The sequence below is a fragment of the Vigna angularis genome, chromosome 6 (genome assembly GCF_016808095.1).
Source record: "Vigna angularis cultivar LongXiaoDou No.4 chromosome 6, ASM1680809v1, whole genome shotgun sequence".
In the NCBI taxonomy this organism is placed as follows: domain Eukaryota; kingdom Viridiplantae; phylum Streptophyta; class Magnoliopsida; order Fabales; family Fabaceae; genus Vigna; species Vigna angularis.
In genome coordinates, this window is record NC_068975.1 from 31,926,042 (window position 1) to 32,067,055 (window position 141,014).

Here is a 141,014-nt window from a genome sequence, read left to right on the forward strand (position 1 = left end):
TTAAGAAAGTGAAATTTTCTAATTTGCTCAACACTGTGACGTGAAATTGAAACTTGGTGTGGCAAAGAAGTAAACGGAGGGACCTTAATGACGTGTTCGGCCTGCGGGAGGTTTGGTTAGTGCTATTATACCAATTTAAAAAGTATACGTTGACCACAATGATTGTAATTATATATTCGTAAATTATTTTCATTATAATAATATCATCAATCAATAAAAAATATTCATGGATAGTATTCTCAAGTCAAGAATTCAAATTTGAAGATACTTAGGGATTTTAAAATCTTATAATTAAATAAATAATGAGTTGGAAATATTTTTGTGAGAAGAATTCTCTAAGACATAATATGTTGTTATTATGTGGTGTGAATAGCAATGGAATTTGTAATATCACCGACTAGAAGAAGCATGCTGTGAAATTCAAACATTCATTTAATTGTGCTATAGTTGCTTTCCTTCTAATGAAGGAAACACTTCTGAAGTCAAAGAAACTCTTTTAAGTCAAAGAACAATTTGAGAAAAGCATGAGTCTTGCACGGTGTAAAGCAGACCAAATTTCTAAGGGTGGGGGATCTTTGAATCCCATTCATATATTCCTACTTTATTTGGTAGCACTTCTTAAAGAAAATAAAATATTGAAAATCATTAAAAGTAATTCTTCATCAAAGAAAATATATAAATTTTATTTATAAATTAATTTTATAAAAGTAAATTAGATTTAAAATTACTTTTTAAGTTTTTCATGTAATATGAGAAAATATATTATTTTTAAAAAATATACATATACTAAGTATAGAACATTTACATTTTTTTATAAGAGAACCATGTACAATTTTAAAGCACTGTCTACGTTCTTATTCAATGATATACAACATATATATGTATGTATGTATGTATATATTAGAATTATTTTATAATAGAACATTACTAATCATGTCTGATTATATTAATAGATTACTACAACTAGCGGCTTTTTAGGACAATAGTATATTACGTATGAGAAGACATTTCTTGCATCGCATGGTTGGAAATAGGCACTACCAATAATAACTTTTTTTTTTTTTTTTAGCACTTGTTATCTTTTCACATTACTATTTTACCATTTTTTGGTTCCAAGAAGTATTCCATAAATATATTTCAATCAAATGATAGAATTTGTTTTCAATGTTTCACATAATAATTGCTTTTTAAAACATAAAATAATTATAACCGTAAAAATGAGGGACATTAATAAATAATTTCAGGAATATATATATATATATATATATATATATATATATATATATATATATATATATATATATATATATATATATATATATATATATATATAAATAAGTAAGGGGTTTGTTAACTTATATAATCTAGAGTGTTTCATTCTATATCTCTAAGATTTCATCCTGCATCTTCAAAAATTTCATTTTTAATCTTCTGACATCTCATCATTATCCTACATCTTTAACTTTATAAAAAAATTTATTTTTAATTTTAATAAATATATTTTTATTTTATTTTCTTTTTCTTGTTAAAAAGACTCTACACCACTTTAACAATAATTAAATTTAAAATTCTAATATTATTTAATATTATTTAATATTTTAATAATTATTAAAATATAATTTATATTATAACAATAGTTATATTAAAAATATAAAAATAAAATAATTAAAAAAAATTATATTAAATAAAATATTTAATATATTCAAATATATTAAATTATATTAATATATTAAATTAAATTAAATAATTATTAAAATTTAAATAATAAACAAAATTTTAAAACAATTATTTATCAAATAATAAATAAAATTATATTAAATAAAATATTTAAATCTATTAAATTATATTAAAATATTAAATTAAATTAAATAATTATTAAAATTTATATATAAAATAAAATTTTAAAAACCATTCTTTATCGATATGGATATCCGATTCATAACTTATCGGATATCTATATCCGATTAACAAATTTTTCAAAATTTTTTCTTTCTTAAACTTTAATAATTATTAAATTTAATTTAATATTTTAATATAATTTAATATATTTAATTATAATTTTAAGTATTATTTTTATTTTTATTTTTATTCTTATTTTAGTTATTATTTTTCAATTTTCTTAATAGAACTATTTTAAAAGTATAAATTATATTTTATTAATTATTAAAATATAAAAATATAATAAGTAATATTATAATTTTTATTTAAATTTAATATTTATTAAATTTTAAATAAAAAGCAAAAGTACTAACATATTTTATAGATTTTAATATATAAATAAGTTTTTTTAAATTTTCATTTTTATTTAAAATTTAATAATTATTTAATTTATTTTAATATTTTATTATAATTTAATATATTTGAATATATTAAATCAAATTTATTATTATTTATTATTATTATTATTATTATTATTTTTATTTTATTTTTATGTTTTTAATATAACTATTATAATAATATAGATTATATTTTAATAATTATTAAAATACAAAATTATTTTAAATAATATTTACGTTTTAAATTAAATTAAATTAAATTATTATTAAGATAGTGAAGATTGTTTTTAATAAAAAAAATAGAAAAATATTTATTAAAGTTAAAAATAAAGTTTTGAAAAAGTTGAAGGTGCTGGATGAGATGACAGAAGGTTAAAAATGAAATTTTTGAAAGTGTAAGATGAGATTTGGAGGTGTAGAATGAAACACTCTATAATCTAAAGTGTAATAAATTTTAGTTCACAAAATTTTTTTGTTAACTTATGCCCAACTATTTCTATTATATGCACCACCCAACTTTTTCTTTTCACCCTTCTAACTTTAACATAACTAACACAATGAAAATCTAAAACTAACCCATATACACCTTAATTTTTTAAATTTGTTCCTTTTAATTATTTTTCACATTTTTAATTGGTTGATGCATCTGTTATAACAATCAGTTTTTTTAATAATGTAATGCTCTTACTCTTCAATTACGTTTATGATATTTATGACAAAACTTAAAAAATCTGTCGTATGGTTTCGTTTCAACATCCCCTGAAGAGAAATCAATGTAACGGTTCTACATTAATCCTTAACAATTTAACGAATAACATTGGTCTATATTAAAAACATAATATAACTAGAGACCCTTAAAATATGAAAAAAAAAAATTTATATATATATATATATATGAATTTCAGTATATATTATGAAAAGATTTTAAATTCTTTTTTACATTGATATTATTTAATATTATGTAATCAAATTATTATAATTTTAATAATTTCATATTTTTCAGTTTTCTATTAAAAATAGTATAGTTTAATAAAATATTTAAATTTCTTTATAATTTTTCAAATAGACGGCCCCTAATGTAATCTAAATAAGAAGCGTAAATCGCTACCACTTCTATCAATCAAAATTATCAAAAATTTTGTAATAATAAAATTATCAATTTATGCCTTAAATATATGCCTTAAATATATGAAAAATTCAAATTAATTCTCTTTTAGCCTGTTAGAGGTTAAAAAGAATTACATGATATACTCGAAAACTTTTTAAACAAGATTTAAATATCTAAACCGGCTTTGCATTACAAATTTAAGAACAAAAGCTATTATTTTCATTAAACTAATTTCCACATTTTTTTAACACAAAAGCTCCTTAAATAATGGAAGAATTGTAACCTATCTTTTATAAAATTAAAAATTTATAATTTACATTTTTTTAATTTAAAAGTATAATTACAAATCCCTATGTACAACTAAATGGGCTATTGTATTGTAGAACATAGTATGAAAAGGATAAATCATATTCAGCTGTACGTCAAAATCAAAACCAAACTACTAAAACAATAATTCAATTTAGTTATAAGTCAATTCCCACAACAAATAACAGAAAAAAAAAGGAGATTATGTAATATAAAAAATAACGAAATGACAGTTTACAAAAATATTAGACAAGCAGCTCAATAAATTAAAAGATTTAGATATATGTTTAATAATTAAAAGCTTATCAAACCAAATGTAATGAAAAGTAAAAAAAAAATTAGCCGAAAATACTCAACATCATCAAGCCCAGAAAGGGAAAAACTTCAAATGTTGTAACGTAATGGATCGAAATCCCACTGAATCCAATCTTAAAAACATGGTACTGATGGCAGAGGCGGAACGTTAAAAAAGCACAAACACGATAATAGCATAATGCATAATAGATTAAGTAAACAAGTATTCCGCAAGCAATTTATGGATACAAAAGACGGGTCCCATAAAATTTAATGTGATCAAGCAAACAAAGGGAAAAGGAAAAGGAAAAGGCGAAACGCAAGACGATGATGATGATAAGTATGATAAGATTACAAAAGGAAAGGATAGACTTCTCAACTGTATCCCATTTGCTGCTGCTGCTGCTGAGGAGGTTGGTAACCAGGATACCCCGGATAACTGCCATACACGTTGGGATCCTGACCAGCAGGAGCATAACCATAGTTTTCATAACCTTGTGCATACCCATAGTATCCACCACTTCCATTCCACTGGTTTGGATCTGCCTGAGCCTGATAAACAAACATTCATCCAGCCTCATTTTACCATTTATCACCAACTTATGGAAAACAAACACACAGATTTAACACTGTACAATTACCTGTTTGTTTGAAGGACTGCGTCCCCATGACAGACGAACATTTTGTCCACCCAGTAGTGTCCCATTTAGCATCCGAAGTGCCTCTTCAGCACAGTTCCTGATGTATCAAAATTAAAGAACTGTCAAAGATCTGCCCAGCCTATAAAATGCCACAACACGTTGAACTTTTAATTTAAAATCGGATAAGATATGTTTACCTGTCAGCGAATTGGACAAAACCGCATCGCTTGCCTGCTGGAATCTTCACATGAACTAATTCTCCATACTGGCTAAAAACTTGTCTCAAATGATCATCGCTGACATTAGCGTCCAAATTGCCCACAAAAATCTGCAATTAAAACTTAAGTCACAAAAATGTCCAAAAAATAAAGCAGTTTCAATATTGCGAAGAAGTACGCACAGTTGTATTATTAGGATCATTCTCGTTCTGTGTGCCTTGAGCTTGAGAATTCTGATATGATGCTGCATGTTCAAAATAAAAGTGAAGTAAAATAACGAATTATACCCCCCAATTAGACGGAAACAGTTCATGGGAAAAGGACACCGAAAACGAAGTACAACAAAACAGTGCAAACATGTACCAAATAATATCAAATAAATAAGGGTGCAACTTGTTGATAAAAGATTCTATGTACGAGCAGCTTATAGCATGCAAATATTTAGTACGCAATCTACGGAGAAACAAATTAAGACAAATGATCCCTTTCAAGGCACCACAAATCTACAAATAAGATAAGATAAAAGTACGCACAATAAAACAAAGTTAAAAATAGACAATAAATACATCAGCTAACTAGATAATATATAGATAATAATAAAGCAAGGTTGACAACAACTTAAATTCGTCAATATAAATGTAATAATCAGAAAATTTTAACCGTGCATATAAATTGAAGTAAATTCAACAAAAAAGTTGTCATATATACAGCAACAATTGCAGACAACTACGGCTAAAGATTATAGGTCATGGCACCTTCCAATCCCAAAATATCTAATTTAAAATGACAAAAATTGCAACTAAGTTAAATATACTGGTCCAGGAAAGATAAAAAATACTTAATTCAAGTTGACAAGAAAAAAGAAATAAAGTGAAGAGGCATAGGATAAGAATAAAAAGTTATATAATACAATCATAGTCAACAGACCTTTAACTCAATCGTCCTTGCAGTCCTATATAAACTTTATAGCAATTGAGAAAATAAGATGTAAATAACAAGGGTTTGAAAGAGTGTGCTAACTGAAAGGAATGAGCAATATAAAGTAAACTACAACTTCAATTGCATGGCATCGCACTTTTAGAATTTGGGAACAGCTGAATGGGTACAGAACCTATCATCATGAAAATATGAAAGTACACGACAACACAAACATTACCAGCCAGCAAGTGTAGTTTAGGAAAAAAACAAAGTATTAAACACTTGCCCTCAACATTTTTTTCCTATTAGACTAGAGATCGGAAACTGAAATTAATCGACATACGATGGAAGAAAAGATGAAATTACCAAACACAACTAGGTGTTTTTTGGAAAAAGGGAATGTTACAAACGAAAGTAAAAGATGTACTTCGTATGACAAAGTAATTGGAGAAAATTAAATGAGCAAAGATTAAGAACGGAGGGGTGAAAATTAAGAAACTAGAAAAGTTGCAAATGTAACTGGGGTAAATTCAACCAACAAATGGAAAAGAACTTGAAATTGTAGGCGAAAAAGAAAATGCCAACGAAAATAACTGGCAAAACATAAACGGGTAACTGACCTAAGCAAGGACATGCACTAAAATGGTAACCATTTCAGCTGAAATCAGTTCCAGGCTCCGGGATGACAGAGCCTCTTGACACCCTGCTTTGAGACAATAGGAGTTCTATATAAGATTTTATTATTATATATAATTTATTTAGCCCAAATTTTGAAAGGAAATAGCAGGAAGAAATGAGTTGCGGCTGAAATCTTCAAGTGAGTAACAGAGAAAGATATAAATTGATAAAATTTGGCATACACCACCGAAGATATTTAGACACATACAGCATTACATTCAATCAGTATCACTCATATATTGGGGACAGCTCAAATTTCCTTCACACAGATGCAAGAGATATTAATATTAGCAGAAAAAAAAATCAAAACAGCATACATAAAAGATACAGACCTTTCGGCTGAGTAGCAGGGGTTTTGTTACTGGCTGGCCCAATTCTCATGGGTCTAGTTGAGCAAAGAACCCCTTGCATCTCAGTCATAGCCCTCACTTGTTCACTCTCATCCGCAAACCTAACAAAGCCATAACCCTTGGTCCGACCAGTTAGCCTATCAATAACAACTTTTGCACCCTTCACGGAATTGAAACGAGCCCTAAATGTCTCTTGGAGCAAGTAATCAGTAACATCTGCAGCCAAGTCGCCAACAAATATTGTGTAATCAGGAGAATCATCATGTCGCCTTTCACCAGCACTAAAACTTGCCCAATTCAACCTGAAACTCTGCCCCCCATTTGGCATAATAGCCCCATTATATGTTTGAAGGATTCTCTCGGCTGAAGCACGACTGTTAAATTCAATGAACCCGTAACCTTCTGATTGACTGGTTTGCTTATTTCGAATCACTTTGACAGATGTAACCTACGATCCAATAAAATCAGACTTCAATATCACAAAAAAGACTCACTCATCTAAATTAATACAAAATTCAAAGAAAAAGGTACAGCCAAAATAGGACCGTAAAAAAAATCAAAGTAAGCCATAAACAAATATTACAAATAAATCCGAATTTGAACCTCCAGTGCCACAAAACTCAGACTATTGTATATCATTCTGCATGCAAATTCAATTAAAAAAAACTTATACTCAAAAGCACACGAAAACATTCCCTTTTAATGCTAAAAAGAAAGGGAAACTAACACAAATCAAGAAACAAAATCGACCTAAATGTCACAAAAACAACCCTCCTGCGCGTAAATCATTACAAAATTCAAACTAGAAGGCATAAAACCTTTAAAAACGTAAAAGTAATCAAAATTAACATCGAGAGAGAAAAAAACCTAATATTATGTGAAAAAGAACAAGCAAAAGCAACACAAACTACAACCAAGTTAAGAAAACAAAAGGGTTATTATACCTCTCCGGTCGGTGCAAAGCAGGTGTAGAGATAGTTTTCATCCATCCAGTACTGCAAATCGCCGATCCACAGGGTCCGGACCTCGTCAACGCTGGCTGGCTGCTGCTGCGACGAAGGCTGGGCGGAGGGGGCCCACATGGGCGGAGGCGCCTGGGGCTGCGGCGGCATCATGACGTAGGGTTGCTGCTGCGGCGGCGGCTGCTGCTGATACTGTTGCGGTGGCTGCTGCCCCATGGTGGGAGGAGCCATGCCGAGTCCTGGCTGCTGCATCATCTCGGCACCAACAAATCAGAAATTCTAGAGGGAGAAAAAGAAAGAGCGAGAGTGAATGGGGCAAACTGAGAGAGAGAGAATAAGTGAATGGGTCTCGATCCCCTTTAAAGCAAACTCAAACCCTAACCCTAAAAAGAGAGGGTGCGGTATCGAACCAATCAGTGATTTTGGATGGCGTGATGGGCACTACGTTTTGTTTTTCTCAATAATAAATAATAATTTAAAACATTTGATTGATTTTATCGGTTCCTGATTAGGTGGGAGACTTTGATTGGCTGGCTTGTGTAACCCTGAACCAAAGCGTATCTCCAGATTTTTTTTTTTGGTCAGTAATTATTTGTTTTGATTTACTATATTTACTGGAATAAATATTTATCTGTACATATATAATTAATATTTGTAATCTGTAACAGATAACTATTTTTTAACGTAAAATTAAAAGTTAATTTATGATAAATGATTTAATTGTGATGTAATTTGATTATTTATTTTAAGAATTACGAATTAATTTTTTGGAAAAATATAAATAGACTATGAAAGATGGCTTCTTAAGTTGAAAAGGAAAAAGATCAAGTATCTTGAGAAGAGATTAAATATATAAATCTTTATTCATCTACGAATATTACTTTCTTAAGCATATATCTTTTTCAATCTATTTTTATATTTATTTTTAAATTTAACTGATAATTTTTAAAAGAGATATAATTTATTTCTTTTTTTTCTCTCACACTATATATATATATATATATATATATATATATATATATATATATATATATATATATATGTGTGTGTGTGTGTGTGTGGGGTGCCGGGGGTATGTATATATAATATTATAATAAATTTGAAATATTAATTATTATATCCAAATTGCAAATATAAATTAAAACATACAAAATGTTTGTTCATAAAAATAGGTTATAATATAACAACTCATAATTCACATGACAAAACTGGGATGAAAATATATTAATAATACAATTTAATAGATTTCTAACTATGCAAATAAGTGTTATTGTGTTGTGATCATATATAAGTTGTACTAAATATAGTGATTTTATAAATAAAAATATTTTAAATTATAGGTGAAATATACTATATGTTAAAATTATTTGATGTCAAAATTATTGTCTTTAACTCAATATATTTTATTGTCTTCAACTCAAAATTATTTCGTAATTAAAGCATAAGTAAAAAATATTTGATGTCAAAATTAACTTAATATTTAAAATAAGCTTGTTAATATATATAATTGGAAAGAACAAATATATAAATAGTAACGTAAAGAATACAATTATTATCAAAATGATATTGATCACATCAAAATGATATATATATATATATATTAAGATTTTGGTTTTTTTGGATGAGATGAAAAGTGGATGAGTGACAAAATAAAAGAAAAAGAAAAGTGATGTCATTATAAAGTATAACCAGTTAATTATGGATCACGTAACACAAACATTTCTCTTTGAAATAAACATGACCACTTTTAAGGTTGTGTAGCTACAATAAACTAGTCGAACAGTTAATCAATAATAACTAAAAATTAATATTAACCAATTAAGGGCAAAAACATGACTAATGTCGAATGAGCTTTAATTAGGTGATTACTAATCTCAAACTTCATTCTGAGATCTATAAATACAAGTTTTAGATAAAGACATGAAGAGGTAAGTGACGACATTTAATGTGAATTGACTGCTTGAATAGTTTAGTCTTTATTAACTTTGACATCAGATTATCTTATGTAGGTAAACTTCAAGTGTAAATGGACGAACAGTTAGGATGAATGGTGACATAAGGATAATCTTTCTTTTTTGTTTTTTTTATCTTTTCTTTTACTTGAGCAAATTCCACACCATAGTTTAAATTTCATTTTCATATAATAAAATCATCAATGTTACTCTGTTTGAGGTCATTTCTTACCATTTAACGAATATGCTAATTTGTTACATATTTTTTAAATTGAAAACTTAATTGAGATAACTTAACACGAAAAGTCTCCATTGAGATTATTGCATAAATATAAGAAGCATCCGAAAATTTTAACCTAAAATATATTATAAATAGGATATAAATTTATATTTATAAATATGTTAAATATTAAATAAAAATATTTACTTATCTATAAACAATTTTTCAAAAATAAAAACGATGAAGAGAGAACCCAACTTACAATGGATTACAAATGAGCTTATAATCACTCTTTATTGTTAAATTTAATTTTTTAATGGAGTTATTAAATCCTTTCAAGATTAACAAAAACTATATATTTTTCAAGAGATTTAACTTCAACTCGTTATTAAAGATGTTATCTCACTCCAATTGTAAAATATATAAAAAAAAAAGATTGTATTTTATTCTAATTAATTAAATGCAAAACCTATTTATATTGTTTGTTCCTAAAATTAATCTACGACCAAAGCCAGGCAAACAAAGAAGAGTAATGTGATTGGTTAGTCAATCCCACGCCCTTTTTTCATGTGTTCCATTGTACTTTCAATATATTTTAAAAAAGTTTTTAAAAAATATCTAGATCTACAGTGAATACAGAATAGTAAAAAAGAGATCAGCAGAGAATCTAGACTGACTGTTGCTTCTTTTTGGTCTTCAAATGGCTTCTTCTTTTATCTTTTATCTTCTTCTGTCACATTGAAAATCATCACACCTTTTCTTGGTTTCTCACTCCCAGTTAAATCTTTTGATCCCTTTACCCAGTTCTTTGTAACCAGAAATTACAATGGCTCAAACGGTTGAAGAATGGTAGAAGCAGATGCCCGTTATCACGCGCTCATGTCTCACAGCTCCAGTTGTCACCACCATCGGCTGCTCCCTTGATGTAAAAACACCTTTCTTCCAACTCTCACTTTTAGGGTTTCCAATTCCTTTTCTGCTTATCAATTCGCGTCTAACTTGGGCTTTCCGTTTTAGAATTGTCGTATTTCACTTGTTTTCGCTTTGAAAATGAAATCAGAACCATTGTCTAATTTTAAGTGCTGAAAGTTGACTGATTTAGTTTCACTAGAGTGAATAGTGGGCATAAAAAGGAAAAGAATCTGAGCATTTGGGGAGACAATGGATTTGCATCTGAAGAGTCTGTTCAACAGATTTCAGGAGCAGTTTGGGTCTGGTCCTGGTCTTGGTCCTGGATCTGGGACTTGCATGATGAGAGTGGATGGCATTGCTCCAAATTTCATTAAATCTGTATACAAAGCTTCCGCGGCTTTGTATAGAACTGAACCGTGGAAGAGGCTACGACCGGGTCACTTCTTTGGCATCCGGGTTGGGAAAGATTCGGATTGGGCTGGCAAGAAACAACCTTTTCCATGTGTTCAGTTCATTGGAGGGGATGGAGGGGATGTTGGATTCTACATGTTTAGGTCAGAGAACGATGCTAAGAAAATGTTAGGGTCTAGAGAGACCATTCACGTTCCAAATGTCGAGGTTCTGAGGGTGACATACGAAGTGGAGAATTTGATGTTCCCTTCCAATCGGAAGATGATCAAGTCTTTGTCATTGGAAGCATCGGGGTCAGATCGATTTCCTGTTATTGATGTTGCTCGATGCACGCCTTCTGGGGATCTTCGATTTAGAAATCCAACCATCGAAGAGCTTAGGTTTGTGTATGCATTCATGAAAGCCATTTCCCTGGTGCACTCTTTACTTCAAGTTGACAGGGAAAGTGGTCCAAAGTATTCCACAGTGGTGTCTTTTGAACCTTTTATAGAGACTGTTGATGTTCAATGGCCTCCAGATGTAGCCAAGGGGGGTTATGACCTTGTTGCTGTTACTATTTCCCACCCGCCGGGTCAGGCATATGAAGAAAGATCTAGTAGTGCTAGTGCTGGCTCTACTCCCACCAAGTATGTTGAACCACCTATGGAAGACACTTTCAATGACACAAAAGCATACTCAGGTGCTGGCTTGAGACAGTGTGCAATGTGTGAGAAAGAAGTGCACGGAGAACAGTCACTTTGCTGTGGGCGGTGTAGAGCAGTTGTTTACTGCAGTTCAATTTGCCAGAAGCAGCATTGGAACGGCACGCATAAAAGTATGTGTGGACTTTACAAGGCCATGATGGAGAGGGAAGAAGAGCTGGCTATAATGATTTTCTTGTTCCCATGTTCTGCTGACCAGCCTTGTAAGTGGCTTGAATCATTAGGAATCCACCAGAAGGGTATGTGGAGAAGAAAATGCAGTTGCTATTCACATTGCCCTTTTGGTCTCCTTCCTGTGAAAGGTGGGCTGCAGGAACTATGGGGTGGAATTGACGAATTTGAATACCCTCATGATTCTCCGTTTAATAACCACTTCATCTCAAGTCCATTTCTTCTCTCTGGTTGGTCCGAGTACTACAACCTTCGCTCACTTCCATTGTCAAGTCCAATCGCCGACATTCTCTCGCATCCATTGACTGTGTATCACATACTAACTACTCTTAATATAAGTTCAAAGAACCTTATATTGAAAGGGAAAGAGGTGATTGTCCACTACCTTGGACCTGAAGGTGAGTTGGATTGGATGCCAGCATTTGCAGAAGTAGGACACTTGCTTAATGGACTGGGCAATGTACAAATAGTGATGGTGGGACCAGAAGTGCCTACAAATTTGTCAGGTACAACCTCAGGAATAGGTAGCAGAGTTAGAGTGAATCTTGTAAGGGGTGTTTATCAGGTGGAAGCCTCATACCTACCTTCTCCACATGTTGTCATTGCTCTAAATTCTAGATTAGATAGCTATTCTAGTTGGGGTGGAGCTATTGATTTAATCAAATCACTGGGGGTCCCTGCTTTCTTCACTGATCAATCTGAACTTTCATGTGTAAATGCTAAGCAAGTCCTTCGTAACGCTGGATTGCACATTACGCATCCGGTTACTCCAAATCCTTTCCGGTCCCCTGTGAAAAATCTCACTGCTTCTTTCAATCTTCCTTCATACAGCAATGGTTTTGTCTTTGGGGTGAATACTTGAATGCAGTCTTAGAAATTCAAAAAACAAGTGCCTATCTATTGTCATTGTCACGCATTCTAAGATTGCAGCCAGCTTCAAATTTTTTGTGCTGTCATGCAATTTGTTGACAGCACAACAAACTAGAAAATCCTTCTAAAATTTGTTGAATTATGTATATTGATTCTGTTTGGTATCTTGCGTCTCGAGTGGGCTGAGTTCTTTGGTTGTTTTCCTGTTATCACATTGAAGTCTGTATCAGTTGTTTTGGTATATTAATATGATTGTGTTCAACTCCTTGTGACCAAGTTGTTCTGGAAAGAAATAAAGCAATGTCGGAAGAGTTATCCAATGAAATTCATGTTTATATTGCATCAACTGTATGTGTTTGCCGTTCTTAACTTTAGTTTTACCAATAAATATAAAACTAAGTACCCATTTTGGTTGTTACCAATGCAAATGGTCATTTGTAGTTGATTTGAAATTGTAGAGCATGTACCTTTTGTTGTAATAGAATTGGGATGCTTAGTAACTAACGGCACGTTGCCATGATTGGAGCTGTTTTTTGTTTATGGTATGGCTTTTTAGAGACTGTTACCAATGAAGAGCATTGGTAAATTTGAAGATAAATGATTTTGATGATGCTGAAAGATGATACATTGTTATAGTTGTTTTAAAAGCAATTTGTAGATTATAAATGTATTAGGAAAAGTCTTAAACGTGTAATACTTAGAAAAATTTGTATTTTTAGAACTGCTACGCATTTAATCGATTATTAGAAGCTATAATCGATTATCCTGAGCCCTTCTGAAAAACCTCGTTGCTCTGGAATAATCGATTATTACTCCAAATAATCGATTATCACTAGTTCTGATGAGAACTGCCAAAGTCTCTGGAATAATCGATTATTCCTCAGGATAATTGATTATCACTCTTTGAAAACCCTGTAACGGACTCGAATAATCGATTATCACTAACAATAATCGATTATCTGCGGCAGTTATAATTCATCTTTGCGAACTCAGACCAGTTGGCTATATAGGTGAGTTCCAAAACTCTTAGAAATAACTTTGAGCTTTTGAGAATACTGAGGAAGTTCCATAAGCTAGTTCATTGCACTGCCTAGTCTCGTGAAAAGGAGAAGTTCTTGCTTTGTGAGTCAAAGGTCGGAGCGATTCTCTTCGAGTTGGCAACGCTACTGTTCTTCCGGTTCGTTGGTCGAAGGAAGAACTGTTCTGCACTGTTCCGGAGTCGAAGGAAAGTGTAGATTGCTTGCTTCCATTTCGTTGGTCGAAGGAAGGTTTTATATTTATGTTTTTATTCACTCTTAATTGTATTTTGTTGAAACTGATTTTTAGTGAAATCGTTAATCACTTTTTATAGTGATTAACAACTGGACGTAGATTCTTTTGAATCGAACCAGGATAAAAATCCATTGTGTCAACTTTTCTATTCCTTACACTCATTACTGTTTTATGCACATCAAGTGTTTGTTAAATTTTCTCTAAGAAAATTGATTTTCTAAAAACGGACCATCATAACTTGATTTGTGACCGTAACACGCTTTTCGAGTATTTTATTCCGCTGCGCAACTCTATAACGGTACCGATTGTTCCCACAATTGGTATCAGAGCTTGCTTTGATATTCTTTCAAACTTTTGCGAAAATGGCCAGTCATCAAAATCAAGTATATGCTGAGGGTGCATCCATCAACAAACCACCTCTTTTTACTGGTGATAACTATGCATTCTGGAAAGTCAGAATGGAAATTTTTATGGGGTCTGTTGACAGAGGCATCTGGGAAGCTGTGCTAAATGGTCCCTATATTCCTAAAAGAACTGTTGATGGTGTAGAAGAAGAAAAACCATACTTTATCTGGACTCTTGAGGAAAATAGAAGAGCCCAATTTGACATTAAGGCTCGTAATATTATTTCATTTGTTGTAGTACTTGATGAATTTTATAGAATTTCAGTGTGTAAGACATCACAGGAAATGTGGGAGGTCCTCAGAGTCACACATGAGGGTACAGACGACGTGAAATGTGCAAGGAAGAATACACTCATTCAAGAATATGAGATGTTCAGAATGCAATCTGGAGAAACAATATCTGATGTTCAGAAGCGTTTCACTCACATTGTGAACCACCTGACAAGTTTGGGTAAGACTTTTGACACTGACGAATTGAATGTGAAAATTTTGAAATCATTAGACAGGTCTTGGCAACCAAAGGTGACTGCCATCTCGGAGTCTCAAAACCTCACTCAGATGTCAACGGCGATTCTCTTTGGAAAGCTTCGTGAGCATGAGCTTGAGCTAAGAAGATTAACTACATAAGAGGATCAAGGCAAAAGAAAGACGCTTGCCTTCAAGTCTGAAATCTCAAAAGGAAAAAGTTCTAAGAGAATTGAGGATGATGATTCCGATAACGATGAGGGAAAACATGAGTCTTATGATTAAGAAGTTTGCTAAATTTATGAAAGCAAAGGGAAAAGACAAATACCATGGAGAAAGGAAAGAAAATCGATGATCTCCATCAAGCATTAAATGTTATGGATGTGGAGAAAGAGGTCATGTGAAGACTGACTGTCCTAAGAATAGGAAAAGTGAAGAAAAGAAAGAAAGAAAGTTTCCAAAGAAGAAGAAAGCTTACATAGCTTGGGAAGACAATGCTTCTAGTTCTTCAAGTTCAAGCGAATCAAATGAAGAAGCAAACTTGTGCTTAATGGCAGACTTAGAAGATGTAGGAAGCCAAGTAAGTGATTCTAGCTTAGAGTCAAGTGATGAGTTTGACTTACAAAAGACATTTCTTGATTTGTTAAATGAATTTGAAAAACTTGATGTTGCTCATAAAAAGCTAAAGAAAGAGTATAATGAATTGAATTTGAGGTATGAAAAAGCACTAGATGATGAAGTTGTTTTGAGAAACAAAGTTAGTAATTTGGAAACTAAATTATCTGAATTTGATACTGTTGTACAACCTGCTGAATGTCTATCGTGTAAAAGTCATATGTTTGATATTGACATTCTTGAGAATTTACTTGCAAAGGCAAATAAGTCTAAGTCACATGCCAAAACAAACTTTGAGAGAAGCAATGCTAGAAGTGGAAACACACATCTACACAAAAAATATAAAGTGATAAGAACTCGTAGAGTTTGGGTAAAAAAAGGAACTCTTGTGAAAAATAAAGTGTATGAGGCTTGTTGTTTTTACTGCATGAAACTTGGTCACACCTCAAACAAATGCAACATCAAACATTTTGGTGTTCCAAATGGTAAATATGCATGGGTTAAAATTGTAAAATGATGTATATTTGCATAAACTAACCCCAAGGACCCATAATAAGATTGGGGACCTAAAGTCTTGCTCAAATTTGTTTTGTAGGAACTTACTAAGTCAAAGAAGTCACTGTGGTATCTTGACAGTGGTTGTTCAAGACACATGACCGGTGACAAGAAAAGGTTTATTTCTTTTGAGAAAAAGAAGCAAGGATTTGTGACCTATGGAGATAACAACAAAGATGATTATCAAATCATTGGAACCAAGTGGGTGTTTAGAACCAAGTGGGTGTTTAGAAACAAGCTTGATGAAGATGGAAACATCACCAAGAACAAAGCCAGGTTAGTTGCAAAAGGCTACTGTCAAGAGGAAGGTATCGACTATGATGAAACTTACGCCCCAGTAGCCAGGTTAGAAGCAATTAGATTGTTACTTGCTTATGCATCCTTGATGAAGTTTAAATTGTATCAAATGGATGTGAAAAGTGCATTTTTAAATGGTTTCATTAAAGAAGAGGTATACGTTAGTCAACCTCTTGGTTTTGAGGATTTTAAATATCCTAATCATGTTTATAAGTTGAAAAAGGCCTTGTATGGTCTCAAACAGGCACCTAGATCTTGGTATGAAAGACTTAGTACTTTCTTGATTGAAAATGACTTCTCTAGAGGAAAGGTTGATTCAACCTTGTTTATTAAAAAAGTAGAAAACATATCTTGATTGTTCAAGTATACGTAGATGATATCATTTTTGGGTCTACAAATGATTCATTGTGTGAGGGATTTGCACAAATAATGCAAGGTGAATTTGAAATGTCTATGATGGGTGAGCTTAACTTCTTCTTAGGACTGCAAATAAAGCAAATAGATGGGGGAACTTTTGTCTCCCAAACTAAATATTGTAGAGAAGTGCTTAAGAAGTTTGGTATGGATACTTGTAAAGAGGCCAACACACCTATGGCAACGTCTTGCTATTTAGATAAGGATGAATCTGGTGAAGGAGTAAATGAAACCATGTTTAGAGGAATGATAGGATCCTTACTTTATCTAACTGCTAGTAGACCAGACATTATGCAAAGTGTGTGTGTGTGCTAGGTACCAAGCTAATCCTAAAGAATCTCATCTAATTGCTGTCAAACGGATTTTGAAATACCTTAAAGGCACTCCATCTTTTGGACTTTGGTATCCTTCTGATGCTTTACCTAGTTTGATAGGTTATTCTGATGCAGATTATGGTGGCTGTAAAATTGATAGGAAAAGTACTAGTGGAACATGTCATTTTCTGGGCTGTTCTTTAGTGTCTTGGCATTCAAAGAAACAAGCTTGTGTAGCCTTGTCTACCACTGAAGCTGAATACATTGCTGCTGGAAATTGTTGTGCCCAAATTTTATGGATGAAACAACAACTGGAGGATTTTGATATCTTCCTTGATCACATTCCTCTGAAATGTGATAATACTAGTGCTATCAACCTAACTAAAAACCCCATAATGCACTCAAGAACTAAGCACATTGAAATTAGACATCATTTCTTAAGAGACCACATTCAAAAAGGAGATTGCCAAATTGAATACATTGACACTTTACATCAATTGGCTGATATCTTCACTAAAGCACTACCTAAAGATAGATTCTATGAGCTTAGAAGAGAGTTAGGAGTGTTAGATATGTCCTAAATTCAAAAATTGTAAAATTTTCTCAATTCTGGTACGATCAGCGCTTTTAATCGATTATCATAGGATAATAATCGATTATTTTTAGCTTTGGCAAAAACCCCTATTCGCAGATAATCGATTATACCATCGAATAATCGATTATTTTTATCTTTAGCAAAAACTCCTATTCGCAGATAATCGATTATACCATTGAATAATCGATTATTCATATTCAAACCCAAAACTGGACATTCATGTGAAGATAATCGATTATCTTCATACATAATCGATTATTACACAATTTCTGGAAAGTGACTTATGAGCAGATAATCGATTATCACTAACAATAATCGATTATTACGCGATCTGTTTCAAAAATATAGCCGTTACAGTGAATCCTAACGGCTGGAAACGGTCATAAACGGCTAGTTTCTCCATTTTTCTTATAAATAGCCCCCTATAATCGATTATTACTCACTTCTTTGTACCCAGAAACCTGCTGCACCCAAATCTGAACCAAATCTCTCCTCTTTCTTCTTTCCTTCTAAAGTTTCTTTTGTGCCCACTTCTCTCATGGCTGATTCAAGAAGAACTCGAAGGAGGACTGCTGGTGTTTCTTCCTCTCGCTCCCGCAATGTTCGTCCTGCTTCCATTGAAGGTTGGATTTCAGATGAGGAGCAACATGGTGACTATGTTCATTTCTGGCAAGAACGCCGAATCATGGCGGTAAAGTTCATCCGTCTCGACTTTTATCATTATTATGGCTTTCAATTTCCAGATCTGTTTCGTGCTCAAGGACTTACTCATCTAGTGGAGCAAAAGGGGTGCATCTACCCTGATCTTATCCGTGTCTTCTACTTCAATATGCGTTATCATGACGGCATCATCACAACAAAAGTGAAAGGTGTCCCTATAATTCTGGATGATGACATATGGACAAATGTTGCACAACTCACACTATGGGATGATGCTGTCAAAGCCCATCTTGGAGTTCCGGACTTCAATCGTCTCCTTGCCTTTCAATCTTTTTTGCGCCATCCTGAACAACAAATCAATCGTCGACAACTGCTTGTGGGTGGATTCAAGGTTGAAGAAAGGATGATTCATTACTTAATTGTATGGATCCTATGTCCTCGTGCCACTAACCATGCTCAATGCTCGGAGCAAGATCTTCTACTACTATATGGGCTTTTAAATCACATCCACATTGATTGGCCAGCCCTCATCTCCGACACAATGGTAAAGGCCAAGAAATATTCTTCTTATCATTTTCCATATGCACTTCTCATCTCTCGAATTTTAGAATACAAAGGTGTAAGTGTGGACGGCGAACTCACTACCTCCATTCAAGCCATTGGCACTGAAATTGGTGAGACCACATTTCGCCAAATGGGTTTTGTTGCTCGTGGCCGTGTGATAATTCACAAGGATGATGATCACCACGAAAATGTCAACGACGATATGGACGCCCATATGGTTGATCCAGTCCAAACTGCTACCTCTGCTGATGCTGGTCCTTCTCACATGCCTTCAACTTCATCCCTGACTATGGAGGAGCATTTTGCAAACCTGTCAAAACAACTGGAGGATATGCGTCTCTTTCAACAAACTCACTTTGAACAAATATATGAGTGGCAACACAATCATGAAGAATTTGTGATCGACCAGTTCAATGACCTTGATACTCGCATTGGAAACATTGAAAATCACTTTAATCTCCAACCTCCAGAGAGACCACCAAGTCCTGAATTTTAGCTTTAGGATTTTATGCTTACTGTGCTTTCATGTTTGTTTGTTTTGAATTCCTAGGATGTTTTATCATGATCATGTTTTGCTTTATGTTCCCTTGTAATCTTTAATGTTTTCCTGAATAAAATGATCTATTGTTTTAGTACATACCCTGTTTAATTAAGGGGGAGCTCATCTTAAGGGGGAGCATTATCACTCTTTTTGCTTCTGATCAAAAAGGGGGAGAAATATGTGCAGTTACTACTAACTCCTACTGTTGTCTATCAGTTTGTATCTTTTGCAGATAACCCAAAGTGCTTTTAAAAAGTGATTTTTGATCATCATCAAAAAGGGGGAGATTGTTACCAATGAAGAGCATTGGTAAATTTGAAGATAAATGATTTTGATGATGCTGAAAGATGATACATTGTTATAGTTGTTTTAAAAGCAATTTGTAGATTATAAATGCATTAGGAAAAGCCTTAAACGTGTAATACTTAGAAAAATTTGTATTTTTAGAACTGCTATGCATTTAATCGATTATTAGAAGCTATAATCGATTATCCTGAGCCCTTCTGAAAAACCTCGTTGCTCTGGAATAATCGATTATTACTCCAAATAATCGATTATCACTAGTTCTGATGAGAACTGCCAAAGTCTCTGGAATAATCGATTATTCCTCAGGATAATCGATTATCACTCTTTGAAAACCCTGTAACGGACTCGAATAATCGATTATCACTAACAATAATCGATTATCTGCGGCAGTTATAATTCATCTTTGCGAACTCAGACCAATTGGCTATATATGTGAGTTCCAAAACTCTTAGAAATAACTTTGAGCTTTTGAGAATACAATGTGATCTGAGGAAGTTCCATAAGCTAGTTCATTGCACTGCCTAGTCTCGTGAAAAGGAGAAGCTCTTGCTTTGTGAGTCAAAGGTCGGAGCGATTCTTTTCGAGTTGGCAGTTCTTCCGGTTCGTTGGTCGAAGGAAGAACTGTTCTGCACTGTTCCGGAGTCGAAGGAAAGTGTAGATTGCTTGCTTCCATTTCGTTGGTCGAAGGAAGGTTTTATATTTATGTTTTTATTCACTCTTAATTGTATTTTGTTGAAACTGATTTTTAGTGAAATCGTTAATCACTTTTTATAGTGATTAACAACTGGACGTAGATTCTTTTGAATCGAACCAGGATAAAAATCCATTGTGTCAACTTTTCTATTCCTTACACTCATTACTGTTTTATGCACATCAAGTGTTTGTTAAATTTTCTCTAAGAAAATTGATTTTCTAAAAACGGACCATCATAACTTGATTTGTGACCGTAACACGCTTTTCGAGTATTTTATTCCGCTGCGCAACTCTATAACGGTACCGATTGTTCCCACAGAGACCACAGAGACCACAGAGATCTCAGAGCATCAAAAGAGTTGTTCTCATCTGCCTTAGAATTTGAATTCTTTAGAAAGCAATTAAAGAAAAATATAAATTTTAAGAAAATATTGATTTTCCATTGAATAATTAGATAGTGGATTTTAAGATGGGAATCAGATTACAAATTTGATTTAAATTTACAAAGTTAATTTATAAAACGGGATTTATACCAACTTACTCTTGTCTAATATTATTGAACTTATTTCTTATTGAATTTAGTACGTAGATCACTTGCGTAATCACTCGATGGATCTATAATACTATTAACTCAAAATTAATTTAAAATTTAACTGAATTCTATAAAATTAGAATAAATGTGTACTTTATTTCTTTAAGTGGATGATATCTTTAGTTAAAGCAAAATTTCCAGCAAAGCCCACTAAAAACTAATTTATTTTCTCTGTTTATTATAGATTTAAGAATTTAATTTGTTTAAAAATGGAAAAGTAAGAAGTGTTCTTCCATTATACAGATTAAGGATTCAAAGTTCTATACGTTTAAGAAGTGAGGCGGATATAAGTGAATCACGTATTACAAGTTGTTGTATGGTTACAACTATATTAAATTGTTTTATGGCTCAGACTGAAATAAAAGATCTAAGAGTCTTGACAATTTCAATCAGTGAATGACCCACATATTTTTTTTATTGTTAAGTTTAATTAATTAATATAAATATGCATTAGAATTCAATGAAACTATATCATTATATACACGTTGGATACTGTTAACTACAGTATAATTGAGAATGAAAACTCTAATCAATATACATAAGGATCGACTTAAAGTAATTGAATCACTTTATGAGTACTGCATAATCATTCTTTTACGTCTTGATTATGCTGGAAAGGTGCATGAAATCAAAACCTCTTTCATTTTTGCTCTCCCCTCCTTTTCTTTCATTTAGTATTATTTTTCAGGCTACACAAGATTTCACTCAATCCATATGAGTGAATATCTTTTTATATGATATTTTTTTCTTTAAGTATGTTATATTATTGTTTTCACAATATTTTAAGTCGTTTAGCAAGACAAATTAATTGTTCTGATACTATTAATAAAATTTATTTTTAGAAACAATACATTAAAAAAGGATTATATATATATATATATATACGATTTCAGTTGATACTATACTTTTCATCTAAAATTTTAATTAATTTAGATTTGTAGATTTTTTTTAATCTGAAAGGCAGTGATCAGACAGAGTCTGACAAGTTGAATTCATGATTCCAACTTGCCCACGTATCTGTAAAAATAAACCAACCAAGTCCTATATATCCTTTTTGACCAACAGCACAAAAGCCAAATCAACTGGAAAAGGAAACTCCAAATTCCCTCACAATGGAATTCCCAGCATCTCACTCCCTTCCCTGGCAATACTGCATCTCTTCTCACCTTCTCTTTCCCTACAATTTCACCCCTCAAAACTATGTCCACTGGACAGAAACCCCTCAGTCTCACATTTTTTCAGCTGACATCCCTGGTAAGCACCTTAATTACCCGTGCCAAAACAATACTAAATAAACTCCTTTCCCTTACTCGTGTGTTCCTTTTCTTTCTTTCCAATTATGGTAAAGGATTTTTATATTACTGAATATAAACAAATTTATTTAACTTTTCAAAAGGAGTTCTATCAGAGGAAATGCACACTTACCACCAAGAAGGAAGCAGAAATTCTGACAAAAACTCTAGTATCAGAATCTGTGGTCACAATTTCTTTCTGGGTGCCTCGAGTGTATGTTTCCTTTGACAATTTCCGAGGCACACCAACAATGTTTTGTAATAGGTTATAGGTGAAAATTAAATTCTTTTGGCTTTTCTCATAATTTGCATCAAGATATTTGAACTGGTTTGTTTATTTGATGTTTGGTTGTCATGGTAGGTGTGAGAAAAGAGGAGCTGAGAGTGGAGGTTGAGGATTCAAGGTACCTCATAATCAGAACTGAAGCAGTGGATGAATCCACAGAACCTGCAAGGAAGTTTGAGAGGAAGTTTAGGCTACCTGGGAGGGTTGATCTCGATGGCATCTCTGCTAGGTATGAAGATGGAGTTTTAACTGTTACAGTTCCGAGATCAATTAGAAGAGGTTTCTACATCGACCCTGCTGATGTGTCTGAGAATTTGGAAGTTCTAGCCAAAGCAGCTTGAATGAATGAATGAATGAAGAAGGGTTCTTGTTCTAATTAGGAAGCTATACTGTTTAGTGCATGTGATTGGTTTCTTCTTGATGAAACATTGGTTATGTTGGTTTTGCATGATTTAGGCCATATTCCTCTTATCTCAGTGGCTATTGTGTACAAAAATGGTGTGAGTTATGATCCATTTGTTCTCTGTTGTTTTCAAATGTGACAACCAAGATTTTAAGTCGCAGATATTTAGCTATCTTTTATATCAAACTTACGACACGTTCCTACTTGACCTAACTTAGAAAAAGATAGATTGGACACTAAATGTTACTCCAAAGTGTTTGTGTTGTGGATAACTAATAACAGAAAAGATCTTGCCACAAATCCAAACAGGCCCAAGTGGAGGCAGATATTTTTGGGTCCCCTAATCGATATTGTATCTTTATCAAGTTGTATTGTGAGGAAACTGTGGAATATGTTCATGTCCCACTCCCACTGGGAAAAGAATCACATCCACGTGATCAGACTGAGCATCAAAGCAAATGAAGTAGGAGCATTTAAGTACAACTTGTCTTAATATATGGCGACATAATAAAACACTTATGACTCAAATCATGTCTTGATAAACAAATGTTTTCCAGCTGCATGTTGCCAACTTACCTCCTCAGACTGAAAGACCACATGAATCATTAACATCATGACATAGGTTTTCTTCATTCATTGTTTGCCCGTCAATAGTAACGGTTAAGATTTATGCTATACTAGTAATTCTACCCATCAATGGGGACGTTGTTTTCTCTGTGTCCGGTAGCATGCTTTTCTTTTTCAAGTTTTTCTTGTTGAATTACAGATTTATTTCTTCCACTGTTATTATTATAGCTAATATAACATCCCAAAATATAGTCATAAACCATGTTATAATAGTCAGAAAATAATATAATAAAATAATTATAGACTAGTAAATAAAGTATTAACTTTACAGTTATCCAAAATAACTATAAAATTTAAAACTTTATATACAAGCGAGTATTTCAAAATTTATCACCAAAATAAACATTTTAACTACACTAAGCAGCTGCATCCTCGCCCTCCAAAGCTTGCTCCATAAGCACTTCATCTCCCTCTGCTCACACCCAAAGGATGATCATTGCAAAGAAAGAACACTAAACATACAAAACACAATCACAAGCAAAAGGGTAAGCTAGATATAAAAGAATTCATACAATTACCTAAGATACAACCTACTCAAGATTTAATCAAACAAGATAAATCATCTCAAACATACTAACTGTTATAACCTAGACTTGACTGTCCGGACTTAGAATGAATACCGAACTATGACGGGTTGTGCACTTGTGGTGGCCTCTATTGCTTTGCAAAGCCATTGCCATGGGTTTCACCCTACCACACACACAAGGTTAGTCCGTTACCGCGTAATAGGCCTTACACTAGGACCTCCCACTACTCTCACCACATGAATCAATTATCTCTATGTGAGAATGAAAGATCATTAGAGTGTTAGGATAACCCCCAATACTAAGCTCACTGTATTCATTCTACACATACTTGTATCTCATCGAGAGATTCCACTTTGAAACTCACTTATACCACATTGAAATCATACTTTCCTTCACTATGAATTCCAATTCATACCTTTGATACTCGTATAATTCAATACACATTCATACATAACATTAAATGAATTAGATCATCATTCAAACCACTTAAGAATAAAGAAGGAAAGAACAAACTAGACTTGAACCATTCGCTCAGCGTACCCTCTCGCATAGCGAATCTAAAAGTTTCTCGCACAGCGACTCAAACATGTTGTGCGAATAAACTTCTAGTGGCACCAGACCTCAACCCCTCGCATAGCGCCCCAACTCGCTATGCGAAAGTTTAAACAGTGGCCCAAACCCCCATACACTCACTATGCGTCCCCTTTCGCTATTCGAATTAATTTGGCAATGACCCCAGACCACAACCAGTCGCTCAACGAAATGATTAGCTGTGCGAATCGTCAGATAGAGAGCAACTCGCCACAACCATTCGCACAACGCATCTTTTCGTTGTGCGAATGCTCAAACAAAGACCACTCACCCTGGCCACTCGCTGTGCGAATTCATTCGCTCAGCGAGTCTGCATAATTCTACATCACGAAATTCTGCAGAATTATGCAACTCAAACCCCTCTTACCAATTCTAACTATTTTCCCAATTTCTAACACTCATAAATTGTGTTATATACCTAATTAGACTTGACTAAATGTTTCTAAACCTTCCTATTGTCATTCTAAAGTGTTTATGAACCAATTCCTACTTCAAAACCGCTAAAATCACAACCTATAGACCCAAAATCAAATTTACCACTTTTAACACACTTTTGACCAGTTTAAGGGCTCAAACCAGTCACATTTGACTTAACAAAGCTGCTCAAACACACCAATTAAACTTCTAACACAACTTCTCAATATCACTATTCTACTTCCTCACAAATAACTTAAAACAAATATAGATCATCTCAAATTAAAACTAAACACCTTCCTAACAGATTTCTAACCTTTCATATTGCCAATTACCGATCCTACAACAACCAATCATGTTTAATTACAGAGACCATCAATTTGCACATATTCAAGTTACACATCACATACATCTTAAAACCAAAATCAGTTCAACCAATTCAACATTTACAATTTATCATGCATATACTACCAACAACTAATTCAAAACAAATCTAGCTTCCCTTACCTCAGAAAACACTGCACGGCTCAAAGAAACCCCGACATTTGCTAGCACCACAAGAAAACTCTAGAAAATCCTACAAATCACAGATTTGTGATAGGAAACCATCATTAGAACCTAAATTAAGTAAAGAATCAAGAAAGAGAGACCAAATTCTCATGCAAAGACAAATTTTCTTTGCACGTTACAGATCCAAGAAAAAGCTAGAAAAAGGGAACAAATCTTACCGGCTCAAAATGAGAAATTGATCGGTAGGAATTGTAACCCTCGACGTTTGGATCACCTAGGCACTTCGTGATCGTCAAACAAAGGATCCAAGCGTGAGAAAATCTAGAGAGATCTGAGAGAAAGGAAATGAAACCATGTTTTAAAGAGATAAAATGTATTTAGATAATGAACCTATCTTTAGAAATTTCTATTTATATTATAAAATTATTTTAAAATAAAATGTTCGTTTCATTATTTTAATGCACCTATCTATCCTAATACACTATTTTTCTAGGTTTTTACAACTAACTCCACAACTTTTTATTGGAGGAATCCAATACAGTTTCTTTTTATTTAAATATTCTACATGACATGCAAAGATATGGTGCGTGCTGTATTAATTTATTAAATCTAAAACTAATATCAAATATAAAATATATTTAATGTAGTTGTTCTCAAGATGTTGGGATGCTACTATAAAATAATATAGATTGAACTCCTACATAGTTAAGACAACTTTCCAATACTGTATGGATCGATGAATGAGAGTAAACAATGTATATTGAGAATTGAGTGAGTATTTTTTGAATATCACATAGTATATTGTATGCATCGATGAATGAATACTGTATGCATCTGAATGAGAGTATATTGTTATTAGATCCAAAGATAAGTTAAGTATCACAAGGGAGAAGGACGAATATGAATTTCGTTATTTCATACGTATTTTTGAATAAAAAAATCTGTTCGTATCTAAACTTAATGGATAGTATACGTAATCGTATACTTGTTATTTCAATTTGAATTAATTAACTTTTATAAAATAATATTATCATATCTCGTTATTTAATATTAAATATTATTATTATATATTTCAGCATTAAATAAAAATTTATAAGACCAAAACATTTATTAAATTTATAAAATTAATGAATTAAAGTTGATAAAATTTAAGAAACATACATGTTTTTTTAAAAAAACATAATTAAATTTATAAATATTTTAAATGTATTTTTATTCTCATACTTTACAAATAAATAAACAATAAATTAAAATATTAAAAAAGAGTAGAAGTATTTAGATATTAGACATAAAAAGTATTTAATTTATCTATACAAATGTTCAAATAAAAGAGAAAATACTTTATATATTTAAATTGATTTCCTAGAAACCCAAACAATTACAAAAAAAAGAGTATGGACGAAAACAAAATGTTACATATAAAATAAAAAATTATATATATATATATATATATATATATATATATATATATATATATATATATATAATTTAAATGAAAGTAAGAATGAAGTGAATAGTAGCATTAGGATGGGTGTGAGGGTAGAGATGGGACATATATGTACAACATGCCTAATTTCTTAATTGAGTTAGTAAATCCTTTCAATATTAACAAAGATTATATATTTTTGTAAGAGATTTAACTTCGACTCATTGTTAAAGATGTTAAGTCACTCCAATTGTAAGATATTAAAAAAAAGATTGCCTTTTATTCTAATTAATTAAATGCAAAACCTATTTATATTATTTTTTCCTAAAATTAATCTAAGACCAAAACCAGGCAAACAAAGAAGATTAATGTGATTGGTTCGTCAATCCCACGCTCTTCTTGATTCGTGCTGTCTTTGTCATTCATCGTGTCCTCGTCTACTTCTTCTTCATCTTCAAATCGCTTCTTCTTTTGTCTGTTATCTTCTTCTGTCACATTGAAAATCATCACACCGTTTCTTGGTTTCTCATTTTCCCCATCGCAGTTGAATCTATTGATCTCTTTCCCAGTTCTTTGTAATCAGAAATTAGGGAACCCAAGAATGGCTCAAGCGGTTGAAGAATGGTACAAGCAGATGCCCGTTATCACGCGCTCATATCTCACAGCTGCAGTTGTCACCACCATCGGATGCTCCCTTGATGTAAAACACCTTTCTTCGCACTCTCACACTTTTAGGGTTTCCAATCCCTTTTCTGCTTATCTATTCGACGCGTCTAATTTGGGCTTTCCGTTTTAGAATTGTTGTATTTCATTTGTTTTTTCGTTTTGATAATAGAATCGTTAATGTGGTAATCCGGTTGTTTATTCTTGATTTTAAGAAGTGTTTAAAGAAGCTGCGATTGGATCGTATTTGTGCTAGCTCGGTCTGATGAGAAGTTTGCGTGATTTCTATAATTTGTTTGTTTCAATTTGTTTGCCTGGAGGATTGACTTCTTCCAGGTGACTAATTCTTTGTTTACGGATTCTGTTTTTGGTGGTGTTGCAGATAATTTCTCCTTATCATCTGTACTTGAATCCTCGATTGGTGGTGAAGCAATATCAGTTTTGGCGTCTGGTTACGAATTTCTTGTACTTTCGTAAAATGGGTAAAGTTTCTGCTGCTTACCGTTTAATGAATTGATATTCTTTGGGATTGGCGGTGGTGGATGCTTTGATTTTTAGCTTTCAGTTTTAATATGGAGAAGGTCTCAATTTTTTTATGTCAACGTGTTTATGTCACTGATTTTCGTTTGAATTTGTTTTCGTGTGTGTATACTTAGATTTTTTTACGTCACTTGAGAGGAACTAATTTTATTCTTAGTTAAGGAAGATCTTATACTAAAATCTCCCTCTCTTGGGCAGTTAGAGATGTATGCGATAATATGATAATGAGTATGATCGCTCCTGATTAATTCTCTATATGGGAGTGTACATATTTTTAAGCATCATGAATCCAATCCTCACATGATGAAAATTACTATACGAGAGCAATTACATTAAATGAACTGCAGCTGTTTTGAGCAGAGCACTAGTGAAGAAAGACTACAGCTGAAGTTGGGATATACCAACATTTCGGAAAAGGGGTCAATCCAATTGACCCTGGCGTAATCATAAGGAGAATGACTATGAATATGATAGTTCCCAGAAATAAACTACTTGATTAAAGATGAGTTTTTGTGGGCTTATCAGAAGCAATAAAACTGCTTTATGATATTTATTCTTGTTTCTTGGAGAGTATAGTATGGTCCTTGTTCCGTATACACATGGTCATAGTTCTTGACTTTACTGAACCCCCGTGTAAAATTGGAAATTAAATCTTGCATTTCTGAATATGGCCCTTTTGTAGTGTTATGCAAGGGAGACTGAAGCTTGCATTGATTGTTTGATGTGTTTAAGTTAGTAAACTCTCTTGTATCAAATGGGTGTCTATTGTATAAAACGGTTGCCTCATCCTCACATCCCCTATTTTCTTTTGCGCTTTGTGTCTGTGGACTAGGTTATCAAATGCTAGATTATTGGATGCATATTGTATTCACACCTTCAGCACATTTAGTTCTTGACATTCCCCTGTGTTTTTCCTGAATTACAAGGACATTTCCTAATTCCCTCTAATAATAAACCTGTGTGGTCAAATTTTCTGGGGCTGTATTGTCGTTGCTTACGGAATATTGTCATTTGCCAGCAGCTCCTGCATATTGTTGTTTGTGTCATCATCGTTTGAAATTTAATTGAAAATTGTGCATCTCACATCTAAATTTGACATGGTATTTTCTTATTAAATGCGCAGACTTGGATTTCCTGTTTCATATGTTTTTTCTTGCACGTTACTGCAAGCTTCTTGAGGAGAACTCGTTCAGAGGGAGAACTGCCGATTTCTTTTACATGCTTTTATTTGGTGCCACTGTATTGACTGGAATTGTTCTTCTCGGGGGGATGATACCGTATTTGTCAGAGTCGTTCGCAAAAATAATATTCTTGAGCAACTCATTGACGTTTATGATGGTAAATCGCATTTCTGTATATTTGTTGTTCAGTACAGGTGTTTAAATTGGTCTCAAATAATCTATCTTTTTTTCAGGTTTACGTGTGGAGCAAACAGAATCCCTTTATTCATATGAGTTTCCTGGGCCTGTTTACTTTCACTGCTGCCTACCTTCCATGGGTGCGTAAGCTGTATAGGATACGATAACAATGGACCGGTTTATATTTCAAAAAATTTATCTTTGATTTTGATATTCTGTCGTTCGCTCAAGTTCCAACCTATAATAAAGGCAACCTAACCTCGAAGTTTATGCTTGTAGGTTCTCTTGGGTTTCTCTGTACTCGTTGGTGCCAGTGCTTGGGTGGATCTACTGGTATGCCTCTTATACATTAGTATTGATACTTGATTCCTAAGCAATACATTTTGTGAACAACTGGTAGCTAATGTGAATCTTGACTGCAATGTTCAGGGAATGATTGCTGGTCATGCATATTATTTTCTTGAAGATGTTTATCCTCGGATGACAGGTCGTAGGCCACTAAAAACACCATCATTCATCAAAGCACTGTTTGCAGATGACCCAGTTGTTGTGGCACGGCCTGCCAATGTCAGATTTGCCCCCCCACCAGCTGATGAACTTCACCAAGATTGAATGGATGGCCATGAAATGGGTAGAGGATTAGCAACGGAACAGCGAAGCGGTTGACCGTGTAATATATTGATTTAAAACATCCTTTTTTCTCTTGCATTTGTTAATTATTAGGATTTAAGGGGCAATATGTCGAATGTCAGAGTTTTAACTGAATGAGTTCCTCTTTTTTCATTGTAGTTTGTCAGACACCATTCTGTAGATATGATATTAATATCCCCTTTTTATTTTTATATTTTTGACCCTGCAGTCACAAGTTTTCTTAAAACTAATTAATTCGTCATATTTGGTTTTTCCATCTATAAAACACTTGTAAAATCTCATTTTTTTTAATCTAATTATATGGGAGTTTAAGATGAACTTGAAATATAGAATATTTTAGCGGTAAAAAATTAGTGAAGAAATGATACATTTTGAAGTATCTAAAGGTACTACCTAAACAAATTTTAAGATAAAAAACAGTACATTTCAAAATCAGGGAAACAAAATCATTAATTAATAACATGTTTCATCATGAATTTTATTAAATTACCATCGATTTCTACCTAAAACAATATTGGAAGTGTATATGTCAATGCGAAGACTTCACTTGACCTAGTGAATAGTATTTGTTATTTTTAAGAATTATTTCTTCATCTACTCTATACTCCCAAAAGTTTAACTAGAGTTATTAATAGAATTCAATTCAACTGGCGAAGCTGACTAGTAGTACTTCAAAATGTAACCACTAAAACTATATATATGTGCATGATTTTGTTTAATTGACTAATTAAGGAGTCATTGTTATTAGTTACAAATTTCTATTTGAAAGATACTATATATATATATATATATACACATTACATGACAATAATGGTTATTATTTTTATATTTTAAATGTTTCCATTTCAAAAAAACATATGAAAAATTATTTTTGTTTTAGAATTTAACTATTAAATATAATTGTACATCTCTAATAAAATTTACATGTTTCTTTCAGGATCTAATTATTGAATATAACAAAGTTAATTAATATATTAAATATATATACAAATATTAAAAATTGGATCTGTGGCGCAATGGTAGCGCGTCTGACTCCAGATCAGAAGGTTGCGTGTTCGATTCACGTCAGGTTCATCTTCTTAATATGTATCTGAAGTTTTTCCGTTACCAAAATTAAGTAATGTTTACTTTTGAATTATATGCAAACTTAAACATGTTAATCTCTTAAAAAAAAGGTCAATTAATCATCAATTATCTTTCTAATATACATTTTTTTTTCAAGAAATCACATATTCACCCTATAAAACAATGCAAAAGTTATACTTTTATTTATTTATTTTATTTCATAATAATATCATATCTTCACGAGCCATTATTATGACACTATATATACTGTGTTTATTAACAGTGTTATAGAATCATATTGTTATAACATATTCATAACCAAAGGATAATTAGGTTTATAAAGTTAGCAACAGAAACTAAAAAAAAAAAACGAAAAGTAACTCAAACAAAATCAAGAGTTAAAAGTTTAATCAAGCTTTAAATAAAATCCATCCATGAAAATTGAAAAAGTCAAAACGCATCGTTTTGTTCGACTGTTCACAATTCACACCCTAAACCCTGCGTAGCACACTCTCTTGTCTTCTGTTCATTCTGTCTTCCCCTTCGCTAAACCTCCGTCCATCATCACTCCTCCGCCGTAAAACCCTAGCCCTAGCCATGTCAGTCCTCTCCCGCCTCCGCCACTTCTCCACTTCCATCCTCTCTTCCAACTCCTCCACGCCCCTCACCTCCAAGCAGAAGACTCGCTCCGCCCTCCGCCTCCTCAAATCCGAGACCAATCCGGAGCGCATCCTCGATATCTGCCGCGCTGCCTCCCTCACCCCGGAATCCCACCTAGATCGTCGCGCCTTCTCCCTGGCCATCTCCAAGCTTGCCGCCGCTAACCACTTTGATGGCATCCGCCTCTTCCTCGATGATCTCAAATCCCGCCCCGACCTCCGCAACGAAAAGTTCCTCTCCCACGCCATCGTTCTCTACGGCCAGGCCAACATGCTGGACCACGCCATCCGTACCTTCACTGACGATATCTCTCCTCGTTCCGTCAAATCCCTCAATTCCCTCCTCTTCGCCTCCCTGCTGGCCAAGAACTACAAAGAGGTATCTCGAATCTACCTCGATTTCCCTAAAACCTATTCAATTCAACCTGACATAGACACTTATAACACCGTTATCAAAGCCTTCGCTGAATCCGGTTCTTCCACCTCTATTTACTCCGTTTTGGCTGAGATGGATAGGAATTCCATTAAACCTAATGTCATCACTTTGAATAACGCGCTTTTTGGTTTCTACCGCGAGGAGAAGTTTGAGGAGGTGGGGAAGGTATTGAAACTGATGGAGGAGAAGTATCGTGTTTTTCCTGCTCTCAGTACTTATAATGTTAGGATTCAGAGTTTGTGTAAGCTGAAGAGATCTTCTGAGGCCAAGGCTTTGCTTGAGGGAATGGTTTGCAATAGGAGGAAGCCGAACTCGGTTACCTATGCTTGTTTGATCCATGGTTTTTGCAGAGAGGGGGATCTTGAGGAGGCCAAGAGGTTGTTTAGGGACATGAAGATGAGAGGGTACTCCCCTGATGGTGAGTGTTATTTTACGCTTGTGCATTTTCTGTGTCGCGCTGGGGAGCTTGAGGCGGCGTTGGAGGTTGCTAAGGAGTGTATGGGGAAAGGCTGGGTACCGAATTTTACCACAATGAAGAATCTTGTAAATGGGCTTGCTGGTGCGTCGAAGGTCAACGAGGCGAAAGAGGTTATTAAGCAGATCAAGGAGAAGTTTGCTGAGAATGGGGACAAGTGGGATGAGATTGAATCTGGGTTGTCACAGTGAGGAAGATTGTGGTCTCCTTGTGTTGTATAATCTTTGATCAATTGGAAGGGAGCACTGAAAATTGAATTATCTATGGAACATCAGAGCTTAGGAAAGGTTTTTTCGCCATTTCCTCTGGCCATTGGCCTTTTGCTTGCTCAAATGAACTCATTGGGGACTGGTAATCTACCAAATTAATTTAACATTTTTGCTGTTGTTGAGCATGCTTAGTTTTCCTGGAGAAATAATAGAATTGGAATTGCTTCTTATTGTTTTATCTCTTTATATTGCGTTGGCCCTATTCTTTCTTTTAAAGGAGACTTATACGCTGCACTTCACGGGAGCTTTATAGACCTGTATATTACATTATAACCATTTAGTTTCTTGTTCTACTCGTCCTTCATAGTTGCTGAAGCCAGAAGCTAGTTTTGATACAATAGTTCTATTGATTTTAAATGTTAATAGAATACGACATTTGACCCGTTGACATGTTCCATTCTACTGAATTTATGCATTGCGTGTTGCTAATGCTAGTATAATTCATGTAGATAATACTGAACCAATAGTAAATGTCTCTACATTTAAATGCATATTGAGTATTAAATAGAAGTGTTAACGTTAATTGCCACCTTCAACTATAACTCTTGATGTAATGGTTCTTTTAGTCGTTGGAATATAGGAATGGGAGGAATTCAAGCATCGTGCTTCCTTCAAAGGAGTGCTGTATCTGAAAAGTACATGAGGGATGAAATCTTTTAAAGCACTTGTTCTAGTATGTGTTATCGCTGATTTAAAAAACTGGGTAACACTGGATAAGCGCAAACTAACACTGGATCGCTTTATGCAAAAGTATTTGAACTTATTTAAGATTTAGAAAAGTAATCTTATTATATGTAATAATTTTGGACGGCACGAAATAAATTATCTCCAAATAGATGTATGTGTATGGCTTGTAAAAATGATAATTAGTTAGTAGCTTAGTCTGTGTCATGCATTGTGCTCGGATAATTGCTTTACAAATTCACTATTTTGGATTATTTGTTTGGTTCTGTTTACAAATTTCCATATAAATAATTTTTTTTAAGAACAAGTGGTGTTTTTTACAACAACCTCTAAATATGAATTAATGTTTATTTTTGCATTTGAATCGTGTTGAACGGAATTTTTCGAATCTATAAGACAAAAACAGGAAGAGGGAAATGTTTGGATGGACACTCAGTTAAATATAACACAAAAACAAACCCAAATTTAGTTGGATATTAAATCTTTGTTCGAATATCCATACAAGTGAATATGTTGTACATATGCAAGGGTATAAGCTTAACGTTCAAAGTTTATATGATCTTGATCATTATATAAAACTTAAGATTCGGATATTATTAAAGCTTTTATTAACATATGCTGTCATGACATAAAATTTAAATTTTATAAACAAAATACTAAATTATGAAAGAAATTAACTTTAAAAACACATTTCCTTTTACAAAATATAAATAAAACATTAAATTAAAATCTAAGTGCCATAAAACCCTTCCCAAATAAAAATTGAAAAAGATTGAGATACTCCAACTCACAAAAACATTAAGGCAGAAGTTTCTTTCATTATATCCAGATTTATACTTCCATATATCATACACGTTTTTGTCACACATGCCTCCTATTTGTGCTTTCATTGTTCAGTTTAATAATTGAATGAAAAAACTATTTTACGAATTTGTGAATTTCAATTAATAGGGTACGTTTAAGGTCTCATGTATCCACACCTCATGTTAAATATACACATAATTTATTTAACTGGAGTTATCAGGAAATGAAAAATAACACCCGTAATTGTCACTAAAATAATCTTATTTTAATCACAAAAACAAAACCTCTCTTATAATACCTCAAGTTGAAAGGAGTTTCTACCAAAGGATAGGTACCATCAAAATAGAGATACTCAAAAAGCAAACTCAAATAAAATAAAATAAAAAACTGTATGTATAATGACGCCTCAAACTAGGATTATTTTTATGTACAACTAAAATAAATAAACGAACAGACTATTCCCATGCAAGGTTCAAAAATAGAATGAATTTACCTAAAAACAATGTGTTTACCTTATTTGCATCTAGCTCATCCTTATTTTCTACGTCACTAGATTTTCTAGGCTAGAAGGCCAAGTGTTTTTTAAAGTGAAAAAGGTTATCTACGTGTTTATTTAATTCCAATTTCCAATTGAAAAAAGAGATCGTAAAACATGGTAAGAAGAAGTTGTTGTCTTTGTCAGAATTCCTTTTCTTTCTACGTGTCAGAGAAAACCAGCTAAGAATAACTATGTTAAAGAATTTCATTTCGATGCTCAAAACTAAAATAAGTAATTAAAAACAAATACGAAACAGAAATTTAAAGTATTTTGACCCTGAATAAGGGCTTACAGTTTAGAAAATTTAGCCATCTCCTACCTACCGACCGTTATTCTGTTTTTGTTTTCATAAGCTTTGTGCATACAATTTTTTTTCTGGAGATTATTGTGTTGGTTGATTACAAATCTTTTCAAGGTTTGTAGCCAACCATCAACAAGGTCTCCGAAAATGAGTTGCTTCCCATGCTGCTGCAAATCAGACACCAAACCAACCTCTAACGGGGCAGTCTCCACCAAAGTTTCCAAAGGAAGAAGAACATTCAAATCAGTAGCTGCGGCTATGTCTCTTAAAACAGGTATGTCGTATGCTTCATTGCTGATATAAATATTAATCTTTTCTAATTCCAACCCCATTATTATTACATTCAAAACAATCCACTTTTTATTCTTTTAACCCTTTCTTTCATCGTAATGTTTATGCCAGTTTATTTTTTTTAATCATTTTCTGTCACTTTCTTTAACGTTATCTGGGTGGAGATTAGCCCTCCCTGCAGTAACATTTTTTCAGGATATAAGGATGTCTCGTGATGAAGATTTTTTTCTTCTTAAGGAATTATTACCAATTAATTCCTTCATTTTGTTTGATTTAACTGTATTTCTAAATTCAGCTGAAATTCTTCCTTGAATGTAATGAATTTCCTAATTCTACGAGCATCATGCATGAAAATATCATATTGCATGTGAATGAATAATTTTATAATAACTGGGTGATCTCAAATTGCAGGCAGCAGCAGGAACAGGCAAATAGACGCAGAGATAAGAAAATTTGGAATTGTAAAAAATGATGTCAAAGTATTCACATATGCACAGCTTCTTGAAGCAACAGACAACTTCAGTTCTGATTGCCTGGTCGGTGAAGGTGGATTCGGGAATGTTTACAAAGGATACATGAAAAGTGTTGAACAAGTCTGCCTCGTATTTTATTATCTAATAATGCTTTGAGTTTTACACAAGGTTGTGAAAATCTAATGTAAAGTATTTTGTGTTCAGACTGTAGCTGTGAAGGTACTGAACAGGGACGGAGCACAAGGAACACGAGAATTTTTTGCAGAAATTTTGATGTTAAGTATGGTTCAACACCCAAACCTTGTGAGGCTCATTGGCTATTGTGCAGATGACCATTATAGGATTTTGGTTTATGAATTCCTGGCCAATGGGAGTTTGGAAAATCACCTTCTAGGTATGATGACAGAAAATTCTGGTATGGACTTAGCTTTACAGAAACACATTGTATATTATGCAACTCTAACTAGATTTTATTGATGTCAGACATAGGTGAAGGTAAGGAGCCTTTAGATTGGAAGACCAGGATGAAAATAGCAGAGGGAGCAGCTAAAGGACTTGAATATTTGCACAGCAGTGAAGATACACCTATCATATACCGTGATTTCAAATCATCTAATATACTGTTAGATGATAACTTCAATGCAAAGCTCTCTGATTTTGGGCTGGCTAAGATTGGTCCTAAAGAAGGGATGGAGCAAGTGACAAGCAGGGTGATGGGAACTTTTGGTTATTGTGCACCAGAGTATGCTGCTAGAGGTCAACTCAGCACAAAGTCGGACATTTATAGTTTTGGGGTTGTGTTTTTGGAAATAATATCGGGTAGGAGAGTATATGACACTTCAAGAGCTACAGCAGAGCAAAACTTGATTGATTGGGTATGCTACAGAACAAAACATGTCCATGGTTGTCATTAATGTTCTCATAACACATAACTGAATTTTTTGTACTTTTTTTTTGGTATTTGTCAGGCACAACCTTTGTTTAAGGACAGAACGAAGTTTACTCTAATGGCTGATCCTTTGCTTAAAGGTCAGTTCCCCGTGAAGGGTCTATTTCAATCGCTTGCAGTGGCAGCAATGTGTTTACAAGAGGAACCTGAAACACGACCTTACATGGACGATGTTGTGACGGCTCTTGCACATTTAGCAGTGCACAAAGTTGGAGACCAAGACATAGCCGGAGACTCTATAAAATGTGCAGGCCATGTTGAATCTTTCAGAGTTCTAAGCTCTGCTGGATCCGAAAGGACGTAGTTCACCACACACAGTCTAGGATTACTGCAAAAATACATCAAAAATTGTTGTAGAAAGATGAAAGTGCTTGCATGCAATTCTGTCTTCGTAACATTCTACAGTTCCTTTTTTAGCTGTAATTCTTCCCTTATGGAACTGATATGAGGCTCCCTCTAATTCAACGGTGTTTTTTCGTTCAGCAACTTATATCGACTTTCTGTTTCTATTTCGTTTGAACATGAGGAGACACTGAGATCCTGAAGGACAAAACACTAACATATAAAGTCTCTTAAATGCTTTGGTATTGTTCTTCAGTCATTGAGTTTCATTAGAGATTAAGCATATAATATGTGAATGAGCGAAATTGTATCTGATTGAAAAACGATATCAGAAATATCTAAAAGCATGTAATCTGTCTTGGGTTCCTATCAACTTTATTTATGTTCCTCAGTTACAAATACTATTTTCGCTAAATGTATGTAGAACATGCCATCATCCATTTACTAGTAGAAAACTGATCTTAAACTGAATCTGACATCTGAAAAGCCAGCAGTAACAAGGCATTGAAGCACAAGATGCGACAAAAAATGAAAATGACATGAGCATAAAATTTTAAAAAGTTGCCCAAGAGAGGCAACATAGCATGAAGAATAAAATGATATATTGTAAGTTTTGGTTCCCCACAAAAAGCTAGTGCACACTAACTCAAGAGTCACTTAGAGCTGAAAGCTGTTGATATCATTCCTGAGGATCCTGTAGCTGTAACCAGGAATCTGGTTTAACTGATTGCCTTCAGCTACTTCAGCAGCAGAACAAATTTTTGGAAGGAACCCACTTGAGCCTCTTCTCTTCCTCCTCTTCCATGTAGTTAGCAACTCCCAGAAACTAGGCCTTGAAATGGAATAGCTTCTGCCAGAAACCATGTCCACAAATTGTTGCTGAGGCTTTTTTGAGCATCCTCTTCTGTCTAACTCAAACATAGTGAAGTATTCAATTTCCTTCCTGACTAGAGATCCAATAGTGCCCCTTGTCCCTATAGCAACAGGAGCAGCCATTTCAACTGCACTAACTAGTTCTCATGGCACCACTCTTTATATATAATGCACAATTTTACTATTGAAACGAGTGAGGCTTCCACATGAAGAACATAGTGGTCGTGGTTCTTAATTTTCAATTTGGAGCATCCATCTTTTGGTCATTATTAAATAGTTTAAAACTTAGTTGCTTTATGAAAAGCAAAAAGCATGAAATTTCCCATAATTGAAACTTTAAAAAGTTGAAATTATCGTGATCTCCAGTGCTTGTTTTCCGGAAATAATACTATACCCTTTTTGAGTAACTGTTAGGAATTCTGCTAAAATAGTTACCATATGGTGAAACGCTCAGAGAGATTGGTGATTTTGTAGCGTTTCACATCACAAACACATTGCAGTATTGAATAGTGTGGCACACATTGTCTGACCAAAGACTATTATTGCATTATTGGCAATAGTACTTGTTATATGAAATGGGGTTTTCTGTAACCTTAAATTCCTCCGAATTTCCTATGCAGAAAAAGAAAAGCACAAAAATCAGTGGTTGTCTTTTAATGTTCTTTATTTGTCAGGTCAAAGTTATTCTCCGCCATTCATGGCTTGGCAAGTGGAAAGAGAGGTCATTTTTTTAATGGTGTGACAGTTCTTTTGGGGCGTGATTGCTATGTTGTCCAGGGCAGATGATATTTCCATTTGATCATAAACAAATAAAGTGAAAGTGTTGGATTTCCTACCTAACATTCCAAAAATCTATTTTCAATTCAACTTCTTCTTCTATCAATGAAAAGTAAAAGAGGTATCATTCACTTGGATCGGACCAATTAATTCTACAGGGGATATGAAATGTAAATATGTAAGCTTATTCTCTCACAATTTGGAGGGTAAATGAGTTGAATCTCAAATTTTAAAAATAAATTTAAACACGTGAGTAGACTCAATTATTATATTTATTTAATTTTAAATTTTATAAATTTCTCGTAAATATTTTGTGAATAAATTATATTTAATTGCATTTTTCAGGAGAATTTCACAATAGTATAAATACGTAAATTTAGTGACTTAAAAGTTATTTTCTCAGTTTTTTTTAATGGGAGAGGAAATTTTCAAATTAAAAAAAAAATTAATGGAAGGTTTCAAATCTTATAATAAAAACATGTAATGGTGGGAGGTGCTGAAAGGTGAAAAAATATGGATGAAAAAAAAGATAAAAATAAATATAATCCAAATTTTTACAGGTGATACTTTCAAAGTGTGTTAATGTTAATTTAACAAAATTAACATTGAAAAAGAAATATAAAAATGAAAAAAAAATCATATGTTTAAATATAGAAATTAAATTATTAATTAAACCTAATTATTATTATAAAATGAGAGTAATATAAATGTAATTATTAATACGAATAGGTGAATAAGAAATAAGATTGTATTGAGGAATTTGTATTGCTTTTTAACTCATCTTACAAATAAGTTAATAACTATAATTGTTCTTATAATGGAAAAAGATGACAATACAAAAAGTTAGGTAGAAGAGATTTCATCATAAGAAACAAATATATTAAAACAAATGGAATACTGGAATCTATATATAAATAAAATATGCACAAAAAAGAAAAGGTAAAATTTTGGTACCATGTACAAAATGCCCTTAAAGGAAATGGTTTTCCTTCCTTGTTAATTATTCTGGTATTAGATTTATTTAACTTAAAACTGATTATTTGATGTTATTTTCAAAGTTCTCGAACCAAATTATAGATGTTAGTTAGGGATATCAAAATCCTTTTAGCTTTCATTATACTAAAGAAAAATGTTTTGAAAGAGTCCCATACTTTTGTACATGTAAAATCATAACAAGAAAAAAAAAACTCCAGTTTAAAAATAAAAAACAAATTATACCTTATCCATTGTTATTTTAGTGGTATTTTGGTTTTAGATACGCACGTATCTTTTTTCGCTTTTCAACACTTTTTCACTGTTATTCTTTCAATTTTGATATTCTTTCAACATAAATACATTTGGCAGCATGCAAATATTGAACTACAGATACTCTGCTATTTATTCATTTATTTACTACAAGATTTGAAGTTATCTTTTATATTGTTATTGTTTTTTATTCTGCATTATATCATAAAACTTTTTAAAATATCATTTTTTTTCATAATTGAAACTAAAAAATTTAGATAAGAGAGAAAAATTTAAGTAAATAAACTTAATTTACCAAATTTGGATAGGAAGAATTTATGTATATTTTTTTATTATTATTTGCATATTTTTGTTAATTATTCTTTAATATTTTCTTAACTAGTTCACTTATTCATCAAACTGTATCAAAACATTTTGCACTTTGTTTTTAGATCGTTCTTTCCTCCTTTCGTTCTGTTTTTCTTTTGACCCTTTCTTTCTTCTCTATATATATGCCACAAGATAGTGTTTTTAGAGCTTTAGAAATAGTTATAAGAAGTAAATTGTCACAATAATAATAGAAGAAATCTCGTGACGACTCTCACGGTGACGTAAACAGATTGTGTTAGTGATTAGCGATAAAACCAAACTGTATTTTAAAAGGCAAACAAGTTTGAGTTTGACTGTTATAAATCATAATTTCAAAGATCACATTATATTATATTATATTATATTATATTATATTATATTATATTATATTATAATATTCCAAATCAAGACTTTGACTACCGTCTATTTGAGGAACTTGCCTAAACCACCCAAAACAGTGTACTTGTACTCTACTTTAAAACTAATTACAATTTTATACTACTCACAAAATAAATAAATATATTTGTTATCTATTTCAAGTAGATTAGACTTAACAAACCTTTTAATTCAATTATAAATAGAATATATTATACATTTTTTATTAAAAAATAAATAATCAAATTTTTTGGTAGTAGGTCATAGCTTAAAATTATGTGGGTAACTAGAGGTTAATTAGACAGACAAAGGACTGTTGTTATCCAGATATGTTGCTTTCGATCCATACGTTTCACAACTGGCAAAGAACAAACACACATATATTTTGGCCCACCACACCAGTACAATACAATTTAAATATCTTTTTTTTAATTATTGAATAAAAAATATTCAATACTTAAAAAAGGACATTTTTTTTTTTAAATTAGGCTAGTTTATCTAAATGTTGGTGTCACCTACAAAATTTTCAGAGTTTTTAAATTATAGTAAAGGGAATTATGAATTATGGTTCTTCAAATTCCAATCTCTCTACATGACAAAGATATAACTTTTTTGAAGACTGAGGATGAATACAAACAAAAAAGACGACAATGGGTAATGTTGGATATTCTTCTGCCTCGAAACAAAATCACTTTCAAAAGACTTGTTGGTAAATGTTGGCAACATGAAAGAAAATCCGTGGCTACATGTGATATAACAAGTTTATTAGAGCCACCTATATTTATCTTTTGAAGCTTGAAGAGATTCCTTGCAACACTTGCTCATGTTGTCAACTTCAATGAAGGAATTAGAGGTTATTCTTGTAGTTTCATATTCTAGAAAGTCTTTTTGGGAATTATGTTATTGGGGTCGTAGAAGAAGATTAATTATTATCACTGGTTCACCTCTTGTTGCTTGTCTTGTTCATCAATCTAGAAATAGTAATGTAGGTTATACAAAGTGTACCGAACCCACTCTTTTCAGTTTTCACCATTGTGTGGCCAAATGGAAAAGTTCATTGTAGTGGTCAAATTAAAAAGTGGTAATTGCGGCATTATTAGGCAAGGTTGTCACAAGTCAACATGGATTACGATCAAATGTTGTTCAAAAACCAACCAACTACACCGTCCAATGGTCGCATAGAACAGATGCATATAATGTTAAATGTTCAATACTTCGTTTATATTATAATTATGTGAAAACAACATCCTTTTTATGGTTCAGATTGTGTAGAAGTGTGTAGAATTGAAGATCGTGAATCGTGATCCAGTCAGCATATATATCCAATGACGTGATCATATTGCAATGGTGTGTAGCTAATCAACCGAAACCTCCTAGAAGAGTCACTAGATTGAATAATTTTATCAAGGACCAATTGCAAGGATTTAACTTCTGAAGTGACGTGCAAAATGAGAACATAGAGGATAACTTTGCTGCTGATTTCAATTAAAATACTCATAAACTTGATCAGATGCATATACTACACCCTTATTTTATCACTTCATTCATTTTTTCAATCTAGGATAAGGGACAGGACGCAGAAGGATCGCTAGGTAACATCTAAAGTAATCTAAATGCACTTCAATATTTTTTTGCCACTGAATTGAAAAAATTTCTTAAATCTTCCTTTACTTTGCTATCTGCAAATGTATACTCAATAGCATTCCTTGACAGCTCAAACATTTCCCTCCTTCCCAGCCCTAGTAATCAATTAATCAGGCATGTGGTCAGCAAAACCTGCTGAATTAATTAAAAAGTACTGCCGGCAAAAGAAAAGTGAAACGTACCAAATGAATCAGCAGCATATTTGTATTCCTCGGTGAGACTGGTAGAGAACACACCCGAGTCATCAGTACACAGGACTAAAGGATGTTTTTCTTTGTACAGCTCACCTGCATCAGAAAGATCATGAGGTTAAGAGAGGATTGATTATTTTAAAGCAAATCCCCTCATAATAAAAGTTTGTATATAACTCTGAAATTACTTTACAAGTGTTTGAGAATAAGATTATGATTACTGCATAGACTTTTAGCTTAGTAGCTTATTTGGCTAGATATACCTAAGACATGTTGGTGATAGAATAGAACCATTAACTTCTTTTTAACCCACAAAAGTGAGATTTGATCTCCAACAAGAAGAGATGAACTTCTATTGCAAAATGTAAGAGCATTACGTGCTGTAACCACTTTATGGAAAGTCAAAACAGGTCTTGTTTGTTCGTGTGTGTCCCATGAACACGTTAAAAGGTTTGGTTCCTTAAAACCAGGACAGAACTTTTGAAGAAAACGGATGAGAGAAAACGTCTCCCAACTCTTTCTGTTTTTTTGTTTTCAAAACACTGTTTTGAAAAACAATTTCATCCCTTATATAGATTTCGGGGGAGAAATTGATTTATGGGAAATGTGTAATTGTTTTAGAAAACGATTTTTAAGCAAAAAGTTCTACTCTGACTTCTCCAAAAGTTCTACTGTTTATTAATATTTTTTCCCGACATCAAAAAGAGAAGCTAGCCAAAATCCAAAGCCACTTTCAAGCATAGAGCATCTTCGTTATGAAGTTAAAAAAACGGTCCCTCCATTGATTCTATATTTATGATCACCAACTTCAACTTTAAACAAATAGCACCTACCGAAATGGTGAACATCTATGGATCGAATAGTCAGTGTCCTAATGTTTGATGTCAAACAGATTTCAACCTGAAAATGGTGAAGAAGATGGAATAAATAATATGAATCTTAGCTGGCTATAAATTGCGAAGTGATAATGCATTCAAACTTAACATGGATCAGAAGCCTAGAAGTGTTGATCAGTGAAGACATAACCTTTTTTTTATCTGAGGAGTTCCCAGTATATACATAATATTTTTTATTGTTATGTATGAGGAACTTCTTAGATCATACAACTAAATTCACACTTGAAATTTCTCTTTCAACTTGAATCATAATTTTCATTTTCTAGTTTATTTAACGATAAGAGTGGTGAAAAAGTCAGACCGGAATCTTGGACGACTTCAGCTGTCTCCAGTGTTCATCCTCCAAGTGACAAGCATGTCCAATCCTTTGGGGACGAAAGTCGAGCATATTTTTTATCTCCACTGAATTAGGTACCTAAAATCACTTAGTTGGAAAAATAGACCAAGTCAGGAAAACTCCCAAAAGTCACAAGTAAGAGCTATATAGATTGGCTCACCTCGCCACAGTGAAGTGTTACATAAAGGCCTTGTTCTCGAGCAAATTTCAATGCCGGCAAATACGTGGCCCTACGGAAGTTAAGAATGGGTTAGAATAAGCATCGATTTTCAAACATGAAGATTCATTACTACAATCAAGCATTGGATCAGTTTGATGTACCAATCACCAATATTTGGATTTCCAGAGAGATCAATTCCAACCACCCCAAATGGCCTCATTTCCAGTGCAAGCTTGACCTACAGCAAAGAAATGTAACATTGAAAGCCAGCACACGGCAAGCTGTAAGTTTTTCAAATTACTTGCACATATTGTCTTACAGTTTCCATTGCTGCTTCTGCTGTCTCTCTTCTGTCAATGCTCAAGAGAAGCCTAACATAGATTCTTTTTCTCACATGTCCAATTGCAGGTACAGAACTAAAAAGACTCTTTGAATCTTCACAACGCGGAACGAAATCCACGTCAACGGAAGTGATTGATCTCAGACCTTTGATAACAGCTTCAACATAAGAGCGTTTGGTCATTCCCACGGAATCATTTCTCTGAATGGTGGAACCAAAAAAAACACTTTCTTCGTCAGATCAATTGTCACAATCAATGGAAACAACAAGAACACCCTGAATTATAAATCTTCTTCGGTTACCTTTGGAGTAGTCCTCAACTCAAGATAGACAACATTCTCTGATGCAAAATCCTCAATAACCTGCTTTCAAGTACTATTATTACTATTGCTATTATCTCTTGTTAAAAAGAGAAGGCAATAAATGAGGCAAAAACAAAATTTACGTAGCAACCAAGCAGCCATACTTCTCTGGTAATTCTAGTGACAGTCTTGTGATCAGTAGTGAGAATGTGGATTAGGTCAAACAGCTTGAAAACTTCAGCCACGGAACGGTTGTCTGTATTTACAACAACACAATTAACATCAGTGTGAGCATGAAGAAACAAAAATGATTTGAGCTTAACAGAAATAGGAGTAAAATTAAAATAAATAATAATAATGAGAAAAAAGGTCCGGCAACAGGTATGCAAGAAGCCAAAAGAAAATTAAGAGAGCACCTGAGTAAGTGGTGGTGGTGCCATATATATGTATATGTACTGTTTTTTAATAAAAAGATAATTGATGGATGGTTATGTGAGTTGGTTGGTTTATCCAGGGATGAATTATGTGGTTTAAGTTTGGAAGAGAAGGCTTGGAGAGCATGTGGTGAAGCGTCAACATGAATTGAAAATGGAAAAAGGAGCACATTGAAAGAGAGACAGGGTGGACAATTAACGAAAGAGCAAGCATAGAAAAACAGAAAGAGAGGGACATGTTTGTTGGCGGTCTTGTCTTTTCCAGCAACCAAACAGGAGAATAAACAAGAGAGGCATACATACATTTCTTGATGATATGTTCCACTTCCGAGATATCTATGACACCCTTTCCAATCAAACCCTCCGTGAGTTCTCTGAAAAAACAATAACAATAATGGTAATCAAGTTCAGATTGTGCATCCTGAGAGAGAGCAAAAAGAAAAAGTAAATTGAAATTAGATAGAATAAAAGAAAGTTACAGAAGTGTGGAGTCTCTGATGGATCCATTGAGGTGAGCATGCAGTTCAACCTTTGGCATTGACAAACACCACTCCATGTTTCTTTTCTTCTTTCTCTTTCTCTGCCTTTTGGCTTTGCTGTGTTATGAATGTAACTGAAAGACAAACGGTGGGTTTGGTTGCTTATGTATAATGGCTCCCGCAAACCAATAGCTCCACGACTTTTGTTCCCACACTGCAATCTCTATTTTCTCCATCACTAAGCTACACCGTTTTAATCTTATTCTCTCATTAACTTTCAATTTTCATTTTAATCATTTTTATTTTATAAACATAATATATATTATAAACATCAAATTCTAAATATAATTAAAGGATAACCTTCCTCTAAATTTTTTTAAAATTTCTCTATAATATAAACATAAATAACTTTGAAATTTACCATAAAATAAAATGCTAACAAATGAAATATTTAATATTATAATTATGAGTTTAATAATCATGTACCATTATAAAAAAATGTTTCTTTTAAATAATTATTATCAAAAAAAGGAAAAGTAGGAAAACTTGGGAAATGATGCATTTAAAAAAAATGCATGAAATAGCCGTTAGTTAATTTAGTATTTGGTAAATTTGATGTATAGAATATGAAAAACAATATGCATGAACGGTTAGTTTAGTAAATTGTGCATTCTATAGTTCTTTTTGACATAAGTATACCCGTGTCTTAAGGTTATCTCGTGTAGGACCATGATAATCTCGTGTTGAAATGTTTTGAAAGTTGTAATTTTAAAGAGCGATTTCTAATTATTTTTTTTTCCTCTAGATATATCATTAAAAAAAGGTTTACAAATTAGCTGTTTTATTTCGTTAAATTGAATATTATATTTTAAAAAACAAAATTTCATTAAAAGTCAATCCTTAGTCAAATTCATGCATATTTTACTCCAATAATAAATTATAAACAATAAACATATTAGTAAAATTCAAACATTAAAAAAATAACAATGTATGCATAAATTAATTGCATATAAATTCTATCATATTAATTTTTATTAAAAGGTGTATTTTAATTTATATAAAAATGTTTACAAATATTTGTTCTTAAAAACTTGAACTATTAATTTGGCATATTTTTCAGTGGTAGTAACAGGCATGACAACGTAAAAGACACCATTTACCCCATCTTAATTACACGCAAAAAAATGGAAACTTTGATCAAGAAAACAGTCTAAAACACCATACTTCATGAAAGAGATGGATTCAGAGAGAAAAATAAAATAAAAAGCCCACAGCAGACACTTGAAAAACATATAAAGAAGGAGAATTAAGAAGCTGAAATGAAAGAATAAGCAGAATTTTCTCACATGGAAAGTTTCTGGCAAAAGGAACAGAGCAGAGTAGAGAAATTTGGTGAGATTCAAAGCCACACCAAACAGAGCACTGCTTTTTAAAGCCTCACAGAGACGCAAGAGTTTAATAGGCTACACAGTTATACATGTTAACCAATCAAATAATATTTTAAATAATTATTGTTAAAGTTAAAACCTAACATACACATGTGATTTACAAATTATAATTGAATGTGATATGCAAACTGAGAAAGTGTGTATGCCTTGTTTCTTCGTTAAGAGGAATGCATGGATCATTCAATCCATAATAAGCATGTATGTATTCATTAAATTACAAAATTAGGTATACATTTAATATTTATTTTATCAATTATTTTTAACATAAATTTCAATAATTAATTTGGTAAAGAAATATTGTTATTCTATTAAAATTATTAACTTATTAACTCTGTGTCTTTGTGATTATTATTGATAAAGTTAACCTTTTAGAGGTTTTAAAAATATAAGGGATTCAAAGAGATTTCTACTTTAAACTAAAGTTAGAGAACGCTGATAATAAATTGATTTATATAGTTAATATGTAAAGACAATACGATTTTGTATAAGAGTTTTGGTTGTCATATTTAGTTACATAATGTTACTAAATTAAAATAATTTCATTGCTTGGTAAAATACATAATCGTATAATTCTTTTTAGAGAAATAAAGTGCCTAACCCACTTTAAAATAATGCTATAAGTTCTCAATTATTCTTTATTTTTGTTTTAAAATATAAAAACTTGGACATGTGTTTCCACTTGTTATACAGTAGATATACATGAATAATGTATTCATAGGATGAGATATTAACTTTTGCCTTTTAAATGTAATTAATAGTTTGGTTTGTAGGCTCGCACAAGATATCAATTTGGTAGGAAACGTCAATATCTGAGTTCTGTACTTTGGGAATATCAATAATAATAATTATTTTAAAATTTTCAAATATATATTTATTTAAAAGATTAATATATTTTACAGTTTTACCTACTTTAATAGTGTAATTTTTGTGGTCAAATAACTATAAAAAAATATTTTTTTCTTTAAAGTTTATAGTTTGTTTAACATAAATAAATTAGAAAAGAAACAAAGAAGATAAGAAGATGCTTACTTCCCCTCTTTGGATTCTTTGTATATATGTAAGGAAAATATAAATATAGAGTTGTCGCGTTTTGTTTTTTCTTCAACTTGAGAAAAAAGGATAAGAAAGAAAGTTTCATTACTAAAACTTTTAAATTTTTTATATTTGGTAAAAAATAATCTTATAAATATTTAGTGGGACTTTATGAAATTTATATAAAAAGTCTACTGGAAACTATTTTCTTGCGAAAATTTATAGAAAATCTTAAAATAGTATCGCAATATAAAAAAAATATAGAAAATACTTAAATAATTTTATTTTACATTTTTATCAAAAAATATATATTATTTATATACAAACATTCAATATTAAAGATAATATAATATATATAGAGATATTTTATATCAAACAATCTTCTAAATTATAGCCTCTTTCTTCTTTTTTATTCTTTCGTAAATAAAATAAACAAAGCTAAATTAATAGTAACTAATTATAAATATTGTATCTTTTATAGCAACATAAGAAAAATATCCACCTATGGAATGTATCATCGTTTCGTGTAATAAGCAATATTGGTATGTTATTCTATATATTACTAGTTTTAGAATATGCGTCTTTGTTTTGGGTTGTACTTCTAAACTTTAATACATGCAAACGGTTGATCTTAAATGGATAAAATTAATTGTATTGTTTATTGTTGAAAGTTAATACGTGGGAACTTATGGCTAGTTAATGAGTTAGTCAATTTTAATTGTTTTTGTCTGTTTTGAGTATAACAAATTGAAATATGTAAGTCTATAAAATTATATGAATTAAATTATTTATAACAAGCTTGTTTTTGTTAATAAAGTATTATTAATAGTTAACTAAAAAAAAAGAGTAACATATATAGTCAGTCTTATTTGTCAAAATTGATTAAGAAAATCAAATATGATATTTGGAGTCTCAAAATCAATACTCTTCTTGATTCTTGAAAAAATTGAGTGGGGATGGAAAATGATCATAGAGAATAAGAAAACATCAGAGATGAATGCGTAAGCAATACAATAAAAGACAAAATAATTTTATACATTTTGTGCCAAGTTGTTGATGAGTCTAACTTTAAAAAGATTGTAAACGCAAAATCTTTAAAAGAAGTGTAAGACATTCTATAAAACCATATAAAGGGTGATACAATCTGGATATCATATGACACATGGTAGTGTCAGATGATATTATCTTACCTGTATAGATTATTATCATATATGAATTTTAATCTTCAAGAAATACATACAAAATCAAATCAAAAAATAATAAAAAAATAAAAAACGTAAAATATAAATCAGAAAAAAAAAACACAAAATAAAAAAAGAAAAGATAGACGTCACAAAAAGTTGATAAGTTAAAAAAAAATCGGTACAAAAAATATTACTTTTTGATAAAAACGGAAATCGAAAACGCCACAATCTAATAAATAATAATAATAATAAAAACAACATTTTAAACTATGCGAAAAAACAATAATATTTTAATTCGACAAGTTATAATAAATTTTGTGTGAAATTACCTATGTTTTGAAAATAACTATTTTATTAAACTAAAAAAAAAATCAATGAAATGTATAGAGGATTGATTCAAATAAATCATAAATCCAATATAAGTAAACACAATCAAGAAATGAAACATAATTCAAATTTTAAAAAATTAATAGATATAAATTCTTACATTTTCAATTTTCCAACTTATTTAACATAAGAATTTAATTAAGATACATTAACACGCAAACATTAAAAAACCACCTAACATATATTATTGCATAATGAAAAGAATTTATTGTTATCATAATCACTTTAAAAATGACATTGAATCTAATTTCCATCAATTAAATAGTATAAAAATGTTTATCGCATATAGTATGAAAATTAAACACTTGGCTTACAGTTTAACGTTCCATGGCAATTAAACAGGCTTTAGAATTTGTTAATGAAAATAAAAAATGTGATATAAGAGAATTACAGAGAAAGTAATTTCCTTTAGAGAAAATAATCTATAAAAAAAACAAAAATTTTACTTATAAGAAATGGGAAATTAAGGAATAAATGGGTTTAACAAATGAGAATTGAGGAAGCCATACTATATCACATTGCAATTTTTTTAAACTAAAAATAATATAAAAAAACTTACATGTGACATGCATGAATACGATATTAATCACAATTTATAAAACATACTTAATTGAATCATTTTTAAAAATTAGATTATTTAATTGCAGTAAATATTTACGTTTTTTTAAATAAATGAGATGAGCAAAAGTTTAATTATGCTTTATTAATAAACTTGTTGTTTGAAGTGTAGAGTATGTGATGGTGATATGTTAGATGTAAGTATACAGAAAATGTTATATGAACATCTGCTGGTTTGATACAATATATAAAGTATGTGTGGTGTTAAATAATATTGAAAGAGTGTGGGGAAAAAAAGCACAAAAAAAAACGTAACATAATTCAAAATTAAGAAGATTAATTTTATATGATTATGACAATTCTTTTTTGACTTTTAATACATATAAATTCTTACATTTTCAATTTTCCAACTTCAAATTTGTATTTAACATAAGAATTTAATTAAGAAACATTAACACGCAAACATTAAAAAACCATCTACCATGTATTATTGCTTAATTAGAAGAATTTATTGTTATAATAATTACCTTGAAAGTGACATTGAATCTAATTTCTATCAATTAATAGTATAAAAATGTTTATCGCATATAATATGAAAATTAAACGCTTGCCTTACAGTTTAACGTTCCATAACAATTAAACAGACTTTGGAATTTGTTAATGAAAATAAAAAATGTGATATAAGAGAATTACAAATAATGTAATTTCCATTAGAAAAAAGAATCTATAAAGAAAAGCAAAGATTTTGCTTACAAGAAATTGGAAATCAAGGGATATATGGGTTTAACGAATGACAAATGAGGAAGCAATAGCCTGTCACATAGCAATTTTTTATAAACTGAAAAAAAAAATGACATGTCGTGTCATGGTATGTAAGAATGACGTTAACGACAATTTAATTAAATAAACTTAATTTAATATTTTTTAAAATTAGATAACTTAGTTGTGTAAAATAAGAATTGAGTTTTTTTTAATATGGTTTTTTTAATTTTTTAAAATAATTTAGATGACCAAAATTAAAATGAAGTCTTATTAATAAATTAGTTGTTTAAAGTGTAGAATATGTGATGGTTGATTTGTTAGATGTATGTATATGAAAAATGTTACATGAATATTTAAGTGTGGGTTGATACAATATGAAATACATGTGGTGTTAGAGAATATTTGAAGTATGTGAGTACAAAAACTCTATATTAGTAGGTCTTCTTCTCGATTGATATGAAGTACCATGCTTTATGATTTCAATTCTCATTTTTTAATTTTTATTGCTTTTTATAGTTTCTTTTTTCTTGATTCTTATTATTTTGTTTTCAGTAATTATTGATGAATTTATGATCCTTTATAATTACTGATAACCTTTTGTATTTATCAATAAAGTTTATTAGTAAACAGTTTACCAATAAATTTTTAATTGTTAGTAAGTCATTATTAATTTTGATTTATTCACAGATTTCATCAGTTAATAATTTTAATATTTTTTTTTAAAAATCGATCAAGAACTCTTACTAGTATTGGTACTCATAACTTATTATTGCTCAAATAATAATGTGAAACTCAATCAATGTTTAACTTAAACAAAAATGATCGAAACAATTATTTTTCTGGTGTATATTGCTCCAACAGTTAAATGATATGAAGATTTCTCAAGTGAAATTGATGACAATATGTATGGATTGTGAAACCTTTTGACAATTATATATATATATATATATATATATATATATATATATATATATATATATATATATATATATATATATATATATAAGGATACTCATGTGGAAATAGAACTGTTAAAATGGGTAATTCGGCTTGGCCCACCACGGATTGATTACTTCGTGAGTCAATCTAACCCGGCTTATTTATTAGCAAGCTGAAAAAATTTGAACCCGACCCGACTAATCACGGGTTGGCTCATCGTATCATTTAAGTATAAGTTTTTCTTAAAATAAAAAAAAAATTATAATTTTTTTAATTTAAATTTAAATAAATTTCACACTAAAATGATGTTAAACTCCAAAAACAATTCAAAAAAAAATTCATACAATCCAAACTTAATCCAAAAACATGTACAAAAGACGAACAAATAAGTTTTTAATATTGATAATTTTTGTATCACTTATCCATTTATAATATTAGAGATAAATCTATAATATTTTCTCTCTTAAAAAACATCTTCTTCCTTATCAATATAATAAAAGAAATGTTAACTAATAATATTGAAAACAAAATAATAAATAATTTAATTAAATTACGTGGGTTGATGAGCCAACCTGGCTCACCAGGTTCCACCCGGATGAGCCGAGTTCTAAGTGAGCCGGGTTGAAAACTAGCTCGCATAAATAAATTACATTTTTTTCAAACCCAACCCGGCTCAAACCCTTAGTAGACCGGGTTGGCTCGCAGGTTACAATCCATTTTGAAAGCACTATATGGAAGAATTGCTTAAACATTAACATAGTCATTACTAAAAATTTGAAACTTATTAGAAAAAAATCCAAATAAAAAAAATCCAAAAATGTGTGTTGTTAAATAATAAACACTCAAATGTAAGATACACTATAATACATGTATCAGAGAACATTTTAAACATAAATTATGACACTTAAATAAAGATGATAGATCTCAATAATTAAAAATAACTTGCTTAAATGAAAGAAAATTATTCAAATATGTGATATGTGATATACTTATAATATATATATATATATTTATTTGATAGATGGTTTTTATATATATATATATATATATTTATATTTTAAACTTAATGTCTTATCATTCTCAAGTATATTATATTTAAAGATATGTGGATAAGAAAATTGCTCTATTTGTATGTACAAATAATAATAATTAAACACAACATTTTAAACAATGTGAACAACATAGTATTTTAATTCGACAATCCATAACAAGTTTTTGCGTGAAATTACACATGTTTTGAAAATAAACATTTAAGTGGACTAAGAAATTAATGAAATGGATAGATGATTGATTCAAATAAATCATAAATTCAATATATGTAAATACATTAAGAAAACGAAACATAATTCAAAAATAAGAAAATTAATAAAAATGTGTAAAAAAACGCTGTTATATGATTATGACAATTCTTATTTGACTTTTAATAGATATAAATTCTTTGATTTTCAATTTTCCAACTTCAAATTTGTATTTAACATAAGAATTTAATTAAGATACATTAACACGCAAACATTAAAAAACCACCTAACATATATTATTGCATAATGAAAATAATTTATTGTTATAATAATTACTCTAAAAGTGACATGGAATCTAATTTCTATCAATTAATAGTATAAAAAACGTTTATAGCATATAGTATGAAAATTAAACAGTTGGCTTACAGATTAACGTTCCATAGCAATTAAACAGGCTTTAGAATTTGTTAATGAAAATAAAATAAAAAATGTGATATAAAAGAGTTACAGAGAAATTAGTTTCCTTTAGAAAAAAGAATCTATAAAGAAAAAAGATTAATTTATAAGAAATGGAAAATTAAGGAATAAATGAGAAATGAAGAAGCAATTTTGGCCTGACTTTATAGGAATGACTTGTGGATGTGACAGAGGTTGTTGTTGATGGAGAATTAAAGATATTGTCAAATGTCAAAATTACAGGTTGAAGTGCACTAAAGTGATTGTACAATACCCTTTTCGATACATTGCATCTTCGTATGTGCGCATGTGGTCTGTCCATAAATGGATTTGACCCCAGCATGTGTCCCCCCTCTCTTCTTTCTTTCTGCATTTTCCCTCGTAACCCTCTCTCACCAACTCTTATTACTTCTATCACACCATTTTTTAATTTCATCCTCATTTTCAATTAACTTACTAAAAACAAGTGGACAGTTTCTTCACCCTACACTTTACCACACCAGTTTTAGCATCGTACGGTGTCTAATATTTACACCTTTTTTTTTCTCAGAATAATACTTTAATAGTTTGACATTTAGAAATAAAATATTTTCACAATAATATCAAGATTAAAACATTAATACTGTATGTAAAGGTGAAAAAATATATTCTAAATAGAAACTCTTTCTTTTGATCTTTTATAGAAAAATAAAGATTTAGTTTAAAGAATAACATTTTGTTCTTTAGAAGATATATTTCAATATATCAAATACTCTCGTATTATTTGAGAATCGAAATTAAGAAATTAATATTAATTTAAATACATATTCTAAAATAGATTTTTTTTAGTTGTTCATATGCTATACCAGTAAAATACTATAATATATACTGTTATGATGTTTGAAAATATATTAAAAACCTTTTAAATATATAAAACAGTATAATTTGAAAATAGAATTAAATATGTTATTAGTTCATTTTGAAAATTTGAATTATTTATCTTTTAAAATTTTAATTTAATTTAATTTTAAACTTTAAAAATATATTAATTTAATTTTCCTAATTAAATTTTATTAAATTTATATGTTTTATGATAATATTTGACTTGTTTATCTAATTTAATATATTTCAATACAAACGCGTTTAAAATATATGTGATATTAATAATAAAAAACTAAATTAATTCAAAATTAAAAAAAAATTAATTTCAATTTTTATTAAAAGTTAAAATATAAAAATATATTTAGTCATTAAAAATATAAATAGATGATAAAAAGAAAACGAAAATACCAAAAAATTTGAACTTTATACCTTATTTTCTTGATTTTTCAAGACTTATTTTAGTGACAATTTTTTATAAAACTTCAAAATAAAAAAATAATGTTAACAAGACTTCCAAAGACTTGTTTTCCATGTATAATACTTTTCTCACAAACATATGGAGTATAGAGTTTTTATTTTAATTTTTTTCCCTTCTTATTTCTGTCTATTAGCATAGCATAAAACTTTGTTTAAAAACAACTGCTTTCTCTTATATTAGCACATTGTATCTATTTTTAATAACATAATGACTTATTTATTTTGCACACATAATAACTTCTCAAAATAATAATGCAATTCTTTCAATATAAACTAACATAAATTCGAAATAGCATCTCTGCTAAGAAATTAAAAACTAAAGAACAAAATTGGCCGACTAGAAGCCAATTGTGATGTCGAAGAAAACAATTCACATATGTTTTTAACTTTATTCTCATCATTAATGCTTTTATGTGATGCTGGCGCTGACGCGTAGACGAATTTGATTTTTCACATCGAATTTAAGTCACCCATGTACCATACGAATTTCTTGTGAAAATAAGTAAGCAAGCAGACATTATTATAGAGATATTAAATCCTCTTACAAAGACCATATGGTTGGCAATTTTATGTAATTTATTTATATTTTTTATTTCATGATGCACATTATTGGTAGTTAAGAATTACTCTTTAATAAATAATTTTATTTTCATTCTGTGATAGATTTACATTTATTGCGAGAAAGCCATCTTCGATCACTTGTATTGTATGTTTTAAAAATGTTGCTTTGCAATTTCAACATTCTAACTATTTTTAACCTTTCAGTTGTGATGTTACATTGTAGTTTTCTTAACTATTGTCAAGGAGTGATTCTCCCTACACCTTACTGCTTTCGTCCTGCATCTCCAAAATATATTTAATGTCAAAGTATATCCCTCAGTACAGTCAACAAGAATATTTTAAATTTTTAAAAGGCTGATTAATTTTGAAACTTGAACTCTGCCGCATCTCACCTTCAAACCCTACACCCCCTTCTAAATCACTCCTCCTTCCTCCGCCCTCCCTCCTCTCCCATTGTTCTCTCCGGTCTCTTATGCCCTCTTTTCTCCTCCCTCTTGTGCCAAGCTGTTTGTGTTTCTCCTTCGTGTTTGATTTCTCACAAATCTCAGGTGCTTTCTGGCGTCCAGGTTAGTATCTTGATAAAATGTAGGTATTTGCTGTCATACAAATATATGCATGTGCTTTTTGAGTTCGCTGGGTGTTGGTGTTGGTCGCCGGAGAGCAGCTGCTTAAATGCCAGTGGTCGCAGACTTCCGCAGTTGGAAGTGCGGAAAGTAGGGAAACCGCATATCGATATGCAGAGGTTTCCCAGGCGGCTCACACTAACCGCACATCCATGTGCATTAGTTGTCGCCGCATTTCGAATAGCGTTTAGGTTTGATTTCTAGGTTTTTTAATTTATTTTATTAGGTTAGTATATATTTATTTTATTAGGTTAATTTTTTATTAGGTTAGTATATATTTATTTTATTAGGTTTATTTTTTATTAGGTTAGTATAATAAATTTAATTTTTTTTGTTAGTTGATAAATAAAATGTTTTCTTAATATATTTTTATTTATTTTATTTGTTTGTTAAATTTTGTTGAATTTGTTATTTTTTAACATATTATTATTTTCGTAATATATTATTTATTATGTATTTAATTTTACTTAATTTTTTATGAAATTAAAATAATTATTAAATTTTTTATTGAATTAAATAATAATTATCATCTGTAAATTTTGTTAAATATTATTTTGGATTTATTTGTAATTATTTAATTATTATATATGTATTTTTTTGAAATTCATAGCCTAAAAACATGCACATATAAGAAACACACTTCAAAGTGCGATTGAAACATATAAAACGCACTTCGAAGTGATCAGTAAAAAACGTACTTTGAAATGTGATTAGAAAACATTAATTAATTAATTAAATTTTAACTTTTTATTAAATAAAGGGTAAAAAAGTAAAATTGGAGATGCAGGATGAATGAAGACCGTGAAGTATAAGAAGAATCACTCATTTGTCAAGAAAGTTGAATAATATCCCGAGAAAAATTAATTATAGATTCGTTGTGCTAAAATCTTGTATGAAAAATAGTGTGTTTTGAATCTGCCCAATAAATCTGATGAGCCATCATTTTTGTCTAAAATTTCAATCTAGATCATTAGTGATTGTCCCTTTTATCTAACATAGTACGCTAGTTTGGATATTTTCCAAGCTTTTCGAATCAATCGATGATCATGTTTCTTTGTCTTTTCTGTACTGTCACGGTCCACTCCTTCCAATGTCTTCCTTCTTCTCTGTTTCTTAGGGTTTCCTTAAAATTATAGACATTATTACATTTATTTTGTAGTATGAAAGTTTGAAAATTGCGTTTTTGTACAAGAACCGAGTCCTCTTCTTCTGTGGTGCTTCTTCCAATTTCCACGAACACGTTTAAGAGAATTTCCTTGTCTCCAATCTATTATTTATTCCCATGTATCATTTTTTCTTTATTTCTTTTTCACTCCTCGTTTAAATCAATATTACTCTAATTTGCAATTATTTAAACGTTTGGTCTTCTACCACAATCAATGAATGGTCCCTCTACTCTTCTCCAAAGCTTTTCAACCAAATACAATTAATGGATAATCAATGAAATATTAACTCAATTATAAAATCATTATAGAAACTAATGATCAGAAATTTACTTAACGTATTTTAAAAAGTAAATTTTAAACTAATTCAACAATGAGACAAAGACTAAAATAAATTGTAATTTATATTAAAAAGGTAAACTTTAAATTTATATCGACGTTATAAAAACAGGAAAAAAAATGTTATTTTGAGTGACATTTAAAACTTAGATGGGATTTTAATACGGAGAGTATATTTTTATTGAATTTCTTAACTTGGTTTTATTCTTTCAAAGACATTGTATCCTTCTTTTACCTAATTTTGAAAACATTTAACGTTTAATCTTCAAAGTGATTATAATCATCATATTAGAATGAGCATAAATCACAAAATAGCACGTATTGAAATTAGCAGAACCAAAAGGTGACAAATAAAAAAAATGAAAAATTTAAAGAACTAAAAATATATTTATTCATGTTGAAAGCTCAAATGTTTTGAAATATGATTGTGAGGGTTAATAAGATATTGTTTGACTTAAAAGAAAACTCTTTTTTAAAAAATATTTATAAAATTGAAAGAGAAATATATATTTAAATAATTTTTAATTTAAACTTTTAAAAGGTTGAAAGCGTTAAGTACACGAAAACAATTTCCTTCCACGTATTTATACAGTTTAGAAGATATGAAAAGAAAATGAGCATGAGTTATAGTTATTTGTCATCATCGAAATAATTTTGTCCTAATTTTGAGAACAGGATTTTGAATTTATTAGTACGAGTGTTGTGTATGAGGGATAGTTTGAGCATTAATTTTGGCGTTGTAGAGTGAAGTGTGAGCATTTATTGTTGTATTGGAAGTATGTGTGGCGTTAAGAGAAAGATCCAAAAGGGAAAACATGTTTTTCTAAGAGAGGAAGAAGAGAAAGATAAGGCAAGTGGGGCATTTGATGGTAAGTGAGGAAAGAGGCACCAATATTTTGTCTTTTTTGTGAACAAATTATTTTGGGTAGGGCCACATATCTTCCTTCTCTCTTCACAAGTTTCTTTCATCTCCCAACATACACAACTGCACTCATAAATACCTTAACTTTTCACATATCTTCTCTATTTTTTCATCCAATTATTAATATGCTTTAACTAACTATTTAGGTTAAATTCCTCATAATCTTCTTTTCAGTAATAATATACCGTGTTCAGGGGGAATGTTTATTATCTACATGCTCAACATTCTCAATTCTATTAATTAATATTTGCTTCCAACGACCAATGTCTACGTTTTCACTCAAAAATCTATTACCTTACTGTAAAAATACACATGTTCTTATTCGTATAAAAGTTTACCTATTTAGGCACGCTTTAAAAGTTAAAAATTTAAATGGTTATTGAAAAGTTAAAAAAAAAATGTTTTTTTAAATAATGTAATAATATGGTAAAAAATTATTGATATTTGAGCTATAATGCATTTCACTGAAAATGTATCTTCAACTAACCATACGTATTAATAATGTATTTATTGATATTTAAAGAACTAAAAATATGTATTAAAAACACATTAGAGAAAGCTGTGTTTTTAACTAGGATTTATTTTTGTTTTATTGTCGGTTTAGACTTCTTGTTAGACGTGTAATTCGTTGTCGTAAAAGACGTGGCAAACAATCTACCAGCAATTTCAGGTAATCTCAATAATGTCATACATTTCAATATATATATGTATATATACAAAAAAAATTTCTAATCTCAGTTAACGTCATAACATTATTTATGATTTTATAACCCTTATTGACATTACATGTAATTTGACGACTCGTTAACACACTAACTTTTGATGCGAATTTGTAACCATGTAGATGCCATAATATTACCTTAGCTGAAATTTTATAATCTTTGTAAATGTCGTAATGCTACCATTGTCACCTTTTCAATAATTTTATAAACCTTTTAATGTTGAAATGAATTTATTTAATGTCTTAGAGAGGTGGTGCCAATATGCAAATTAAAATTTTTAATGTTTTTTTTTTGGAAAAAAATCATTATACTAATAAGTTTGTTAATTTTTGTTTTTATTCATATATAATAATATAAGTAGTTTAATATTTTTTTCTTCATGTATTTATTTGATATTTTTTTCATAATAGGTGTAATTTGTTTATTTTCTTAAGATGTATTTTTTTTTATCATGGTTTGACATGATCTCTTATGTTTTGTATTTGTTTATTTATTTTAATAAATTTTTATGTGATGATAAATGATGAATGAGTTTTAAAGTGATAAAATAGCTTAAATGTTCATAATTATAGTTATGACTAACATAAATTTATTTGAAAATTAATCTATATATTATATACTTTTGCTCAACCTTGAAATTGTTAAACTTTTAACGAACTTTGAAAACTTGTTAGCGCTAGACATGCTAAAATTTATATATGTTTTTATAATATTTTTATTATACTTACATCTAAAATGACATAAGTTACATAAATATTTTAAAATTAAAATAAACTAAGACAAATAATAAATTAAATAAATGAGAAATAACGTAAAAGTCAACAAATATTCAATTTTTATCAAACATTAAACTTATGTGACAAAACATATTTAAATAATTACTATTATTTTTTAAATGTATAGAAGTCAACATATCTCATCATAGTCCTCTTGAGTTGGTTGTACATTTCTTCATTCCAATCTATTACCTAAAATATTAAATAATGTAACTATTAATAAAACTTGTTGCAAAGGACCATTCATAAAAATTCAGTGTTGATCTTGAAGAAAGTTTTGCTCCAGTGACATGTTTAGAAACCATTAGAGCTTTAAATGGTGAAAAATTATTTTAATTGAATGTGAACTCAATATTTTTGAATGATGACTTAAAAGAAGAGATATATGTTAAACAACTTAAGGTTTTGTCATCGAAGGTCAATAAGAAAAAAGTATACAAACTAATGAAAGACTTGTATCGATTGAAATAAGCCACATGAGTATGGTATATTAACATTGAAATAATTCAAATAAAGTGAAATTTATTCACATTAATTCTTAAGTAGCTGTTGAATTTTGTATGGAATAAAGGCAAACACGTATTTACAGTTTATTTTAAATTAAACTATTAAATATTTTTTATATTTCATATCTTTCTTAGATATTTTATGAAATGGTGATTGGTAATAGTGTTTGTATGTATATGTAGGCAGAAGGAAGAGCAAATATAGAGGAAGTTGGGTTTGAAGGAGAGAAAACACAAGAATTATTAGGTTGGATGTCTACTAGACATAAATCCTGCAGTGTTGTGTCAAATTTTGTACACGTGAGACATGAATGCTCAAAATTTTGGCTTGGATTCAGACAAACAGGATCTCAGCAATAGATCACATTTGACAAAAATTAAGACACTGCATGTGCGTCTCATGAATCAACTCTCGTCTTATCTTCCTTCTCTTTCAAACATCTTTCCTCATTAACCTATTAATAAATATATAGTTTACAAAAATAAAGCATTTTCCTTTGAGAAATTCAGACTCTAATAAAGCAATGCATGTGATGAATAGGAGGCATCTTCTGTTTCCTTTTTGTTTTTGTATTTATATTTTGTTATATTATGTGAAGCATCGTATATAAATATTCCATTCGAATCTCATATCTGTTGTTTACTCAATCTACGTAGCTATTAAATAACTTACCCTACAAACAGTGCGAGTTGGGACCATTTTCCAGGGAAAGTGTTTACAGCTAAGTCTACAAGAATTCATACACATTTTCCAGGGACCATATTATACTAATTTTTTATTAGTAGGAATTCAACAGTGGATCTACGACAAGTCATACACGTGTTTAACTTGTGGAATTTAGACTCTTTCAAATTCCCTCTTTTAACTACCACAATAATATGCTCTTCGTAAGAATTCCTTCCCCTACTTTTGCACGGATATAGTTTAAAAAACTTTAAATTAAAATTATGACTTATTTTTAATTATATTTTTTATCATCAAATTATTATTTTAAAATACAGGTTTTTAATACTTTATGTGTTAATTTTCATTTTTATTTAACATTTTTGTGTAATTTTTTATTTTTTAAAATTTTAAATCAATGGTGTTAGTCTCCATTCTTAACATTTTCGTTTTAATTTTAAACTGATTCATTTCGTAAAGTTAGAACTAAATAAAAATAACAAATATATAGACAAATTAAATATAAAACACGTAGCACTGTATTTACACATAATTCTGTTATTTTCACGTAAAATAATATTGACTTGACATATAAATAATTTTTTAAAATTTAAAAAAATCACGAATTGATATACTTTTATTCATTGTCCATTAATTATTTAAACAATATTAAAAAAGTAACTAAATTGAGTAAGATTGACAGATACTAAAGCCAAGTTAAACAATAAAAGTATTAAAACTAAATTCAAATTATGACTTATATTTAGTTACATTTTTAATTATCAAATTATTATTTTAAAGCACATGTTTTAATACTTTATGTGTTAGTTTTAATTTTTTTTATTTGATATTTGATGTAATTTTTACCCTCTTAAATTTTTCAACCAAGTTCCTATTTTTAAATATTTTGTTCCAGTTTTAAACTAATTGTAACTCTAAAAAATATATTTAATAAAATATGAATTTTAATAAATATAATATTTATATAAAAATTAAATTTGGTTTTAATTTAGAAGGAAACAAATTTGATCTATTTGTAAAAAAATTTAATTTTATATCTTTTAAAGATACATACTATTTAAGTTAACTAATAACTCAAATAATGTTCAGACATTAATCACTCAAGTGATAAAAAAATACTTTAGTTTGGTCTTATTATGATTTGGTGAAAAATTTTTTGAATTTTAACAAAACTTGTAGATTGTGAGGGCCTGGAAAATTTTAAGGCCATTGGGCCTAGTTGGAGGCAGCCAGGCCCAGACTAAGGGAACCTGACCTTAGCAAGGGTCCTTCCCCAGAAGCCAAAGTCTCATTTATGTTTGTCCTTTCTCACTCTAAAAAGAAACTCTTGCCCTAAAAGTTTTCTCTGCCTACTCTCTAGATACCCAGAACCTTGAACCATAGAAAGTTGATTCTGGTACTACCTGAGCGTCTGCGGAGTAGAGGGTTTCATTTCTACCGAACGTTCTCTTCATTATGAACGGTAAGTTTCCTTTTCCTTTCTCTTTCACTGTTCTAGAACCTAGGGCATGCAACTTTGCTGGGTTCACGTGCCTTGTACGTTTTTCCTTCCATTCTCTGTCTATTCGAGCTCTAAGAGCTATGTTCTATCACCAATTTGGTGATCTGTAGGTTCTGTCAAGTTTCGCTCTGTGTGGAGGGTACTGTTAGGGCACTCCAGTAGGATACACTGCTCAACTTCAAGGTAAGGGGAGCTAGTTATGTTTTGTTTGAACTGTATGGTGTGTATGCTTGATAATTTGTGGTTTATTACTGTTGAGTTATATTCTGTGGTGAGCATGTTGATTTGTATTGGTGAAAATGTGAAATTGTGTGACCATGATATACTGATGTTTATTGGACTTGGATGAGTTGGTTGGCTGTAAGCACTTTTGGGGGAGAGGATTGGGAATGAGAATTCTATAATAACGTAACAAGGAGTAATAATTAACTGTGCAGGTACTGTTTTAGCTTACTGGAAAGGGAAGTGAGATAGGGAAATGGGGAATTTAGAGTCTAAAACACCATAGGACAGTTTGGATGACTTAGATAAATAACTTGGGACTTGTTGAGAGTATTGTGTTGGTAGAATAGAAGAATCTTAAAAACCTGAGTTGGCACATCCTTGATCAAAGAGCAACCCTGGCCTGGTCCAGTCAGTTGTGACTAGTCATATGTGCTGGCGTCGAAGGTGAGACTGATGCGTTCAGACATCTGATTCTTCTCCGATGACCAATTGGGTTAGGGAGATGTGGTTGAGGTGGAAATCCTGTGTTAGTCATGTTAGATGAGTAAAAGGTTAAGAGAGTATTGTTTTTGGTCCTTTGAGAGGAACTGAGGTAGGGAGTTTGAGCATAGGTGGTCTTGAGTGCAATTGGACAGTGTGACTAGCTTGTATGAGTCAATTAGAACAGGTTAGGGTCATAAAACTGAGTAAAGTCATGTTTAAAATGGTAGAATCAAAATTGGGTCCTTGGGTTGATGAACTTGGAAATTTAAGTTGAAAACGTGGTAGTAATCACTTTAGAATCATGCTAAGAACGTTCATAATCTTCTAGACAAGTTTAATTAGGCGTGATACAAGAATTAGGAGGGTTAGAAGTTGGGGAAAATAACTGGAAATGGTAAGGATCAGTGTGAGTGTGTGATTCCGCAGAATTCACGTTTTGCAGATTATGTAGTGTCGCTATGCGAGTTGTCTCGCATAGCGAGACCTTGTAGAGGGTGCTCACTGTCTTGGTAATTCGCTGTGCGAGTTGGTGCGCTGTGCGAATTATCAAAGGGTGATGCTCACTGTTTATGGACTCGCCATGGCGAATCCTGTCGCTATGCGACTGGTGGTGGTCTGGGATCACTGCCCATTTAATTCGAAGAGCGAGTGGGGTGCATAGCGAGAGGTTTGAGGTGTGATGTATGTTGCGAATTAATTTTCCATGCGAAATAGGGTGCGTTATGCGAATTTTAGCTGTCCTTTTGTCAGGAAAATTCGCCCAGCACATCAAGGGGGTTGCGCTATGCGAATTTTAGCTGAAAAACACTCCCCCGTCAGGAAAATTCGCTCAGCGCACCAAGGGTGGTGCACTATGTGAATTTTTGCTGTCTTGCCATGTATCTTGGTGCGTTGAGAGACCTGGTTCAGTGAGTTTAATATTTTTCCACATCTGTTTGAGCTGTTTGATGTTGTTTGACTGCCAGGATGTATGTATGGTGTTGTTGAGTGGTTGTAAGGCATATAAATGTGAACTACAATGATGTAATTGAGTATGAAGTGGACATCTCAGGGTGAGATGATTGAAAGTGATGTGTGGGGTGTTGTTATTGTTCTGTATAACTGTATGGAGCTTTGAACTGATATGTCTATCTCTACACTCAAAGCATTGTTCATGCTCAAATAGAGAAGAACAATGTGAGTGGTAAGAGTAGAGGGAGGTCCTCGTCTATAGTCTTAGAGTTTAGACATAGACAAATGGGAGATTTACCTTGCATAGTGTTGGGGAGTGCCAGCTGAACTACGCAAGTGCAAAGACGACCAATAGTTCGACAATTATACCAATTCGGATGAGTCGTGTTGAGTGTTTGAGTCATGGGTTAAAGTGGTATGCCTTGATTGTTCTTTATATGTAGCTAAGCACGATGATATTTATTGATTGTACTATATGATTATTGCTTGTTTATCTAGCTCACCCTTGCTTCTGTGTTGTGTGCTGTTTGTGTATGTTTTCTTTTGCGATGATCATCCACTTGGATGGGAGCAGAAATGGTTGAGGAGATACCTTTGGAGCAAGAACTAGAGGACACTGATGCTGCAGTGCAGTCTACTTAGAAATTTTCAATTTGAACGCTGGAAGTGTTGAATACTCTAAACTGTTTAAGTTTAAAATTCTGTCTTCATATTTGGATGACTGTAATTTCGTACTTAATTGCAAGTCATACTCTAATTGTTCTCTTTATTTGGATGTTGACGCCTATATTATATGATTGTGGTTATTATATATTTGGGATGTCACATAGATTAATTAGAAGTATTTTTTTAAGTATATATATACATATATATTATGTTTTAATTAAAAAAGGTAAAATTGAGGTATTGCAATGCTAATATTATTTTTTTTAATGCTATAAGTTTTAAAAAAATCATAATTAATTGTTAGATTGAAGTACAATAATTTGTTATGAATAACTTGATTATTTTTCTTAACGACGAAAATTTAATGTGTAAATTGCTGTTGAAAACTCAAAAATCAATGCAGAATGTCATGAAAAATAATGCAAATTATTTTTGAAAACTTTGTTCGCAGTGAAGTGGTATATAGAATATATATATATATATATATATATATATATATATATATATATATATATATATATATATATATATATATATATATATATATATATATATATATATATATATATATATATATATATATATCTATAATTTTTATAATAATAATAAAAAATAATAGTAATAAATTTAAAAAAATAATAATAAAATTAATCATGACATTCATATATTATTTTAACATATTAATCATCTAATTGTATCAACTAAAATTTATTTTTTAATATATTAAAGTTATTATATTACTAATTGTATAATTTTTTATTTTAAATTCCTTTATTTTTATCTTCTTTTTCTTAATTTGAAGAACATCACTCTCACTTATATTTTTCTTTAAATCCATCAATTCAAATTCATCCAGAAAACAAATATACTTACACTGTGTTTGTTTTTATAGATGAATTTGAAGAAAGAAAAGGAAAAATAAAATTATTTGAACTAAGAAAAAAATTATAAAAAATGAAGGGATATTTGAGAAAATTTCAAAAGTTTGTGAATGACAGGATATGTAAGATAGATTAAAAAATGTTTTAATTATTAAAATTGAAAGATTATCATTTTATTTTTTACCATAACATAAGTTAAAATAAAAATATAAAAAATGTAAATTATATTAAAATGAAACGTAAGTTATTATTTATAATGAAAAAAAATAAGATTATATTTAAATAAAATGGAATTGATAAAAAATAAGTTTAAATAAATTTTGAACGATGACTAATTTAAATAAAAATATTATTATTATTACGAAATGTAGTTAATATCTAAAATGATAAAATTAAAATTCTAAAAATTATATTAATTTAAAATGAGTTTTTTTTTTTATAAATTAAGTTGGAATAAAATGTTGGTGATTACTTTAAATAAAATTTAACTAAATTAATTAATAATTTGAATTGGTAAAATTATTTTAAATTGAGATTTGGTTATTTAATGTTAATATATATAAGTTAAGATGTGAGTAATTTATTAAAAAATATGTATTTATTGATGAAAATAATTTAAATTAAATTGTACACCATAAAAGAAAACCTATAGTTTTGGCATCTATAATTCTTTTTTCCGATACAATAAAGCACCCCAAAACAAACATAACATAAATGTATGTATTACTATTTGTTTAAATTTTAGCGTTAGAACGGTAGGAAGTTATACTGTTGATTTATTTTAAATAATCTTAATTAAAAAGCAAGGGAATTATTTTAAGATAAATAAAATAGTAATATTTTAGTAAATTCTTTTAAGTGCATTAATTTTTATTTTTTATTTTGTTTCTTCGTCTCTTTAACACACGGAAGACTCCCTTTTTCAAGTTATTGTATGAATTTAAAATTTATTTTAATATATATAGTTTTTAATTTATGTACTATTCTCTTGAACTTAAGACATAAGTTTGTGTTTTCTTTTCGATTTGTCAAAATGTTTACGATAACTTGTGTTTTCTTGAGTTTAAACTAATACTGTTTTCACACTTAAAAGATAAAAGATAATGATACTTTGACAACATTTTAATATCATGTATGTGTTATTCTGTAATTGGTCTAAAATTACTTCACAATCAATAATAATAATCATAAACACTAACATGGACCAATCATATAATGATACGTAGAAAATGTTAAAATATTGTTAAAAAAAATATTATTAAAGTATCATTATTCAAAAATAAAATAAGTCTAGTCATGTAGATCTAGAACCAACTTTTGAGTGCCACGTTACGTATCAGTCATCTAATGTATGATACGAAAGTAGTGAAGGGTTCCATACAATTGTCAAAGTTCTTGACTACGTAACTTTCTACGTAATTTGTAAACTTATTTTATAATATAAATACTTCTGTAACTTTCACAAATACGTAGCACAAGTCCTAATACTTTATTCTTTAAAGCATATTCAATTTTCTGACTATGCAAATGCATTGTACGAGATAATACAGTTTAAAAAAAATTGTTTTTCATTTCAATTTTTTTTTACTTTTTTTTTAAATTAGATTTTTTTTTTACATCTTTTATCTCCTCATAGTTGCAGACCTATCTAAATATGAAACCCAAACCCATTTTGACAACAATACAGACGACAAGCAAGTTTTCTATTTGCACACCTTTTTATCATTTCATGCTAACTATTTCGAAAATTTGGGGGCTTAAATTCACTTTTTCCTTCCTATAATTTTGCATAATGTTCAATTATTATTTTAGAAATTTTTAATTATAAATTTGGTCGTTCTGTTTTCAAAAAGATAAACTGTTTTTACCGAAAATGTTGTGTACATGTGTAAGTAATAAAATGTCAACTAATCATTTACGATGATTTTAATAGAAGAATGATGATCGCTCCACCACCCCATCTTCTCCCTACATCTCTCTAATTTTTTTAGATTCTAAATTCTAAATTTACCTTTTTTACTTTTATCAATTTTACTTTTTATTTTTTAAAACCCTAATCTTAATCTCCTCTCACTTTCACTTTCCTTTTCACTCTCAGTAACAAGCCCACATCCCCCTCTGTCGTTTTTTCGTTTTCTCTTAATTTTCACTTCCGTTAATACAAAATTTGATAGAAAAAGATAAACTGAACTAACTATTTTTTCTTCAATTCACTTTTTATTTTGTACTTATCAAACATACTTCTCTTTCATTGTACCATTGTAAGCACAAAGGTAATTTTAAACATAAAATTTCAAGTTTGGTTTTTTAAAGACAAGGAAGTAGGGAAGAAATGTTTAGCAGATTATATTATGGAACGATGATACTTCAAAACGGAAGTTATAAATGTTTTAAATTTATATCATGTAGAATTTGTTTTTTCTGTCAAATTTTGTGTTAACGGGAGTGGAAATTAAGAGAAAAAGAGAAAGTGATAGTTAGAATTTTAAAAAATAAAAAGTAAAATTGATAAAAATAAAAAGTAAAAAGAATAAATTTAGGATTTAAAAAAAATTGAGGAGGTGGAGGGAGAAGATGGGGTGATGGAGAGATCATCACTCTTAATAGAAAGGTTTAATAATAAATCTTAATACGTATTCGGATATGCTAATATTTCTATCAACAATTGAATAATATAGTTACATGAAATAACATTTATTAATTAAAAAATTGGTGAATCAAATATTTTATTAGAATTTTATAAGGTTTAAAAAACAAATTTGCGAAATTTTAAGAATTAAAATTGAATCCAAGCCAATTTTGAAAAGTGAGGAGGGTTAATAGAAATATGGGGTGCCAATAGTAATCCCTTATTTATATGAAAGAAGGCCCAATGTTAAACCAAGTTCATTGACGGAACCCAATATTGACCTCTCTGATAAATGGGTTTACGTATATTCAAAAGGTTTTACTTCATATACTCCACAATTATTTTGTGCACCCTTTTAATTCTGAAACAAGTTTTTTGAAATAAGATTTTTGGAATTTTTTTTCTGAAATGCATATAATATACTCTGAAGCATTTTTCTGAAACAAACTTTATAAAATATGCCAAATGAATTATGAAAAGAGTTTTTTGAAATGAACTTTTTTTTTCGTATTTTTCTTTTCTGTCTTTGCAGCAGTGGTAGTAATGAAAGTAGTGGTAGGAACGGTGGTATGGTATAGTAATAAAGGATATTTTAGTCTTTTCGGACACGCAGTTAGTAATTGTGGGGTTAAGGAAGTAATTCCCATCTTCAAAACAAAAACTAGGCCCCACCATATAATTGCGAAGAAGAAGCTCGGAGTCGAAGACAGGAGAGTAAGAATGGGCTCGGTGGCAGCGACGGTGGCGTCAATGTTGTTCTCTGGTGGCTGCCGGAGCCTCGCGGTGCCTGCAGCGGGGCGCTCCCTTAGTATCTCACGGACAGCACTTAGAAATCACCGCAACAAGAACGCGCCGACATGGTGCTGTCGGAGTTCACACAACAGTTACAATGCACTCGCCACTGAATCTGAATTATCAAAAACCGACTCCGAAAGCTTAACTGCTTCTACATCTTCCGATAGGTACCTGAACATTCTCAAGAGTTCGCGTCGAGTCTCCAATAGTTAGTTCCTTTCCACTATCTTCACGTTTTGCTTGATGCTGAACTTGCTTCTGTTTAAGTTTCCCGAAGTATGATCGATTGCTTCCATGTCCGTTGCAAAAAACTCCACCGAGAGTTGAACACTTGGTCGTGTCCGAAGGAGGACCAGTTTTAGAACATATTTGCAAGGCTCTGGAACTTCCTCCTTTGTAAGCGTGTTTTCTATGCCTCTGCATGTCGTAAGATATTATTTTCTCATATTTTCTTCACGCAAGTAATATTAAATGCTATGCTTCATTTTGTAAAGGTACGTTAAGGATCTGATTCAATTTGGAGCTGTATACTACGCTCTTGTTTGTCCACAGCCTCCTCCCAGTGCTACTGAAGAACAAATTAGGGTATTCAAAGAGGTAACGGAACCTTCGGTATTGTGCCAAAGAGCTTCTATCAAAGGCAAAACTGTGCGAGAGGCACAGAAAACTTTCCGTATAACTCACGCGGATCAATTTGTTGAGCCTGGAACGTATTTGCGAGTCCATGTGCACCCCAAACGCTTTCCTAGGTACACTCAGAGAGTTTGTTGGAATGAATTTATATTTTAGATTATTTTGGGAAGATGTTATTTGACATTTTAAAGCCTTTTTTAGGTGTTATGAGATTGACTGGAGATCAAGGATCATAGCTGTGGCGGAATCCTATGTAGTTTTGGATAAACCTGCTGGTACATCAGTATGTAATCAATTCCACATTACAAAATCAAAGTTTATTAGTTCTCGTATATGTGCACAGCACAATGTTTCTGTAATTATTTATGCTTGATGCTGCCGAATCCTGTAGTGAGTCAAAACTGATATTTAGATCAGGCTAGATGATTATCGACTGGTTTTTGTACTCATTGTCTGTGCCAGTCCTCAGCTTTCACTGTTTGTTCTAACTTTTTGGTTTTACAGATGTCTCAGATTCAGCATACTACAATCGTAATTCCATTGCGTCTAACATTAAGATTGGCCAGATAGTTGAATCTGTTGGTGGTAGGACACAGTTGGTATTGGAATTTAGGAGGCTGAAATTTAGAAAATAGGTTTTCAAATGTGATTTAAGGTTTGAGGGATGGTTAGTAGAAAAGAACAAAGGTAAAAATATACTAAGCCGAGATTGGTTTAACGTGTCAGATCCGCATCTGCAATTAATTTATGTCCAAATTGTGCCAATGATGTACCAGAAGCAACTATACCATGCTTTAAAATTGACGTGCCTTAGGGCCTTCTAACACCCAACCAAACACAGTAAGTTGGAGTTCTCTTTATATTGCCAAGGGAAGATTAGATTTCGAGTCTTGAAACCTGAGAATGTATAGTTTTAGGTTTGCAAGTGATTCATTGGAAGAGACTAAGAAGAAGTCGGATAGTTTCTATGTGGTTGTGATCCTGCATGTCACGAACCCAGATTTTGATCCTGCTCTAAATGAAATATTGACGGATCAAGAAGTTCCATCAAAGTCTAACAACACGACTGTTTTGTGTTGCCATCCTTACCAGCAGAAATCTTCATGATTCGGTTGAATCATCTGTCATGGTATCTACTTATACATGGGGATACTGTGGTAATTGAGGAAGACGAAGGAGTCATGGATGTTCTCCATGCTCTTATTGTAAAGGAATGTGCTATACTCAAAAGAGCTACTTCCCTTTACACAACTTCCCTTTATTGTGATATGTTTACACGATTAAATAATTAATTTCTTAGGATTTTTCCATAATTTATTTTTTCAAATCTTGGTTAGGTAGGTGGCACCACTGACAACATTGAAGAAAGTTGTGCAACCTTTGCTACTCGTGCCTTGGGATTGACAGCCCCTTTGATGACTACTCATCAAATTGATAATTGCACTGAAGGCTGGTACTGCATTTATGTTAAAAGCAATTTGAGCTCTTTGTCATTCTGACTGTCATAGATTGTAATGGAATGTCATTACGTGCAGTGTGGTGTTGGCTAGGACTAAAGAGTATTGCTCTGTCTTTCATGGTAAAATCAGGGTATGTCTATGATCCCATTTCATATCTTATGCTAGAATATCCTTCTTCTACTTGAATGGGCACACTCTTATAAGCCATGAGCTATCTAAACTACGTTGTGAGACAGGGTTACAGCACGATATGGTTACTTTTTAATCAATCGAAAGTAAAAATTGATTGTAATTGAAATTTCATTGTTTGTATGTTACTGAGTACTTGTGCAATCAATATTTTTCAGGTGAAAAAGGTGAAGAAGCTCTATCTGGCTCTTGCATCTTCTCCTATGCCAACGGGAATCATTACCCACTACATGCGCCCTATTAACATGGCTCCTAGACTTATTTCTGAAGGTAAACACATGAGTTTGAGGGATTAGCAATAGAAGTAGCTAATCGTGCTTTCATTGACTATCTTTAGCAGCATGCATGCCTCATCATGGTATTGGTGGCTCATAAGCTTAATTTTAGACATTAGATTTGGCTGTTGAGAATAATATATTCGTTTCAAACTATTTGATGGAAATTGAGATGTCATTTACCCCTCAACCAAATACTTTGGTTAGGTGCATTACCTTAGATGGAAATTAGTTCCTTAATGAACACACGTGATTGTCTGATATTTGACTGAGTATAATTTGAATTGTTTAGCCTTGCCTAGTGTAATGCAGCAGCATGATGTGTTATTATTTGACTGAGTAATTTTAATGGACAAGACAGTTCTATCAAATATGTGTGAGCTTTGTAACTAGGGTTAAAAGTTTCAAAAAAGGGTCTTGTATTGTGGATTCAACCCATTGTGTTGATTTGAATGCAGATTTTATCAAGGGATGGCATATGTGTCAACTTGAGATCCAGGAATGCAGAAAGGTTCCCTGGCCAACTCCTGCTATACAGGACAAATACCGTGTTGAAGATTGTGGGTGGCCTTATCAAGATTTTGCCTACGAATGCAAAATCAACCTTCTTACTGGTCGTACACATCAGGTCTGTTTAGTGTTCATTTTATGTATTGTTTGCATTTTTAGTGAAGGGTCCTGTTTTAATACGTATGTGTTGGCAGATTATAACAAATAATAGTTGATCAATTAAAAAACTTAATGAAGATATAGTTGAATGATATTTCTAATCCTCAAGTAAACTGATAAGCAGTTCGTGATCTACTTCATTCTACATATTTTTTTCTTGATCACTGCCATTGTTAGTTAAATGTATATACTGCTGTTGCCATTATTGGGTCTAAATATCAGAATACACTTTTTCCAAGGAGGATTTTAATTTGAAAATATGTTCCCTCTTTATTTTGGTGGTTATATCTCCCAAAATCTGGTATCAACCACTTAAATGTTGCGTTCTTTTTATAAATTTGGCAGTTTTCGAAAACAGATTATTTGGATAAACATCTCTATAAGTAATTTTAAGAGAGGAAAATAAAAAAAATGGAATAAGTTCTTTCCATAATCTAAAATTAGTTCATGTATGAGTTAATTTTTAAATTATAGGAGATACTTATTTATTTATTTTTCTTTTTTTTCTTTTTTTTTAGTGTTTATTAAGAAACTTATCAGAATGGGGCCTAATTAGAGAATCTTGGAATTTCTTTTATTTGATCATCTTTAAAGAGAAAGAAGCTATGTTTTGTACATGAATAGTAACTAAAATTTAAATGCAGATTCGAGCTCAATTTGCTGCGTGTAGAGCACCACTAATTGGTGATTCTATGTATATGCCAGCTGCAATTGCGGATATGAGTAATCCTGGACTTAACCCATTTGGAAAATACAAGAGAGATTTCAGTAGTGAGAGTGAGAAAGAAACGGCTGTTGTAAATTGGATTGCACAACATGGAAAAGAGCCAGGTGTTGCAATTGGCCTTCAAGCATGTCAAATTTCATGGGATGATAACGAACACTTCTACGAATCTGGTTCACCTTGGTGGAGGTGTTAAAATGCTTGAAATGTGTGCTAGTGTTGAGGATAGGAATTCACCTTTATAGTTATGTTTTCATAGTGCCTCAGTTTTATGTGAGTATACTATCATTCATTCTGATTGGAAGCATCTTGATTCAGTTACTCATTTGTTTGGCTGAAAAATAGTAAATGTTTTTGTAGGCAGAAGCAGATATTCAAAAGGTGGTCGAGCGGCCACGAACCACTTGGTGCTGGTTTCTGCTTCAGGAGGGGTAAGGTTACAATATTTCCTAGAGGTTGTTGAGTGAAGACTTTGAGATTTTCAGGTTTGAAAAGGGAAACCCAAATAAATGCAAAAGAGGAGGACTTCATGCAGGGTTTTAAAATGTGCATGCTGTCATTGTAGCACATTTTCTAGCAGAGTAAAGTCTGAACAGGTAAGCTAGAGGATAAGACATTCACTGATAAAGGAGTATCTTTTGAGAAGATAATTTAGCTTTATATATTTTACTATGAGATTGAAGAACTGAGATAATGACACAACTCATTAGTAACATGTGATTAGGCCGTTAATGTCTTAAGCTCACATCAACCACAAAATTGTTTGTATTGTATTTTGCCAATCTCTGTATCGTGCTGGGCCAGGATGACTATCAATTGCTTTTACTAACGTGCTAATGATTTTAAAGTTCTTTCTCTTCAACTATTTTAATCAACATCGTCAATATTTTAACAGAAATTTAATTTTGCATAGGTAACATGTAATGCTTGTCAATTGTTCATCAATTATTTTAAGGTTCAACTAGTTCATATGATTACAGGGATTTCTAAGAGTATGTCTAGCTGTTACTCGTTCTGAAACATCACCTATCACTTTGTCCATGGGCGGTCCTTTATTGTTTTTCACTCCTAGGCAGTGACCTATGTTTCATTTGACTTGTATTTTCAGTCCTTTCTCTTTGTTCAATGTCGTTGAGATCATCAACATTCTTGTACTGTAAACTATGCATTTTTACTAGTTGGTGCATAAGTTAAGAATATAGTTTCATATAATTTTGCTTCAACTTTCTGAAGATTATTATTGTCATAATTCAAAACAAAACATTTGCATTCAAAGGTGTGGGAATGTGACGTGTTAATCTTTCTTCCCCGGTAAACCTCATAGGTGGTTTCATTAAACTAGGTCCGGTGAGGATCTTAATCATGACATAGTGGTATTTACTGCAGCAATCACAAACTATATACTTAATTTTCATTTAATGTTGTTCTAACTAACTCTTTTTAGAACCTACATTTCCTTTGCGTTTTTCCATTTGGTTGACAAGTGTTGAAAATTTATGATTAGTTTTCAAAGTCATTTTGCAAGTCTGCGTGTGATCACTTCCTATTGACGCTCTTTTTTGCTTGGTTTTGAAAAATTCCTACATTCGTAAATGCTCAAGGGATTCTGAGAGTCCATGTGAACTTTGTAGTCATCAATAATGCATAATTAAAATTTCTGCAATGTTACTGATTTGAGAAGACGAGTTATCTTATTATTATGAACGAGCAATATGTTCTACAAGGAAACGAAAAGCAATAGGGAAAAAAAGAAAATGCACACCTGAGATTATACAACACTGCAGAGAGAATCGGAAGATAAAGTACTGACGAGTTTATTAGGAGGAATTGAAGTAATTGAAATTTTCTATAAATGGATAGATCAAAGTTGTATATGAAACCACTTGATCGTTATTTGATATGATATGCAGACAACTTTTTAATTACTGGGCACAACACATACAAAGACAAAAGTGCATGAACTAGTTTGTTAAAAGAAAGGTAAGTAAATATAAAAGATAGAAAAGGATGCAACGAAGTGGAAATATATATTTACATAAACAGGTATTTCTTAAATTAAGACAAGTTCTCATTTTATAATTAGTTCTAAATTCTAATATCTTTTATAACATTATATCCTTACAGAAGAATACAAATACAGTCAAATTCTTATCAAGAAAAATTAATAATATCTATAAAATAAATAATAGTCATTTTAGTGAAACCAAAAAATATACCATTTTTAAAAATTGTGTAACATTCATAATGTTGACCCTATCACCATCATCATTTTCTTCTAAATTTCAATCATCCATGTATATTTAATAAAATATGACTTTGAATCGACCTATATACAAATGATAAATCCAAATTGTTTGTTATAGATCACAAATGACACTTACAAAAAGATTGGGCCCCAAAAGTCTAAAGAAAACAACAACAATAAGTACATACTTAAACTTTTCCACCCCATTAATTTCTTGTCTCGCCTATATTTGACAAAGTCCATTCCAAAATAGGTGAATGAGCGGGACGTGACTAAAAAATTAAAGAGGTATTGTACTGGACAATATATCACAATAAAAAGAAAAAAAAAACAAAAGAATTACAAGTAGACTTTCATCCATATGTGAGCATCTTCTGCTTCCGTTTCAGTGGCCCATTAATAATACCACGAAGGAAAAGAACTGCTTTTATTCTTCCATGACAGAAAACCATATACCATTCCATTGATTCTTTGTCACTCTTGAGTGTGTAGAGGCTTGGCGCCAGGGCCGAAGCCATGAAGAGCAATGAAGGTTTTGTACCAAGAAGCAGACATTCTTGGAGTTCTTTCCAGAGTGTCATAGTCCACACGATGAAGTCCAAACCTTATTTGGGATCCATCAGTCCACTCAAAGTTGTCAAGCAAAGACCACAAAAAGTACCCTCTCACATCTACTCCTTTCCTGTTAATGCAACAAACAATTTCTTAACCAACAAGGGTTATCATGCATGTTTTCTTTCTAATTACTTATTTCATAATATTTGATCAACAAAAAAAAAAAGTGCAAAGATGGGTATGTCAACACCTTATTGCTGTTACCAAGGCATCCAAATAAGCACGTACGTAGTCTATTCTGTCCTCATCATTGATCATTTCCTCAATGGTGAGGTTGGGTTCTTCCTTCCACCCAACTCCTGCGCAAGACAATATATACAGTTCAAACCAAGGAAGGAATATAAACAGTTTTAATATTGTTAATCTCCATTTAACACAGCCAGTATGGTTTTATCTATTATTTCTAGTTGGAAATCTTTGTTTTGTTCATATTAATAAACTTGTAAGAATTAGCTTAACAAAATACGTGTAATAATGTTAGAAATGTTTTGTTTGTAGATTGGAGGGAAGAGTGATCGGTATTTGTACTCACCATTTTCAGTAACGAATATTGGTATCTTGAACCTCTCCCAAATGTAAGTCACAATCTTCTCCATTCCTTCTGGGTAAATGAACAACCAGTCAAGTGAAGTCTGCATGCATCAACTCATAACGATTAACATTATTTTCCAAACTGCAGGTGCACGGTCTTCGATCTAGAAAAGCTATAACACAGGGTTTCATATATACACACCGGTTTTCCAATGGTCCTGCCATTGACATGAGCCCATGTGAGAGCAGAACCTTCTGTCCTTGTAGACCCTAGTCCTGGTTCACACACTGAGTAGAGACAGTCCTTTACAAAGTAACTGGTATAGTGGTTTACTCCAATGAAATCTATTGAAGGTTTTATTCTTTTTAGGACTTCTGGAACTGGTGGGAGGTCGTCTCCTAATATTTCACGCATTTCTATCGGATAATCCCCTCGGATAGCTGGGTCCAAAAACCTGCATGTTTCACCAGCATAAACAATTTTGATGCATGCATTCATTCAATGACAAAATATAACAAAGGCATTTACCAATTCATATAAAATGCTTGAGCTCTCTCAAGAGCCATCTTGTCTTCTGTGGAGTTGCTGATGGGTTCAAACCACATGGTATGCGAGGCAAGTCCAATTTTCCCTCCCTGAATTTTCTGTCATTCAAACCTTGCGCGTAAGATTGCTGATATTTGGAGACTCTTAATTCACACTATCTATTCCTCTCCCTCTGTCTTTTATAAGTTACCTTAGTGTTCCAGATCGCAGATGAACTAGAAATATGATTAACTATCAATAAATACAAATTTCCACTGCATAAATTAATACCCGATATTTGGTTCTGTAGAGCTCAACGATAGAGCCATGGGCTAAGAGAAAGTTATGGCCTACAATGAAAGGTTCCTTCTCTGAGTTCCCACCAACGCTGCAATTCCCAAATGAACCAGAGCAACGACCAGGTGGCCATATCCCGATTCTATAGCCACGAATAAATGCAACGTTTGGTTCATTAAATGTGATCCAGTATTTCACTCTGTCACCGAAGTTCTTGAAGCATACGTCTGCATAATACGTGAAATCCTTCCTACAGAAATCAACGTATATTTGTGAGCATACTCTTTCATTATACTTTTATTATGTGTTCATATCAGAACTACTTACGCAATCTCAGGACTTAGCCAACCGTCATATCTATCCACAGCTTCTTGAGGAATATCATAGTGTGATATTGTCACAAAAGGTTCTATTCCTAAAACAAAACCAGAGAATGAAGAGAGTTAGAGATAGAAAAAGTACAGAATAATAATAATAATAGTAATAATGATATCAAAAGAATGAAACCTCTGGAGAGAAGTAGATTAATTAGCCTGTTATAGTAATCAATGCCAGCCTGATTCACCTTGCCGAATCTACCCTCTGGATCAAATTTACAATGCAGCGGTTAGAGATATAAAAAAGTAAATGCATTGGTTAACTAAAATTTTCAGCTTTTGGTGAAAATTAATCATTATATTTATAATTTTTTTTCAAATAAGTTAATCAGTTAAATATTTGTATGTTCTACTGATAATAAAACTAATGCATTATTCATTGTTTGAGAAGGTTATTTTAATGTGTGGGTGTGGGGATGAAATTGTAGAATTAAAATTTAAAAATAAAAATTAAACATTTAAGAATTTAAAATGAAAAGTGTAATTAATTTGTTAATTAAAAGAAAACTTACTGGGCAGAATTCTGGTCCATGATAATGACATGCGATAACTGTTCACTCCAATGTCTTCCATAAGATCCACATCTTCCTGTTTTTCAAGTCATATATCCATCAAATAGTAAGTTGGATTGAATCAATAGAACTAAGACCAGTAAAAAAATATATTTTCCAAAATGATTTTTCAAATATGTCTAAAAATGTTAATAAATATATATTTTTGAAAATGTCTAAACGACCATTTTCTACTTTTTTTTTAAATTTTTTTATTTCAAAGAAACTCGTCATTTTCAAACGCTTTATTTATATTTAGTTGACTAATGTGAAGTTGTGTCTATTGGTTATTATTGTTACCACGAAATTCATGATCTCATCCTATAACTTGCGGGAACCCTCACCAACTAACCAACGAACAGAATAATATTAAATATATACATACTTAATTAAATTAAGATTTTTAATATATAGAATTAATTAATGAAAAGTATTTAACTAAATAAATTGAAAGAATTACTATTTTTACATGCTAAATTATTCAGTTATTTTTTATAATTATATTTTGGTTATAATATATATATATATTTAAATATTTCTAATAATTTTTAGTTATTTTTCAATTTAATTAAAAAGAAGTAGGCCAATAAATTCCGTCACTATGCACCACACTACCGGCTTAATGTGAAAAGACAAGACGTTAATGCAGGATGGCCCATACACACATTTAATGTAGCGTGAACATCCGAAACTTCCTATTTTCGAATTTTAATATCAACGTACTTTTCTTTTTTCTTGGTCTGAAATTATTATATATTCAATTTTTAAAACAAATTAAAATAATTAATACTCTCACTTTATTAAAACATCAGATTTATTTATTTGTTTTTATCTTTAAATTAATTATTTTTACATATTAATAAAAAAATATTCATTATAAAAAATTATTAATAAGTTCATAAATATTTTTTTTTACTAAAAATAGCAAGTAATATCTTTAACTATTATATTTAAATACTAAATTTTATATTATATACCGTTTATTCTTACTAGAGAGTGACATACGTCATACTCAAAATAAATACAGAAATAATAATAAACTAGTCCGCTTTTTTAGATTATTAATTAACATCTTATGAAATATAACCAATTTTGATTCTAAAAAGTATTCTTACAAAAAATATATATACATATACACACACTAATTTTAAATTATTTTAATTTTGTTATTTATTAATAAATAATTTTACTTAAGAATATAGATTTGAATTTTAAATCTAATTTCAGTCGAAGTACTTAAATTTAGATCATGTTTAAACTAAATTTTGGATTAAAATTTTTAAAATTCCAATTCATATTCTATCCATATTTTTCACTAAAAGGATATCATTTACTACTATTAAGAAATCATATGTAGTGAAATATTCAAATCAAATAACAATCATAACAGCTAATTTCACATAAAATATGTATTAAATATTAAAAATTAATTTTTAAATCTGAATAATTTAACTGAATTTTAAATAAATTTGAAATTCAGTTGAATTATTGAAATTGAAATTTAAAAAATTATAAATAAATTAAAAACGTCTAGATTTAGATTGGCTTTGAATTAGATTTTGGAAATTCGCAGTGACCCATATCTATGTGTCCTTGCAAGTGACAAGCAAAGACATTGAGGCAGTGTATAAATATGAAGTGCCCATCACATAAACTCATTTATGCATTCACCAAATTGTTGACTTTTTGTGCCATTTTTAATCTCATCCACATCTTCTGGAATTTAAATTTTAATATCCACATACCTCTTTTTTTCTTGGTCGGAAAATTTATTGTAGTTTCGATATTTTAAAATAAATTTAATTAATCAATACTCTCATTTTATTAAAACAATAGATTTTTATATTTTAAGTTTTAATAAAGACAATATTCTATTATGAAAAAAAACATGTCTATTTTCTATTTTTAATTTAACTTCTGAAAAACCTCGACACTACAGAAGACAAGTGTTTTAAGAAGAGATATTTTGGAGACAGAAGCAATATTTCCCACATCTGTGTGATGAGTCTCATTTATTGAATATACAACTTTTCCCACCACATGTTAGCTTCAAGACAAAAACTATCTTATCCTCCTCTTTTATATTTATTGTCGCACATCTTCATGCCATCTTATCCTAGATCTCAACTTCCAAACTTCTATTCTTTTTACAAAATTATTTATAGACACTAAAACAAAATGCTTTAATAATCTATATAGGAATAATAGTAAATTTGATGGATTTATGGATTATATAATATAATATAATAAGAAGAGAGAAATAGAAAGAAAAAATAAATATAACTGATTTTCATTTTAATAAATAGGCATTAAACGTTAAATTTGACATTATTTTGGAGTTTGCCGGAACCATCATGTCAATATAACTATTAAATTCATTAAAAAGTGTTAGACATTGAGCAACATCAAGTGAGTGACTTTATTTTTAAGTTATGAACAACAAAATATTATCACACCAACGTATATTTCTCTTATGAAATAAAAGAAATAATAGATGTTGGCATCTTATCTTTAACTAAAAAATACATATGAATTTAAAAAATCTTATATTTCAACTTAATTAAGTATGGTTTAGATTGAAATGGATCTAACAATAAAAGAAATTATTTGTCCTCTATATTTATTTTACGTGTTGGAAGACCCACGTCGACTAGAAATAAAATTAAATTATAATGTATAAGTGAAGTGCAAATAAATTATAATATATAAGTGAAGTGCAAATCTCATCTTTTAATTTTATGGATTAAGTTAGGCTTAAATCTACTTTAAAAAAAATGTTAATCAAAAATAAAAAATAAAATATAAATAAAATAACACTCACTAAAAGAAATTAAAATTAAAAAAAAAATATCGGCTGCTTCCCAGTGCGTGGTTTGTTATTGTTTAATAATTATTTAGTTTGATGGTATGATACAGTGCCAACAAAAGTTGTTGGATTGACTTGAAACAATTTGTTTAAAGGGCAACTTCATTGAAAAAGACTCCTATTTAAACAGCTTCTACATGTTAAGACTCACAATTATATATTTTTTTTTTTCTATTTTTTGACAATAATTTAAACTAAAACTGCTCATTTGTATAAAAATAATTTAAATAATTTAAATAATTTAAATTGAGAAAGTGACGAAAGATTCTCTGTTAATATATATTATTTTTTTAGTGATGATAGATTAACAACCACTCAAATTTACAAAACTTTTCTTATTAAATATGTATTTAATATTTTAGCGAAAGTTGAGTGGTTAGAATAATTATTTCCATTTCTTTTACATATTTAGTGGTGAAAGGTTGTAGAGATATTTTGTGTACAACAGAAGAGCATGTGAAGGTTTGTTATGTAGTTGTTCTAAAAGAAGTGAAAGGGAGATGGATTGAAGGGACGGTGGATATGTTTATTTAAATTAAAAATAATAAAAAGTTAATTTTAGAGAAGTTGTCTTCTTGTTGGAAGGTTTGAAACACATCTTTGAAATTATAATTGAGGACTGTGTTTTGTTTGATAAAGTGATAATTATTTGTGTCCATAAGTTTCCCTAGAGAAGTAAAGGAAAGGGAATAATGAATAATGAGACAGAAATAGAAGATGATACCTTATAACGATGGTAATGGTCATCGGCAACGTCACCATTACTTCCATCAGTCACAGTTCCTGAAATGTAAAACCATACATACCATTGGATTTTTTCTAAATAAACAATAAGTGTTTTAGAAAATATGGAGTAATAAGAATGTGAACCTGGTTTGTGAGTGAAAACATCCCAATTATTTAGCCCCTTTCCGTCAGCCAAGTAAGCTCCTTCAATCTGCAAAAACGGTTCGTTTTGTTTGGCAAAATCATTCGTTGGAGAAAAGAAGAAGAAAAGGAAGAGAAATATATATATATATATATATATATATATATATATATATATATATATATATATATATATATATAGTGACAGTATTTTACAGAGAAAGAACCTGATATGAGGAAGATGCAGTTCCGAAAAGAAAGTTGGGCGGAAATGGAGATGAATTTGAATCCTCTTTGAGGGAGAGAGAATGAGAAGCAGCAGAAGATAGGAAGAGAATGGAGAGTGCAAAGAGTGGTAGAAGTGGAGGTTCCATTGTTTTCTGTGTTTGAGGAAATGTGGAGGAACAAATATTTATATGCAAACGACCTATTATCAACCATTAGAGAGAACAGCACAGTGCCTTCGCGTGTTGATGAGGCCCATATCGAGGGACATGGATAGTGACAGGGACTATTTTGTCCTTTCGTCTCCCGCTTTGATTTTATTATTCTAAATATTCATTTTCCACCTCAAAACTAGTGCCTTGGTTGGATAATAAGTTTGTTCAAATTTTCGTGTATATTAATTTTTTTTAAAAAATTATCTGTTTATATATAATATAGAGATATTGATATTTTTTCTTTTTATATTTGATACGTTATCGGCCAACTCGTTTATTTTTTGGAAAATATTTTATGAAAGAGACCCGTTTAAATTTTTTGAATTAAAATAACCAATAAAAAAAATACTATAAATTATTTAATACGATGATAAATTAGAAATTTAGCATATTCTTTTTAATTTGTAGGATATATACAACCAGAAATTTTTTTTAGTAAAATACCAAATTTAATCAAATGTACGAGTTATACTTGCTAAAACTCTTAGTTAATGTTTTATTTCTCGAATATAAGTTGTTTTAATTTTTAACTTTTTTTCTTTTAATTTTAGTTTCTATGATTGATGATGTTATTTTAATGTCATGATAACATCTTCACATGAGATGTTGGCAAAATTGTCAATCTCAACCATGATGTTATTGTTAAAACTGTCTTTTGTCAACATATATTACCAATTATTAAAATAAGAAATGATAATTTACTAACTATTGAAATATATATGTAACTTGTTTTATTGCATTTGATAGTTTTATATTTTTTATGAAATGTTGTCAATTTTCATTATCTATGTTGAACTTAAATAAGAAAAAGCTTGTTTCTGAAATTTGGTTAATCTCTAAACAAAAAACCCTTGGCAAGGAAAAAATACCTTCAAAACACAGTTTTGTTTGTTTATCGTTATTTTTTTAAGGTTGAGAGAATTTACTGTTGTATTGTTATAATCATGCTGGGTGAGACCACACTTGTGTAGGTCCAACATAAGCACCATACAAAATTTTAAAATATATCATCAAGATTATCGTCAACATTTCTTTCTCGTCATTTTTTTTTTCTCATTTTTTTACCAAGGCGGTTGAACGAAGATACTGTCTCAGTGTAATTTTATTTAATGTATAACTTAATTTACAAGAATAATCAACGAAATATTTAAACTTAATTTTTTAGGCATGTGAAGTGTTAGGAAAATGGGTTAAGAATAGAAAATGAGTTTTATAGATGATAAAGTTATAAATTAAAGTTCTTTAAATGAGATTTAATTTATGAAAAGAAACATTTATCTCAGTATATTTTTTTTTTAATTAAATTTCTTCATTTTTTTTAGATTTTAATTTTTTATTTATTTTGAAGACTCAATTATATCATATAACTTCTAGGGTCAAGAGTTACAATACTACTCAATCAGTTTTGTTAATAAAGTAAGTTTTTTTTTTCTTTTCTTGATTCAATTCTCGTTTTGTTTGTATATATTCTATTAAGGGATAAATGATTGCATGTGTCTTTGAGTAATTATATATGTGTTTTTCAATAATTATAAGTGTTTTTTCTACTCTTTTGTAGTCATGAGGATACAATGTAATCATTAATATGAGTATTGTATGTGTAGTTAGAGTTGTTTGAGGATTTGTGTGAAGTTTCTATGAGTAAGGACTTTCCTTTAAGGTAAGGAAAACTGATTATCATAACCTTTGCATGTTGATTTGTATTGTCTGAGTAGATGAATTTAATCTGTGTTGTGATTTTTAAATTGTTAAGCTAATTGATTTTGTTTTGGAAAGAATAATATGTTTGATTGAGTTTTTTTTTAGTGGGATTGATTTAACTGTGTTAAAATAATCCAATCTACCATTTTGAAGGTCCTTTTTGAACTAAATAATGAATCTTCCACTAAAGAGAAGCTAAAATGACCTAGGTTTGAAGATTAGGTGACTTAATGTAGTTGAATCAGGGTTGTTTGCTAATACAACACCGAGTAGTAGCATAAGACCATTGGGTATATTATTTGTAAAACGCAAGTCAGAAAGCTTTAAAGGTCCAATGCATCGAGCATCACTTTTGGACCTTTCGGTGCTCCCAATAGTCAGTGGCTCCAGTGGTACAACACATCGAGTGTCAGTTTGGGAAAGTTGGGCAATGAACACTAAGGAATTTAGCATTGGACGTCAAGTGTAGGGTGCTGGGTGCCATCCTATTTTAGGTTTTGGATATGTAGTCTTAGTAAAATTTTGATTTCCAATTCGTAACTATTGTATCAAATTAAAATTTTGACAATTGATCTTAGACATATGAATCTTTACTTTGACCGTTGGGATCTTTGATTAGATATTTGTGGTTAGAGAAATTATTTTCTTCGTTTTGAGCTCATAGTTGAAAATATTGTATTTGAATATCATGTTAATGAAATAGAAAATAAATGATGAATTATTAACACATAAATTGAAATAAATAATAATGTAATTGGTTTTCATGAGATGAGTTTAGATTGAGGTAACATACATATGTGATATTTAAATTGAGTTTAAGTGATGATTGAAAATTTAAATGTATTGTATCAACTATATATTATAAAAATGTGCTAAGTATTTTGTTATGTTGATTTTATGGATTAAGGATACTGTAGAGGTTTCCAACGAAAAAATACTACATTGATCTTTTTTAGGTGGTGTATCAGGAAAAGGAAAATTTACTCTCGTAGATGAATTTGTTCAGTTATGAAAGTTAAAAAAAGTTCTATTTTTGAGATTTTTTATGATTGATTAAACTTATAAATATAGAATTTTTGTCATGCTTTGTAAAAGAAGATGTGTAACTTTGAGATATATATAACTATAACTCCTATATGAGGCAAGGGTAGGAGGTGATATGTTCATTATTTATGAATCTACTTAATACATATGTATTCGGAAATAAAATTAGTGATGTATAAAGTAATGAATTGAATGTTAGAATTGTATGTTATCATCTTATTTTATTAATTAAAACAATTGGAAATATGTTACTTATTTTAAATGAAGTTGAACTATTTTATTTACATTAGCCCACCTTTTTTATTGTTGGTATATAATTTAACCATTGTATGATATACATGAATAAATGAAATTGTAAGAAATGATATTGGGCAACAATTAGACTATTAGAAAGATGCAATTTGAAGTTTTAATGTTTTAAATATATTTATAAATAATTAAAAATATTTCTATAGCATTTCAAATTATTATATTTTGAGAAACTTTCATGTATATGTGTAGTTTTTTAACTGTTTGGAAAATTTTAAGGACATTATGTATATATATTTTTATATTACTTTATATCCTAAATTATGGTACACATATTTAGTATTTTCTTTTATACTATAAGGTGTTATGGCGATCATTTTGATAGAAGATGAAAAAGAAAAGTTAAATCACGCTATTTTCTAATATTATTTAAAAAAACAAATTTAATATGTATTCCGTCGCTGTCATGTTGAAAGTTCTAGAAGTATTTAAAAAAAGTTGGAGACTAAGAAAAAAAACGTGATGGTATATTGGAGAAAATGTTAACGACACGTTTTTTTTTTTTTTAATTTTTTAATTTTTTTTAAAAGTATGCTTTTCTTGATATGATTTCAAAACTTAGATATAGAAATGTAACATGAAATCCACTAAAATTGATCATTTTCAACAAATTTCTAAGTTATAAAAAGCATTTTTGTACAAAATGCAACAAACATCCTCTCGGTATAATTGATTCCAAAAATTTGTTACTAAAATCCAAAATACAGCCTGTTATTGGGATTCTATTTTCTATTTATTTATTTATCTAATTTCGGACAACAGTTATTTATCTCTCCTATAACACAAATTTTGTAAAGAGCTTAATTTATCTAAATATATAAGTGATTTAAATAAAATAAAAAATAAATATTTTATTATGTGAGTTAAACACTCATAAATAAAAAAACGTTAACTATTCTAACTTCATTTAAAAGAAATTATTATATTTTTTTCCGTTTCCTCTCTATATTTTTAAGATAATTGTTCATCATTTCATATATCTGAGTTTATTTTAAAGATTTTAATAGAAATTAAAATATTTTTTCCCAGTGAGAAGTTGTTTTGGAATAATTTAGTTCAATTTTTTTTTATTTTATAAGAAGATTGCATGATAGGATTAAGACTTTATATGTGAGATTTTTAAAATAAAGATGAATCTTTATGAGATAGTACATTTAGATTATTGATTAAAATACTTTATGCACATGTTTAAAATTAATAAAGTTTGGGAACTTGGGCTTTGATAAGCAAGTTGTGAAGATAAGAAAAGTTACTAAGCAAGTTGTTCCAATGTTTATTGCTTTTTGTAGGAGTGTGCTCTATTATTTAAAATGTTGAGTTTTCATATAAATCGTATATGTGATGGTGATTTTTAAGAGGTTTTGATTGATTATGTTTTTAGAGTATATTTAATATTTATAAATGTTATTAGTTAGTAATATATTATATGAACGAGATGTTGAATTTTAAAATTATAGACTATGAATAGGCTTTGAAATAATTTTTGTCAATGAAATTGGATTAAAGTGACATAACTTATTATATCTATAACTTTTTTAAATATTTATTCATTTTGATAAATAAAAAAAAATATTATTTATAACATCTCAATTTAATAATATACAATTATTAAAAGAAATATTACTTATAAAAAGATAAATTTTCAATGAGAATACATCATCTAAATAACTACTGGGATATCATGAAAAAAAAAACTAAGTTCAATCATTGTCGACAGCTCATTCCAATTGCAGCTGCTTCGAAATATCTGCCAAACGACAATTACTTTGTTGTAGGGAATGGTTCAATAATTTCTCAAACAAAACATGTCTTAAATATGCCAAAAAAAATTATAGACTTATGAATAGTTTGATACGTCTAAACAAAAACTTAGTGGTAAAAAAGTAATTTTTCCCATAGTTACAGAGATATAGAAAATTTATTGAAAATTTTATGTATTTCATTTTTATTATATTTTATTTGTCTTTTGCTATTGGTTAATCACTTTATGCACAAGTTCCGGTCTCATTCAAGACGATGTTGTCATTCATCTGCATCCTCATATATTACAAAAAGCCTTAAGATAAACACTTACATGTTGATGAAGAGAAGTGAAATATATGGATGTTTGGATGTAATTGAACAATATATCTCATAAGTAAATGTTTCACTATTAGATAATGTGTTTTTATTGTAAGTAATATTTTTGTTTTTGAAAAATAAAAAACATAATGTGGTCGTTAAATTTATTAAGATTTAGTATAAAATGATGATTAGGTATTGAAAAAAGTTGTGCAACATTTGCAACTGGTGTCTTGGGTTTGACGGTCCTTTTGATATAGCTACCCATCAAATTCCACTTAAGGCTGCTATTGCATTTATGTTACAAGTAATTACAGCTCCTTGTCATTTTCACTGTCATCGATTGTAACGGAATGCCATTACGTGCAGTGTGCTGTTGGCTAGGGCTAAAGAACATTCTTCTGTCTTTCATTGATCCCATTTCGTTTCTTATGTCAGAACAATCTTACGTTAAAAGTAACTTTTAAGTATAATTTCACTCTATAAATCAGCTTATAAAAGAAGGTTTTACATTATACATTATTTCGAGCGTGAGATTAAATATAAATAACAAATATCGTTGGGATAAATTCTAACCACAACTCTAATATATGAAATGGACTTTAAACCTAATTTAACTCCACAGAACTGATTTATAAAACGAATTTTACACTCACTTACGTATTATAAGACTTCCAACCCCTTAACTTTTCCCGTGAGGCATAAGCAATTTAACGTTCGTTGTGAGATGGTAAGAGAAGAAGCTAGATTGTGATAGTTCTGTGCGCTTTCGCCGACTATCTTTAGCAGCAGGCTGGACAAGCCAGGACCATGCCTCATCATGATGCTATTGGTGCCTCAACCTTAACTTTAGACATTGGATTTGGCTGATACCGAATATTCAATTCCCTGAAAGGAAATAATGAAAAGCGAAATGATATACTGTTGAGAATAGTATATAATTTATTCGTTTTAAACTGTTTGATGCGAAGGGAGATGTCATTTTCTCTTCAACCAGATACTTTGGTTAGGTGCATTACCCTAAATGGAAATTAGTTCCTTAGTGAACATGTACGATTGTATGAATTTTATTTAGTATAATTTGAATGGTTTAGCCTAGTTTAGTGTACTGCAGCAGAATGATGTGTTGTTATTTGACTGAGTAATTAGAATGGACAGGGCATTTCTATGAAAGAAGTTACGTAACTTGGGTAGTTATATGGTGTAGGCATTTCTATCATGGATGTATTTTTCGATGAATGGACAGTGCATTTTAATCTGAAAATATCTTCCAGAATCTGGTATCAACCACTTAAATATGAAGGCGAACCTGCTTCTGGTTATTTAACATAGAAATCTAAGTGTGAGTTTCAATCTTGTGTAAATATAAAAAAATTGAACATTATATAAAAGTACTTGATCTTTTTTATACACAGAAGCAGATGTTCGAAATGTGCTGATTTCTCCTTATGTGGGGGGAAAGAGTGCAATATTTCCTAGAGGTTGTAGAGTGAAGACAAGGAGATTTGTAGCTTTCAAAAGAGAAATCAAAATAAAAGGAAAAAAATGAGAACTTGATACAGGGTTTTTAATTTTGCATGCTGTAATGTACTGGTGAGTGTCATAACACCTTTTTCTAGCAGAGTAAAGCGTGAACAAGTAAAGCAGATGTTATGATATTCACGGACAACTTGTTATAAGATTTGATTAGGACGTGTTATTAATGCCTTAAGCTCGAGCCAACTTCAAAATTGTTTGTATTAATTGTATTTTGTCAATCTCTGTCTGGGCTAGGGCCATTATGACCATCAGTTGCTTGCACGAAACTGCTAGTGATTATGGAGTTATCTTCAAATTATTTTAATCAACATCATCAATATCTTAACAGATATTTAATTTTTCATAGGAAACGTCCAAGGGTCGTCAATTATTGTTCAGCAACGATTTTAGGTTTCACTATAGTTCACATGGTTACATGCATTTCCAAGACTATGTCTAGCAGTTACCAATTCTCCGACATCACCACCTATCACTCCTAAGGCAGACTTATATTCCGTTCCTTCATTAAATGTTGATGCAACCATCATGATCATCTCCATTACAGGATAAGATTCATTCAAAAAGAGTGTATAACGTCACGTGTTCAACGTCGAAACACTCAATAGCCAACGTTAAAAATGACCAGTGATATTTTTGTAAATAAATACAATTATTAAACGTCTTTTAGAATTGTAATTCAACGTAAAAGGATATAAAACGTCGAATGCCCCAACATTAGACGTCAAAATTAGTGAATTCAATAAAAATTTGAGTGAGAGATTGAAAATTCATTCACTTTATCTTAGCGCGCGAGACTTTCTTCTCTGCTCAAACTTTTCTCGAACGAAGTTTGACGACCATCACATGTAATATTTCTTTCATTTGATACAAATGCATGTTAATTTACTACTTTAGGTATGATTTTTGTTTGTTTTGACATATTATTTTCGTGTTGTTGTCCTTCATAGGCGCATACTGCTTTCTCTCTCACGTGTGGCAACACTTTATTCCGATGAATCAACATTAGTTTTCTTTTTCGTTTTGAAGAACTTATTTGTTGAACTTGTTTCTTGTTATTTTTTGTTGAACTTGTTTGTTGTTATTGTTTGGGTGAACTTGTTTGTTGTTGTAGTTTGATTGAACTTGTTTGTTGTTTGATTCGACTTGTTTGTTGTTTGTCATTGTTGTTTGTTGTTGATACTATATTACACGTTCATAGTTCATGTTTTACAAAATACCAAAAACTGAAATTTGTTGTTTTTCTCATTTTCAGATCTCATAGGTTGTAAAATATATCACAAATAAAAAAATTGATTGATGTTGTTTATTGATAAAATTCAACGTCAATTTAACGTCTCCCGATATAACGTCGTTCTCGAATTCGACGTGAAAGACCCAAAATATTTGACGTTGTATACTGTTTTTGTATTAGTGATTATACCACATTTATAGTTTTTTCAATTTCATATAATTCTACATCAAATTTTCAAGATTAACATAGTTATGTTAATTCAAATTAGAATCAATAGCTTAATTATACCTATTAAAATATAGTTTGTTAATTCAAGAGTTGTTAATTTAACCATGGTCTATGGATCGATTCTAATTTATTTTTGAAAAAGTCTCCTATTAAAAGACACTAAATAAGAGAGCAAAAAAAAGGTTTACTTAAAATGAGTTAGAATTGTTCGGAATTCAAGTGTGAGTTTAAGTCCTACATTGGGTAGAAATGAAAAAATAGAACACTATATAAGGTTAAAGATTCATTAACCCATTACCTTAAGGTTTTAGGTGGAGAATGATGTTAATCTTTTATATGGTTGCACTCATATCTGATTGATGTTTATATCTCCTTAGTGGAACTCCTTCTCAATAGATCCAATAATGGTATCAGATATCAGAGTCAATGATTCGTCTTGATGACGGGTTTAGGCAAATACAGATCGAAATAATAAACCTAAATCAAAAATCGGTTTGAGCATAAGTTTTATTTTCATACTAATTTTATACATCCAATAATTTATTTTAAAAAAATTAATGTTTTTCACCTTTAATAAAAAAGACATGTTTTATAGGATTTTTGTCAACATGTTGATCATCCGGAATGAGTTAAATTGATAGTTCTATTTAATTAAGTATTAATATTATTATATTATCATAAAGGGTTTTTAATTAGTTGTGTACAAAAGGAAAAAGTTGTGAATCCATATTTTTCCTTTCTGAGTGCACAACAAGATGTTAAATTCCAATTCACTTATTATTTTCGAAAATACATTATTATTTTGTATTTCTCCATGTTTCTTTACTTGAAGCTATTTTATTATTTTGAACAGAAAATATGTTCTGTAAGAAAACGAAAGAGCAATAGGAAAAAAAGAAAAAGAAAATGCACACCTATGATAATACAATCCTGCAAAGAAGTTTGTGTTATCAGTTTTAAAGTAAAAAGGTTAGAAGTTAGTCAATTATTATTATGCCTCGTAATAATTAATAGAGTATAAGCCATAGAAATAAGAAGGCAAATTTCTTCCACACAAAATACAAAAGACCCAAGTGCATGAAGTGGTTTGTTAGGAACAATGTGTAAATAGTATACAAGATAGAAAAGGATGCAACCAAGTAGACAAGTTCTCATCATATACTTATTTTGGGGATAAACTTTTTCATTTCCCAAATTTCGAGTAATTGATATATATACAGTGGACAAGATTGCAGTAGATTGGAGGGCAAAAGTCTAAAGAAAACAACTACAATATACACACTCGAACTTCTTCAGGCCATTAATGTCTTGACGCACCAGTATATATTTCAGAAAGTTCATTCCGAAATAAGTGAGAGGTGACCCAAAAAATTAACGAGGTACAGCAAGACATATCACAATATAAACAGAAGGAATTATATACCATTCCATTGATTCTTTGTCATTCTTGAGTATGTGGAGGTTTGGTGGCAAGGCGGCCAGAGGCATGAAGAGCAATGAAGTTTTTGTACCAAGAAGCAGACATTCTTGGAGTTCTGTCGAGAGTATCATAGTCCACACGATGAAGTCCAAACCTTATTGACGATCCATGTGTCCACTCAAAGTTGTCAAGAAAAGACCACAAAAAGTACCCTCTAACATCTGCTCCTTTCCTGTTCATGCAACAAACAATTTCTTAACCAACAGGGGTTGTCATGCATGCTGCTTTCTAATTACTTATTTTATAATATTTGATCAAGACAGAAAAAAAATCTGCAAGTTTTGTGTGTATATATACTTTTCAAAGTAAGATGGGCATATCAACACCTTATTGCTGTTGCCAAGGAATCCAAGTAAGCACGCAAGTACTCCACTCTTTCCACGTCATTGATCATTTCTTTAGTGGTGAGGTTGGGGTTCTCTTTCATCCCAATTCCTATGCAAGACAATGTATACAATTCAAAATCACTATTTCCAAAACTAGTTTTACTCAGTTATTCTCCATGTATCTGTACTCACCATTTTCAGTAATGAACATTGGTATATTGTTGAACCTCTCCTTAATGTAAGTGACAATCTTCTCCATGCCTTGTGGGTAAACATACAACCACTCAAGTGTAGTCTGCATCCATGAACTCCATATGATTAACATTATTTTCGAAATTGAAGGTGCATGATCTTCGATCTAGAAAAGCTATATACACACCGGTTCTCCAATGCTAATGCCATTCATTTTAGGCGATGTTAGAGCAAAACCTTCTGTCCTTGTGGACCCGTCTCCCGGTTCACACACTGAGTGGATGCAGTCCTTTACAAAGTAACTAGTATAGTGGTTTACTCCAATGAAATCTATTGCAGGCTTCAGTTTTCCCAGCTTATATGGGAGTGGTGGGAGATATTCTCCCAATATTTCACGCATCTCCCTTGGATACTCCCCTAGGATAAGTGGGTCCAAAAACCTGCATGTGTCACGAGCGTAATTTTGAAGAGGTCATGCATGCATCAAATCTCAAAATTTAATAAAGGCATTTACCAATTCATGTAAAATGATTGAGCTCGCTCCGCAGCTTTCTTGTCTTCTGAGGAGTTGCTGATGGGTTCAAACCATTTAGTATTCATGGCAACACCAATTCTCCCTCCTTGAGTTTTCTGCCATTCAAACCTTTCTCGTAAGATTGCTCATATCTGGACACCTAAACTCTTAGTTCACACTCACTAAGTAACCTTAAAAACATAATTATAATATATAATTCTACAAGTATATATTATTATACTTCTTCCGTTCTTTATAGATGTCATTCTCTGTAACTGGCAAACAGCTCATTAACCAACTATTTTTCATAAAGATTACACGCTCGTAAGGCATGGGAAAATACTAATAATTGGTCGTTGGAAATTACTGAGTTTGATAGCAAAGTCGAGATATTAATGATGTTACACTAATCAAAGTATATGAAAGATGATTTTGGCAACTCTTGTCTTACCTGATATTTGGTTCTGTAGAGATGAACAGCAGTGGCATGGGATAAGAGAAGGTTAGAACCTGCAATTAAAGGTTCCCTTTCTGAGTCCCCACCGCAGGTGCAATTCCCAAATGAACCAGAACAACGACCAGGAGGCCATAACCCTTTTCTATAGCCACAAATAAATGCAACATTTGGTTCATTAAATGTGATCCAGTATTTCACTCTGTCACCGAAGTTCTTGAAGCATATGTCTGCATAATACTTGAAATCCTTCCTACAGAAATCAACCTGTATTTGTGACAATATTCTTTTATTATACTTTTATTATGTGTTCATATATATCAGAAGTACTTACTCAATCTCAGGACTTAGCCAACCTTCATATCTTTGCTGAAGTTCTTGAGGAATATCATAATGTGATATTGTGACAAAAGGTTCTATTCCTAAATCAAAACCAGAAAAGGAAGTGTGTTAGAGATAGAAAAAACTATAGAATTAATGATATAGAAAAAATGAAACCTCTTGAGAGAAGTGTGTCAATTAGACTGTTATAGTAATCAATGCCAGCCCAATTCACTTTGCCGAATCTCCCCTCTGGATCAAATTTATAATGCAATAGTCAGAGATAGAAAAAGTAAATGCATTTTGTTATATTTAAGAATTCAAAATTATTACAGCCTTAACTTTTCAAAATAATTAAATTAAGTAATGTTTTCAGCTTTTGATGTAACGTTAATTATTGTATTTATATTTTATTTTCAAAGAAGTTACATCAGTTCAATACTTGTATTTTCAACTGATAATAAAACCGATGTATTTACTTAAGTTCACAATTATGATATGTGAGGATGAAATTGTAGAATTAAAATTTACAAATAAAAATTAAACATTGAATAGTTTACATGAAAAGTGTAATTAATATTTTAATTAAAAAGAAAACTTACTGGGCAGAATTCTGGCCCATGATATTGAGAAGCGATAACTGTTGACTCCAATGTCCTCCATAAGATCCACATCTTCCTGTTTTTCAAGTCACATATCCATCAAACAATTAGTTGGAGACCATCCATATACTTTCTTTCTGCACCTCATATGAAAAAAACTCTAAGTTGTTTTTTTTAATTATACAATTTAAAAATTAAAAATGACTTCTGACTTATTTCATTTACAGATAAAAAATGATTCATTGTGTAATTAGAAAGTCATTTTATTTTTAAAAAAAATTCCTTTAGTGTACGATCTGAAAGTAACAGACAATTTTTTATTATATATTATAAAAACTAAATAACTTTCGAAAATTATATTCTGAAAGCCATTTTTTTTTAAATTATATAATTTAAAAGTATTTTTTTTTCAAATCAAACAATCCAAAAATAAATAAAATATAATTTTTCTATATAAAGTATAGGAGAAAACATATGGAGGTGGAAGAAAGTGTTTTAGTAGGATTGTATCACTAAAATTAAGGTAGACAAAAATAGTCATGCCCATCTTTGAACAGTTAATCTTAATTTCTTTTATTAATAGTAAATTATTTACTTATAAAAACACCCTTAGTCAAATATGTGTGACCGTAGAACTTACGACCAGAACAACCTTTTCAGTCACTAAGTTAAATGTTGAATGCCTCAAACTGAACTAAATTTATATTTTATTTCAGGACTTGTCTAATGGACTCAAGCAAACAAGGTTCAAACTATATATATAACCACAAAAAACTCAAATTATAAGTTATATTAAAGGTTATACATTCGATATTTTCCAATTTTATATTTTTTTATTAAATTGAGAAAATTAATATTTTTATATATTAAGTTACTATGTTATAATTTTTAATTAGAATTTAATAAGTAAATAGTCGTCATTTTAAGTTAAAAATGATCATATGTATAATCTTCTAAATAATATTAAAAATGTTTTATTTTTAAATTAATGTTAATTAAAAAAAATAGGCCGAAGCTGGTTGGCCCGCTGTCACAGTCTTACTTTAGACTTAATTAAAGATGCATTGACAAAAAAGGGATATTTGCTGCCACTAATGATGTCATATAAGATCTCATCTTCCTAGTTTAGAATTTAATATCTACCAACATGCTTCTTTATTATTGGTCAAAAAATTACAATAATTTCTATTTTTTAAACAAATTAAATTCATTAATACTCCAACTTTATTAAAACATCTGATGTTTATATATTAATACTATCTAAAAAATTATATTTTAAAAGTAATAGTAATTTTTAAAAAATATTTTAATATTAAATTTTTTTAATATAAATAACTTTTTAATAAGTTTCATTATTTTAAAACAAACAATCTCTTTAGAAATCACTTCTCTAGAGTTTTTTTAACTTTTCTTTAGGATTTCTCATCTCATGTTCTTCTGTTTAAAGATCGGAGACCACTTGAATGATCCTCATAGTGAGATGTTCAAATCTAATCGATCAGTTTTTCAGATAGAGTAAGTTGGTTTTTTGTTCTGTTCTTTGATCAATTTTGTTTTCTTTGGATGCTAGTTATCGTTGTTTATTAGTGGTTCTAACGATGTATCTTGATTGTGTTTATGTGGATCGTAAGAACATATAAGAATTTTTGTAAGTTGGAGCTATTTTAGATTTTCTAGAGCGGTTTAGTCTTCACTAAGTCAAAAGGAAAGCTAATATATGTTTATTTAATGTTAAAAAGTATGAAATTATGTTTGCTAGGTTGTGAGAATGATGTTTGATTGAATGTTATTATTTGATTTGGTTGGTAATAATTATGTTTGATGGTGAAGTTGGACTACTGATGAATGTTGTTGTGAATGATTGTGAATTGATATTGTCTTGAACTTTAAATGATGTTGTTTTGGAGTCTTAACCGGTACACATAAGTTATAGAGTTGATAGTAGTAAATAAAGAGTGTTGATGAGCTAGTTTTCATTCTAAATTAGAATTTTGGTAGGTGAATTTCTATAAGAGTAATTTTGGAGCTATAATTGATGTTTTTGAGTTGTTTTTAGATTATTTCAAACATGTCTAGAACTTTAAATAACCATAAACCTAATGTTGAGTTGGTAAATAGTTAATAGGTTGTGTTTATGTTGTTTTTGGTTCATTTTTAGGGGTTTGAATAGGTATAAATCTAAAGGAGCAAGTTTGAGACAAAAATGAAGGTTTGAGATCTATTATTATGTCAATTATGTCTTGCTTAGACCCTTAGTTTATTAAATTCTTGTTTATACTGTGTCAAAATCGTTTTAAGTGTTTTTGGGTAGTTAAGTTGATTTAGTGCATCTTGTTGTTCTTAACCAAATGCATCTTGTTTCACTTTCTTTTATTTTTTATGGATGAGAGGTATATTGATACTTTAAAATTTGTTTGAATATTATGATAATTTATGTTACGTGATTTGTTGATAAATTTAATATCACAACCAAATAAATAAATTTCTAAATTTGTATGAAATAGTTCAAAGGCCCGTAGATAGATAAAGAATTAGACATAATAATTTTTAGTTACTAAAACAAATAAAATTATTTTTTAAAATATTTTGGTAAGAAAATTTAAATATATTTCTCACCAAATAAAAGTTAAAATATTAATGAACACATGAGTTTATATACTAAAATCATTAATAAATAATAACTAATTAGGATATGATTCAAATATAAAGACATTTTAATTCATTGAATTAGACACATTCACAGAATTAAAATTTTACAGATTCCTAAACACTGCCTAGCTAATCCAGTTAAATAATAAATATACTCGAATTCACACTCATATTTATTCAAATATTCATTAAATAATTTTCTTATAAAAGTTTAAAATAAGAAATGTAATAATATTAACAATTAAGTATCAAAAGACATATATTTTTCTATTTTTAATGTCAAATAAAAAATTATAATCATATAAAAGTTAGAATAAAGTATAAAATAACTTAAATATATTATAATAATTTTAAATATAAACAAAAATGAAATATATATATATATATATACATATATATATATATATATAATATATATATATATATACTTTAAATTTAATATTATTTTAGAGTTTGTTCAATAACTTAATATGAATAGTAAATTCATGAAAAGCATTGTACATTAAACAATCGTAATTAAATTGATTTGAGATGTTAATAAGGAAAGATTATGACACCTGCACATATTCATAGTCTTGAAATATGAAATATTATATATGAAAGAAATTGACATCTTATCTTTAATATGAATCTCAATCATTCCTCTATATTTTTTCTTTTCTAATATTAAAGTGAACTTATCCATAAAGTGTTATATAGGTCTAGCTCAACCTTCATTTTCTACTGATTAGAATTTATTTTATGCTCAAACTAATTTAATATAAAATCCTTGGGTCAATTTTAAATAAATAAATAAAGATAATTTAGATAAAACCAATGAAAATTCAAAATCTTATTTTAAAATTTATTTCTTATAAACTAACTTTATTATTACATATAAATTATGAACCTACCCCAATTCATTTGATTCAATGTACTAAATAAATCAGACTAAATTTGAACAGTATTTTTTACCATCCAACCTAATTTTATTGGATCAAGAATAAAATATAAATACAATCAAATTCAGTAAAAATTGCAAAAAAAATATTGCTTTCTCCCTTTCAGTGGTTTGTTATTTGTTAATAGTTATTTAATTAATTTCATAAATAGATAAAGTACAAAAAAAAAAGTTGTTGAATTGAACAATTACCAAATTTGTTTAATCTAGGGGTGACATGAAAATGATTGAAAAGACTTAGCTCTATTTTAAGGCTCCCACAACACTCCAAGTGCAGTTGGCACTTGTAGTGAGTGTATTTAACTTATGTAAACATTATTGATATATTTTTCAAAATTATTTTTTCAAAATTAAAATAATTATTTTATTAATTTTATTTATTGTTTCTTTAAATTTAATATTTTCAATTTAGCACTTTTAAAATTAACTACTTTTAAAATTAAAATAATTATTTATAATAAAAAAATATTTTAATAAAATAAATAACAATTATTTACAATAAAATTGTAATATATATATATATATATATACTTTTATAATTAAATTAAAATTTATTATTTTTTATTAAAAAACACACATGCACATCTATTTTTACAGATAACCTACTAATGAAAATAACACATAGAAAATTCGATTCATCGTAATCAAATAAAAATTAATATAATGAAAAAAAAAGTTGATTCATTGATATTATAAACATAATTATTGTGATTAATTTTTTATATTTTTTCTTTATTTTAATTTACATTTACTTAAAATAATACGTTATAAATATTTTATGATCGATAGAGTTTACTCTATTAGTTTTAATTATTTTTCTTTTGTATTTCTCTCTTTCAACAAAAAATTTCTAACGTCTTTACTTCTACATGTGGATAGTTAATTTCAAATTTAACTTTTAACTTCTATTTCCTTATCACCCCTTCATCTACTATTATTTCAGAAAAACTTTATGATTGAAACTAATATGTCCAATTTATTTTATACTAAAGAAAGTAACATGAAAAGCGATATAGAATAAATGTTACATAAACAAAAACATACTATATATATATAATATATATATATATATATATATATATATATATATATGAACGAATGAAGGAAATAAATAATTTTGACTTCTTGAAAAGGAATAATTAAATAAATATTTATTTTGATTATATTTTTTATCCATATACTTTTAAAATTTGTTTTTTTTTCGTATTTAGTGTCATAATTTTTAGTTAAATTTTAACAAATTTTAATTTTGAAAAATACAAGTATCAAAATTAAAATTAAAATCATGAAAGATCCCTATTATTATTGTTTTACATATTTCATAGTGAAAGGTTTACACTGATATTTTATATATAATGAAGAGACGTGAAAGTTTGTTTTTTCAGTTGTATGAAAAAGGGTGAGATAGATTGAGGTAGACTTGGATCCATTTATTTAAACAAAAAAGAAAATATATTTTTAGGAAAATTGCTTTGTTAGAATCTTGCAAACACATCTTCCCAAATAAAACCCAGGATTATTAAAAATAATAATTATTTGTGTTGATAAGTTTGTTAGAGAAGGAAGGGGAAACGTTTTAGGAAGCAGAAATAGAAGTAATAAAATGGTACCTTATAACGATGGTAATGATCATCAGCAACATCGCCGTTACTTCCATCAGTTATAGTTCCTGAAATGTACAACCATATATATATATATACCGTTGGATTTTTTTTCCCAATAAACAATAAGTGTTTTAGAAAATATGGAGTAATAAGAATGTGAACCTGGCTTGTGAGTGAAAACATCCCAGTTATTTAGCCCCTTTCCATCAGTCAAGTAAGCTCCCTCAATCTGCAAAATCATTCGTTATTTGGGAAAATGATCGAGTAGAGAAAAGAAGAGGAAAAGGGAGAGAAAGAACCTGATAGGACGAAGAGGCAGTTCCGAAAAGAAAGTTTGGTGGAAATGGAGATGAAGGTGAATGGTGGTTGAGGGATAGAAAATCAGCAGCAACCCATCCGAAGAGAATGGTGAGAGAGAAGCTTAGTGCAAAGAGTGATAGGAGTGGAAGTTCCATGTTGTATGTTGAGTGTGTTTGAGGGAATGTGGAGTAACAAATACTTAATTGCAAACAAACAAAAACAACCCATACCCACCATAATGGCTGGATGTCATCAAGGGGAATTGATATTTTCTCAAGGACTATATTTTCGGCTCTCCTCTAATCAGGTGATTTGATTTTATAACAAAAATTTCAAATCAGACCGGAAATTAATTGACTTTTGCTCCGTCCATTTGTAAAAACTCTATATTAGGAACGATGATAATTTAAAAATAATGAAATTTAATTATTAATATAAATAATTTGAAAATACGGTTAACATTTTTCCAATTACGGTTTTAATTATGAAAAATAAATATGGTTAACATATATATTTTTATAAGTTTTTTGTTTTTAAATTAATTAAATATTTATTATATTAAAAAACAATTTTTAATTAAGAAATTTAAATAAATATTTTTTAAATTTAGTTTTTCAATTTAAAATATTAAATTTTTAATATTTTTATTATTATTAATAAATAAAAACAAAAAGAAAAAAAAAACCTTAAACGACATTCGAAAGCCGGTTAAGTAAATTTTTTAACTGGTTTCGAACACCGGTAAAGATGTTTTTGGTATTATGAAGGTGTAGATGAAGTTTTAAAGGTGCAGATGAAACACTCATGTTGGTATTATTGAATGCGTGACATTAATCTACGATATCATTAAAGATTAAAATAAAAATATTTGTATTGTTGTATATTGAAGTAAAAGTTAATTTTTTTATTGTATATTAGAAGATGAATGGACAATTAATTTATATAGACAAATTTAATTAAAAGTTAAAATAAGTAAATAGTTTGTTTTAAATATTAATTTTTGGTAATATTAGAGAAATTAATTATAAATAAATACTTAGCTTCAACAGTGAAAGTGGGAAGACGCAACAAATATAAATCTACGTGATTTACAATGATCTTTTGAAGAAGTTTTTCATATAATTTTTGGCCTCAATATGTAAGCACTCCATCCTTCTAAATCTCATTTACATAAAACAGTATTACAAATGCTACAGTTATGACCCCAAAAAAGAAAGCAACTTAATTCCTACTGACAAGAAAGCATGATAGCTAATAATGCCATTATCTTCATCAGTGACACTTTGAGCTCCAGTAATGAGTCATTGTTCCCTTGTGTTACATGATAGCTTCAAAATTTCAGCATCACTGTTTGGCCTGTTCACGGAATTAACAGAAACCTGTCAGTTTCTTTCATATATATATATATATATATATATATATATATATATATATATATATATATATATATATATATATATATATATATATATATATATATATATGACAGTGTCTGATGGATGTATCACTAATTGAGTAGACTGTCAGTTTCTGCTTTCCTATATACAATTTAAATTTTCTACGGAAAGTTCACGACAGCCACCCAATTCATGTAGAGACGTACATTCAACAAATTAGACAATTAATTCTACAACTGAATGTATTTATATCAGTTAGTTGATAGAATGCATGCACTATAGTAAACAACTTGATATGTATTAAAATTCTACGTATGAAAAAATATGACTTGTTTGACTTTGTTTTCACAAATCAAATGCTTTAAAATCTTAAACTTTTTAAAGAATAGTGCTGATTTCCCTCTGTAGAGAGTGTGGAGTTTCTGTGGCCTGTCTTCCTTTTAATTTCCTTACATAAATATAGATATAGACAGCAAAAACAAACAATCAAACGAACAACAATAATATATATGAGCAGATGGAGCAAGTTGGCCATCAGATTCTGAGAGTGAAAAAAGACAAACTCAGTTTAAAAGGAGAGGATTAATGCACCTGTGAATAGAGGAAGGTGCCAAGAATTGCAATGGCAGCACCAAGAGCATTGATGGGCTGAACAGGGGTGTGAAAGATAAGAATAGAAGAGACAATGACCGAAATCCTCTTCATTGTGTTTCCAATGCTGAATGTCAAGGGAGAAATCTGATCGAGAGACATGTAAGAGACTTGATTGTACAAGTGGTAGAAGACACTCTGAGCAGCTACCCACCTGCAAACATAAAAATTCACCACTTTAAAACATTTTCTCAAGAGTTAAAGGCAGAATAATAAGAAAGACAACTTGTTGAACTGATCAAAAGAACATAACAGTTAAAAACTTCAAATACAACACCTTCTATCGAAGACTGTAGATGTACTTACCATACAAAATTTGGACCAATCTGAGACACAGCTGATTGCCAGCCTGCAGCCCAAACCTTGGGGCCTTCCACAGCAATGGCAAAAGGTGTGAGGATCAACAGAGACATTATGGAAAGACAGGCATAGTAGTTCATTCCACTAACAGACATCCCCTTCATTCCTTTCTTTGAGAATATATTCCTGAAGACAAATGCCAAATTGGATATCATAGCCCCCATGAAGCCTGAAACAATCAAATTTGTTAGTTAGAGTGTTGATCACTAACAAAGATTCTACATATGAGAAAGTCAAAAACTTGTTCTTCAGTAAGTATTCATACCAATCATATTGAAATTGAGTTCAGTCACAGCAGCTAGCGCACAACCACCAATGATTGGCAACAGTGACAGATAGACCGGCATTGGGAATGCTTCCCCAAGCAAGAACCTTGACACCAGGACACTGAAAGCAGGCTCTCCACTCTTGATGATGTGAGTGAAAGAGACAGCAACCTTGGACATGCTCACAGTTGCAGCCACATGCCCAATTGTGTGTGCCACCGCAACCTGCACCAAAAAAAAAAAATGAAACTGAGTACTACTATATCAACCTTTCAAACTCATTCGCATGGCCACACCATTTGACCACAGAGAATGAATTACTTTATTGAATTCTCTCAAGTAATTTTCCCATCTCTGAGTCAACATTTTACCTTTCCAAATTTAGGTGTCATGACGATTAAGGTTTTCAAAAACTGTCGACAAATTATTATATGGTCCAGATACATTATGTGTCTATGATATTCTCCAATTTTCATATGGTATATATAAAGTTTTTCAATTTACCATGAAACTTTTTCAGAAATAGATTAGCCAATCACATCATGAGTATTTCTGTGAAAACGACAAAAATGCAAAAAATAGAAAGAAATAAAAAAGGATTATTCTTACAGGAAACAAGGCCTTCCAGAAATCAAAGTTAACTTTGGGGACTTCAGCAACTCTGGTGGCCCAGGAGATTAACATCATGAGGGAGCCGGCAGCAAGGGAGAGAGTGGAGGTGAGCCAGGGGTAAGGAAAAGCATTCAAAACCTTCTTATTGTAGATGTTGAACACCACATTCAAAGCCCACCATGTGGCAAAATACATCCCAATCTTCGCCCTCTGAGCAGCATCTTCACCCGGCAGCTCAATGTTAATCTCTATGGGGCGTGACCTGTCAGCCTCATAGGCCTGGCACTCCGTCACCCTCTTTCTCTTCACCAATGCCAAGCTTTCTGTGGATGAAAGGTAGAGCGGTTTCTGGGAGCACAACCGAGAGGGACTCGTGCTTTGTTCAACGTTGTTAATGGCTGGTAATGTGAGAACTTGAGGCTTTGCTGGGGGAAGTTTTCTGGTTGAGAAAGAAGAACAGGTGAGCGATGACGCTGAGCATTTCGTTAAGGAGATCATGATGGCTGCTGCTTGAGTTTTCTGAACGTGGGAAAATAGAGAGAGGTTGGTACTATAAAATGATGTGCACTAGGTGGTTGATGTGCTGGGTTGAATCTTGGGATATCAGAGTTAACAATGGTGAAGTGATTACGAGTGTTGCAAGGAAGGGAGAGGGGTTGGTGAGAAGATGGCAGAGTTGGAAACAGGGTTTTCTGTGAGGAAGAGGCGTTAGAATTGGACATTTATAGAGAATAAAGATGCCATATTTTGTATCAAGTTAACAACTAACGGCGTAGATTTTTACTGAAAAAAAAATATAATATCTTACAGAGAATTTTCTTTCTAGTTCCAAGATTTTTCAATATCGTGTTCTCTATCATAACTAATTGGTTTTTGCTGATACTGAGTGGTTGGTTTTTACTTTTTCTTCTATCTTTATTTTAAAATTAAATAAATTTAGTTTTTGCCTTGTTATTTTTACTTAGATTTGAGATATGAAATAATTTAAAATCTTTAGATATAATATAATTTAGTTCACGCATAAGATGTAAGATAAGATTTTGATGACAAGAATTTTGGAGTATTTTATATATATATATATATATAGATATATAATTTATTAACTTATGTAATTTCTTAGAATATTAAATTTTAATTAATAAAAAAATCTTTATTTATAAAAAAAACACATTTTAAACACATGTATTTTAATAATTTATATTTTTAATTTAAAATAAAAAATAAAAAATTATTCAAATATCTTTAATTTTAAAATTTAGAATTCATAATAAATATATTTTTGTCAACTAAAATTTGATAAATTTAATATAAGTTAGGATATCTTTATATATATATATATATATATATATATATATATATATATATATATATATATATATATATATATATATATATGATAAAAATTTTGATTGATAAATTATGAGTGATAGATAATTTAGTTAACTGATCTGTGAGGATTTTGAGTAGAAGATCAGTATTTAGAAGTTGTAGGTAGAATAATATCGATGAAAAAAGAAAATTTATTTAATTTTAAAACCAAGACTTTTGACTGATAAAAAACAACTCGGAGACCAATAATTGGGTCTAGTCCAAACTGGAGAAATTAAAAGATAAATTATTTAGATTTAATGCAACTAGGTAGTTGAGTTTTCTTATATTATTTTCTGATATTTTGAATCATTTAGACAGTCAAAATTTTTCTCATGATATATGAGATAATTTTATATTGTTTATAAAATATATAGTCAACCATTTTTCATTATTTACGTTAGACTTAAAACAAAAATTCATGTTAACACAATAATAGAGACATAGTCTTTTATTATCAATAGATAAGTAAGAGATATATTTGACGTATAATAAAAAGATATATCATATTCTTTTCTTCTCGGTTTAAAGCTAAGTTAAATGAACTAAAATAACAAACAAATAAATAAATAGATGAAATTTTGGATTTTAGGAGAGATTGCCGGTTATGGAATCATAACATAAATCTCTTTGATCACGAGATAAATTAAATAAATAAATAAAACGAAAACGAAAGGAAAAAGTACACCAAAATAACGTGTTGAGATTTTGTTACAGAATTTTTGTAAAAACTTATTTCGATAACTTCGATATTTTTTCTGAAAATTAATAATTTTAGTGGATTTAACATTATATGTATATCTCTAGGGTTTAAATTGCATTAACTAAAACTAATAATTTTTAATAAATTTCAATTAAATAATTAAAATTGTGTTCTTACCATTGAGTCCACTAATCACGTTTTTTTCTCAGTCAACACTTTTTTTGAAACGGTAGATCTTCCAACATGACAGCCACTGCAGTACAAATTAAATCTGAGGGCAAAGAAAGAACTCAACAACTAGTTCACACTAACTAACCTTTAGGAATAGGATCAACATAATTTTTTTTTGTAATTAGTTAGAATGTAATTTTTTTATAATTATAAAAGTATAAAGAGATGTGAAATTTGTTAATGTAAAAGATACGATGATGGTTGATGATATATTTTAAAAAACTTGCATGATGCATATGGTGGAGCCTGCAAGTGTGGTCTGTTCCAGCATGATTAAAGCAAGTACAACAATAATTCTGCTTAACCTTTAGCTTCTGGTGACTGTGAACCGCTAATTCCTGGAAGTCTCTGCATAAACGACAACCCTCACGAGTTCAACGACTGAGGTCTGAGAAGAAAAATCTTAAAAATCTGAAGGAGAAAGACAGACACTCCTCCCTGGTTGTGTTTGTTTGGCGACATGAGATTGGCGAAACTTGTGAAGTTTAGCACATGATGACGCTGATTACCAATGTTTTGCTCGCTGCAAATAATCTGTAGTTTGATTTTTGAATTCATTATTGACGGCTGGTATGAATCTTAAACGAGTTTGGTGTGGTCCAATTAATGAAAGGAACAAGGTTTGGTGTCTGTATTGTAATCACAGTTCTTGCATTTTGGAATCAAGCTGGAAGGGCAAGTTGAGTTTGTGTTTGCAAATTCAATTCTGACCGTTCAGAACAACCAGAGGCCTACCAACGGAATGAAGACCAAATGAGAAAAAAAAAGTGACGAAGAAAAAAGATTATCATAAAATGTCTTCTTAAATATATTTTTAGTCTTCCACTACATGCTGAATTTTATTCTTCTCTTAAATTTTAAATTAATTTTATTTCTAAACTTTATTAATAAAAGATGTAGCTTTCCTAATTAATAAGTATTAAAATTTTACTAACGTGTCAAATTGGATATTAGTTATGTTAGATGAATGAATGTGTAGATATCTTTTTCGTTTTCTTTTTCCTCCCCATTCCAAGATGATCTCGTTTTCTTTCTCATAATCAATCCCTTCCTCCTACCACCACACCTCCCAATATAATCTCTATCACTTCCAGTGTGAATTGAATTTAATATAAACCAATAGATAAACTCGACCACTCCAATATTGTTTTTATGGATTGAATGATAATTTTATCCAAATGCTACCCAATGCAATACTTTAACACCCTTACATTTGTACATATGTAAAAAATATTGTTGAAACAAATTATGAGATGTAACATCTTTAAAATTTTAACTTCTAAAATACATATGTGATCTAAAATACATATATGATTCAAGTGTGTTATTCAAGATTATTACAAACTAAATACAGTAATAGTATGAAGTTTGTCAAAAGATGAAGTTTTGCCTAAATATACGTTCATCTCATAAATCTAGAAACACTTTTAATTAGACTAATACTGATTAGTCTTCGAGACCTTATCCGGCATCAAAGCTACTAGCCTCACATATTAATTACTAAGGATTTTGACAAATATGTCAAATCACACAAGTAATCAAGTGAAACGTTTAAATATCATTTTCGTAAGAGAAGTTGTAATTATTCACTGATTAAGGCTAATAACTTTTTTAAATAATGAAAAGTATTGATTTCATCAGGGTTAGATTCCATGTATCAATTCAATGTAAAAACAATACAATATATGGAAAGTACAATCATATTTTCAAGGATTGTAATTCAGGAGTCAAATGCTATAATCATGGAAAGATCGATCATTTGGTAAAGTATTGTCAGCCTAAGAGAAAGAATGAGACAAACATCCTTTCTAAGGAAGCTAATGAAGAAAAGGAGATATTGATGATGTCGAGGAGCTCGGGTGTCGATTTAAGTCAAAATTGTTCTAGCAATTCGATTTGGTATGTTGATACAGGAGCGAGTAATCATATGTGCAGGGATGATAACTTGTTCAAATGGCTCTCCAAAGTTGAGGTTGGACACATATCATTTGGAGATGAATCCAAGGTGACGGTAAAAGGCTGAGGTCCAATCTGGAACTTGCAAAAGAATGATCGAGTTGGAGAAATCAGAGACGTGTATTGAGTACCCAATCTCAAGACAAATATGTTGAGCATGAGAGAACTGATGGAAAAAGTCAACTCGGTTCTCACTAAAGACTGAGTACTAGATTTGAAAGATAAGTTTGTCGCTTGATTGCCCGAGTAGAAATGAAGAAGAATAAGATGTACAAGCTCGAGTTGAAGATGTTCCAAAAGAGGTGCTTGAAGCTCGACGTAAAGAATGAGACTATGATGTGACATTTTTGCTTTGGCAATTTGTATTTTGAGTGATATAAAGCTCGACTCGTAGTGAGTGGATACAAGCAAAAATGAGGATGTAAACAATTTAGTTGTTGATCTCCTTAGCAGCCCAACACAAACGGACGATATTGTAGATGATAGGAAGTCAACATTTCTCAATGGAGTCCTCGATGAAGAAGTATATATTGAACAACCACTCAGCTACATGTAAAGAGAAGAAGAAAAGAAAGCGCTGAGATTAATGGAGGCACTTTACGACAAGCCCCCTAGCACAAAATGGAAAAATTGATACTTATTTTAAGATAAGTGGGCATGAACATGCTCTTTATATAAAAAAGAATAGAGGGGATATAATGATTGTTTCCCTGTATGTTGGTGATCTAATCTTCAAGGGAAGAAAAGTCGAGTAGGTTGAAGAATTCAAAGAGGTGATGAATAAGGAGTTCGAGATGACTGATCTAGGTCTTACGAAGTACTTTCTCAGTTTAAAGGTCGTTCAAGGAAAGGAAGGCATCTTTATGTCCTTAGAAAGGTATGTCGATGATATTTTGAAGAAATTCAAAATGAAAAAGATGCAACCTGATTTCCACCCCATTGAAACCTAGTATAAAGTTGTCTAAGTATAGAGATGGAGACCGAGTTGATGTGGGCAAATATCGAAGTCTAATTGGAAGTCTAAGGTATCTGACAAATACAAGAACGAATTTGATGTTAAGTGTTGGGATAACAAGTTAGTACATGGAAGAGTCTATGTACTCTCACCAGAATACTCCTAAACGAATGCTAAGGTATGTATGTGAAGGGAATAATGCCACTCAATTTGTTAAATACTAAGTTAGATGATTATTGACTTATTGACTACTCGAATAATAACTGGAGATGTTGATGGTTGGAAGTACATGGTGGGATACATTATTTTTCATGGGAAAGATGACATTCACATAGTGTTCGAAAAAGCAACCTACTATAAAGTTGTCAACTTGTGAAGCCAAATATATTGTATCATCTTGAAGTGTATGTCATGTTGTTTGGCTCAAGAATCTTCTAAGCATGCAGGAGGTGAAGTAAAAGAAGGAGACTCTAATCTAAGTTCATAACATGTTGGTCATTGAATTGGCCAAGAACCCGACTTATCATAACAAAAATATATTTGATTTTACTTCATCCGACAACAAATGAAAGAAGAAAATGTGGAATTAGAACACGTGGAAAACTTAATGCAAACGTTCAATAAATCTTTATTTACTATATTGTTAAATAATTACAAGAAATTAGTTAGAGGTGTATGAAAAATTTAAATTTATAGAAAATTTTTATTAAAATAAACTTAAATTTAAGTGCTATTAAGATTTTTTACAAGGAGCAACATTTTAATATTTTAGAAGAGTAAAAGTTCACAAGCTTAATTAGTTATGATTTGGGTATTAATAATCATTATAGTACAGTATTTTAAAAATAATTTGAAATCTTATGGCTTGAAGATGAAAAATCAAATGTTTATATTGTAATATGCCATTGACATGAAATACACAACGAAGTAAATCAATTTATACTTTATCATCCTCTTTTGTTCTATTATTAGAAAAAAACGACGCTTTCATGGGTCAAAATTGTGTGGAAATTTTGGTTTGACGCAGTTTTTGCAGTGTATGACAGCGTTATGCACTTATTAGATGCATAACAATGGCTGATAAGATGATAAATACTTAACGCGTTACATGTACTCTGACTTCCCAACATGACATTCCACCAACCCCACTGCAAAGTCTTCGTGGGCTTACTATGCACTACACATGTTTGAGGAATGGTAAATTCGGTTTCATGAATCAGATTTTATGCTATTTCTGCTTCGTCGTTTGGTAAGTATATGACAAAGTTTTATGCCTTTCACGAATTGGTTTCAGTGTCATATATCGGATGGTGTAGTTGGAATCATATCCATAATTGACTCTCGCTTAAAGGTTTGGTGTACCAATCCCATTTACAGAAGATTTGACAATGCAAAATATTAACAATGGTATCATAACTATCTGATTCATCCAGCAATAAAAGAAATCTTATATTATTTCTTTCATCACTTCCTTTTTAGATTATGAAACAATGGACACTCTGTATCCTTTTTACCTCTCTTTACTGAAAGAATAAAACGTAGTAATGTGGATATTTTGATGTGAAAATTTTATGTCAGTAGCAAACTGGCAATTCTCAAAAGTACAGGTTTTACATTCTGAAAATTTCTTTGTTCAAATGTATGCAGAGAAAATACATTTTAGTATATGCTTATTCACTCAGAATGATCATTTTATGCTTGCAACCTCTGTAAATATTAGTCATTATTTACAACAATAAATATTTTATATCAACATAATAACAAAAACTAAGATAGAAGAAAATAGTAAAATCAAATACAGCCTACAAATATTACTGATTTCCTAACCATTTTCTTTCTGTTACTCTTAATTTTTTTATCACATATCTGCAGGGATTGCATTGAGAAATTGCCAGAATAGGGAAGGAAGAACCTTGTAACAGCTATCAAACTGCAGAGACATGATTGCTCCTTCTATTTTAGAGTAGTTATTGATGACCACAATAATTTTGGTCATTTGATTATTCATCAAACTCCACATGTAATAATATAAAAAAAAGAATATTAAGAAAATAAAGAGTTAATGTAAATGTTATTTTCAGAACTTAATTAGTTTTTTAAGTGCACAGGAAGAAGAATAGTTATATGGTATGGAAAAATTTGTACTTTTTAGTAGAAAATTTGTGTAAATTTCATTAAAAAATTGTATAAAAAAATTTGCAGTTGTCCTCAGAAAAATATATAAAAAAATTTACAGCTTCTAAAAAAAATATATAAAATTTATAAGTTTTGCAGAAAAATTGTGTGAAACAGGTATTCTCATAGGCATTTAATCATACACTTCACTAAACCTTTGGGACACAAGAGGAGTCAAGAAACGTAACTACGCTCTGACTTCCCATATCATAAATATCAAAATAATAAACACACATAAAATTTATACATTCATTTAATACTTTTTATTACTTTTAACACTACTCTTTATTGTTTTTTTTATGACTATTTTAACGCGTAACAAAATCGTTTTATTCATAATAGCCCTGGATCAATGTGCGGTGTACGGATACATAGACATGAAAATTAACATAAAAGAATGCCGTTTCTTCCACTCACGGGTGAAGCTTTTGCCAACCACAAACCTTGATGGTCCCATTGTACCGCAATCTAATTCTGCTTCATCATCACACTTATCTTTGACATGATGCAATCGAACAACTCTGAAACTCAATTCACAGACTGTTTGATGATTATAGCACTTTTTATTTATAAATACATTCAAATTTTACCCACAACCTAATACCTCTAATAACTTCTATTTCATCCGTTTAAGAAATCTGGTTTCTGTAATTTTGAATGTGAATGATATTAATGAATTTATAGACATTTCACAAACCGAAAGAAAAGACAGACAGTTTCTAAAGTCAAAAAGTTCACTCCATTTATTTGTATTCCTATTCCATGGAATAGCGTTAGGTGTACGAAGGTTGACGTTTTCAGCGATGTTCAAAAGAAATTTCCTTGTGTTGGGAAAAGAATAATCCCAGAAGAAGGAAAAGGAAAGGACAAACACTTTTTTCTTTTTCGATAAAAAACTATTACAAAACTTAGTAGCAGTATCTCTTGCTTCACAATTGACGATACCTAAGTGATTTATGTATACTTATATATTTTTACTACATTAAAAATTATTAATATACAATATAACAAAATGAGTATATATATATATTGCTATATTGAAAGAATTTATTTGAGAATTTGAAAGATAGTATCAGAAAATAGGGATTAATGATGTTAAATCAGTCTACGAAAATGTGTATATATTAAATGCCTTTTACTATTGTTTTAAATCATATATATAACATTCTGATTTCTTATTAACTAGAAGCTACAGTTATAATTGGACAAATTTATTTGTAATTTAGATTTATATGGGAATATTTTAATGATTATTTAGCTGCAGTCGAAGTATTTTTTTTAGTTTTATTAATGATTAATATGTATTTGATAGAAAACCCAATTTTTTTTATTCTACTACTTTATAAATTAAATATTAATACAATGCTTACAAATTTTAGTCTGTGAATTCAAGAATTTCTATTCTTTAAAATAAGAAATTTTCTTTCTTTATTTCATGTATTGAAATTTACAAAAATAGATTAAAAATCACAAAAATATTTTTTTGTCTCAACTTTAATAGATACATGGAGGAGGACCGTACACGTAGTGTTAAACAGAAAACATCAAAACACACAGGAAAAAAAAAATTCAAAAGCAAACTAATTAATAAAAATGTCATCATTATTAACTATTGAAAGTTAATGATAAAAACCCATTAATTAATAATTAAAAGTTAAAGAAAAAATTGTATGTGATAAGCCACAGTTGATTTCTTCAAAGCGGCTGAATAGGATTATCCCAGGATTTTCTCCTTCCTTCGCTCCTTCGCTCCTTCGCTTTTGTTATGTAATTGTATTCCTTCCCTTCAAACTCCCTCATCTTCGTTTCTAGGGTTTCTTCTTCTTCTTCTTCTTCTTCACTGAAAACCCTTCTCCATCCCACATCACTGTGCAGCTAATCATGGAAAACTTCACCTCTTCTTCTTCTTCTCTGTCACCCATTTCAGCTCCATCTTCTTCTGCACCTTTCGACGACTCTTTCGAAGACTCCTGCAGTATATGCCTAGAGTCCTTCACCATTCACGAACCATCTACTGTATGTTGTGGGCCATCACTGTTCTCTGTTTTCTGCATTTGGGGTTGTGAAAAAGTTACTAACTTGAACCACTGATCGCACTCCATGAACTTGTTGGTTCATTCACGTTGAGTTTTGATAATGTTTCAGTCAAAATTTGAGAAATTTCTCTGCTTTTTGGAAATTTGATATGTTTTCAACTTATTCTGTTTTTTAATCTGTCTTTGGGTTTGCAGTTGTGATTGAATTTGCTTAGAACTTTACAGTGTTTTATTTTGCTTTAATCTGAGATGCATGTGTGGATCTGATGCTGTCAGCACTGACGGAAAAGTTTGCCTTGCAATCATGTGAATATCCGAGAAGGCTGTGCTGTTGTTTGTTCTTATTATTGCACCAGTTGATAAGTTTTAATGTGTGGACGAGGGCTAACTTTAGGTTCTAAATCTCAAAGTGTGTTTGAGGTTCAAGTTTGTTGAATCCTGTTAAGTGTTACGACATATTTTCAATAATGTGATATCAAGTTATTTTGATGTGTTTAATTATGTAAATTTGTAATTTTGTAATCTACAATTTGCTGATATTAAATTTCTAACAGAGTTATAAATGTCTCGTTTTGAATTCCAGGTTACTAGTTGCAAACATGAATATCATCTGCATTGCATTCTTGAGTGGTAAGTTGTCTAATTGTTTGGTGAATAGATTGCGTTTTGTCTTATGTGAGAAGGAATGGTACTTTTTTTTTTCTTTTGCAAATATGGAACAATAGGTTGAATTTTGAGGCCTGCATCTTACACAACTCTTTTCTTTTTTAGGTCACAAAGAAGCCAAGAATGCCCAATTTGTTGGCAATCCCTTGCTTTGAAAGATCCTGCCAGGTATATATATATGCTCACTTGCTAAACCCCTTCCCACCAAAAAATAGTCTGTCACTTTTTTTACTCCTTTTCAAGTACTTGTTCCAAGCCTTTTTTTTGGCTATGCTTGTTGGTTTTTCTGAACTGCTTTTGCTTCTGCAGCCAAGAGCTTCTAGCTGCAGTTGAAGATGAAAAACGCTTGAGATCAAGAAAGACCACTGCTTTTCGTACCCGCCTTGAACAGTATGCCTATGTAAGATATTCAAGTGTTGATCTTTAGGGATCAGTTTTGTTGTGTTAATATCTATTGACATTTGTTTCCTTGATACATGTAGCATACTTTCATTCAATGATCAGTAGCAAGTTATTCTGTTGCAGGAGGATGACTTGTTCTCAGACGACTCTGATTCTGATGACCAGATTATGAGGCGCCTAGTTGCTGCTGCAAATAGAGCCCGTCTTGTTCAGAGACAGGAAAGGAATAGATCACCTGGTGCTGGTCCATCAGATGTTCTTGATATTAACTCTTCCATACATGTATCTGAGTTGCAAACAACACTAACAACTTCACCATCTCCGGGTAGTTTGCCTGCCTCGGGAGTAACATCTACACTTAATAGTCAACCTCCGGTATCAAACACTACACCCGAAAGAGCAAGCCGACCAAACACTTATGAGATGTTTTCCTTCTCAGAATCCTTCAAATCCAAATTTTCTGCTGCTTCAACCAGGTAAACATGTTTAGAAATTTGAAGGGTTATGTTCCCATCCAACTATTATCCACTAGTGCTGATAGTTTATCTGAAATATTGCAACAGATATAAGGAATCAATTTCAAAAGGTACACGGGGCCTCAAAGAGAAGTTACTTGCCCATAATGTCTCAGTAAAAGAGCTGAGTAAAGGTGTTCAGCGTGAGATGAATGCAGGCATTGCTGGAGTTGCACGGATGATTGAACGCCTTGATCTTTCAAAACGGTCCAATTCTCCTATCATTCCAATCCATAGTGAGGGAACTTCAGACTACCCAAAGGAAGGGAAGAAGTATGTTGGAGAGAATGGCACTGGGGGTTCTCCAAGTAAAGAGAGTGAAGGTGCAGTTCATGATGTTAGTTCAGATGTCCCCATTGTCACTGGCGTGTAATCTTTTGGTCCAGGTTACTTCTAATCTATCAAACATCTTAGTTTCTACCTTAAAAAAAATTGTTTGTTTCAAAAGTTATCTGGTTATCAAAGTTCGATGAAACCTTGGTATCTAATAAACTACAGCACAGGTTTAAAATTGAATTTATGTAGCACTCATAAATTAGTCTATCTTGATGAAACAAAAATTGCATTTGCACCCCTGTCGGTATAATTATTGTTGTTCTAAAAGAAAGTGTGCCAAATTGGATTTTGGTAATGGTTGAAAATTGAATATTGACTAACGCGTTCAATGTGTTTCACTATTCAGGATGGAAATGATAAGCTATGAAGACTTAGATGACCAAGTTTAGTCACTATGCTGATTGAATTGTCTAAGAAGTGCAAGAGACGCCTCTGATAACCAATGTTCCCGTTGGAATGCGTCCTGCATCGTTATCAATGTTAATTACTTGTAGGAATTAGAAATATGTGCCATCAATTTAGTGTTTCACTGCTTTTATTTAATGCTGCATCTATCTCGATAGATGTTTCATGGAGTCTTATCTATGTCTACCCCATTTACATTGCCAATACTTTATTAGCATTAATCAAATTTAGAGCCTCTAAATTTGCAAATTTGGTTATGATTCAGGCTACTTGCTAAGTAAAAATTACTGATGTTGCACATGCAGTTAAAACTAAAACAAGATTAACATATAATTATAAATCATTATGATATTAGCAATTTAAGGAACGTATGTATTGTTTTCCTATTTTGCATTTAGTTAGCTAATCAAGTATTCAAACTATTCATTTAACACTACCTTTTTCATTTCAAACATTGAACAAAATGCTTGATTTTTTAACAAAATTATAATAGTTTATAAACTTAGCATATATGCTTTATCAATTACATCTTTTAGAATATTTTAATTTAATAAGAATTAACTAAGTGTTTTTCTTAAATGTGGTGGCCAATGACATTAAGTACTCAATTAAGAATTTAAAATCTTTTGTACAAAGAGAGGAAACGTTAAAAATGTGGTGGCCAATGGCATTAGTTGCTCAATTAAATGTTGTAATTAAGGTCATTCAATGCATAATTGAATATAATACAATTTTGTCATCATTGTCAATGTGGATGATATTAATTTGATTATACGAAAAAGGTTGATGAATATAGACTGTACTGATTGGATAATCCAAGAAAATTTATGGTTACCTTTATATATACAATATAACACGAAATAACTTTAGTTTGACATTTATTTTAACATTAAACATGAAAAAACATATATTAAACAGGAAATACCTTAGCTTATTTGCTTTAATTAAAATGTATATTGATATCAACATTTAAAATTGCTAAATTTTATTAATATCTTTCGTTTTCATTTCTCGACTACGTATATTTGTTTACGTTTTTAGGTAAAGACTGGCATCGTCTGCATTGCTCACATTATATTGAGTCTAAATCAACTAAAAGAACTAATTAGGGATTTTTGAAAGGTCCTTTTAATTAACTAGATATTTTGGTTTTAATGTTAGATCTAACTTTAAGATATTATGTAATTTTTTGTAGGTCCAATACTAATTTTTTTATTGTAAAAAATAATTTAAAATATATGTATTTTTATTTTAAAGATCTTGATCAGGGATGACAATTTTATCCGCGGGCACGGGTACCCGCGGATAAAATCCGCGGCGGGTAGTAACTATCCGCAGATATTTACTACCCGCGGGTAACGGGTAGCGGGTATTTTAATACCCGCTTCTAAACGAGTCGGGTACGGGTAGTATACTACCCGCCCCGCGGGTACCCGTTACCCGCAAAAAATTAAAAAATAAATAATTTATATATATTTTAATTAAATTTAATTAAAAATAAAATAAAATAATATTTTATTAGTTTAAATTTAATTAAAATTAAATTTTAATTTATATTATATATATATATATTTGTATTTTTATTTAAATTTTATTTTTAAAATGTATTAAATATATTTTTTAAATTTTTTGTGGGTATCCGCGGGTACCCGCGGGTTTTAAAATATCCGCGGGTATTTTTTAAACGGATACCCGGCGGGTAGCGGGTTGGATAGCGGGTACGATTTTATCCGGCGGGTCGGATTGCGGGTAGACACTACCCGTGCCCGACCCAACCTGTTGCCATCCCTAATCTTGATAATTCTTGTAAATAGACTTATTCGTCATGATGAATATCTTATCTCTCCCTCTTGTACAAAATCTTATAAATAGTAAATTTTATGTTTAAAGTCTTTGTTAAACTGTTAGGATAAATTGTCTTTTGTTAGTAATTTAATTTAAGTGTTTTTAAATTCTGTTTATTATCAGTGCTGGTTAGTTTTCCACCTTCCACGTTATAGGGGTTGTTGAAACGTGGATATTTATTAGTCCTCCACGTTGTAGGATGCTGTTAAACGTGGTTCCTTATTTTTCTCTTGATTGTTGTGAAAGGCTTATATAAGCCTCATTGCATTAATAAAGCAAATGAACAATTCTACTGCAGTGTGCATTAGTTTAGTATCCAACAAAGCTAGTATCAGAGCTTCGAAAGAAGCCTGATAAAGTGCGAGAGTGAGAGCAAAATTACGAGTGTGAGAGACATGGCAGCTGAGGCAAACAGTTTCGTACAAACTTCCATTCCCAAATTTGATGGGGACTATGATCATTGGAGTCTTCTCATGGAAAATCTCTTGAGGTCGAAAGAGTATTGGAACGTGGTAGAATCAGGTTACAAAGAGCCTGAGGAGGAAGAAAGTCTATCAGCAATGCAAAAGAAAACATTAGACGAGATGCGGCTGAAGGATTTAAAGGCTAAAAACTATCTTTTTCAAGCTATTGACAAATCTATTTTGAAAACCATTACTCAGAAGGAGACTTCCAAACAACTGTGGGATTCAATGAAAATCAAATGTCAAGGAAATGCAAGGGTGCAGCGTGCTCAACTTCAAAGACTTAGGAGGGCCTTTGAGCTTTTGGAGATGAAGGTGGAAGAGACGGTGAGCAACTATATCGCGAGAGTCATGGTGGTGGCCGTTGACATGAGAAATTGTGGAGAAGACATGACGGATACAAAAATTGTTGAAAAGATTATGCGAACTCTCACAGAGAACTACGACTACATTGTGTGTTCCATCGAAGAAGCACACGACACCGACAACCTTACGGTTGATGCACTCCAAAGTTCCTTACTTGTTCATGAACAAAAGCTATTACGGAGAAAAGGAGGGGATGAGCAGGCTTTGAAGATTACATATGATGAGACAACAACAAGTGGAAGAGGACGAGGCCGTGGGAGAGGAAGAGGTAGTATAACTGCAAGAGGAGGAAGAGGCCGAGGTAGATTCTTTAACAAAGCAACTGTTGAATGCTTTAATTGTCACCAATTGAGACACTTTCAATATGAGTGTCCAAACTGGGAGAAGACGGTCCATTACGCGAAACTAGATGAAGAGGAAGAGCAATTATTAATGGCTTATGTTGAAGAAAATAATGATGAGCAAGATAATATTTGGTTCATTGACAATGGATGCAGCAATCACATGACCGGCAACAAAAAAATGGTTTCACAAGATGGATGAGAAATTTTCACATTCAGTGAAGCTGGGAAATGACACAAGAATGATAGTATGTGGCAAAGGAGACATTAAATTTCAAGTGCAAGGAAGAACACATGTAATAAGTGATGTGTTCTATGTTCCTGAGTTGCACAACAATTTATTGAGCGTTGGGCAATTACAAGAGAGGGGCATCACTACTTTAATTCAAAATGGAGAATGTAGAATTTACGATCGAGAGAGAGGTCTTATCATATCTACTCTCATGTCGGCAAACAGGATGTTTTATGTCCTTGCTTCTACTGTGTTGTCACACTGCTTGCAAGCAACTTCACAAGAACTTGCTCATTTATGGCATCGAAGGTATGGCCATTTGAGTTACAAAGGTCTGAAAATACTACAAAATGGAAAAATGGTAAAAGGCTTGCCGCAATTTCAGCCTTCTATAGAGGTCTGCAGTGATTGTCTAGTGGGAAAGCAAAGTAGAGAGTCAATGTCAAAGAAAAGTAGTTGGAGAGCTTCTCAACATCTTGAATTGGTACACGCAGACTTATGTGGCCCAATTTCCCCTATTTCTAATAGTGGAAAAAGGTACCTTCTCAGTTTTATAGATGATTTCAGTCGCAAGATGTGGATTTATTTTTTAAGGGAAAAGTCAGAAACCTTTGCCATGTTCAAGAGTTTTAAGAAACTTGTGGAGAACGAAAGTGGTTCACCAATGTGTTGTTTGCGAACTGATCGGGGTGGAGAATTTACTTCACAAGAGTTCAACGAGTTCTGCACAAAGAACGGAATCAAGCGGCAACTCACTACGGCATATACACCCCAACAAAACGGGGTTGCAGAACGACGTAATAGAACAATTTTAAACTTGATAAGAAGCATACTTTCAGATAAAGTCATTCCAAAAAATTTCTGGCCAGAAGCAGCCAATTGGTCCACACATGTTTTGAATAGGAGTCCTACTACCGCGGTTGAAGGAGTCACACCAGAGGAGAAGTGGAGTGGGATTAAGCCAAAAGTTGATTACTTTAAGATCTTTGGTTGCATCGGACATGTTCATGTTCCGGATGCTAAAAGAATCAAACTTGATGATAAAAGTTAGAAGTGTGTATTCTTTGGTATAAGCAAAGAATCGAAAGCATATCGCATGTATAATCCTACCACCAAGAAAATAGTTATCAGCAAGGACGTGATTTTTGAAGAAGAAGCAAGTTGGGATTGGGAAAGGAGTGTTAAAGAGGGTAATCTCAACAACCTTGACGACGAATAGGAGCAAGCTACACAGGAGCAAGCTATACAAGAAGAATTAATTCACGAAGAAGAGAACGAACCAGCTGGAGATTCAAGTCCGAGCTCAAGTAGTACACTCTCACCCACCCTAGTTGAACAACAAGAGGGTGTTTTAAATCAAGAACGGAGTAGATTACCTCCAGTTTGGATGCGAAGTGGAGATTACATATGTGGAGAAGCTTTGTCAGAGCTAAAAACTGAAATAAGAAATTTGGCAGTGCTTGTAGATAGTGAAAATCCAGTTGATTTTGATGAAGCTGTAAGACATTCCAAATGGAGAATCGCAATGAAGGCAGAGATTGATGCAATAGAAAGGAATCAAACATGGGAGCTCACAAGTCTACCTGAAGGAATGAAAAAAATTGGGGTGAAATGGGTCTTCAAAACGAAACTAAATGAGAAAGGTGAGGTGGACAAACACAAAGCACGGTTGGTAGCAAAAGGGTACGCACAACAATTTGGTGTTGATTACAATGAAGTTTATGCACCGGTGGCAAAATGGGATACCATTCGGAGCATCATAGCACTTGCAGCTCAAAAGAATTGGTCCTTATACCAACTTGATGTGAAAAGTGCGTTTTTACATGGGGAGTTAAGGGAGATTGTGTATGTAGAGCAGCCACCTGGTTTTGTGAAAATAGGGGAGGAGGAGAAAGTCTACAAACTCAAGAAAGCACTTTATGGGCTTAAACAAGCTCCAAGGGCGTGGTATAGCAAAATAGAAGGGTATTTTCTCAAGGAGGGTTTTGAGAAGTGTGATTTTGAACATGCTCTATTCATTAAAAATGAAGGAGGTAAGTTTTTGATTGTTAGTTTATATGTGGATGACCTTGTTTTTACTGGAAATTGTGAAGAAATGATGGTTCACTTTAAGGAGTCAATGAAGAACGAATTTGATATGAGTGATCTAGGCAAGTTGAGATACTTTCTGGGGGTAGAAGTATTGCAATGTAGTGAGGGCATCTATATTTTCCAAAGGAAGTTTGCTAGAGAAGTGCTTGAAAGGTTCGGAATGGGGAGCTGTAATTTCGTAAGAAATCCAATAGTTCCAGGAGAAAGGCCTACAAAGGATAAAGATGGAGTGAAGGTTAACGCAACAGAGTATAAGCAGATGATTGGATGTTTAATGTATTTGACAGTTACAAGACCTGATTTAATGTATGTAGTCTGTTTAGCAAGCAGGTTCATGGCTGATCCCACAGAGCTTCACATGCAAATTGTGAAAAGAACTATGCGATATGTAAAGGGAACAATTGAATTTGGAATCTTTTATAAACGAAACGATGATGCGAAGCTATTAGCTTATACAGATAGTGATTATGCAGGTGACACGGAGGACCGTAAAAGCACATCTGGTTATGTGTTCTCTTTGAGTGGTGGAGCGGTAGCATGGAGTTCTAAGAAACAACCGGTGGTCACATTGTCAACCACAGAAGCAGAATATATAGCTGCAGCGTATTGTGCTACTCAAGGTATTTGGCTAAGAAGAATTCTTGATAAACTTAGTCAATCTAGTGGCAAAGGTGTTACCATCTTTTGTGACAATAACTCTACTATCAAGCTTTCAAAAAATCCTGTCTTCCATGGGCGGAGTAAGCATATCGACGTTCGATTCCATTTCTTGCGTAATCTGAACAATGAGGGTACTATGAAGCTCGTACATTGTGGTTCAGTTAATCAAGTGGCAGATATCATGACTAAACCTCTCAAACTAGATACATTTGTGAAGTTGAGAGAGCTATTGGGAGTTTGTGAAGTTCCTAACTTAAACTGATTATATCATAATCAGATTTAGGGGAGGATATGTTAGGATAAATTGTCTTTTGTTAGTAATTTAATTTAAGTGTTTTTAAATTCTGTTTATTATCAGTGCTGGTTAGTTTTCCACCTTCCACGTTATAGGGGTTGTTGAAACGTGGATATTTATTAGTCCTCCACGTTGTAGGATGTTGTTAAACGTGGTTCCTTATTTTTCTCTTGATTGTTGTGAAAGGCTTATATAAGCCTCATTGCATTAATAAAGCAAATGAACAATTTTATTGCAGTGTGCATTAGTTTAGTATCCAACACAAGCATACTTTTAGAAAATTTATTAAGTTTAAAAAGTCGGTTTATTTATAAATGAAATTTTAATAAAATATTATTTTATAGTGTCATTATACTAATTGACAACTATGTTCCCGATTAGAAATAGTTTTAACATCTATTTAATTCAAATAATTTGTAATTTTTATCCTTATTTAGCGTCACAAAATAATTTACTCGTAAGTTTATTTTTAAAAAAGTTCAGTAAGATTCCATATTTCGTTAAAAAATGTTCAATCTGGTCCTTTCCGTTCACGCCATTAAAAACATAACCGTGTAAATACCATTGTGCATCTCATAAGCACGTGGCACACGTTAATAGGTGGACTTAAATGATTTTTTAATTTAAAAAAAGTTTAAAAAAGTTTCTACCACGTCATCATCACCATCTCCAGACAAACCCTAATTTCTCTCCAAGAAACCCTAGCTGTCGCACCATCCAGTGTCATCACCGCCATCCTCGCCGACAGTCGTCCTCTCCAACGCATCACACGCCACCACCAAAGCGTTGCGACGAGAACGCGAGAAACCCTAGGTCTCCACGGTTTGCTTGCAGGTCTGATTGTGGTTGCAGGTGGAGGCAAGCAGCGGCGCAGTTAGTGGTGGAGAAGAGTGGCGATTCGCGATCTGCAGTAGCTGGCGATTTGGCTGGTGGTTAGTGGTGGACGATTCTGTGGTGGAGATTGGACGGCAGTGTTGCTGGCGCGACGACGATTTGGCTGGTGCGAGGGTGAAAATGGTGAAGATTGGTGGTCGCGGCATAGCAAGGGATCGGGATTGTGTTGGGTGATGGCGCGAGAACGAAGATGAGATGCGAAGGTGATGGAGGTGCAACAGAAGGGACAAGACGCTTTGGTGGTGGCGCGTGATGTGTTGGAGAGGACGGCTGCCGGCGAGGATGGCGGTGACGACGCTGGATGGTACGACGGCTAGGGTTTCTTAGAGAGAAATTAAGGTTTGTCTGGAGATGGTGATGATGACGTGGCAGAGACTTTTTTAAACTTTTTTTAAATTAAAAAATCATTTAAGTCCACCTATTAACGTGGGTCACGTGCTTATGAGATGCCACAGTGACATTTGCACCGTTATGTTTTTAACAACGTGAGCGAAAAGGATCGGATTGAACATTTTTTTAAAGATAGGATTACTTTGAACCAAACCCCTAAAAGTAGGAACCAAATTATGTATTAAACCTATTTTTTAATAATTATGATATTATCTAATAAATAAGAGAATTGAATTAATTCAAGTCCAGGTCTTGTTGATAATCAATTAACATAATTGAAACATTAGTTCGAAATATTCATTTAAAGGAGAGAAATAAGCTAGGATAGAGTTGTATGAATATTACGTTAAACCTGAAAAAGAAACACCATATCAGGTCTATATTAGAAGATTACAAAGTTTGTTTAACACGAGTTATCATTCTTTCCCCCCGTTTCTAATAAAGTAGCTGCTTATGTTATCAATTAAATAAAACTATTGACTTGAGTTTTACAATTGATGCAGTGTAATAACGATGTTTCAAACAAGTTGAAAGTCAAGTCACACCAACAAATATCAGCATAACTTTTAGTCCAATTTTCCTTCTTTTTAATTTTCGTGATACCTACATTTCTAGGTTAATAATTGCAAATCCAATTTTAGTTTAATTTGATGATCTTTTAGAAAAAAACAAAGAGCAGAAGATTTATCAGTGCAAGAAGATAATTCATCTATTTCTTTTGAAGTTTAAACTAAAAATAAATAAACCAACATCATAAACCTCAATCATGTTCAAAGATTTAATTTCAATTTTACTGATTATAAACCAACCTCGCTGTAAGATCAACTTTATGCGTACATACAAACCAGTAGAAACCTCAAATCTGTTCCAAAATGGTCTGTGCAGCAGAAACTTTAACAACAGATGGATCTTCTTCAACATTTAGAGCCTTAATCACTCCATCTACTACATATGCTGACCATCTACTCTTTTAATATCTGAATGAAGTCAAAGATAGAAAAGAATAGTAATAGATGCAACTTACATAAAAAACACTTCTATAAGGATTACAACTTCTATGATATCTCCAGGACCAGAAATTATTACCTTTCAGAACGAGTTCCAAGCAAAACATTAGAGAGATCTGTGACTAATTTCAAACTTCTGTGAAAGCTCCCATCGAAGTCCCCATAAAACTCAATCTGGAAGTCCAATTTCAAAAAGAAAATGAAAGAGCAACATTCGTAGCAAGTACCCAGAAGTAAAAGAATGCAAGCTTGGTAAATGTAAAATTGTAAATACAACATTACGCCAAAAAAGTAACACTTTACAAATTCAAATGCGAGGGAAACTACTAACCTGTTTCATTTTAAGTAACAATTTGAAAGAAAAAAGTTAGTTTTCACCTATCATTTTAATATAAAAGAAAATACTAGTTATATGTCTGAATTTTTATATACCAAGTTTATCAATAAAGAAAAGAGAATGAAAGAAGAAACTAAGACAAGAAGACAGAGATAACATACAGTATCTTTGCCTTGAAGCTTCTCTGCCCACTCATTCATAGTATATGGATCGTTAATTGCAACACAGATAACAAAATCGATCCCCTTAGCCTTAAACATGTCAGCATTATCCATGTAAGTTGGAACGTGTTCTTCTGAACAGACTCCTGTGAATGCACCCTGATAAATTGTCAAAACATCACAACAAATATTTAAGAAAATACAATGAAAACAAGGTCCATTGATTTACTTCTAACACTTGAAAATGACGTATAGAAAATTCTAATGTATAACCCACCGGGATTCCAAATATGACGACTTTCTTGTCCTGAAGCAAGGTGGGAAGAGACATTAGTATCAGTAACTGAGAGAAAAGATAAAAAAGATGTTGAGAGTGAGAATGGAAAAGAAGGTGGTGGGGACCTTGAAGATGTCCACGAGAGGAGTGGTTAAGAAGCTAGAAGCGACACCTTGGTCCCATGTGCGAGCTATTTGAAGAGAAACATTGGGTGCAATAGAGAGTATATCAGTTCCAACTTTAACCTTTGCCAAGGAGGAAGAAGACCTCATACCATGAGCTGCACACAACGATTTCATGACTCGCTTTACAAAAGTCCCTGTCATGGCTTCCTTTCGTTTCGTAGGAAATGCCAATGGAACAAAACAACACATGCACTTGTTTTCTGCCTTTACATAACAACATTATCATTCTCGTCTTGCCCTTCAATTCACCTTGTTGGGTCCTGTCTTTCTTCTGCATTATTCTGTTGCTTCTTCGCTCTAAAAGTAATTCGGCCACTTAAATCAATTACGAAACAAAAGAATTTTGGTTTCACTTTTCAGTCACTGTCTAATTTTTTTAATGTCATGCATAGTAATCTAGATTACTTGCCAGAGAATTGCTCGACTTGACAAGATTAACGTTTCTCGGCCTAACATAACAATGTCAAGGAAATATGAATTTCCCAGCATTTTAAAAATTCATTTGGAATTCTCACTTTCTAAAACAACAAAAGTAGCAGTAAAATTCATTCTGTGATTAAGAACTAGTTCTCCACTTTAACACCCAATTCATCATTCTCTAATGAAAAAAAAACATCAACAAGTTTAAACTTTAGAGCACAATTCAAATTCATCATTGGAGGTAACCTAAGGAGAGATAGATAGACCGAAACTACAATTTTAACCAAAAGTAATGAATCTATTAATTATTATAATATTATCACCTAGTGTCTACTACTGGTATATACTATAATTTAATATATCAATATTTTGTCAAGATTTCATTTTAAAACAAAATACTTGCTTTTGAATTAGTCAGACATATAATTTCTACCATACAAACGTTTGAACATTTTAATTTTCAAACATTCAAATTTGTTATAAACATGATGTGGAATCTCTTAACCATTTTGATGTTTAAAATTTCAATATTTGAAAATTGTAATTGAATACAATGTATATTTTATTTAGCCCCTTCAATGAATAAGTACTGACATTTATTTATACGCAAATATCTCACCCATATCTACTAGCTTATTGTGGTTCGGAATATTTTAAGCATCACTGAAAGTTAATTAAGGATATAATTGGTTGAATAGGCAATCAAGATGAAAAAGTATTCCATAATTGCAATAAATATTGGCTAGTGTGTTTAAAAAGTGATAAGAGCCTTATGATTTCAAAAGATGGGTCATAACTTAATTATTTTTATCTTCAAATTCATATATTATTTTCTTATTTATCTAAACTAACTATAACTATAGCAAGAAAAACTTATATATATATATATATATCTATATATATATATATATATATATATATATATATATATATATATATATATATATAAAGATAAATGTGGTTACAAAAAAGAATACATCCAAAAAATTGAAGGATTTTCAAGACTTAAACTTGTACTTGATCGATAGCTCTGGTGGAAGGTTAACAGACATGAACTTTAAAATGCAGGGTTTACCTATCCCAAAATCACCCCTCACGCCCATGACTAAAAATCAAATTATGCCAACTAGAATTGATATATAAGAAAGTATTCGGTGTCATAATTCCTGAATGTATCACGTTAAGCTAATATGGCTAGAAGGTGTTACAGTGTAAAAAACTAATGGAAGCCTTTCACTAGTCGCCACTTCAATGTATCATGTTGATTTTTAAAGTCAAGCAACTCCAAAATACCATTGAAGAAAATAAGATTTTATAGAGTTCTTATATGACAAACTACAATCAGAGTTACTTAACTATTACAAATACAGTTTCAGTTTTCCAAATCAAAATAAAGATTTTGTGAATTGAGAAATAAAATAGGACTCACTAAAATAACTTAGGAACTCAAGTTGCAATGAAGATGTTACTAAACACAAGGGAGACTTCAACAGAAAAACAATTGAGACTATAAATAAATATAGAATTGATAAAATACCAAAGTTACAGCTAATATGTGATGCATGCTAAAAACTTACTCAACTTAATAACCATGCATGCAGGGAAGAAGGGTCCAAACTGACAACCTTGTATCAGCAGGAAGTATTAGGTACATTTTATTGAAGACTTACTACATGTAAACAAACCAACAGGAACTTTAAATCTGTCCCAAAATGGTGTCTGCACCAGAAACCTTAACATCAGATGGAGCTTCTTCAACATTAAGAGCCTTAACCTTTCCATCTACCACATATGCTGACCATCTACAAGGAAACAACTACTCATTTAGAATTGAAATCTAATCTTTAACTCAAAAAGGAACAGACATGTCTTGCGTAGAAAGCATTGATCTAAGGACTACCTATCCAACCAATTGGTCTGGCTTCGGGTATGGTTACCCCCAAACCCCATATTTGGCCAATAAACAGTAAGTGATAGCACATCCACGTGAGTCAGAATTTCTTTTACTATTATTTTGAAAATTCCAACAGATAAAGTGCATTTATAATGTTTCCTCTTTAAAATGGTACATGTAGGATTATGAAAAGGGTTTGACATAGTTAATATATTTACATTGTTATGTTTGTCATTACTTGGTAGTTTCATCAGTACTTTGTGTCCACAGTTGTTCAAGTGAACAAGTGCACGTTCAAGGATGGTATATAACACACCTTTCAGATCGTGTTCCAAGTAATGCACCTGAGAGATCAGTAACCAACTCCAAACTCTTGTGAAAGCTCCCGTCAAAGTCCCCGTAAAACTCAATCTGGAGATAAATTTTACATAACATAAGAAAAGACAATGCACATAACCCATTTCCAAAAGGGAAATGTCAGGAACACACCCTCTTTTAAACACATTCTCTATAATTAGTTGAAATTTATTAAAAATCACAATTTGATGAGTCTCACAATTTAATTGACACCTCTCTCTCCTGATGTGTAATAAATTTTAACCCATAAGAGTGAGTGTGTTCTCAACAATCTCTTCCCAAAATAAAGAAAATTGGAAAACCAAAACACACCAAATAGAAGAAAATTATAATTCATCTAGGTCAATGGATGCATGATAGTCAACGTAGAAATTTCCATATTTACTGAACAGATTATGTTTACTGAAGAGCTCAATCTTAACATGGATGTACCAATTTAGATATAGGAGCTCTCTTCTCATAAAACCCTTTATTCTTTTCCCACAACTACATTTACTACAACTTTCACATATTTCATTTAACCAAATCACTGCACAGCTGATGCATTATCTTCGACTCGTCACTAGTTCTCGCTTAATTACAAACATATCTACGGATCCTTCAATTGTCACACAAGATTTAGCAACAAAAGTTAGGCAGAGATACCAAGTGTTTTACCAGGGAAATGCAAATGAGAAAATTATAACCTCAGACCATACAAAACTTTTTCTTTAATAGTGAGGCTAAGCAATTAGACAGGGATAACTTACAGCCTCTTTGGCTTGAAGCTTCTCAGCCCACGCATTCATCGTATACGGATCATTAATAGCCACACAAATAACAGAATCTATCCCTTTGGCCTTAAACTTGTCAATATTCTCTTTGTAAGGAGGAACATGTTTGTTTGAACAAACACCTGTGTATGCACCCTGAAGATAACCAAAGCATAAAAATTATCACTCTTAAAAATAGTCACATTTCTTTCAAACAGTTCCATTTCCAAGAAACAAAGGAAGCAGTCATTCATCACATAAAACAGTACCAAATCTTGCAAAAACAAAACAACCAAACACCAAAGTGGCATCCAGAGACACATGAATTAGTCAGAAAAATTGCATGTTAACTTACTGGGAGCCCAAAGATGACAACTTTCTTGTCCTGGATATTAAAAGGAAGAAAAAAAAAAGACATTAGCAATATAGTGAAAAAGGGGGTTGGAAAAATGGAATGGCATAAGAAAAACAAAAGAAAGAGTAGGGACCTTGAAGATGTCTTTGAGAGGAGTGGTGGAGAATTTCGAATCAAGTCCCTCGTCCCAGGTACGAGCTTTCTGGAGAGAAACATTGGGTGCGGCAGAGACTATGTCAGTCCCAGTTGCAATCTTGGCGTAAAACCTCGTACCAAGAACTGCAGACACTGATTTCATGATCCGACAACCACCTCGATTCACCATAGCGGAAGCCATCACAAAATTCTCACAGGCAGGTAACTGGATTGAAATCGAGTACCCAGACAAAAATCACATTCCAATTGTTTTGGGCCCTTATTGGGCCTTTCTTAAAGTGGGCCAAGGTCGTACTCCATCTTTTTAGCCCAACAGATTCTGGTCCGCATTCTGGGTTGAGCCATTTCATCGATTCGATTTTTTTTCCTTTTATATTTTGTTACATGTGTTGTTTTATTTGAGCATATTTCCAATACTTTTCATCCCCATGTCGCCATGCTTGATTAGGACTGGTACTTAGAATATTAATACAAGTAAGTTTTTGGAGATGATGGACACCATTTTTGAAAAACTGAATGAGGAAGAGAAAAAATTTCAGGATAAAGAACAATCTTGTGGTTGTAAAATGATTCAGGTTAAATTAGTGCATGCGGGTTTTTAATTGCAGCTAAAGGGTTGAGATATCTTATTTATGAGGCAATTTTAATGAAAAAGTGTTAAAGAGTTCAGGTTTGAGTCCAAGAAAATGATAAAGTTGAATAATATATAAGGAAGATATAGATTTATTGACTTGAACGTTTGAGATATTGAGATAATATCAATGTTTTATACATGTAAGTTTTCTGAAATGACTCGTCAAAGCTATATTTACCAAATATGAAAAAGGGGTTGTGGTAGTAATTCAATGTAAGAGTTATGTGGAGGTGTTAATGTATGGTTTTGGAAAGATTTATGAAGAGATGAACGTAAGTTGTGTAAAAAGTATAATAAATTATAAAGTGTAAAAATAAATGTTTCATTATGGAAAATGAGTTTAGGATAAGAGGGAGTTAAAAGGAGAATGAAGAATAGTAGAAAGGAAATGGGGGATTAGCTAGAATAATTACACCCAATAATGAAAGAAAGTGAGGATCATAAATGGAAATGAAAGTGAAGGGGTCATGAATTTATTCTATCAAATCGGAATATCTGTTATGATTTGACAATCTAAACATTGAATTGTCCACAATGTTATATTTTTTTATGATAATTAATACGATTAAATTTTGAAGAAACAAAATATCTTCTAATAATAAGATATTTGTTAATTTAAGGATCTATATTCTTCACTTAAAAGTTCTAATAATAATCAAATTCTTGTATAGTGACGAATATATATTATGAATAATAGACAAAAAAAAACTTCATGTAAAAATAGTGATAGACAATTGACATTCAAAAAAAGGTTATTGAGTATTAAAAATCATGTCAATCTTAACTTAAGTTGGAATGATTTGTTAAAGATACTTATAAATTGTTAAATAAATATTAGATGATCAAAATATTTTTACACTAATACTTTATTTGGTAGATATGATTTATTATTTGTGAAGGTTTAAGAGGGTTAATTTAAGATGATTGGTGAGGAATACTGTGTGTATTATTTGGTTTTAAGTAATTTGAGATAATTTGTAACGATACGGAAGGAAAGTTTTGAAAGAGAAAATGAAATCTGAGAAAAGGAGAAAATGATGGATTTGCAAGAATTTTTTGATAATATTTTTTAATTTTTTATAACTACTATTAAAATTTAATAAATAGTATTTAAAAAAATATTTAAAAGAAATAATTTATTTCTCAACGTTTTTTTCAACACAAAATATTTATATTTAAAAAAAATACACATAATGATAGTTTTTGCATTATACTGAAAACAACCCACTAACCTTCATTGATTCAATCAAATCAATCCCCATTAATAGTAAAATTTGTACTTAAATGCAGTGTCTTTCTATTAAACCAAATCACAACAAAAAGATGTAAAATCGAAACGAGACGTGAGGAAATAGTGAAAGGAAGTAAGTGAGATATGATCCGTAACCTTTAAAGATTCTTACTTACATCTTGGAAAATATGTAGAAAGAAAAGAAAAACGTGCAGAATAAATAAGAATTGTAGAAAAAGCACTTTGATTGTTATATAAAAGAATATTGAAAATGTGTGATTGAGCATAGCATGGATTTAGAAGAAAGATGAAAATGTTTTGGTAAGTTTTGGAAAATATTTTAAAAATCATGGCTGGCTTGTCTCTTGAGTCTTATGAATGAACCTTTCAGTGTGTCCCTCAATTATTTATAGCCAAGAAAATGAAGGTTTTCGGTTAACGTCTTCTTGGTTGCAACATGCACTCTTTAACGAACCCGATCAAACCAAAATATGTAATAAAAAGAGAAAAGGCGTGGCTAAACAACTTCTTTTTTCTTCAGACTGTCGCCTGTACGGAAAATTCTGGGAAAAATTAAATATATTTAGCTTTGTCAATAAAATTTTAAAAAATAAAAAAGGAAAATTGTTGTAACTTGTAAGAAAGGAGAAGCATTCTTAGACAGCAGATCTTGCCTGGAAGATTCACAACTTTATTATAATAAGCAAACCCCAACGCTTATGCTTGCAATCAAAAACAACTTTTTTTTTTCTTTTTTTTCAAATCTAGTAAACGGTAAAGAGAAAGCTATATGTTACGGTAATATATATTAACATTTCACACATATTATAATAATTAAAAAGTAAATTTTTATATCTTAAAATTAAAATTGTTATTATTTTAGTTTTTGAGACTTTTCTTTTCTGTTGTCTTGCAGGAAAAGAACGGTTCCAAACTTTTTCGTCACTATTCACTATCCAAAGTCTTAAGTGGAACATGCTCTGTTTGCTCCATGTTAGGATCTACAAATCCATATCCAAATAACTTCTGTCAATTCTTTTAATGAATGTTTGTCAAGGAATAAAAGTATATTAAATTGAAATTCTCTCTTGCATAAACAATTATTATAAGCTTAACTTTTCCATGGATCTCTTTAGTTATGTTTTCTGAATTAAAATGCATAAATTCACTTTAACTTTTGTTTCATTTTAAATAATATTTTAAGGTCCGACGGATTTAAAATTAAGTATAATTAATTTTGTTGGAATTAATTTGAAGCTGTGAATTAAATTTTATATCCAAGTTAATCTCAACGCTAAATTAAAATATGTATCACCAAATATGATTAAAAGTATACGAAAGAAACGAATTTTATAAAGTCAGGTTAATTTAACTTTGTTTCTAATATGAGCTATATTCAAAATTGGTTGTATTTTTCCACAGAGAACACGCTTCTGAATAGTTCGTCGGTTAACTAGTGGCGGAGAGATGCTTTAGATTAGAGAAAAAATAGCTCTCTATACACAAATATTACATAAACGCAATTTCTGTGTGATAAAAATGGTGTGTTTGATTTCAAAAATCATTTTTTATAAAGAATAATTTAACCAGAAGTGAAAAGGATAACTTCAGTTAAGTTTTGATTAATGTCATTTTATTAAATAAATATAATTTTAAAACAAGTTTGTATCACTTACTCCAATAGAAATATTAAATTTCCTTATTTCTCTATAACTTTTTTTAAAAACAAATAACCATATTTAATCTTTACTTATGCATAATTTGTTAGCAAAAATATTAAAGAAAGTACTAATAAAACCAATTTAAATTTCTCTTTCATCAAAAGAGCTTGCTTAAAAAGAATCATAATTTTACTTCCCCTCTGTTTTTTCCGCTCCGTTTCATACTTTTTTTCATTTCCAATCACTAGTTACACAGTAAAGCATGTGAAGAAGAGATATTAAGTGAATAGAGATATATAGAAAGGAAAACTGGCAATAAAAGAAGAATAAGATCTTTGCAACCATGACAAACTTATCACAAGAAACGAGAAAGGATAACAATGAAATGCTTGTCTGCAGAGGAAGGAAGCAAAACCTTGGGTGAACCTTCCTACACCATGTCTAATATTTTGGTATATATGGTTTTCCCATTTACACTAACCTATATATAAATATATATAAACAATACAAATTAAGTAGCCATATCATAATTGGCTGGCTAAAGAATTAGATCCACAAATTATTAAAACTTGGCAAAGAAATTAATCAGTAGAATTTGTAAGATTATGCAGGTTTTCACAGATCCTTAGCCATTTCTGGATTTGAAAGAATTCTTGTTAGGAACTTGAGAAACCGTTCTGGTATCCTGAGACTGCTTTTGATGCTTTGCATGTGAACCAGCCCTTCCTTTCCTCTGCTTCCTTCTTGGCTGTGTTGCCTGGGGGATAAACACACCCGTCCCTTTGCTTTCTCTCCTCAAAGCATGCTCATAGAGAAAAGCAAACTGCGGAGGAGGATAAATTGCCTCAGAAAAAGCCTGAAAATTAGTTTAACCATGTTAAGATTGTTGTCACAGAGAAGGAGGAAGAAGAAGAAGAAAAAGGGGAAAAATATGGTGGTGCATGTGTTTGAAGTTTGAAGAGATGAAAGTGGTAAAAGAACCTGAAGAGATTGAGGAGGAGAAGAATCAAGACGGTCTTCATCTTCATCCATGATTAGGAGAGCAATTTCCTTGCTCAAATCTGCAAAAAATAGGTCATCTTCAAGTTCAACTGCAACCTCCATGTCCGTTTGATCTGAGTGATAAGAAAAAGAGGTTCCTAATCGGGTATGAAACCAAGTACGAGAGTTTGTAATATCTCTTTGTTTATTTTTTGGATGAGTTAAGGAAATAGAAGTTTATATAGGAAAAAGGAAAGAAAGGGTGAGTTGAGATAGAAGGGGTGGTCATGTGGGTTGGTGGGGTCATGATCACAGTTGGCCAATCTGGCAAAGCCCTACAGAACCCTTGCACAAGCATCATGGAAATTTGTAGTGATGTTATCTTATTTCATCAGAAAGTTTCGGGGAAAAAGATATTCAATCTTGAATACACATGGTTGAGGATGGGCATGGTTATCTCTCTCTCTAATCTCATCTCATCTCATCTCATCAAACAGTAATTTATGGCTCATATTATTCAAAGCCTTTCATATATGCATAGGCGACAAATGAATATTTGTCCCAAAGATTCTTATCACTATATCCATCTCATGTTCTTGTTGGTTGCGCGTGGTTAAGGTTAAACCAAGCAGACAAATATTACTTCCATAGGTCGGTGGATCTACTTGTTTAACCACTTGCAATCTGGGTCCCCCAGAATCTACACCATTCATTTTACACCTTATATCACTAACACCAATGTTTCTTCTTTCAACACCCACACTGAAATCCTAGATACTTAGCAAAAAAGTTTGACTTTTCGATGTACAAATATACATTAAAAAATACTATCTTTTACTTCATGTCTGATAAAAAAAAAAGGCCCAATTTGAGTATTTTGATTCGAGATATTTGTTAACTAAATTACTATTAATTTAGTTTGTAAAAGAATGAAAAGTATAATTTTATTAAAAAATTAAACTTGATATCAAATATCATATTTTTTCCAAAATGTAAGAGTTAAATTTACTCATGCACACATTGAAGAATAAAGTATTTAACTTGATTATGTGAAAACCTTGCAATTAAATTCAAAAGTGTATGTAGAAAAAAAGTTAGATTAAAAATGTTAGTTATTGAGAATGTTTTGATTACAGTTGAGGATTTTTTTGGTTTGAGTGGTTAATGAAAGTTCCAATTTTCAACTTGGTTGGACTTGGTGTTTGTCGGTCCTCACGTGAGATGAACCGCGTGAGCTTGGAAACTTAAGATTTGTAGACCCGAGTCCACATTCCTGTGATTTGATTAATGTTGATGTTTTCTTTTTCTATGTTTACCTCTGTTTCATACAGTCCATGTATTTGCACGTCGGATGATTTTCGGATAAGAAGATGTCTCGTGACTAAGTCGTTAATTTATTCAATATATAGAAATAAGAAATTTTTAAAAGATAATTATTTAAGATTTGAAAATTAAAAGTTTAATTATTTATATTTTTAATTTTATGTGCGTTTTTTTATATTCTTTTTCTCGATTTCTTTCTAGAACGGATAGAAACGTTTGACTTATACTTATTTTAAAATTGTTGTTTTCTGATTGATATTTACTAACGCTTTTTAATGTTGAACTTTTTAATTAGTGTGAATTACATTTTCTATTGATACTTTTCACAATTATTTTTTTGTCGATGACCTTAATCATTTTCTTTTATTTCTTAATAGTAATTGACACATAAGATCACACCAATCAATTGTGTGTAATCAAATAAAAAATATTATTAAAAAATAAAAATAATAACAAAAAGACGTTGAGCATCAAACCAAACTTATATAAAAAATACATAACAAATATTTTTCAAAAAAACTAAACAACTTTAAATGTAGAAATCCGGTGACATTAAAAACATAAAAGCAATTTTTTTTTTTACATATTTATAAACATTTTCTCCATAGTTTTGAAGAGACTATAGGATCAATTTCAAAATTAGAAAAAGTGATTACAAAATCACTTTCTTTCCAAACATATATAAAATAATAGAAACTATTAATATATTCACTCATATTACTTTTAAAGAAGTTAGCATAAGCTATAATTATATCATAAGATTTTAGAATCATAAAATCATACATATAATTTTTATATATTTTATAAAGAATAACTTTTTAACCTTATACATCTTCTAATGGTGTGCAGTGTAGCATATAAAATTTGTCATAATTTATCATCTTCAAATTATTCAAATAATATAAGTGACATTAACTAACTAAATTTCAACAGGTGCTTCCTGAGAACTTAATAAAAACAATCAAATATATAAATTTTAACATTTAAAGAAAACATATTGAATGAATATTTCTTTATCTTACAAAGAGAAAATACGAAACATAAACTCAACTTTCTAGCCTGTAACTCTTCATTAATCGAGAGAGTCTATTATTTTATGGATACCAAATTAACTTCCTCTAATATTTCGGAAGAGTAGCAAAGTCGCATGCATATAAATCACATCGTTCAACTAATAAAGTAAGTAATTAGTAATATTTTTTTTTTATTTCCGTTATGGTATCAAAGTTTTTTTACTGAGTTTTTTATATTATATTTTTTAAAATACATTAATTTGCACTCCACTTATATATTATAATTTGATTTTATTTAATAATTTAGCTATATTAAATTTTAAAATATTAAAATCAGTTTATTTGAAATAATCATAAATCTATGGGAGAATCAAAATTCAAGATATTATTAGACTTTTCCATGAAGTATTTCCATGTATATGTTAGCAAAATTTATCCCTTGCCACAACTCATTTCCAAGCTATTTTTCATAATTTTCGTTACTTAAAGCAAGTTCTTAGATTGACATTTTCCATTAACGCCAACTCACACAAACTTAATGCTTTTTATTACGCCCCAACATTATTGTATACTTTTTTGTCTACGTTGGAAAATCCCTCATTTCTTACCATTCTCATAGCTCATTAGAAGCAAAGATCAAGTCCTGACTTCCACTATTTAAGAAATTTATAATAACCTAACTACATTCTTTAAAATTTGTGCTTTTTGTTTATTCGTCTCAACCTTCTTTATTAAATTTAATTTACTCTTTAAATTCTTGCAAATCAAGTTTTTCATGAACTTTTTAAATTCATAAAGATCCACTACCTTGTTATTCATAAGAAAGTTAATTCTCTACTTCTAATTTATCAACATTTTCGTAAAAGCTAGAAATGATTAACATGAAACCTCAGCATAAAAGGAATTCAACATAAATATATTACAACTGTATTATCTTATAACATGAAAACAATTATATAGATTAATTTTTTATGTTATATTTATTAATTTTATTCTAATTTATATTGGACTAAATATTTTTTTAATTCATAAATTTGGATGCGAAATTAAAATTCATCAATATTTTAAATTTTAATATATATTAATCCTAAACTTAAAAAATAATGGATATTGTCTTTTTAATTTAATAGTATCAATTTTTTTACGTGTGAAATTATACTTTAGATTGATATTTGAGTAAAAAGGATGTCAAACGATGTAAAGAGAAAAAAAATCATATTTGTATATTTTTAAAGTTTTAAAATCAAAGTACATCAAAATTTAGAATATGTATGAATTTTAATTTTGTATTTAAGTTTAAAGACTAAAAATATATTTAGTTCATTTATATTTAAATCATAAATTTTATTCTATTGTTTTGGAATGTTTTGGTTTTGTTATTATTTTAATTTAAAAGTATTTTTATTACAAAATTTTATTTTTTCTATAATTGATAATAAACTTTGAAAAAATATTCATATCCATATATTTGGATGAAAATACTGAATAGTTCAAGAAGACAAAACATCTAATATTATGTCAATCTCTATGGCCAAGTGAAAGGGGGAGGAACCTTCCTTGAAGAGTACCATAACAGTGAGAAGTGTTCAAATATTAGAAACAAACATTTCATTTCATTTTTAACTCAAGTATTATCTCAATTTTTTGTCAAAGCTATGTTAATTATTATTGCCATATGCTTGTAAATGCCGTGTGCAGGTATAGTTGTAACGTTGTCGTAAAAAACAATAATTTTCTCTGTTTGTACTTTAAGTTCGATGTTCTTTCAACACAAATTAATAATAAGATACCATTTTTTTTCCAAACTTTATTTAAGTTTATATTTTATCAAAATAACTTCATTATTTAAAAATATATTAAATTCTCAGAAAAGTTAACAAAAATATACTTTGTTTGAAAGTAAAAAATCAATCGATTTAATTTTCTTTTCATGTTACTGAAACTGCAATTATTGTGTCACGGGTATAATACTTATAATAATGATTGAATTTTCATAATAGTTACAATATATAATAATGGCACAACCGTACACGTAAAAATCACCCAGCAAGCATATATTTGGTGACTTATTAATTAAGCAAAAATAAACATGATATTATTGTCTACAAATAGCACAGAACATGGAAGTATTTGGAAGACAAACAGTGGCAAATCGGGAAATTATTCTTTTATATTAATTCATTTCCATAATTATATTATGTGAAGATTGTTTATTACGAAAGAAACAATTTTCATGTGATATGATCACGTGAAAAAACCATTTCCGAAACAAAACATATTAACTTAATTGTTTTCCTGCTTGCTAGTAGAGATGAAGTTCTAAAGTTATATATATATATATATATATATATATATATATATATATATATATATATATATATATATATATATATATATATATATATATATATATATATATATATATATATATATATATATATATATATATATATATATATATATATATATATATATATATATATATATATATATATATATATGGGGTTTGTTAATTTGCATATGTTCTTTCTTCAGTTGGTATATTTTAGTAATGTGTACCAGATTTTAGTAAAAAAAAATATCTTCATACATTATGGATTCTAAGTTTTAAAGTCAAGGGTATTTGAATAATTTTTACTCTCAAAACTAAAAAAACAAGAAATCAGACATCTCTGTCATTTCTCATTCCTTTCAACCTTTCTCTTTCATCTCTTTCACTCCAACCTTCTCTTTGTTATCCCTACAGTAGTCCCAACTGAAAAAAATGAGAAAGACTCGCCTAACTATAATCTACCTTCCTAACTTATCCAATTTGTTTCTCTCTCATCTCCATTCTCTCTCACACCCACATATAATAATCCACGACATCGCAAGCTCTTGCTCTGTTCGTTCATTTGTTTTTTACTTTAATAACAAAATAATTAATGATATTAATGTATACAATAATTTTAAAACAAAAAAAAAAATAAAAAACAAGAAACCCCGTGAAAAGACGTTAACATCAACCCATGATAGTTGCACAATACCAATTTTGATAAAATCATAGAATGAAAAGAGTAGAAGTTAAGCTATGAGCATGATGACAACAAATTTATTAAGTTTAAATTCTAATTTGAAATTTAGTGCATTTTGTTTTTCTTAATTTCACTTCTGCGACAGATGATAAATCATAACATCATGTTTATATTGACCAAACAAGTTGGAGATGTGAATTGTTTAAAATAAACTTACATGATGTGATTTACTTTAAAAAGCAATTTTCTAGTCCAATTAAGAGCTAACAAGTTCATTATGACTAGTTTACTAATTTCTGATTGATTTTTAATTAGTTGGTATATTAATGCAGTTTTTCTTGAAACTACTTAATATTCTACAATATGCTCAAATATAAAAGATGTGTAATTTGTTAGAATATTTTTATTCTTTTTACAAAAATGAAATAAAAATATGTTTATCCATATGAAACATTTCAAAAGGAACGAGCAGTGGTCTCTGTTCTGAATAAGGGGACAAAGTCAACAACAACAATTTTCTTTGTTCATAACTCTCTTCAATAATTTGTTCCTGTTAAATCATTTAGTACGATGTGTAGGAGTTTCGTTTTTTTGCTGTGTTTTGACATTGGTTATATGCAGGAAGATGAAGATGAAAAATATAATTCAAAATATTCTTTTCAGCGAAAAATATGTTTTTAGAATTATTTTTAAGTGGTGACTTCAGAAATCTATTTTCTGGACAATGATTTACCCCTTTCGGAATCCCCTACGTAAAGTTTTTTCTCTGGAAAATATTTCCGGACAACTTAATAGTCAAAATATGAAATATCTCTAAAGATAAATTACTAATTCTAAAATTTAAAAACGAAATTTAATACAGAAGCGAAAAGATATAACATAACCCTGTAATAAAAAATCAACATCAACATTATCAATTATTTTGTTATTAAAGTGGAAAACAAATTAATGAACAGAGCAAGAGCAACAAATTGCGGTATCACGGGGTTACTGTATGTGAGTGAGAAAAAGTATGGAGATAAGAGAGAAACAAATTGGATAAGTGAGGAAAGTGAATTAAGGTTAGGCGAGTGTTTCTGATTTTTTCAGTTGAGACTACAGTAGGAATGATAGAGAAAAGGTTGGAGTGAGAGAGATGAAAGAGAAAGGGTTCAGACGGATGAGAGATGTGAGTAAGAATTTGAGGATTCTTGTTTTTTTTTTAAGTTTTGTGAATGAAATTATTCAAATAACTTTGACCTTAACACTTAGTATCCATAAGAGAATATTTTTGTCTACTAAAACCTGATACACATTTACCAACTAAAACAAAGTGTACGCGAGTTAGCAAATATATATATATATATATATAATTTAATATATGATAATATGATATTAATTAAATGAAAATTGTAATACTCTTTTAAATCTATTTAAACTATACTATTTGTTTTTATATAATAAAAATATAGCATGTTTATTAGAGTTAAATAATCATTCGTTCATATATTATATATTGTATTTTAAAAAATTTGTAACAAATCCTGTCTACAGGCTATTATGATTACGCGTTGACATGGTCTTAAAGTTACATTACATTAATTGGTGTTGAATAATCGTGGAAAGGTGACACATTAGGATAGTGAAGATATATAATTAGTATGATGAATATAATGAAAATAAAATTTAATACCTATTACCGTTCCTTACTTTCCGAGTCAGAAAAAAGATAAATAGTGTCTGAACTTTTGGACTTAAATCTCATCCTTCAAAAACGATACTTTAACACACTAATAAAAATACCACTGTACAACTATCTAAAATATATGTTGGTATTTTAAATTAATCGTACCCTGTTTCAATAATTTTAGTTATTTTTAAAGTG

At 30.7% G+C, this 141,014-nt stretch overlaps 15 protein-coding genes and 1 non-coding gene across 26 annotated transcripts; 8 read left to right on the forward strand and 8 right to left on the reverse strand.

The window, feature by feature from the left end:
- Positions 1 to 4,171: 4,171 nt before the first annotated feature.
- Positions 4,172 to 8,175, reverse strand: LOC108343198 (polyadenylate-binding protein RBP45). 3 transcript variants are annotated; one of them, XM_017581311.2, is made up of 6 exons: positions 7,734 to 8,175; positions 6,772 to 7,237; positions 5,026 to 5,087; positions 4,823 to 4,953; positions 4,626 to 4,722; positions 4,172 to 4,536 (listed from the first exon to the last, which is right to left on the reverse strand). In XM_017581311.2, the coding sequence occupies exons 1-6, from the start codon at positions 8,004 to 8,006 to the stop codon at positions 4,360 to 4,362; spliced, it is 1,206 nt and encodes a 401-aa protein (XP_017436800.1). In that variant the 5' UTR covers positions 8,007 to 8,175; the 3' UTR covers positions 4,172 to 4,359. The 3 variants fall into 3 exon arrangements, 2 of the variants coding, with proteins under 2 accessions (XP_017436800.1, XP_017436801.1); XR_001833472.2 differs by lacking the exons at positions 4,172 to 4,536; positions 4,626 to 4,722 and adding an exon at positions 6,382 to 6,464 and having other exon boundaries at positions 4,877 to 4,953; positions 7,734 to 8,174; XM_017581312.2 differs by lacking the exons at positions 4,172 to 4,536; positions 4,626 to 4,722 and having other exon boundaries at positions 4,819 to 4,953; positions 7,734 to 8,174.
- Positions 8,176 to 10,614: 2,439 nt separating this feature from the next.
- On the forward strand, positions 10,615 to 13,492 carry LOC108343600 (uncharacterized). Of its 3 annotated transcripts, none has more exons than XM_052879409.1 (2): positions 10,615 to 10,848; positions 11,035 to 13,492. In XM_052879409.1, the coding sequence occupies exon 2, from the start codon at positions 11,085 to 11,087 to the stop codon at positions 12,978 to 12,980; it is 1,896 nt and encodes a 631-aa protein (XP_052735369.1). In that variant the 5' UTR covers positions 10,615 to 10,848; positions 11,035 to 11,084; the 3' UTR covers positions 12,981 to 13,492. The 3 variants fall into 3 exon arrangements, with proteins under 3 accessions (XP_052735369.1, XP_052735370.1, XP_052735371.1); XM_052879410.1 differs by having other exon boundaries at positions 11,044 to 13,492; XM_052879411.1 differs by having other exon boundaries at positions 11,117 to 13,492.
- Positions 13,493 to 22,328: 8,836 nt separating this feature from the next.
- LOC108342469 (15.4 kDa class V heat shock protein) lies at positions 22,329 to 23,387 on the forward strand. Its single transcript, XM_017580251.2, has 2 exons — positions 22,329 to 22,529; positions 22,929 to 23,387. The coding sequence occupies exons 1-2, from the start codon at positions 22,388 to 22,390 to the stop codon at positions 23,192 to 23,194; spliced, it is 408 nt and encodes a 135-aa protein (XP_017435740.2). The 5' UTR covers positions 22,329 to 22,387; the 3' UTR covers positions 23,195 to 23,387.
- Positions 23,388 to 27,723: 4,336 nt separating this feature from the next.
- LOC108341017 (derlin-2.2) lies at positions 27,724 to 30,754 on the forward strand. The gene is made up of 6 exons (XM_017578619.2): positions 27,724 to 28,051; positions 28,397 to 28,496; positions 29,678 to 29,892; positions 29,969 to 30,052; positions 30,192 to 30,245; positions 30,342 to 30,754. Exons 1-6 carry the CDS (start codon positions 27,953 to 27,955, stop codon positions 30,522 to 30,524), a joined length of 735 nt encoding a protein of 244 aa, XP_017434108.1. The 5' UTR covers positions 27,724 to 27,952; the 3' UTR covers positions 30,525 to 30,754.
- Positions 30,755 to 31,565: 811 nt separating this feature from the next.
- TRNAW-CCA (transfer RNA tryptophan (anticodon CCA)) lies at positions 31,566 to 31,637 on the forward strand. The gene has a single exon. It is a non-coding gene; the product is annotated as a tRNA-Trp (tRNA).
- A 448-nt stretch (positions 31,638 to 32,085) lies between these two features.
- LOC108343507 (pentatricopeptide repeat-containing protein At1g61870, mitochondrial) lies at positions 32,086 to 33,637 on the forward strand. Its single transcript, XM_017581832.2, has one exon. It carries the CDS (start codon positions 32,226 to 32,228, stop codon positions 33,387 to 33,389), a length of 1,164 nt encoding a protein of 387 aa, XP_017437321.1. The 5' UTR covers positions 32,086 to 32,225; the 3' UTR covers positions 33,390 to 33,637.
- A 2,126-nt stretch (positions 33,638 to 35,763) lies between these two features.
- On the forward strand, positions 35,764 to 38,205 carry LOC108343506 (probable serine/threonine-protein kinase PBL23). Its single transcript, XM_017581831.2, has 5 exons — positions 35,764 to 36,068; positions 36,497 to 36,678; positions 36,763 to 36,952; positions 37,042 to 37,433; positions 37,527 to 38,205. The coding sequence occupies exons 1-5, from the start codon at positions 35,942 to 35,944 to the stop codon at positions 37,809 to 37,811; spliced, it is 1,176 nt and encodes a 391-aa protein (XP_017437320.1). The 5' UTR covers positions 35,764 to 35,941; the 3' UTR covers positions 37,812 to 38,205.
- A 117-nt stretch (positions 38,206 to 38,322) lies between these two features.
- LOC108342677 (uncharacterized) lies at positions 38,323 to 38,974 on the reverse strand. The gene has a single exon (XM_017580471.2). The coding sequence runs from the start codon at positions 38,843 to 38,845 to the stop codon at positions 38,507 to 38,509; it is 339 nt and encodes a 112-aa protein (XP_017435960.1). The 5' UTR covers positions 38,846 to 38,974; the 3' UTR covers positions 38,323 to 38,506.
- A 3,950-nt stretch (positions 38,975 to 42,924) lies between these two features.
- On the reverse strand, positions 42,925 to 47,694 carry LOC108343419 (N6-mAMP deaminase). Its single transcript, XM_017581692.2, has 12 exons — positions 47,597 to 47,694; positions 46,251 to 46,464; positions 46,075 to 46,145; positions 45,502 to 45,593; positions 45,338 to 45,397; positions 45,015 to 45,236; positions 44,857 to 44,933; positions 44,696 to 44,765; positions 44,500 to 44,613; positions 44,136 to 44,202; positions 43,294 to 43,398; positions 42,925 to 43,206 (listed from the first exon to the last, which is right to left on the reverse strand). Exons 2-12 carry the CDS (start codon positions 46,325 to 46,327, stop codon positions 43,088 to 43,090), a joined length of 1,074 nt encoding a protein of 357 aa, XP_017437181.1. The 5' UTR covers positions 46,328 to 46,464; positions 47,597 to 47,694; the 3' UTR covers positions 42,925 to 43,087.
- A 22,194-nt stretch (positions 47,695 to 69,888) lies between these two features.
- LOC108341062 (RNA pseudouridine synthase 6, chloroplastic) lies at positions 69,889 to 75,203 on the forward strand. 4 transcript variants are annotated; one of them, XM_052879455.1, is made up of 11 exons: positions 69,890 to 70,187; positions 70,288 to 70,416; positions 70,515 to 70,769; positions 70,855 to 70,936; positions 71,991 to 72,106; positions 72,189 to 72,243; positions 72,461 to 72,572; positions 73,036 to 73,205; positions 73,891 to 74,243; positions 74,331 to 74,566; positions 74,951 to 75,203. In XM_052879455.1, exons 1-9 carry the CDS (start codon positions 69,946 to 69,948, stop codon positions 74,164 to 74,166), a joined length of 1,437 nt encoding a protein of 478 aa, XP_052735415.1. In that variant the 5' UTR covers positions 69,890 to 69,945; the 3' UTR covers positions 74,167 to 74,243; positions 74,331 to 74,566; positions 74,951 to 75,203. The 4 variants fall into 4 exon arrangements, with proteins under 4 accessions (XP_017434165.1, XP_052735415.1, XP_017434164.1 ...); XM_017578675.2 differs by lacking the exon at positions 74,951 to 75,203 and having other exon boundaries at positions 74,331 to 74,832; XM_052879456.1 differs by lacking the exon at positions 74,951 to 75,203 and having other exon boundaries at positions 70,855 to 70,928; positions 71,995 to 72,106; positions 74,331 to 74,832.
- Positions 75,204 to 76,310: 1,107 nt separating this feature from the next.
- Positions 76,311 to 83,257, reverse strand: LOC108341163 (beta-glucosidase 47). The gene is made up of 12 exons (XM_017578817.2): positions 83,073 to 83,257; positions 82,849 to 82,915; positions 82,703 to 82,761; positions 79,074 to 79,149; positions 78,692 to 78,766; positions 78,512 to 78,599; positions 78,179 to 78,434; positions 77,891 to 78,006; positions 77,564 to 77,816; positions 77,363 to 77,462; positions 77,021 to 77,129; positions 76,311 to 76,897 (listed from the first exon to the last, which is right to left on the reverse strand). Exons 1-12 carry the CDS (start codon positions 83,217 to 83,219, stop codon positions 76,690 to 76,692), a joined length of 1,554 nt encoding a protein of 517 aa, XP_017434306.1. The 5' UTR covers positions 83,220 to 83,257; the 3' UTR covers positions 76,311 to 76,689.
- A 9,271-nt stretch (positions 83,258 to 92,528) lies between these two features.
- On the reverse strand, positions 92,529 to 104,772 carry LOC108343272 (beta-glucosidase 47). The gene is given in 17 exon segments (XM_017581447.2): positions 92,529 to 93,050; positions 93,205 to 93,313; positions 93,397 to 93,499; positions 93,584 to 93,836; positions 93,911 to 94,026; positions 94,362 to 94,617; positions 94,699 to 94,786; positions 94,863 to 94,937; positions 95,288 to 95,363; positions 100,487 to 100,545; positions 100,643 to 100,709; positions 100,780 to 101,079; positions 102,769 to 102,982; positions 103,106 to 103,157; positions 103,160 to 103,357; positions 103,454 to 103,679; positions 104,064 to 104,772. Coding segments are annotated over 17 exon segments (2,904 nt in total). The 5' UTR covers positions 104,565 to 104,772; the 3' UTR covers positions 92,529 to 92,839.
- An 8,360-nt stretch (positions 104,773 to 113,132) lies between these two features.
- On the forward strand, positions 113,133 to 116,071 carry LOC108318791 (E3 ubiquitin-protein ligase RHF1A). Its single transcript, XM_017556287.2, has 7 exons — positions 113,133 to 113,470; positions 114,074 to 114,120; positions 114,262 to 114,324; positions 114,466 to 114,556; positions 114,682 to 115,034; positions 115,122 to 115,459; positions 115,756 to 116,071. Exons 1-6 carry the CDS (start codon positions 113,336 to 113,338, stop codon positions 115,444 to 115,446), a joined length of 1,014 nt encoding a protein of 337 aa, XP_017411776.1. The 5' UTR covers positions 113,133 to 113,335; the 3' UTR covers positions 115,447 to 115,459; positions 115,756 to 116,071.
- An 8,019-nt stretch (positions 116,072 to 124,090) lies between these two features.
- On the reverse strand, positions 124,091 to 126,603 carry LOC108341033 (peroxiredoxin-2F, mitochondrial). Of its 4 annotated transcripts, XR_008250083.1 has the most exons (6): positions 125,300 to 126,603; positions 125,175 to 125,204; positions 124,898 to 125,056; positions 124,731 to 124,777; positions 124,479 to 124,573; positions 124,091 to 124,369 (listed from the first exon to the last, which is right to left on the reverse strand). XR_008250083.1 is itself a non-coding variant. In XM_017578639.2 (5 exons), exons 1-5 carry the CDS (start codon positions 125,546 to 125,548, stop codon positions 124,363 to 124,365), a joined length of 540 nt encoding a protein of 179 aa, XP_017434128.1. In that variant the 5' UTR covers positions 125,549 to 126,603; the 3' UTR covers positions 124,091 to 124,362. The 4 variants fall into 4 exon arrangements, 2 of the variants coding, with proteins under 2 accessions (XP_017434128.1, XP_052735417.1); XR_008250082.1 differs by having other exon boundaries at positions 124,479 to 124,777; XM_017578639.2 differs by lacking the exon at positions 124,731 to 124,777.
- A 677-nt stretch (positions 126,604 to 127,280) lies between these two features.
- LOC108341032 (peroxiredoxin-2F, mitochondrial) lies at positions 127,281 to 129,512 on the reverse strand. The gene is made up of 5 exons (XM_017578638.2): positions 129,271 to 129,512; positions 129,138 to 129,167; positions 128,780 to 128,938; positions 127,990 to 128,084; positions 127,281 to 127,581 (listed from the first exon to the last, which is right to left on the reverse strand). Exons 1-5 carry the CDS (start codon positions 129,472 to 129,474, stop codon positions 127,476 to 127,478), a joined length of 594 nt encoding a protein of 197 aa, XP_017434127.1. The 5' UTR covers positions 129,475 to 129,512; the 3' UTR covers positions 127,281 to 127,475.
- A 3,623-nt stretch (positions 129,513 to 133,135) lies between these two features.
- LOC108342137 (uncharacterized) lies at positions 133,136 to 134,390 on the reverse strand. Its single transcript, XM_017579852.2, has 2 exons — positions 133,801 to 134,390; positions 133,136 to 133,675 (listed from the first exon to the last, which is right to left on the reverse strand). Exons 1-2 carry the CDS (start codon positions 133,921 to 133,923, stop codon positions 133,445 to 133,447), a joined length of 354 nt encoding a protein of 117 aa, XP_017435341.1. The 5' UTR covers positions 133,924 to 134,390; the 3' UTR covers positions 133,136 to 133,444.
- Between the last annotated feature and the right edge of the window lie 6,624 nt (positions 134,391 to 141,014).

Bases quoted from the DNA above. Each gene is read 5' to 3' on its own strand.
- LOC108343507 (XM_017581832.2), top strand. From the start codon at position 32,226: ATGTCAGTCCTCTCCCGCCTCCGCCACTTCTCCACTTCCATCCTCTCT.
- LOC108343198 (XM_017581311.2), bottom strand. From the start codon at position 8,006: ATGATGCAGCAGCCAGGACTCGGCATGGCTCCTCCCACCATGGGGCAG. The intron at 7,238-7,733 runs GTATAATAACCC...ATTGGATCGTAG, and splicing joins GCTTTGCACCGACCGGAGAG to GTTACATCTGTCAAAGTGAT. The intron at 4,954-5,025 runs GTGCGTACTTCT...TTTTAATTGCAG, and splicing joins ATGATCCTAATAATACAACT to ATTTTTGTGGGCAATTTGGA.
- LOC108318791 (XM_017556287.2), top strand. From the start codon at position 113,336: ATGGAAAACTTCACCTCTTCTTCTTCTTCTCTGTCACCCATTTCAGCT. The intron at 113,471-114,073 runs GTATGTTGTGGG...TTTGAATTCCAG, and splicing joins CCATTCACGAACCATCTACT to GTTACTAGTTGCAAACATGA. The intron at 114,121-114,261 runs GTAAGTTGTCTA...TTTCTTTTTTAG, and splicing joins CTGCATTGCATTCTTGAGTG to GTCACAAAGAAGCCAAGAAT.
- LOC108341033 (XM_017578639.2), bottom strand. From the start codon at position 125,548: ATGTGTTGTTTTGTTCCATTGGCATTTCCTACGAAACGAAAGGAAGCC. The intron at 125,205-125,299 runs GTCCCCACCACC...ACCTTGCTTCAG, and splicing joins CTCTCGTGGACATCTTCAAG to GACAAGAAAGTCGTCATATT. The intron at 125,057-125,174 runs GTGGGTTATACA...ACAATTTATCAG, and splicing joins TCGTCATATTTGGAATCCCG to GGTGCATTCACAGGAGTCTG.
- LOC108343419 (XM_017581692.2), bottom strand. From the start codon at position 46,327: ATGGAGTGGTGTTTGTCAATGCCAAAGGTTGAACTGCATGCTCACCTC. The intron at 45,398-45,501 runs GTATGGCTGCTT...ACTTGAAAGCAG, and splicing joins TCACTAGAATTACCAGAGAA to GTTATTGAGGATTTTGCATC. The intron at 43,399-44,135 runs GTAGGTGCTATT...TTTCTGATGCAG, and splicing joins CATAGATGTTCACCATTTCG to GTGAGCTGTACAAAGAAAAA.
- LOC108341062 (XM_052879455.1), top strand. From the start codon at position 69,946: ATGGGCTCGGTGGCAGCGACGGTGGCGTCAATGTTGTTCTCTGGTGGC. The intron at 70,188-70,287 runs GTACCTGAACAT...CTTCTGTTTAAG, and splicing joins GCTTCTACATCTTCCGATAG to TTTCCCGAAGTATGATCGAT. The intron at 70,937-71,990 runs GTATGTAATCAA...AATCTTGGTTAG, and splicing joins ATAAACCTGCTGGTACATCA to GTAGGTGGCACCACTGACAA.
- LOC108341032 (XM_017578638.2), bottom strand. From the start codon at position 129,474: ATGGCTTCCGCTATGGTGAATCGAGGTGGTTGTCGGATCATGAAATCA. The intron at 129,168-129,270 runs GTCCCTACTCTT...TTTAATATCCAG, and splicing joins CTCTCAAAGACATCTTCAAG to GACAAGAAAGTTGTCATCTT. The intron at 127,582-127,989 runs GTGTGTTATATA...GTTTCCTTGTAG, and splicing joins CTTGGAACACGATCTGAAAG to ATGGTCAGCATATGTGGTAG.
- LOC108342469 (XM_017580251.2), top strand. From the start codon at position 22,388: ATGGAATTCCCAGCATCTCACTCCCTTCCCTGGCAATACTGCATCTCT. The intron at 22,530-22,928 runs GTAAGCACCTTA...TTGTCATGGTAG, and splicing joins TTTTTCAGCTGACATCCCTG to GTGTGAGAAAAGAGGAGCTG.
- LOC108342137 (XM_017579852.2), bottom strand. From the start codon at position 133,923: ATGGAGGTTGCAGTTGAACTTGAAGATGACCTATTTTTTGCAGATTTG. The intron at 133,676-133,800 runs GTTCTTTTACCA...ACTAATTTTCAG, and splicing joins CTCCTCCTCAATCTCTTCAG to GCTTTTTCTGAGGCAATTTA.
- LOC108342677 (XM_017580471.2), bottom strand. From the start codon at position 38,845: ATGGCTGCTCCTGTTGCTATAGGGACAAGGGGCACTATTGGATCTCTA.
- LOC108341163 (XM_017578817.2), bottom strand. From the start codon at position 83,219: ATGGAACCTCCACTTCTACCACTCTTTGCACTCTCCATTCTCTTCCTA. The intron at 82,916-83,072 runs GTTCTTTCTCTG...CCGTTTTTGCAG, and splicing joins CTGCATCTTCCTCATATCAG to ATTGAAGGAGCTTACTTGGC. The intron at 79,150-82,702 runs GTATCATCTTCT...CTTGAAAAACAG, and splicing joins ACCATTACCATCGTTATAAG to GAAGATGTGGATCTTATGGA.
- LOC108341017 (XM_017578619.2), top strand. From the start codon at position 27,953: ATGGCTCAAGCGGTTGAAGAATGGTACAAGCAGATGCCCGTTATCACG. The intron at 29,893-29,968 runs GTAAATCGCATT...TCTTTTTTTCAG, and splicing joins ACTCATTGACGTTTATGATG to GTTTACGTGTGGAGCAAACA. The intron at 30,246-30,341 runs GTATGCCTCTTA...TGCAATGTTCAG, and splicing joins GTGCTTGGGTGGATCTACTG to GGAATGATTGCTGGTCATGC.
- LOC108343600 (XM_052879409.1), top strand. From the start codon at position 11,085: ATGGATTTGCATCTGAAGAGTCTGTTCAACAGATTTCAGGAGCAGTTT.
- LOC108343506 (XM_017581831.2), top strand. From the start codon at position 35,942: ATGAGTTGCTTCCCATGCTGCTGCAAATCAGACACCAAACCAACCTCT. The intron at 36,069-36,496 runs GTATGTCGTATG...CTCAAATTGCAG, and splicing joins GGCTATGTCTCTTAAAACAG to GCAGCAGCAGGAACAGGCAA. The intron at 36,679-36,762 runs GTCTGCCTCGTA...TTTTGTGTTCAG, and splicing joins ACATGAAAAGTGTTGAACAA to ACTGTAGCTGTGAAGGTACT.